Source organism: Aulostomus chinensis, chromosome 13, assembly GCF_037954235.1.
Source record: "Aulostomus chinensis isolate RoL2024-O1b breed Wild chromosome 13, RoL_Achi_v1.0, whole genome shotgun sequence".
NCBI classification, from domain to species: Eukaryota; Metazoa; Chordata; class Actinopteri; order Syngnathiformes; family Aulostomidae; genus Aulostomus; species Aulostomus chinensis.
In genome coordinates, this window is record NC_141332.1 from 8,256,363 (window position 1) to 8,369,518 (window position 113,156).

General features: G+C 43.2%; 8 protein-coding genes and 2 long non-coding RNA genes across 21 annotated transcripts; 6 read left to right on the top strand and 4 right to left on the bottom strand.

Moving 5' to 3' along the window:
* Positions 1-34: 34 nt before the first annotated feature.
* Positions 35-1,069, bottom strand: cysltr1 (cysteinyl leukotriene receptor 1). Its single transcript, XM_086222456.1, has one exon. The coding sequence runs from the start codon at positions 1,067-1,069 to the stop codon at positions 35-37; it is 1,035 nt and encodes a 344-aa protein (XP_086078582.1).
* Positions 1,070-23,455: 22,386 nt separating this feature from the next.
* On the top strand, positions 23,456-27,239 carry LOC147250756 (homeodomain-interacting protein kinase 2-like). 4 transcript variants are annotated; one of them, XM_086223005.1, is made up of 8 exons: positions 23,456-23,737; positions 23,994-24,139; positions 24,269-24,460; positions 24,567-24,754; positions 24,872-24,992; positions 25,112-25,228; positions 25,335-25,675; positions 25,774-27,239. In XM_086223005.1, exons 1-8 carry the CDS (start codon positions 23,728-23,730, stop codon positions 26,054-26,056), a joined length of 1,398 nt encoding a protein of 465 aa, XP_086079131.1. In that variant the 5' UTR covers positions 23,456-23,727; the 3' UTR covers positions 26,057-27,239. The 4 variants fall into 4 exon arrangements, with proteins under 4 accessions (XP_086079131.1, XP_086079130.1, XP_086079129.1 ...); XM_086223004.1 differs by having other exon boundaries at positions 23,457-23,737; positions 23,991-24,139; positions 25,774-27,238; XM_086223006.1 differs by having other exon boundaries at positions 23,459-24,139; positions 25,335-25,418; positions 25,503-25,675; positions 25,774-27,236.
* A 1,583-nt stretch (positions 27,240-28,822) lies between these two features.
* On the top strand, positions 28,823-33,943 carry LOC147250757 (homeodomain-interacting protein kinase 1-like). 3 transcript variants are annotated; one of them, XM_086223008.1, is made up of 8 exons: positions 28,823-29,545; positions 29,799-29,947; positions 30,077-30,268; positions 30,375-30,562; positions 30,680-30,800; positions 30,920-31,036; positions 31,143-31,483; positions 31,582-33,943. In XM_086223008.1, the coding sequence occupies exons 1-8, from the start codon at positions 29,536-29,538 to the stop codon at positions 31,862-31,864; spliced, it is 1,401 nt and encodes a 466-aa protein (XP_086079134.1). In that variant the 5' UTR covers positions 28,823-29,535; the 3' UTR covers positions 31,865-33,943. The 3 variants fall into 3 exon arrangements, with proteins under 3 accessions (XP_086079134.1, XP_086079133.1, XP_086079135.1); XM_086223009.1 differs by having other exon boundaries at positions 28,827-29,947; positions 31,143-31,226; positions 31,311-31,483; XM_086223007.1 differs by having other exon boundaries at positions 28,825-29,947.
* A 1,232-nt stretch (positions 33,944-35,175) lies between these two features.
* On the top strand, positions 35,176-39,045 carry LOC147250758 (homeodomain-interacting protein kinase 2-like). 4 transcript variants are annotated; one of them, XM_086223012.1, is made up of 8 exons: positions 35,176-35,345; positions 35,602-35,747; positions 35,877-36,068; positions 36,175-36,362; positions 36,480-36,600; positions 36,720-36,836; positions 36,943-37,283; positions 37,382-39,045. In XM_086223012.1, the coding sequence occupies exons 1-8, from the start codon at positions 35,336-35,338 to the stop codon at positions 37,662-37,664; spliced, it is 1,398 nt and encodes a 465-aa protein (XP_086079138.1). In that variant the 5' UTR covers positions 35,176-35,335; the 3' UTR covers positions 37,665-39,045. The 4 variants fall into 4 exon arrangements, with proteins under 4 accessions (XP_086079138.1, XP_086079137.1, XP_086079136.1 ...); XM_086223011.1 differs by having other exon boundaries at positions 35,177-35,345; positions 35,599-35,747; XM_086223013.1 differs by having other exon boundaries at positions 35,178-35,747; positions 36,943-37,026; positions 37,111-37,283.
* Positions 39,046-41,590: 2,545 nt separating this feature from the next.
* On the bottom strand, positions 41,591-58,239 carry LOC147250759 (uncharacterized). Its single transcript, XR_015119016.1, has 3 exons — positions 58,216-58,239; positions 42,332-42,440; positions 41,591-42,007 (listed from the first exon to the last, which is right to left on the bottom strand). It is a non-coding gene; the product is annotated as an uncharacterized LOC147250759 (long non-coding RNA).
* Positions 58,240-58,269: 30 nt separating this feature from the next.
* Positions 58,270-72,380, bottom strand: LOC147250760 (uncharacterized). The gene is made up of 3 exons (XR_015119118.1): positions 72,360-72,380; positions 64,929-65,028; positions 58,270-58,312 (listed from the first exon to the last, which is right to left on the bottom strand). It is a non-coding gene; the product is annotated as an uncharacterized LOC147250760 (long non-coding RNA).
* Positions 59,589-69,070, top strand: lpar4 (lysophosphatidic acid receptor 4). The gene is made up of 3 exons (XM_086223017.1): positions 59,589-59,849; positions 65,441-66,212; positions 66,325-69,070. Exons 2-3 carry the CDS (start codon positions 65,637-65,639, stop codon positions 66,811-66,813), a joined length of 1,065 nt encoding a protein of 354 aa, XP_086079143.1. The 5' UTR covers positions 59,589-59,849; positions 65,441-65,636; the 3' UTR covers positions 66,814-69,070.
* p2ry10 (P2Y receptor family member 10) lies at positions 72,192-75,855 on the top strand. Of its 3 annotated transcripts, none has more exons than XM_086223014.1 (4): positions 72,192-72,575; positions 72,810-72,942; positions 73,956-74,389; positions 74,587-75,855. In XM_086223014.1, the coding sequence occupies exons 3-4, from the start codon at positions 73,961-73,963 to the stop codon at positions 75,487-75,489; spliced, it is 1,332 nt and encodes a 443-aa protein (XP_086079140.1). In that variant the 5' UTR covers positions 72,192-72,575; positions 72,810-72,942; positions 73,956-73,960; the 3' UTR covers positions 75,490-75,855. The 3 variants fall into 3 exon arrangements, with proteins under 3 accessions (XP_086079140.1, XP_086079141.1, XP_086079142.1); XM_086223015.1 differs by having other exon boundaries at positions 72,814-72,942; XM_086223016.1 differs by lacking the exon at positions 72,192-72,575 and having other exon boundaries at positions 72,610-72,942; positions 73,956-74,139; positions 74,209-74,389.
* A 955-nt stretch (positions 75,856-76,810) lies between these two features.
* On the top strand, positions 76,811-82,336 carry gpr174 (G protein-coupled receptor 174). The gene is made up of 3 exons (XM_086223018.1): positions 76,811-77,091; positions 79,753-80,203; positions 80,996-82,336. Exons 2-3 carry the CDS (start codon positions 80,003-80,005, stop codon positions 81,833-81,835), a joined length of 1,041 nt encoding a protein of 346 aa, XP_086079144.1. The 5' UTR covers positions 76,811-77,091; positions 79,753-80,002; the 3' UTR covers positions 81,836-82,336.
* LOC147250764 (integral membrane protein 2A-like) lies at positions 82,196-88,559 on the bottom strand. Of its 2 annotated transcripts, XM_086223020.1 has the most exons (7): positions 88,351-88,559; positions 88,166-88,260; positions 87,654-87,791; positions 84,938-85,123; positions 84,729-84,839; positions 84,155-84,299; positions 82,196-83,423 (listed from the first exon to the last, which is right to left on the bottom strand). In XM_086223020.1, exons 2-7 carry the CDS (start codon positions 88,235-88,237, stop codon positions 83,329-83,331), a joined length of 747 nt encoding a protein of 248 aa, XP_086079146.1. In that variant the 5' UTR covers positions 88,238-88,260; positions 88,351-88,559; the 3' UTR covers positions 82,196-83,328. The 2 variants fall into 2 exon arrangements, with proteins under 2 accessions (XP_086079146.1, XP_086079145.1); XM_086223019.1 differs by having other exon boundaries at positions 88,166-88,558.
* Positions 88,560-113,156: the final 24,597 nt, after the last annotated feature.

The following is a 113,156-nucleotide window of genomic DNA, read 5'->3' on the forward strand; positions in this document are numbered from 1 at the left end:
AGTTTTACAACATAATCTGAACTGCTTGTTTCATCTAACTGGTGTTGAGCTGGTGGTTTTCTGCAGTATCTGAGCCTGCGACAGGGTTCAGCCTGGCCTCCGCCTTGGTGCTGCCCCTCATTGACTGTGGTAGAGAGGTCAAGCGGCTGCGGAAGCTCTCTCCAGAGAAAAAATAAAGCATTGGATCAAAGCATGAATTCCCAGCAGCGAGGCACAATGTCACTACAACGGACTTCTGCATGGTATTTCGCTCTGAGCAGGATGTGTCAGTGCGGGATAAGAAGCTCAGGTGGATGGTGCGCTGTATGTGGTATGGCATGAAGCTGACAAGAAAGGTTAGCAGGACAATGACAATCATATAGATGGCTCTGGTAACTATAGTCCGCTGGCATGTGGCAGCCGGAGTGCGGGACAGGAGGGTACGTATGATGCCAGCATAACAGAGCAGGATAGTCAAGAAGGGCAGGGCAAAACCTACCACCAGTGACAAATAGCTCAGAGCGATGAGCTTCTGCACAGCTCGACCCTGTGGAGGCTCAAAGCACTTGGTTTTGTTTGTGATTGGGTCAAAATACTGACCAGACATCAGAAAAGGTGAAGATGAAAGACAGATAAAAACCCAGATGGCCACACAAATCATGCGTGCACGGTTGTCTGACACCAGTTTAAGGTTCCGCACAGGAAAGGCGATGGCCAAGAACCGTGTAACGGACATGGCTGTCATGAAGTAAATACTGCAATACAAGTTCACATAGAGGGCATAGGAGCTGATGCGACAGAGGAAATCCCCCTGGTTCCACTGGCCCTTGTTCACATAGTAGAGAACTCGCAGCGGCAGCATGCTGACACACAGCAGATCAGACACAGCCAAGTTGAACATGTAGACGTGAAATGGTGAACTCTGGCGGGATGTTGTGAATAGCACAACCAGGGCGAGGCCATTCCCAACCAGGCCCAATACAGTGATGAGGGAGAAGGCTGTGGAGTAGACCTGGTTACGGAAGTTGTCAATAGATGGACAATCACTAAAGTTGCTCTTGACACCAGCCATCACAGTGACTTCATCCATTAGTGGTCAAACCTGCTGCTGTGGAGAGAGAGAGAGAGAGAGAGAGAGAGAGGAGAGAGAGAGAGAGAGAGAGAGAGAGAGAGAGGTTATGCAAGGACGCAAGACTACTGAATACAGATCAACACTAAACAAACATGAAACAATGGTACTACGTATAGTTGATTGTTTCAAAGATTACCTCCATTTTCACAAAGGAAACACAGCTATCAGATAAATATTTTGAACTTTTCCTGTCACATGACAATGGTCTTGCTTTTTTAGGATGAAAAAGGTACTTTTGTGTTTCACAAAACATTTGAAATGCTGTTAAATCGTTTGCTATGAATTCTCTTGATAAATTGTTCACTGCACAAAGATTAGTATCTAGAATGTAGAGGACTACTTGATAATTCAGTTCCATCTGATATCACATTGGTTTACTAGATAAACAATTTACTGTATCTGGTGAATCCAAATCACAGGCACAAAATTATTTTTAAACCACGACAGTCTGTGGAGAAACATTGAAGAATATTATCACACTACAGTTTCTCTCCTCCATCTTGGTATCTATTTGCAGTATTCATCTTGTCAGTCAAAGATCTGTATAAGTATACAAATTACTTAAATGTTTAATTTGGCTGATGATGACTTTGTTTATATAACACACAGCCTAAATTTTTCCGAAACTCATTTAGCAAAAGTATCTCTTACCATCCAGTTGGTCGCTCAGTGTGTTGATCTTCAGTTCAGGAAGAAAGTGTGCAAACAACCGCAGCTGCAGAGTGTCTGAACCTCCTTGCCGGATGTTGCAGTGTTTGTGGGAGGACACTTGCAGCAGGTGGCTGCCTCTGAGGGACCGCAGTTCTCTCAAAGCTCCTCAGGACTGGCCCCTCACTCCCTCTGTGCTTCAACACAGTAGCAAGTCTGGTGACATCATTTGCTGCACAGCCATAAGAGTGATTTTCAGTTGCTTGTTGCATTATGATTTTTATTAAAACATCTTAATGAGTCAGATTCATACACACAGATGACCTCTCCCAGACAGTCTTGATTTTGCTCACAACAAGTGAATGTCATCTTGCTGAAGGTGAACCTGAAATTATCATGATTTATAGAAACACAATTAGTGCTCCAAAATGGTTTAGCCAAATATTGGCTAGTGGGTTAACTTGATGCCTCTAGGGTGCAAACACAGATAAGGGTTTGACTTTTCAAAAAACACCAGGCGGATGACGAGTACTTCTACAGGGCCATATTGTGGGTGGGGGAGTCAAGAACAAGTCCTTGTGATCTACTGTAGGTTGGCATGTCAAAAAAAAGATGTTTGCGTTGGTAAAAGATTGTGCTCTCTGTTGTAGAACACACATCCATTATTCTCACGTTTAGTTGCAAAATAGCAAGTAAAAATGTATTTTTATTTATTTTTAACACAAGCAGAACAAAGACAAAAATAAATAACAATATTTAACAACAACTGAACAAAAATATTGTAATGCATGTAAAATACTTAAATCCATTTACGTATCTGAAAAGGAAAACCTAGACGTTACTCGAATCCTACTCCTTCTGCATTGTTCCTTTGTGAATATTTCTCCATGGATCCCTATTTAAATCATGAGCTTGTCCTGAATGTATACATACAAACTAATGCAGATAAAAAAAAATCAGTTCCTAATATTTTGAACCATTTTTACACACACATATATAAATATAGAGTTAATTTTCCAATTTTCTTTATTTTGTGAGAAAAGAGAAAATTTGCCAAATATCTAAATATTGCAGTCTTGCTTTCTCATGTTGACCATTTTTGATCATCTACAAAGATATATTATTTGTATAGACATTCACATGTTTGCACATATTTACTTAATATTGAACATACTGTACATGAACAATATAACCTACAGAATTGTGTCTTATTTTCTTTGGTATTAAATTAGATGTTTATGTTACAAATTCATAACATTAGGTTTAACATTGTGTTAGACATACACTTTTTGATCATGTAATTAGCAATCGCTCGTGCTTGCAAAGAGGTACACTATAAATGTCAGGGGAAAGAAGCCATCAGGCTCTGCTTCCAGTCTGTCAGACTATATTGAGGGTTAAAAAAAAAACAAAAAACAAAGTGTGTGAGAAATTTGTGTGGAAGAAAATGAATGAGGCTAAATAAGTCACAAAACAAATTCTTTGCTCACCCTTCCCAATATGTCATGTTTCTGCCACTGATCCCTTGTTGCATCTGTTCTGCTCTCTAACATGTATCCTACTTGCATTTAAAAAGGTACCTGTCAATCAAAACTCAGTTGCCCCAGTGCCCTTTGGCCAGATGTTCTGAGGTGATCAAAAAAAAAAGATGAACTTGTTTATTCCACAGAGTTTCCTTTCTAAGTTGATAATGAGCTTGACTTGTGGTTTCCAAATGCAGTTTGGATGCTTCAGTGGAAATGGACAATCTCATTCATCTATAATCAGTTTAGTGATTAGACACACGCAAAGACATGTTTTCAGGAACTGTCTCTCAACATACAGCAACTCCACATCTTCATTGAATGATTACACCATTAGCCTAATTATTGTGCATAAGCACATTACCAAGACGAATAGCAGTGGCAGAAAGCTTACAAACATGCTCTAAATTTGAGTTGTGAACCTATACATCTAAGATTCCCTTTAGTAATACAAGCTAGAATCACAGCGCTTTTATTTTTCTGCATTTAGGCTACTTGTTGTGGCTGCCTGGTCTGTCCCCCACCAGGTACCAGTTGCTTTCAACCTCCACATGCTACTCCTCTGTGTAGTTCTCCTGTTCATCACGTGTTTATTATCTAACTTCATCTACAGCGGTTTAGAGCTGGCTTGAAGCTTTGTCTCTAGAAGGAAGAAGTGGTTTAGATTATATTCTATTGAGTCCTGTGTATGGTTTTAGTAATGGGCCAGTTTTAAAAATGACTAAAGATACCATAGTGAAAAAGAGTGATTTTTTTTACCCATTGATTTATTTTCGGAAACACATCTTTTGCCAAAGTGTATTCAAAGAACCTGTATCCACTTTCCTGGGGTGCCATCCCTTTTCCCCCTCTCTGACTTGCCCATTATGCACTCAAACATGCAAGTCATCAGTAATTAAAGATACAGAAGGGATGGCTAACTCACACAAGGAACTTAAAGGACCAGAGTTTTATGACATATTTTGAGTGCGATTTAATAATAACGGTGATCTGTGTAATCCAGTAATATGGGTGGGAAGCACGGAGTTTGAGACACTGAATAATCTGCATTTACATTTTAGGTCATTTACCACCACCATGGGTCAAAACAGTCCTCGACATGGAACATGACCAGAATTACACTGGAGACTGGGTCTCCTTTAAATTAACCTTCAATTACCTCACCATATCCAAAAAGGGGATACTAAAATCAATTAGCATAAGGACTGATGTTTTCAAACCATCTATGTTGATGAGGAATGTGCTCTTGTAAACTTGTAAAAGAGTGTTTAATCCAGACTCACCAGCTGCATCCCTTACATGGAAGTGCTTCCCTTCAGCTAAACTACCACACATAAACAATCTAAGAACTGCAGCCATTTGTATCTTTTTACACACTCGGGGAACCCTGGCAATGATTTAAATCACCTAACCACAAAATACCGTTGTATGTCATTATCATATGATAATTCAACACATTTTTGGCAGATAAACTCATCAAAAAGAGGCATGTGATTGGTCCACATACACGTTGCTCACCTGAAATTCACTTCAAATGCTTTCTAATGATAATAACCAGCGTAATTTATGCTCAAAGACACAAAAAATTTCCAATTCATAAAAACACTTCCTCAAAAATGACCACTGCTGCCCTCATCTACATTATTGTTCGTGAGCAGCTCACAGTCAGAATGTCAAGATGCTGACAACTAGTGTCACAACATTTCTGAGGAGAGCTGTTCATTATTCAGTGGTGTGGTTGAGGGTCTTGCACAAAGAACCACCAAAAAGGCATAAAACCCGTGTGGTTTCCAAGATAAGGAAGAGTATATGTGTTGGGCTACACAGTGTGTTAGTGGATGCACAGGCAAATGCTTCTGATCAGGAACAATATTTGATTTAATAACATTGATCAGACACAATTTAAAGAGAAAATAGGTCATTGCTTCTTTTTGCTTTGTACAAAAACACATTATATCCTGTATCTCTTACGTGAACAAATACAGGTCCATACATTAATATGACATTTTGCTTGTCATATTCCGTCCACCAAAAAACAACCCTTTAATTGACTCACAAGTGTTAAGCATCACTCACGAAGTTGTGTATGTGATGACAAATGAGAAAAGAAATCAATTTTACAATGTGTAATGAGGAAAAGGGAGAAAGAATCTTTAGGAAGCTTCTCATTAGTGCTCATCTGATCATTTACTCTGATGAAGTATACTACACTATAGTGCACTAGTTTCCATAGGCTTGGTGCTTTCATGTAGAAGAGGGTAAAAGTCAGCAATTTAAGGCATCATGTGAGTATTTCATGTAATGAATGTGCAAATTGTTCACAGTATATCTCATAGACAAAAGGTTCATTTGGTTGGACAGCATTCAAACAATGCCTTCAGCCTCCAGCTTTAACTGCAGCCGAGATATGAACAAATAATCTTTTGTTTCATTTAACTACATGTATCAAATTACAAGGCATAATTAAATCTGCAGGCAGTAGCAAATTGAGGTGTATAGCTTTTGTGTTAGGACTGTGCCTATGGCCTAGTGCAGCTGGCCCTTGTTACCAACGACTGAGGCAGAGAGTTTCATACTGGTGCTTATATTTTATTTCCTTCAAGCACTGTGAAACTATTCAAACATCAGAATGGAGCCAGCTGTAGCTGTTGGTCCTAATGGTCACCCCCCATCATCAGTACACACGCACTAAAAGCCTCTCTCGCACGCACACAAATGCACACACACAGAGACAGTCTGGGCCTGTCTGCAGCGGACGAGACTCCCACCACGGCAGCAGCAGCGGTGTCGGGTTGTCGTAAAAAGAGGGATGATTAAAGCATAGCTTTAGTCAATGTGAGGCCAGCCCTGTGATGCACTTTCTTTTTAGTATTAAGCCTAAAGTTTCGTGGTGGTGGTGGTGGTAGTTCCACCTCCCCTGTGGTGCAGAGACCGTTTCCTAGTGCTACATGCTAAAGCTAGAAAGAATGGGGCTGCCAGGGGCCCCACTAATGTTGGCTCGTTTAAACCAGCCCTTCTATTAATGTAGCATGTTATGAATAAAACCCTGTCCATTTGTGGACAGGTGGCAGGTGGAATGCTTTGACCCATGTTTGTGGGACTGGGAGACACGGTGGTCTTCAGACCTGCTGCTGTTCCCTATCTAAGCAACACACCTGGATGCTTTAACCAATAACAGCAGCTAAAGCCAATATGTAGGACATGTGGTCATTCATATGGAAGTCAAGTGTGCTTTTATTTTTTTTTTAATCCTATTTTATTGTGATACAATACTCATATTGTGTGCCAGTGTGTTGTCTGCATCTGCAACAAAATAATAAAAGTAAAAGGTAGAGAAAGAAAAAGAGGGGAAAAAACTCACCTTTGAAGGTGGATCAGTTTCAGTGCTTCATTCTAACACCTGTATTGGCCTATTAAGTACATACACATATGTTTTTTATTTATAGGTATCTTTGATATTTGACTAAAACCTTTGAGTTTTTGTTGACTAAAACTAGACTAAAACTATCAAGGATAGAAATGATTAACATGTGACTAAAACTAAGAAGCATTTAGTCCAAAAGACTAAGACTAAAACTAAATCTAAAATGCCTGCCAAAAACAACACTGACACACACACATAGACACAAACACACACACACATATACACGTGCACATAAAGACTGTCAGTCACTTCTAAGCACATTACATTGACCAACATTTGTTTTTTTAAAACATGCAATACAACCCTTTAGAACATGTGAACAAGTTTACAAGGTGCAGTCGTTTTTTTTTTCTGTTTCATCCTTTATTTATTGGAGGCGTCGCACTCCATGTGACATCAGTATAGAAAACACAATGTAAATGGGATTAGGGCCAAGTTAGCAAGAATGCTAATTTTCGTCCATAGTCCCCCAGCAGGTAAATAGTACTGATTGATATAATTTTAAAGAATGGATGAAGAGACACTCTTCATTATGCTAATGGCACCGTCCGGGAGCCCCCACCCAATACTGTTTTGGCTAACAGTCACAATCTTGATTTGCCACAAGTCACCAACGACAATGGCATGAGCCTGTAGCACCAGGATCATCCAGGTTGTTGTCCACCCTGAACCAGTCCCCGGCCTCCTGCTGCTTGCCCCATCCCTTCTCTACCAGGCATTCATTGTCACTGCTTTTTTGTTGGATGACGACCGATACGTCTGTCGTCACCAACGATGACGCCGTGGTCCGATGTCACGTCGCTGATCTTGATAGCAGTCCTCTGTATCGTGTCTGGGCCTCCTTCGGGATCCCTCATCTGGTCTCCACCAGGAACTCCTATCTGCTCTTGTTACTATGCTTCTGCAGCCGCCATGGTGTGAAGGCCTCCAGAACTCAGCCCGGGCTTTCTCGGGTGTATTCCAACCACCATTTGTCTCAATATTATGGTGATAAATACTGGACTTCTCCCTTGTAGGACTAGCTTCCCATCTCGGTCCGGGTCTCCACCAATTGCTGTTATCACACTGTAACTGGCGATTGTTCCTGCTATCGCCATTGCTGCGGGGAGGCCTCCACCTCTCTCCACTGACGGTCCGCTGACGCCAATCAGCATGTCTACCGAGTGGCTTCCACCTCTCCTCTGCAGTCCTCAGACTAGGATCATCGTCCCTGCCTCGTCCTCCACTGGTTTCTTTATGTTTGCGTCTTGTGAAACGTTCACCAGCATGTCGCTCCTCTGTCACTTTGTGTCAAGGATCATCATTGTACCTCTGTACCAGAACCTGACCAGTTCAGTTCAGCTGAAAGGATCCTGTGATCTGTACACGATCTCTGCTGCTGGGGAGAAAACTGAGTACTGTAGTCCACACACACACCAGTGTTGTTTTCGTCACGCTGGACGAAAACGAAAATGACGACGTCAGACCCCCCTAAACAAGACTAAAACCTTTTTGAGTTTTTCGTCAACTAAAACTATCAAGGATAGAAATGACTAAAATGTGACTAAAATGAAGCATTTAGTCCAAAAGACTTAGACGAAAACTAAATCTAAAATGCCTGCCAAAAACAACACTGATTCAAACCTAAGGGTTGGCCCTTTGCCCAGGTAATTATGGCTTCACCTGGATCCATACAGAAGTCTGCACTGGATGCCATACATTGGATTTCTACACATTTAACTCAAACCTTCCTGTGGTTTAAACTTTCACTCAGTACATTGTTGTTGGTGTCGTGCACAATTTTCATGTGTATATTTTTTCGGAACCACTGTGGGGATTGTGCTAGGAGGCTCTTGTCACATGGTGGGGGCTGTCCTGGACGAGCCCAAAGCTGCCCTGAGGGCTCACTGCACTGAGCGAGGACCCCAGTCGAGTGCCCGTACAATCCTCCACATAAGGTGACTCTCGTTCTGCCATCTTCTGACCCATACAGGCTAAATATTCAAAAAGAGTCATCATGCATGGGAGGGGAATTGTCTGCTGGGTCTTTTCTTTTGGTCGGGTCATTCTGTCACATGGTGGGGGCAAGGAACAGACCCAATAGCAGACAGAGGCAAGGAGTGCTAAAAAAAAAGGGGGTATTTAATAGTCTATAAAGAAAAAGCAAAAACAGGGGAACTCAAAGAAGTAAATGAGGAGCAAAAACAAAGTACAACAAAAAGGGTCTACAGGCCTAAGTCCTGAACATGGAACAAAGTATCAACCAAAACTTATGTAAGGAAGTGAGGAACACGAGGGAGAACCTGGAGACTGGGACTTGAAAGGGGAGATGGGAGACTGGGGGCTTGAGGCGACGACGATGCCGACATGACAGACAGACAGACAGACAGACAGACAAGACATGTGACATGACACAAGAGACAATGACCCAACGCAGATGTAACCCACTAATAGAGAATACACTGAGTGACTAGGTTCGGAAGGAGCTCATTTGTCATGGACTTGAATAACCAAACCATAAACAACACAGACCACACATGAATTGCAAAAGTAACTCTTTTAGTGAGTATTTTGTAGCCCAAGTTTACAACATTTATATAAACAGCAATATGAAAAATAATAAAGAAAATAAAATGGCACCTTTAAAATAATGAGTCTGTTCCCCCTTTTAGTACCGGTACTGTGTTATGTGTTTTTTTCCCCAATTGTTCATCGAATCAATCCATGTGTAGTGTTCGTTTAGTTACCACTGGTGTGTGACAGTCTTGGACAGGGTGATTAGAGCTGGCAATCCTGCCAACCGGGTTAGTCCTACCACCATTGGAGTGAATGATGAAGAATCAACCGCGTTTCTCTAGGATCTGTGGGAAGCTCGCCATCTATGAATCTCAGAAGAATCTCGAATCATTCCATCCAAGCTCTGGTCTTCTACAACAGACTGGAGGTTCTATGACGACTGGGGTCTCCAAAAGACCTGACCTGTTTAATTTAGTAAACAGGAACTTTAAGTAAACAGTCTAATTGTTGTACAACATTAAACTAAAGCATAACGACACCTTTAACTTCAGGCTTTGTATGACACTAAAGCTCAATGACTTCACAGCTAGAAATCAAGTGTTCATTCATGAATCATTGGATGATAATTCAAAACTATAACAATTTCAATTTAAATCATGAGAATATATTCATCACAAGTTTCATGAATAAAGATGATGAAATTACCTTTTAACTGAAAAATAAGTAAATCCTTTAACTTTACAATTTGTATAACAAAATAACTTATTACCTTTTAAAATAACACAATGCTTATTAACTAATAAATGTGCAGTTTAGTGTTTTAAGTGCACAGACTAAAGTGCTGGATCAATGAATATTCACAGAAACAAGTTCAATGCAACAGTTCACCAAAATATATTTTCATGTACTGAACCCGTTCAGCACAAGCAGCAGCAGCAACGAAAAGATGTAAACCACCGGAACAATCACTCTCACCGATGCGTTTTTTTCCAGTGCTGAGCGCCGTCAGGGACTCTCAGCTCCCATGAGATTAAACACAGTTTGTCTGTGTAACTGCGATCACAGTGGTGAACTGTAAACAAATAAACTAGTTGAAGGAGAAGTACCGCATAAGGACTTACTTCCAGCAAAGTAGGCTGAACGTGCACGCTGATTGGCTACTAAATGGCTAGCTGCCTTTTGTTTGGTTAGTGGTGAACTAGATGCTGTTTTCAAGTGCGGTTGAACAACATGTTGCATTCAAGTGAAACTCAGAAAAACACATTAAAGATGTTTTAACATATAAAACAACTAATGAAACATTAATTTCCTTTTCAGGTTAAACCTACACTTTAGTCAACCAGGTTTTACACTTGGGTTACACAGACAAAGGGAAACATGGAGGTTAAATACACAGGGGCAAATGAGACGCAGGTGGTGCAATCAAACAGGTGAGACACATGAGGCCCGTCCCCTGGCCCCAGCAGCAGCACCAGACCGACAAGCGGCGGACGGTCCTCCAGCCCACCTGGACCGAGCGGCGCACCCTCCGGCCCACACGGATCCAGTGGGAGGGTCCTCACACAGGCGGTCCTGCAGTCGCAGGAGGACATTATTTGGGGAATAACGGGGATCAATGAGCAGCTCGACCGCCTGAAAAATGTTCTGGAACGTTTCGTGGACAAAATAAATTAATCTGTCTTCATGAATCGTGTAGAAGCTTCTTACCCATTCACATTGTGGAAATGAAATTCTGGCATGCCAGGACGGCTGCCCGGCCGGGACCGGCATCCATCCCGCCAGCCTCTGCGCGTCCATGATCTACACATTGATGGAGTGGAAACCTCTTCCGATGAATGTAAGAGTGTTCCTCAAGGGACGGCGCTTTTATGGCAACATGAGTGCAGTCATTAGAGAATTCGACATTAGAGAATCCGGCTGTTGCTGCAAGTTGCACTTTAATATTGGCCTGTTCAACCGCACCGTAAGGCAATTTAATGTTCCTGCGGGAGAGGCGGATGATCAGGTCCACAACCAATGGCATGGCCCGGTTGAGGGTCGACTGGCTCACCCCGGAACAGTCCGCCATCTCTTCCTGGAAGGAGCCATTGGCCAAGAAGCCGAGCGTGTTCAGCACCAGTGTCGGCACTGGCACAACTCGGCTCCTGGTGGTTCTGTGCTGGAGCACCGGTCGCAGCTCCTAACAAATTTGCAGGAGGATGGCCCGCGGTAGCTGGAACCGGCTCATCAGCCACTTGTCAGAATTGTGGAGCAGATCCTCCTGCTCCCTGAAATGTCGTTTCTGTCTGGTTGCACCGTTTACCACGTCCTCCAACAGTGCAAGTGCTGCCATTGTTGAAAGATGCACATTCAGCACAATCGTGAAGGCTCTTTTATAGCTGCTTAAGTACTGCCATCAGGTGTTTGTGTTTGTGTTGAAGGCTTTTTTGTGCCCAATGTATGTGCGGTTGTCAAATAATGTCAGTTACCGAACACCGCCACAGGGTGTCGCCAATGGACCAAAGTGCAGTTAACGCAAGAATCGACTTTCCGCCAACTTCTACGGCACCTCCGGAGTTGGCGTGAGACAGCGCAAGAATCGACGAACTTATCGTGTTGATACATCTGAACGTGAGCGTCGATCCTGGGGTACGAAAATTTTTCTTGTGTAAACCACGTTGATACATGAGGCCCCTGGTGTCCACTTCACTAGGGTCATCATTTTGGCGTTATCAGATTGTTTGATCAGATCTCTGAGAGGAGCCACTTCTTCTGCATAATCCTCTATCCACTCAGAGTTGTATCCTGTCATCCCCAAAAAAGGTCATCATTTGTCCAACAGTCTGGGTACGTGGTGCTTTGCTCACACCTTCTAAATGGGATGGGGAGATGGAAACTGCCATGGGAGACAATTCTTCCCAAGTACTCCACCTGTGTTTGGCAATACTGGAGTTTTGATTAGGACACCTTGTGTCCTCCCTCAGCCAACCTCTGTAGTACTTTCACTGAGTTGCTATGGCATCCTTCCACTCTCAGAAAAAATAGTACCCAATTGTACCTTTTAAGGGTAACAAGGCTTGTCACTGGGGCGGTACCCTCAAAGGTACTGCTATTGTACACTCAACAGTGGGTACATACTTGTACCATTGTCATTTGTACCTTTTAAAGACCAGAACTGCAGCTCTGGTGACAGCTTTATACCCTCTTAGAAATGTTAAAATAAGAGAGAAAAGGGTTCTGTCCATCCATTTCCTGTGGGCAGCACCTCTGTGGGTGTGTGTGTGTGGGGGGGGGGGTTGTCGCCGCCACCCACGCTGACTCCGAGAGCCTGGAGTGTAAATTGCAACTCCATTTCTTATGCAATATTTCCACCTGCTTTGCCACAGATGTAAAGGCAAGACATACACAGAATCGGCCATTTAAATAAACCAATGTTTAACAGAAATTGATCCATCAGACATGCCGCCAACGTGCAGCACCCCCGTCGGCTCCCGCGCCAGCCCGTCCGCCGGCTCAGAGTCATCCGCCAGGACCAGCGGCATTCGAGCCAGCCCGTCCCCCGGCCCCAGCAGGAGCACCAGGCCGACAAGCGGCGGACGGTCCTCCAGCCCACCCGGACCCAGCGGCGTATCCTCTGGCCCACACGGATCCAGACGGAGGGTCCACACACAGGCGGTCCTGCAGTCCCAAGAGTACATTATTAGGGGAATAACGAGGATCAATGAGCGGCTCGACCACCTGATAAATGTTCTGGAACGTTTCGTGGACAAAATAAATTAATCTGGCTTCATGAATTCTGTTTTAGCTTCTTACCCATTCACATTGTGAAAATGTAATTCTGGCGTGCAACGACGGCTGCCTGGCCGAGATCGGCATCCATCCGTCCAGCCTCTGCGCATCCATGATCTGCACATTGATGGAGTGGAAACCCTTATGATGAACGTAAGCGTGTTCCTCATGGGACGGCGCTTTTATGGTGCAGGAATTTTTCAACAAGTCACCATTAATCAATCAGAAGGACCCACAGAGTCCATATTGCACCGTTCAAAATCTGGAGAGGACACCTTCCAGTTGGTTCAAAAGAATTTTTTCAGATTAACAGGAAAGAATCCAGAGCTCTGGAGATGGTCTTCCCCTATCCTGGAGTCAGCATACGCAGATGCGTCGTCCCTGGCGTTGTGGCAAGAAGTCCAACGATCTCACTCTCTCTCCAGTTTTATGTGTTACAAGGAGGTGCTTATGTGATCACTTCTACGTGCAAGTGTGTATTTTTGATCTTTGTGTTATTTTGCAGAATCTTCTGTCTGACCACGTGCCAGCACCATCTGTTCCCATTGTAGACTCCTTGTTGCATCTGTGAAGATCCAAACCTCTCTTGTCCTGATTCACGACCTTGCTCTTATCTACTTCTGACTCCCACCACTTCATCCCACCGTAGAAATTCTATGGACTCTGTTCTGACTTAATTAGCTTAAGGAAGTGATGCTAGCCATGAGCTACACTCCTGCTCTTCCCTGTTGTGACCTTTTCACCTGTGTCCACTCTTATACAGTCTCTTCTGTGCTTCACTGCCTTGTGTTTCCTGCACTCTATTTTAAGTAAATATATATGTACTCTCTGACATCCCTGACGATGGCACACCACTGATTGTCATGGGAGACATGAACATTCACCTTGACAGAACTCTGGCAAACGACTTCCTGGCACTCATCTCCTCATTTGCACTCGAACTAGCTTCTTCTCCTCCCACCCACAAAGCTGGTAAAGTCCTTGACTTGGTGCTGACTCGTAACTGCTCCATAACAGATGTGACAGTTACCCCACTCCACCTGTCAGAACATTTCTTGGTCAAATTTGCGGTTGCCTTTCTGCAATTGCAGACACCCATACAGACGGTTTCCTTCCGCAGAAACCTGAAATCCCTCACAGCAGCACAGCTGTCTGATGAGGTGAATTCCGTCATGCCTGACCACTCGCACTCCTTCTCACTTTCTGTTCATGAGGCTACAGAAACACTCTGTTCCTCTCTGGCATCCTCTCTGGACAAACTCTGCCCCCTGGTGTCCAAACCAGCCAAGAAAAAACAACCAAGTCCATGGCTCTCTGAAGTTCTGAGAGAACAAAGAGCTGGACTCAGGGCAGCAGAAAGAAAGTGGCGGAAATCCCAAGAACCCACTGACTTGTCCTTATACAAACAGAAACTTGCTTCCTTCACCTCGTGCTTACAGTCCGCTAAGAAAGCCTTCTATCAGAACAAGATCTGTGCCACTTCTGATTCCAGATAACTGTTTATGGCGTTTAACTCCTTGCTTTCTCCTCCAGTTGCTCAGCCTTCCACTGCGCTGACTTCAGACATGTTTGCCTCCTTTTTTTCTGAAAAGGTTGCTGCAATCAGCAACCAGTTCTCTGAGCCTGACCAGTCCAGTCAGCGTCAACCTGCCACTGCTGCTTCACTCTTCTCCTTTGCTCCCATGAGCGAAGATGAAGTCTCCAGACTTCTCCTGAGCTCAAAACCTACAACTTGTCCTCTCGATCCAATACCCACCAGCATCCTGCAGACCATTTTGCCCACTATCAAACCTGCAGTCACACACACATTGTCAATTCCTCCCTGGAAACTGGCATTTTTCCTGCTACTTTTAAGCAGGCCCGTGTCACCCCACTGCTCAAAAAGCCTAATCTCAACCCCGCCCAGGTTGAAAACTACAGGCCAGTATCACTTCTGCCATTGCTGTCAAAAATACTGGAGCGCTCAGTATTTAACCAGGTCTCTGAACATTTGCGGAACAACAACCTACTTGACTCTTTTCAGTCTGGCTTCAGGTGTGACCACTCCACTGAGACTGCACTCCTGTCAGTCACTGAGTCACTGAGACGAGCTCGAGCTGCTGGTCAATGCTCTGTCCTACTTCTGCTGGACCTTCTGCTGCCTTCGACACAGTGAACCATCACATTCTCCTCTCCACAATCTCTGAGCTCGGCATATCTGGTTCTGCCTTGTTGTGGTTCAAGTCCTACCTCACAGACAGATCCTTCAGAGTGTCATGGCGAGGAAAGGTGTCTAGGTCACATGGCCTATCGACTGGGGTTCCTCAGGGGTCAGTGCTTGGTCCCCTTCTCTTCTCTCTGTACACCACCTCACTTGGTGCAGTGATCCGCTCCCATGGCTTCTCCTACCACTGTTATGCTGACGACACTCAGCTTCTCCTCTCTTTTCCACCTGATGACAGAACGGTCTCAGATCGTATATCAGCGTGTCTGGCTGATATCTCCACATGGATGAAGGAACGCCACCTTCAACTGAATCTGTCTAAGACTGAACTTATGGTCTTTCCAGCTTGTCCATCTGTTCAGCCTCAGGTCACTGTCCAACTTGACTCGAGCCTACTTGCGCCCACAAACTCAGCCAGAAACCGGGGTGTCATGATTGATGACCAGCTGACCTTTAAGGTTGATGTGGCCTCAGTTTCTCGGTCTTGCCGTTATGCCCTTCAACATCAGGAAGATCAGACCCTTCCTGACCCAACAGACCACACAGATTCTGGTTCAGGCTCTTGTCATCTCACGCATTGACTACTGCAACTCTCTTCTGGCAGGCCTCCCTGCATGCTCATTCAAGCCTCTGCAGATGATCCAGAATGCAGCAGCACGTCTGGTCTTCAACCAGCCCAAAAGGGCACGTCACCCCGCTGCTGGTTTCTCTTCACTGGCTTCCAGTGGCAGCCAGGATCAAATTTAAGGCACTTCTCTTGGCTTACAAAACAATCACAAGAACGGCTCCAGCCTCCCTGGAATCCCTGATCCAGGTCTTCTCTCCTTCTCACCCACTACGCTCTGCATGCCAAAGATGCCTGGTGCTTCCAGCCCAGCGCTGCTCCAAACCTCTAGCCAGACTCTTCACTTCTGTTGTTCCCAAATGGTGGAACGAACTACCGAACTCTGTGCGTTCTGCTGAGTCCCTTTCTACTTTTAAGAGACAATTGAAGACTCAGTTGTTCAGAGAACACCTAGGCACTTAACCTGACTCTTCTCCTCTTTGGGGTAGAATAAGTCAGAGGGTCCAAGACCCAGCACTTAGTGATTATGTAACACTAACTGTGTTGTATGATGTTGTTTGTCTGTCAAAAACAAAAAAAAGGTGAGGGGGGGGGCGACACTTCTTCTGCCACTAGATGGCAGTACGTCTGTGTAGGTTCTCATTCATCCAGGTCATCGTAGATCGAAGCGAAGTAAAATCTAGTCAACTGGACGTAAGTTTATCTTGAAGACGTTTCACCTCTCATCCGAGAGGCTTCTTCAGTTCTAGTGAAGAGTGTGGAAACTCCAGCTTATAAACCTATGTGGGAGTGGTCAGTGCTATTGTGGTGGAAACGACCCTCCCGAGACTCACCTGGCCTCCCCAAACGACAGTCGTTGTGCGGTGTCAGGGAGTTTCAGGGGTGGTCGTTAGGGAGTTTCACCAACCACTCAGATGCTAATGGGCTGTGCTGGCAGCAGCCTTTCCACATGGGTCTTTCAGCTGAGCTCTTTGGGGAAGGTTTGAAAGGACTTGGTTGTAAATACATTTTTTACAACCAAGTCCTTTCAAAGCTTCCCCAAAGAGCTAAGATTCAATGGAACCCATCAAGCTTTATGTAATGTGCAGTTTAATTACTCTTAAACAGCACCCTCCCCCCTCTCAGCCACAATCCAGAATTAAATTCAGTCACACCACAGATTTAGCACACATTAACACACAGACACAAACTCAATCAACATAAAACATTTAAGAAACACAAACATTGTCTGTCTGAGTAAGGTCTGATTATTTGTCCTCAGTCAGGGAATGATTTTGTTCAAGCATTAACTTCTGTTTTTATATTGTGCTTTTATTCTGAGGGATTTTTTCCTCGATATGTTTAGGCAATTTATGGAACTTATTATCTTCAACTGCATAAATTTACTGAGAATTGTAATGACTGTCTGATCAGACCAGTCACTCCAGTTTTGACCTCAAATTTTCTTCTTTATGAACTTTTGTATGTTGGAAATTGGAGAGGTCTAGAATTCACTCTTAGCTTGGAGTTTGACACAGTTATCATAAAATATAAAATATTGATTAAGGTTGGCCCAAACTAGGACTGAGGATCTGACTGTTTCAGAGGACTTGAACTCACAGCTCACAGCTTAGGTTTTTTTGCAATGCCACTGAGGTTCAGCTGATAAGATTGGTTCACTCCATGACTACTGGATGAGAAGTGACTCTCCTCCACATGTAATTGTTATCAAGTGAGTACATTTAGGTTAGGGTTTCCCAGTTAAGAGTATTGCCACAGAGTATTGCCATAGGGCCACCATTTTAGAGAACTACACGAGATGTGGTTTTATTTTCACTCACAGCTTGGTCACACGGTGTGCTCTTCTGTATCCCTTTTAGTGCGTCAGCCTGCAGTGATCACATGCACCTCTTCCAGGCGGCCCTGGTACCGATCTTTACTGAACCGACCTGCCAGCTTACAACAGGCCAATTGCCATCTCCATGTGACTTGTAACATCAGATGTTTTTTTTTCTTATAACTTCAATTGACCCCTTTAAAGGGACACCTTTACAGAGATCAAGACCTTTCATCAGCATCTTGACATTCTGACTGTGAATTGCTCAGTGATATAAATACTTGAACCTGAGGGCAGCAGTACTCACTTTTGAGGGAGTGTTTTTGGAAATTTTGTGTGTCCTTGAGCATAGATAATCTGTTGCCTTTTGTTTTGTTTTTTTGCTTTTTAGAGTTGGTAAATGTGTCCATAAAGAAATACACTTTAATTACTCACATTCATAGTATCATGTGCATGTTACGTGCACCACACTGAAACAATTGAATTAAGTAACGTGAATGCTGGCACATTTCGCGATTTGTCAGTAAAGAGGAGAGTCACGTTTTGATGCTGGACCTCTGGTTCCTATGGATACCATTGTCTCACTTTGATCAGACTAAAACAATAACGTGTCCAAAATTCTGTCAACATTTGTGAAGTGTGACAAGCACTGAAGCACTGAACTAACAAAAAGCCATCAACATCCCTTTTACAAGCCCCTCGGTGTATATGAAGTCATTTTTTTTTTTAATTTGCAATCCATCTGATTAATATCATACTACTCACTGGTGGTTCAAATCCTCCCTGGCAACTCTTCAACAAAGTCTGGCTTGGTAGTGCACAGAAAATCACACAGACACACACAGGTTTGCACTGATGGCACTGATGCTCGGGAACCTCTCAGGTAGTGATTCTACATCAACATCACAAGAGCACAGGATGGCACTTCTCCAGATCAGACATGACAATATTTTACAGACAGTTGAGTTGAAACACCTAGCAGTGATAAAGAGAAGAGAGAAAAGCATTATGGCCCTATTTTCACTAGAGTCTACCTGTCATAAAGGTGCTAGCAAGACCTTCCATCTTTCTTAAAATCATCATCATCATTAACGGGGACCACCCTGGTCTGCCACTCCAAAGGCACTTCCACCCAGAGCTATGTGTCGAGGTGAGGCCAACTTTATCTAGCCGGTAACGCTCAACCTCTTCCACCAGCTCCAGCTCCTTCCCACCCAGAGAGGTAACGTTCCATGTCCCAAAAGCCAGCTTCCATGTCCGTGGTTCAGACAGCCAAGGCACCCGCCTTGAACTGCCACCCAAACCACACTGCACCGGACCCCTCCAGTTCCTCTTATGGGTGGTGAGTCCAAAAGGAGGACGTGCCCCTGTCTCCTTTTCGGGCTGGGCCCGGCCGGGCCCCACGAACCAAGGCCCGGCCACCAGGCGCTGGCCTTCGAGCCCCCACCCCAAGCCTGGCTCCAGGGCGGGGCCCCGGTGCCCCTCCGGGCAGGGTACACATCGCACTTGGTGTTTCTTCCATGAGGGGGTCAGTTGTTCAACAGCTGGGGCAAGCAGTATAGACTGCTTGCCCCAGCTGCTGAACAGGACAGGTTGGGAAAAAAATGGCTTAGAACTGTAAACTCAGATGTCTAAATAGCCTTTCAAATGGTACATAACTTCTTGTTCAGAGCAGCAGAGTAGCAAGGAAAGCCTCCAAAATGTTTTGGTTCAGGCCCTTGACTTGAGTCAGAAGATCCTGTTGAATAAGGCTTGAAATACGACCCTGCCCTTGTGCAGAGCATGTTCCTGCACACTGTTCTCACAGGCTTGCAGAATGAGAGTATTAGAATTGACCTTCTACCATACCTGCAGCATCAAACTTGTAGCAATGAACTACTCCTTGAGAAACTGAATATTTCCTGTAGAAATGAAACAGAGTAAATGATGGCATGAAACACAGCAATGACCAGCTGCTGTGCATTCAACCAAGTCAGATGATCAAATCACAGTGAAACGGTGGGGAGTATTGACCCAAATGCAATACACTTGAAACAGGAGTTAAATTAGAAAATGTCCTTTATTCACACTTAACGGTAACTGAAGATGTCCTCAAAGGAAACAGAACTAGCAAAAACAGGCTAGCAAAAAAACAGGGGAAAAACAGAGGCAGACTTGCATAGTATTCAGGTCAAGCAGACCATTCCATATCCCCGGTGGCGTGGGATGGAGTCCAGGAAGAGACCATTCTGATTCTGAAAATCCATCCAATCCACATTATCCTGAGTGCCCTGATTATTTTGAGTTTCCTGATTGTTATAAGTTTCCTGGTTGTCCTCGTCCTCATTCCATGGGTTGGGAATTGGGAAATTGGATTGGGAAAAAGGGCCGGCCTGTTGAGGGGGCAGGTCGACGGGAGTTGACTGTGGTGGAGGTGTGAGAGGGCTGATCAGGGTTTCTCTGGTGAAAGTCAGCAATGAATTGAGGGTCAATGACAAGAGGCCGAGAGCCGCGACCTTTCTGGGCCATAGCCTTCCCAGTCAAACAAATATTGTATGCCGCACCCTCATGTTGCTAGAGGACTCCTTCAATGCATTCAAAATGGTTCTGGGCAGAGGAAGTGCGTGCTGGGTCCATGTTTGGCCAGATTGTACTGAAATGGTGGGGAGTAGGGACCCAAATGCAACATACTTGAAACAGAAGTTGAATTAGAAAATGTCATTCAGGGTAAATAGTAACTGAAAATGTCCTCAAAGGAAACGGAACTGGCAAAAACAAGCTGGCAAAAAACAGAGGCAGACTTGCACTTCTCGAGGGCAGAAGTGGTTCCAGGGCTGAGGGAAAGAGGAATGGTGGGATCAAGCAGGGTCGAAGCCGGGAAGTCAGTCTGAGAGATATCGCTGGAGAGTTAGGAATGAATGCATCACAATATGGCAGAGAACAAAGGGAGAGGGAGACCTATATAGGTGCAGGTGATTGAGGTTGATTGGCAGAGGAGGTTGACTTAATGAGTAGCGATGTTTACATGCAGACTTTTTCTTCATTCCGATTGAAGAGTTCGGGTCAACTGTTTACATGTGACGTGATGTATTCCGATCTGGTGTTTACATGTGCCTCTTCATTTAATCGGAACCGTCGTTTTACGGCTGTGTGTCACGTGCAGAGCGATGTAAACATCACGTGACTGATCTATGATGGAGGTCCATCGTGTGATCAGCACAGTCGTTTCGATTGTGTTGACACATTTATTCAAGCAAAAGCTTGGTACAAAGGCGCTTCTACTGGAAGCAAGGAAGAGGAGATGGCGTACAGAAGAGGGCCTTTTTGTTGTTATTTCACAGTGTTTGCCCATGCTGCCCTCACCCCCTCCGAAGACCAGAAAGATGTGGATGAAGGTCTGCAGCAAAAACTGGTGGGAACATGTTGTACTTCTGGAATTTTCCGACCTTGAATGGAAACAAAACTTTCGGATGACGCGCTCTTCATTCACTAAATTTTGTGGACTGGTGGATGGATTTATGGCTCCAGATGAAGTCACAGTCAGAGCGTGCACTGCTGCTTGGAAGCCGCCATTTTTATCAAGTGAGGAAACGTCACTGCACATTTACGTCAAGACAGAACATGCGCAGAAAGAACACAGCCTGACAACATTCTGTTTCACCGTTTACATGATAAGATTTTACATCTGATTGGTTTGGGAAAAGGAATATTCTACCCCTGTGAAACCGAATGAAATTCCATTCAGTTTAGGCCTCTTTATTCGGATTGAGGTGTTTATATGGAACACTTTTATTCAGTTTGGGCTTCTAATCCGATTCTAATTGGAATATTAGGCTCCATGTAAACCCAGCTAGTGAGTGGTGGTGCATTCAGGGAGACACAAAGAACCCAGTGGTGAACTGCAAACCATGATACACAGGGAAGAGAAAAAAGAGCCAAACTGAGACAACCCAAGCAAATCCCAGCCAAATGTACTGAATGGACTTAAAGCGATATGTTTGGACATGGCATTATTAAAAACTCTCACTGCCTAAGTGGCATAGATCACCTACCCATTACCTAACCGATGTTTAGCCTCTTTGCAGGAGCAGTGGATCTCAAGCCAATACGGAGAGTGCTCCTGTAGCTTGATTGTGCATTCATTAGGCCTTAGGACCTAATTCTGAACTTGGAATGGAAAGTTATGAGTTCTGGGCAGTTCATGGATTTGTACCTGCAAAACATCATCTCGCTGGTTTATATATGTCTCTTTACCAGTGTAAATCTTTAGGAAAATTCCTTTTTTAGCCAGTATTTGTCACGGAATAGATGGGAGGAATTAAGATCCAGCCTCAAACAACCAAACTTGAATACATTCTCATCTTCTAGGGCCATTGTAGAGTAGGCCTTTGGACGAATTAAATGCATAGAGAGGCATCTATTTGACCAGCAGAACACCTGAATATTTTTTTTTTAGTGTGAATGAATTAGAATGAGCGTGTCTTCCTCAGATGAAAGTTTCGGTCATCAGTTCTTTATTTTGTCCTCAGAGGGCAGATATTTTGCAGCCAGTAGTGAGCAACACTTCCTCACAGCAGCTTAAAGAAACCTTAAATATAAGAGGAATCAAAACAATACAAAGGGTAACTTAAACATCGTCAAGTCAATTTTATTTGTATTGCGCATAATCACAAAAAACGTTATCTCATGACAATTTAAAAGTAGAGCAGGGGCCTCATGTATTAATGCGGTTTACGCAAGAAAAACGTGTGTATGCCACGATCGGCACTGACGTTCAGATGAATAAACACGAAAAGTTTGTCGATTCTTGCGCTGTCTCACGCCAACTCCAGAGGTGCCGTAGAAGTTGGCAGAAAGCCGATTCTTGCGTTAACTGCACTTTGGTCCGTTGGCAACACCCTGTGGCGGTGTTTGGTAACTGACATTATTTGACAACCGCACATACATTGGGCACAAAAAACCATCAACACAAACCCAAACAATAGTTGGCAGTACTTAAGCGGCTATAAAAGAGCGCTCACGATTGTGCTGAATGTGCAATTTTCAACAATGGCAGCACTTGCGCTGTTGGAGGACGTGGTAAACGGTGCAACCAGACAGGAACGACATTTCAGGGAGCAGGAGGATCTGCTGTACAATTCAGATGAGTGGCTGATGAGCCAGTTCCGGCTACCGCGGGCCATCCTCCTGCAAATTTGTGAGGCGTTGCAACCTGCGCACCAGCGCAGAACCGCCAGGAGCCAAGCTGTGCCAGTGCCGACACTGGTGCTGAGCACACTCGGCTTCTTGTCCACTGGGTCCTTCCAGCGAGAGATGGCAGACTGTTTCGGGGTGAGCCAGTCGACCCTGAGCCGGGCCATGCCCTGGGTGGTGGACCTGATCATCTGCCTCTCCTACAGGTACATTAAATTCCCTTACAGTGCAGTTGAACAGGCCAATATTAAAGCGCAATTTGCAGCAATAGCCAGATTCTCTGATGTAATTGGAGCCATTGACTGCACTCATGTTGCCATAAAAGCACTGTCCCATGAGGAATATCCTTACATTCATCGCAAGGGTTTCCACTCCATCAATGTGCAGATGGAGGGATGGACACCGATCCCAGATGGGCAGTCGTCCTGGCACGCCAGGTTTTCATTTCCACAATGTGAATGGGTAAGAAGCGATTACACGATTTATGAAGCCAGATTAATTTATTTTGTCCACTAAAAATTCCAGAACATTTTTCAGCTGGTCGAGCCGCTCATTGATCCCCGTTATTCCCCTAATGTCCTCCTGCCACTGGGTCTGGGTGGGCTGGAAGACCGTCATCAGCATGGTGCTGGTGCTGGGGTCGGGTGATGGGCTGGCCCAAATGCCGCTGGTCCTGATAACTCTGAGCCGGCGGACGGGCTAGACCACAAAATCACACCCACTTGAGGTACACCCCGCCCATTTCTGGATCAAGCCCTGCTCCTCTGGGCAGAATAGAGAGGAATTTCTGTTTGTAGGTCTGAATGCACGTTGCTCAGTCATGATGACTGAGATTATATCTGCAGTGATGATGACTAAATGGCTGAGATGAAAGAATCACCAAAGGCCATAACAGATATTTACATGGGATGCAAAACAAAGTTTACAATTCAGTCAAACAATAAAAGACTTCTTCATAGGTTTTTTTTGGGGGACTGCAAATTACACCGTAATAAGACACAATGAGCAAAGGTAAGTAAATGTACTTTGACAATTACAGTACCAACTGTCATCACAAGATATTCTGGGCGTACTTGATGGGAGGTTGTGTGATACCTTAACGCATGAAAGTTACAATGTACCAAAAAATATTCAGTTGATCTTCAGAGGATGTAAATGTAATAAAACTGCTGGGGGGTGGATGGTTACTTTTGCTTGCAGAACTCTGGTATTTATATTATGCTTTTCTTTTCACTTCGCTTTGCTACCGGCCATTTGCAAAAAGAAGTCTTGCAGAGTGACACAAGACGATACAACCTTTCAAATGTCTTGGGTGAGGGAGCATTTGGCAAAGTTTTTGAAGCAGTAACACAGACTACAGAGGAGAAGGTGGTCCTAAAACTTCTAAAACACAAAAGCCACTCAAAAAGAGAGGTAGGTCATCAAAGTCTTTGTGACAAAAATGCCTTTTGCTTACTTAGATACAGTTTTGTCTTTGATAAGGCAAAAAGCTGGTACCAGACTGTATCTCTAAACAATGTCGTCTCTTGATCGTCTCTACAGATTGCCATGCTGGAAGCAGTGAGCGTCCTCGACCTGGACAAGACAAACATTGTCAGGTACATTGAGAGGTTTACCAGCAAAGGAAACACCTATCTGGCATTTGAGAGGCTGGATAAGAGCTTGGTGGACTTTTTATGCGATGAAAGACAAAAGCCACTAATGCCGAGTGAAATTCGGCCTTTAGCCCAGCAGGTAAAAGCTGTTTTGAATGACTCTATTCACCAATACCGAGAATAGACAGATCTTCACCTGGTCAATGGTAACTTTAACTATATATGTTGCCCCTTATTTTCTACAGTTGCTGACAGCATTGGATGCCCTACACTCCATTGGTGTCATTCACTCTGACCTGAAGTTGGACAATGTGATGTTGGTGAACCAAAAAGAAAAGCCTTTTACATTGAAGGTCATCGATTTTGGTTTGTCCCTCCGAAAATCTGAGCTGGCAAGTAGACAAGGCTGGACAATGCAAGTACAGGCACTACGGTAAGATCAATCTTGGAAGCCCCTCTTTTAAAATCTTTGCTGCACAGCTGTTAATCAATTAGAAGTTGTGCACAATCTGAATTTTCTTTCAAAATCTCACTTTTTTTCTACCAATAGTGCACCTGAAATCGTTCTGGGCCAACCAGTAACTGAGGCCATAGATATGTGGAGTATGGGCTGTCTTCTCGTGGAGTTGTACACAAGAAGACGCCTGTTTACGAGCGATACATACCAGATGGTGAGTAACAGAATATAACCTTCTTACACAATACTGCACACAAACATCCAAACTCATCCAGAGATGTAAAGCAGGTCCAGGATCTGGGCTAATAAGATTATTATTGATTGTTCCTCTAGATGAGAGAGATGGTCAAACTCTTTGGCCAGCCACCTGACCACCTCCTGGATGCCGGCAAATACACACACCATTACTTCACCGAGAGCAAGTACTATTCACCAAAATGGAGGCTGAAGGTAAATGATCTTGTTCTATGTTTTCTAGATGTGTTCAGTTACATAGCAACTCTTTAAAATCCCATTTGGGGAGAAAGCATCTAATACAGTGTTTTTGTTGCTGTAGACCCCAAAGGAGTACACGCTGGTGACTGGCAATACACCTGAGAGAAGCAAGAACTTTATCCATTCCCTGGAGGACCTGATGACAGTAAGTGGTCCATTTGCTATCATACCAGTTTGCTCTGCTGCTGAGAGAGTAGGATCCTGTTTAATAGAATTGTTGCGAATTCAGTTCCCCACAGAGACAGAGAGCTCAGCCGTGTTGGAGGATCGAGCAGCATTTGTGAACCTCCTGAAGGTTCTTTTTGAAATGGACCCTGAGAAGAGGATCTCACCAGAGGAGGCCCTGAAGCACTCATTTATCACAATGGCCCATCTGAGTACCTACAAGGATGACAACTCTTAGTAAGTAACTGTTGTTGCCATCAGTAAGACTGGGTAGACTCCTGTGTCGATGAATTCAATAACTGATTCTGTCCTTGTCATGGTTTTGATTTTTCCAGTGAGAAAGACTGTGTTGAGAAAATGCAGTTGATTTCAACAAGCTATGCTGAAGGTGCTATTCCTCACCCCAATTCTGGAGTAGCTCTCAGTCACATGTCCTTGACGGAGAAATCAGCTGCCACCCAGGGTGCAGACAGGGGTCCAGCTAAGGAGATGGCTGGCGTCAAACCTGATCCTCAACACGTAAAACGGAAGAAATGTCTGCCGATAAGACTATGTTGTTGTCTCAGGAACTTATGGAGAAATATGATTCACAGGAGGAACAGAATCACTCCCACATGATAATCCCAAAAAGAAAACAGAATTGCAGAGGCACTTCCGAGATTTGAAAAAGTATAAAAGGTCATCCTGGCAAGAACTGGTTAAAAAGTGCATGGGCCTATGCATAGCGGCAATTTTGGTCTTCATCAGGGCAGGGAACAGGAAGTAGAACCAAGCTTAAAAAGGACAGCCTTAGGTGTTCAGTGGGTGGAGACTTCCCATGATGTCACACAAATTGTGACACACAACTAGTAAATTACAAAAACACAATTAATTAACATAACTGACATAGAGACATAACTAGAGAAATGGAGAGAGAGAAGAAAAAATTTTTCAATTGAAAAAATAAAAGCACACAAATGAATGCCCACTGTACAAAGAAAGAGGGACGAGTCACATCCCTCCTTAAGGCCAGGAAAAGAGGTTGCCTTCAGTTTACTGATCCAAAAGGTTTCATTTTGGAGAAGGATCTAGGGAGGGGGGTGGAGCCTATGCCAGCAGCCTTAAAGTGAAAGGCGGGGTTCACCTTGGACGGGTCGCCAGTCAATCACAGGGCCAACATATATAGACAGACAACCATTCACACTCACAGCCATGCTTACGCTCAGTTTAGAGTATCCAATCAGCCTAGTCTCCATTTGCATGTCTTTGTCTAGCTTTAGTCAGCTGTCCAAAAGCACTCAGTTTTTCCCCTGAGTAAGAATCAACAGAAATCCAAGTCCAGTTCTTGTTTATTGTCTTGATGGCAATTTCCTCATGCAGTTTGTTTTGAGGACTTGCAGCTTCATGGAGAGCTTGTTTCCATCCAATCCCATCACTAGATTTTGGAGAAACTCAAAAGTGTTTTGCAATTCCTTCAGATAGCTCAAGTTTAAATAAAAGATCAAGCCAAACATGGTTACGCATTCATTTGCCATGCATCTCAAGTCTTGCAGTATTGCACATCCTTCAATGAGGACGCCAACATCAGCAGGTGGATCTGTTCCCTCGGCTTCTTTTTGTTGGACAAGGTAGATGCCCAGAACAACTTTCTCCATTTCTCCCTCTGCACCAGCATCAACAACCTCATAACGGCAGAAAGAAACAGTATTATTTTCAACATATATGTATTACTAATGTATATTAAAATATAACACTTGGAATTGTGTTTTTTTCTTGTATAGAAGTGTGAATGGGCAGCAGAGTGGTGCAGTGGTCAGCACTGTCGCCTTGGTGTGTAGTAGGAACTTCTTTCAAGGAGGAAGGCGTATAAATGGTCAAACTCTGCTTAATTGACGGATTAGCTGCTTCTTTATGCCTTTGCCTTGCCTTGCCTTTATGAATTTTTCTTTTTTTTTTAAATTTTTTAACCTGTCCTGTTCAGTAGCTGAGGCAAGCAGCATCAATGTTCCTGGTGCCTTGTTGTACTGAAGTAGTTTTATTCTGCATAGGAGGAATCTGATACACTCCTCCTATTGCCATTTATGTTTAATTTTATTTGGAATGGTATTGGTTCATTGATAAAGCGACCGGACTGAGGCTCAGGAGTGGACAGGAAGAGAGAACAGGGACAGGACAGCGAAGACAAGGGGGAGGGGGGAGACAAAACAACAACAACAGCAGAAAACAACAACAACAACAATAAAAAACACACAAAAAAACAAAACAAAACAAAACAAAAACAAACAAAAACCAAATAAACAAAGAAAAAGTAACAACAAAAGAAAAAGAAAGAAAAAGAACATTGGTTGCACAATTTCCGGTGCAGGCTTACCATTTGGTTTAATATAATTTTAAGATAAATGTCTGAGTGTGTGTTTATGGGTCAGATGTGCGCCGCATGCTTGTATGTGTGTATACGCGTGTGTATGTGTATGTGTGTGTGCTACGGTTTTTCTTGGATGCTGTGCATAGCTGGCTGTAACTAATGTGGGGGGCAAGGACATCGCACCCCCAGTCCAGGATAGCAGGTAGGTCAGGACCAGGTCACCAAAGCACCCCGAAACCCCCAGGACACGGGAACCCCAGGCCATCCCCCCCCCCCCCCCCCCCCCCCCCAGGAAACAGCCACAGGCCCAACCCATGCCAGGACCCATAGGAAAGCATAGGAGCAGCAAACCCACCCAGAAGCAACCCACAGAGAGACGGGGCAGAGATGACCCTAGTCCCGCCGGGCACCCCCCCACCCCCACAGCATGAGCAGAGCCCAGGGGCACAGGGCCCCTCTGGCCCAAGACCCGACCAGAGCCCCCCAAGGGGTCCGCCAGCGGCGAGGCTGACACCCACCCACACCCCACACCCAGGCGGGGCAGCCACAGCCCACCACAACGACCAGGCCCACCGCCCCCGAACAGAGCTACCCCCCCCCCCGCAACCCACGATCCCCATACCCTCTACCTATCCCCTGTTCTCCCCCTCCCCCCAGAGCAGGAGAGCTTCAGGCTATAGGGCACCACCAGCCAGCCAGCCGGGACCCCCCACTCCCCGGAGAGGCCCAGCCCGCCCGCCAGGGTGAGCCGAAGGCACGCACGCCCAGGACCGCCACCCCCGGACAAAACAATCATACTCTCATCTTCCTCCATACAGGGACTGAGTACTCCATAGATGCTGATACGGTCCAGGGCACCTCAAACTGAGTGAAACCGCCAGCGAGCGATCCACCGCACAACAGCAGGGCCCGTGACCAACCCCAGCCCAACCACCACGCCAGGAAGAGGACCACCCACCCCCAAAGAGCCCCGGCCAGGCCCCCAGGCCTGCAATGGTGCAGTTAGCAAAGGAGGCAGCACTGGACCCACTCCCTGCCCCAGCTGCCCCCCCATCCCAACATGGTGCAGGGTGCGTGTTGTGCATGGGAATGTAGATCCTTACATTCATCGCAAGGGTTTCCACTCCATCAATGTGCAGATGGAGGGATGGACACCGATCCCAGATGGGCAGTCGTCCTGGCATGCCAGGTTTTCATTTCCACAATGTGAATGGGTAAGAAGCGATTACACGATTTATGAAGCCAGATTAATTTATTTTGTCCACTAAAAATTCCAGAACATTTTTCAGCCGGTCGAGCCGCTCATTGATCCCCGTTATTCCCCTAATGTCCTCCTGCCACTGGGTCTGGGTGGGCTGGAAGACCGTCATCAGCATGGTGCTGGTGCTGGGGTCGGGTGATGGGCTGGCCCAAATGCCGCTGGTCCTGATAACTCTGAGCCGGCGGACGGGCGAGACCACAAAATCACACCCACTTGAGGTACACCCCGCCCATTTCTGGATCAAGCCCTGCTCCTCTGGGCAGAATAGAGAGGAATTTCTGTTTGTAGGTCTGAATGCACGTTGCTCAGTCATGATGACTGAGATTATATCTGCAGTGATGATGACTAAATGGCTGAGATGAAAGAATCACCAAAGGCCATAACAGATATTTACATGGGATGCAAAACAAAGTTTACAATTCAGTCAAACAATAAAAGACTTCTTCATAGGTTTTTTTTGGGGGACTGCAAATTACACCGTAATAAGACACAATGAGCAAAGGTAAGTAAATGTACTTTGACAATTACAGTACCAACTGTCATCACAAGATATTCTGGGCGTACTTGATGGGAGGTTGTGTGATACCTTAACGCATGAAAGTTACAATGTACCAAAAAATATTCAGTTGATCTTCAGAGGATGTAAATGTAATAAAACTGCTGGGGGGTGGATGGTTACTTTTGCTTGCAGAACTCTGGTATTTATATTATGCTTTTCTTTTCACTTCGCTTTGCTACCGGCCATTTGCAAAAAGAAGTCTTGCAGAGTGACACAAGACGATACAACCTTTCAAATGTCTTGGGTGAGGGAGCATTTGGCAAAGTTTTTGAAGCAGTAACACAGACTACAGAGGAGAAGGTGGTCCTAAAACTTCTAAAACACAAAAGCCACTCAAAAAGAGAGGTAGGTCATCAAAGTCTTTGTGACAAAAATGCCTTTTGCTTACTTAGATACAGTTTTGTCTTTGATAAGGCAAAAAGCTGGTACCAGACTGTATCTCTAAACAATGTCGTCTCTTGATCGTCTCTACAGATTGCCATGCTGGAAGCAGTGAGCGTCCTCGACCTGGACAAGACAAACATTGTCAGGTACATTGAGAGGTTTACCAGCAAAGGAAACACCTATCTGGCATTTGAGAGGCTGGATAAGAGCTTGGTGGACTTTTTATGCGATGAAAGACAAAAGCCACTAATGCCGAGTGAAATTCGGCCTTTAGCCCAGCAGGTAAAAGCTGTTTTGAATGACTCTATTCACCAATACCGAGAATAGACAGATCTTCACCTGGTCAATGGTAACTTTAACTATATATGTTGCCCCTTATTTTCTACAGTTGCTGACAGCATTGGATGCCCTACACTCCATTGGTGTCATTCACTCTGACCTGAAGTTGGACAATGTGATGTTGGTGAACCAAAAAGAAAAGCCTTTTACATTGAAGGTCATCGATTTTGGTTTGTCCCTCCGAAAATCTGAGCTGGCAAGTAGACAAGGCTGGACAATGCAAGTACAGGCACTACGGTAAGATCAATCTTGGAAGCCCCTCTTTTAAAATCTTTGCTGCACAGCTGTTAATCAATTAGAAGTTGTGCACAATCTGAATTTTCTTTCAAAATCTCACTTTTTTTCTACCAATAGTGCACCTGAAATCGTTCTGGGCCAACCAGTAACTGAGGCCATAGATATGTGGAGTATGGGCTGTCTTCTCGTGGAGTTGTACACAAGAAGACGCCTGTTTACGAGCGATACATACCAGATGGTGAGTAACAGAATATAACCTTCTTACACAATACTGCACACAAACATCCAAACTCATCCAGAGATGTAAAGCAGGTCCAGGATCTGGGCTAATAAGATTATTATTGATTGTTCCTCTAGATGAGAGAGATGGTCAAACTCTTTGGCCAGCCACCTGACCACCTCCTGGATGCCGGCAAATACACACACCATTACTTCACCGAGAACAAGTACTATTCACCAAAATGGAGGCTGAAGGTAAATGATCTTGTTCTATGTTTTCTAGATGTGTTCAGTTACATAGCAACTCTTTAAAATCCCATTTGGGGAGAAAGCATCTAATACAGTGTTTTTGTTGCTGTAGACCCCAAAGGAGTACACGCTGGTGACTGGCAATACACCTGAGAGAAGCAAGAACTTTATCCATTCCCTGGAGGACCTGATGACAGTAAGTGGTCCATTTGCTGTCATACCAGTTTGCTCTGCTGCTGAGAGAGTAGGATCCTGTTTAATAGAATTGTTGCGAATTCAGTTCCCCACAGAGACAGAGAGCTCAGCCGTGTTGGAGGATCGAGCAGCATTTGTGAACCTCCTGAAGGTTCTTTTTGAAATGGACCCTGAGAAGAGGATCTCACCAGAGGAGGCCCTGAAGCACTCATTTATCACAATGGCCCATCTGAGTACCTACAAGGATGACAACTCTTAGTAAGTAACTGTTGTTGCCATCAGTAAGACTGGGTAGACTCCTGTGTTGATGAATTCAATAACTGATTCTGTCCTTGTCATGGTTTTGATTTTTCCAGTGAGAAAGACTGTGTTGAGAAAATGCAGTTGATTTCAACAAGCTATGCTGAAGGTGCTATTCCTCACCCCAATTCTGGAGTAGCTCTCAGTCACATGTCCTTGACGGAGAAATCAGCTGCCACCCAGGGTGCAGACAGGGGTCCAGCTAAGGAGATGGCTGGCGTCAAACCTGATCCTCAACACGTAAAACGGAAGAAATGTCTGCCGATAAGACTATGTTGTTGTCTCAGGAACTTATGGAGAAATATGATTCACAGGAGGAACAGAATCACTCCCACATGATAATCCCAAAAAGAAAACAGAATTGCAGAGGCACTTCCGAGATTTGAAAAAGTATAAAAGGTCATCCTGGCAAGAACTGGTTAAAAAGTGCATGGGCCTATGCATAGCGGCAATTTTGGTCTTCATCAGGGCAGGGAACAGGAAGTAGAACCAAGCTTAAAAAGGACAGCCTTAGGTGTTCAGTGGGTGGAGACTTCCCATGATGTCACACAAATTGTGACACACAACTAGTAAATTACAAAAACACAATTAATTAACAAAACTGACAGAGACATAACTAGAGAAATGGAGAGAGAGAAGAAAAAAGATTTCAATTGAAAAAATAAAAGCACACAAATGAATGCCCACTGTACAAAGAAAGAGGGACGAGTCACATCCCTCCTTAAGGCCAGGAAAAGAGGTTGCCTTCAGTTTACTGATCCAAAAGGTTTCATTTTGGAGAAGGATCTAGGGAGGGGGGTGGAGCCTATGCCAGCAGCCTTAAAGTGAAAGGCGGGGTTCACCTTGGACGGGTCGCCAGTCAATCACAGGGCCAACATATATAGACAGACAACCATTCACACTCACAGCCATGCTTACGCTCAGTTTAGAGTATCCAATCAGCCTAGTCCCCATTTGCATGTCTTTGTCCAGCTTTAGTCAGCTGTCCAAAAGCACTCAGTTTTTCCCCTGAGTAAGAATCAACAGAAATCCAAATCCAGTTCTTGTTTATTGTCTTGATGGCAATTTCCTCATGCAGTTTGTTTTGAGGACTTGCAGCTTCATGGAGAGCTTGTTTCCATCCAAACCCATCACTAGATTTTGGAGAAACTCAAAAGCGTATTGCAATTCCTTCAGATAGCTCAAGTTTAAATAAAAGATCAAGCCAAACATGGTTACGCATTCATTTGCCACGCATCTCAAGTCTTGCAGTATTGCACATCCTTCAATGAGGACGCCAACATCAGCAGGTGGATCTGTTCCCTCGGCTTCTTTTTGTTGGACAAGGTAGATGCCCAGAACAACTTTCTCCATTTCTCCCTCTGCACCAGCATCAACAACCTCATAACGGCAGAAAGAAACAGTATTATTTTCAACATATATGTATTACTAATGTATATTAAAATATAACACTTGGAATTGTGTTTTTTTCTTGTATAGAAGTGTGAATGGGCAGCACAGTGGTGCAGTGGTCAGCACTGTCGCCTTGTTGTGTAGTAGGAACTTCTTTCAAGGAGGAAGGCGTATAAATGGTCAAACTCTGCTTAATTGACGGATTAGCTGCTTCTTTATGCCTTTGCCTTGCCTTGCCTTTATGAATTTTTCTTTTTTTTTTAAATTTTTTAACCTGTCCTGTTCAGTAGCTGAGGCAAGCAGCATCAATGTTCCTGGTGCCTTGTTGTACTGAAGTAGTTTTATTCTGCATAGGAGGAATCTGATACACTCCTCCTATTGCCATTTATGTTTAATTTTATTAGGAATGGTATTGGTTCATTGATAAAGCGACCGGACTGAGGCTCAGGAGTGGACAGGAAGAGAGAACAGGGACAGGACAGCGAAGACAAGGGGGAGGGGGGAGACAAAACAACAACAACAACAGCAGAAAACAACAACAACAATAAAAAACACACAAAAAACCAAAACAAAACAAAACAAAAACAAACAAAAACCAAATAAACAAAGAAAAAGTAACAACAAAAGAAAAAGAAAGAAAAAAAACATTGGTTGCACAATTTCCGGTGCAGGCTTACCATTTGGTTTAATATAATTTTAAGATAAATGTCTGAGTGTGTGTTTATGGGTCAGATGTGCGCCGCATGCTTGTATGTGTGTATACGCGTGTGTATGTGTATGTGTGTGTGCTACGGTTTTTCTTGGATGCTGTGCGTAGCTGGCTGTAACTAATGTGGGGGGCAAGGACATCGCACCCCCAGTCCAGGATAGCAGGTAGGTCAGGACCAGGTCACCAAAGCACCCCGAAACCCCCAGGACACGGGAACCCCAGGCCACCCCCCCCCCCCCCCCCCCCAGGAAACAGCCACAGGCCCAACCCATGCCAGGACCCATAGGAAAGCATAGGAGCAGCAAACCCACCCAGAAGCAACCCACAGAGAGACGGGGCAGAGATGACCCTAGTCCCGCCGGGCACCCCCCCCACCCCCAAAGCATGAGCAGAGCCCAGGGGCACAGGGCCCCTCTGGCCCAAGACCCGACCAGAGCCCCCCAAGGGGTCCGCCAGCGGCGAGGCTGACACCCACCCACACCCCACACCCTGGCGGGGCAGCCACAGCCCACCACAACGACCAGGCCCACCGCCCCCGAACAGAGCTACCCCCCCCCCGCAACCCACGATCCCCATACCCTCTACCTATCCCCTGTTCTCCCCCTCCCCCCAGAGCAGGAGAGCTTCAGGCTATAGGGCACCACCAGCCAGCCAGCCGGGACCCCCCACTCCCCGGAGAGGCCCAGCCCGCCCGCCAGGGTGAGCCGAAGGCACGCACGCCCAGGACCGCCACCCCCGGACAAAACAATCATACTCTCATCTTCCTCCATACAGGGACTGAGTACTCCATAGATGCTGATACGGTCCAGGGCACCTCAGACTGAGTGAAACCGCCAGCGAGCGATCCACCGCACAACAGCAGGGCCCGTGACCAACCCCAGCCCAACCACCACGCCAGGAAGAGGACCACCCCCCCCCAAAGAGCCCCGGCCAGGCCCCCAGGCCTGCAATGGTGCATTTAGCAAAGGAGGCAGCACTGGACCCACTCCCTGCCCCAGCTGCCCCCCCATCCCAACATGGTGCAGGGTGCGTGTTGTGCATGGGAATGTAGATCCTTACATTCATCGCAAGGGTTTCCACTCCATCAATGTGCAGATGGAGGGATGGACACCGATCCCAGATGGGCAGTCGTCCTGGCACGCCAGGTTTTCATTTCCACAATGTGAATGGGTAAGAAGCGATTACACGATTTATGAAGCCAGATTAATTTATTTTGTCCACTAAAAATTCCAGAACATTTTTCAGCCGGTCGAGCCGCTCATTGATCCCCGTTATTCCCCTAATGTCCTCCTGCCACTGGGTCTGGGTGGGCTGGAAGACCGTCATCAGCATGGTGCTGGTGCTGGGGTCGGGTGATGGGCTGGCCCAAATGCCGCTGGTCCTGATAACTCTGAGCCGGCGGACGGGCGAGACCACAAAATCACACCCACTTGAGTTACACCCCGCCCATTTCTGGATCAAGCCCTGCTCCTCTGGGCAGAATAGAGAGGAATTTCTGTTTGTAGGTCTGAATGCACGTTGCTCAGTCATGATGACTGAGATTATATCTGCAGTGATGATGACTAAATGGCTGAGATGAAAGAATCACCAAAGGCCATTACAGATATTTACATGGGATGCAAAACAAAGTTTACAATTCAGTCAAACAATAAAAGACTTTTTCATAGGTTTTTTTTGGGGGACTGCAAATTACACCGTAATAAGACACAATGAGCAAAGGTAAGTAAATGTACTTTGACAATTACAGTACCAACTGTCATCACAAGATATTCTGGGCGTACTTGATGGGAGGTTGTGTGATACCTTAACGCATGAAAGTTACAATGTACCAAAAAATATTCAGTTGATCTTCAGAGGATGTAAATGTAATAAAACTGCTGGGGGGTGGATGGTTACTTTTGCTTGCAGAACTCTGGTATTTATATTATGCTTTTCTTTTCACTTCGCTTTGCTACCGGCCATTTGCAAAAAGAAGTCTTGCAGAGTGACACAAGACGATACAACCTTTCAAATGTCTTGGGTGAGGGAGCATTTGGCAAAGTTTTTGAAGCAGTAACACAGACTACAGAGGAGAAGGTGGTCCTAAAACTTCTAAAACACAAAAGCCACTCAAAAAGAGAGGTAGGTCATCAAAGTCTTTGTGACAAAAATGCCTTTTGCTTACTTAGATACAGTTTTGTCTTTGATAAGGCAAAAAGCTGGTACCAGACTGTATCTCTAAACAATGTCGTCTCTTGATCGTCTCTACAGATTGCCATGCTGGAAGCAGTGAGCGTCCTCGACCTGGACAAGACAAACATTGTCAGGTACATTGAGAGGTTTACCAGCAAAGGAAACACCTATCTGGCATTTGAGAGGCTGGATAAGAGCTTGGTGGACTTTTTATGCGATGAAAGACAAAAGCCACTAATGCCGAGTGAAATTCGGCCTTTAGCCCAGCAGGTAAAAGCTGTTTTGAATGACTCTATTCACCAATACCGAGAATAGACAGATCTTCACCTGGTCAATGGTAACTTTAACTATATATGTTGCCCCTTATTTTCTACAGTTGCTGACAGCATTGGATGCCCTACACTCCATTGGTGTCATTCACTCTGACCTGAAGTTGGACAATGTGATGTTGGTGAACCAAAAAGAAAAGCCTTTTACATTGAAGGTCATCGATTTTGGTTTGTCCCTCCAAAAATCTGAGCTGGCAAGTAGACAAGGCTGGACAATGCAAGTACAGGCACTACGGTAAGATCAATCTTGGAAGCCCCTCTTTTAAAATCTTTGCTGCACAGCTGTTAATCCATTAGAAGTTGTGCACAATCTGAATTTTCTTTCAAAATCTCACTTTTTTTCTACCAATAGTGCACCTGAAATCGTTCTGGGCCAACCAGTAACTGAGGCCATAGATATGTGGAGTATGGGCTGTCTTCTCGTGGAGTTGTACACAAGAAGACGCCTGTTTACGAGCGATACATACCAGATGGTGAGTAACAGAATATAACCTTCTTACACAATACTGCACACAAACATCCAAACTCATCCAGAGATGTAAAGCAGGTCCAGGATCTGGGCTAATAAGATTATTATTGATTATTCCTCTAGATGAGAGAGATGGTCAAACTCTTTGGCCAGCCACCTGACCACCTCCTGGATGCCGGCAAATACACACACCATTACTTCACCGAGAGCAAGTACTATTCACCAAAATGGAGGCTGAAGGTAAATGATCTTGTTCTATGTTTTCTAGATGTGTTCAGTTACATAGCAACTCTTTAAAATCCCATTTGGGGAGAAAGCATCTAATACAGTGTTTTTGTTGCTGTAGACCCCAAAGGAGTACACGCTGGTGACTGGCAATACACCTGAGAGAAGCAAGAACTTTATCCATTCCCTGGAGGACCTGATGACAGTAAGTGGTCCATTTGCTGTCATACCAGTTTGCTCTGCTGCTGAGAGAGTAGGATCCTGTTTAATAGAATTGTTGCGAATTCAGTTCCCCACAGAGACAGAGAGCTCAGCCGTGTTGGAGGATCGAGCAGCATTTGTGAACCTCCTGAAGGTTCTTTTTGAAATGGACCCTGAGAAGAGGATCTCACCAGAGGAGGCCCTGAAGCACTCATTTATCACAATGGCCCATCTGAGTACCTACAAGGATGACAACTCTTAGTAAGTAACTGTTGTTGCCATCAGTAAGACTGGGTAGACTCCTGTGTCGATGAATTCAATAACTGATTCTGTCCTTGTCATGGTTTTGATTTTTCCAGTGAGAAAGACTGTGTTGAGAAAATGCAGTTGATTTCAACAAGCTATGCTGAAGGTGCTATTCCTCACCCCAATTCTGGAGTAGCTCTCAGTCACATGTCCTTGACGGAGAAATCAGCTGCCACCCAGGGTGCAGACAGGGGTCCAGCTAAGGAGATGGCTGGCGTCAAACCTGATCCTCAACACGTAAAACGGAAGAAATGTCTGCCGATAAGACTATGTTGTTGTCTCAGGAACTTATGGAGAAATATGATTCACAGGAGGAACAGAATCACTCCCACATGATAATCCCAAAAAGAAAACAGAATTGCAGAGGCACTTCCGAGATTTGAAAAAGTATAAAAGGTCATCCTGGCAAGAACTGGTTAAAAAGTGCATGGGCCTATGCATAGCGGCAATTTTGGTCTTCATCAGGGCAGGGAACAGGAAGTAGAACCAAGCTTAAAAAGGACAGCCTTAGGTGTTCAGTGGGTGGAGACTTCCCATGATGTCACACAAATTGTGACACACAACTAGTAAATTACAAAAACACAATTAATTAACAAAACTGACAAAGAGACATAACTAGAGAAATGGAGAGAGAGAAGAAAAAAGATTTCAATTGAAAAAATAAAAGCACACAAATGAATGCCCACTGTACAAAGAAAGAGGGACGAGTCACATCCCTCCTTAAGGCCAGGAAAAGAGGTTGCCTTCAGTTTACTGATCCAAAAGGTTTCATTTTGGAGAAGGATCTAGGGAGGGGGGTGGAGCCTATGCCAGCAGCCTTAAAGTGAAAGGCGGGGTTCACCTTGGACGGGTCGCCAGTCAATCACAGGGCCAACATATATAGACAGACAACCATTCACACTCACAGCCATGCTTACGCTCAGTTTAGAGTATCCAATCAGCCTAGTCTCCATTTGCATGTCTTTGTCTAGCTTTAGTCAGCTGTCCAAAAGCACTCAGTTTTTCCCCTGAGTAAGAATCAACAGAAATCCAAATCCAGTTCTTGTTTATTGTCTTGATGGCAATTTCCTCATGCAGTTTGTTTTGAGGACTTGCAGCTTCATGGAGAGCTTGTTTCCATCCAAACCCATCACTAGATTTTGGAGAAACTCAAAAGTGTATTGCAATTCCTTCAGATAGCTCAAGTTTAAATAAAAGATCAAGCCAAACATGGTTACGCATTCATTTGCCACGCATCTCAAGTCTTGCAGTATTGCACATCCTTCAATGAGGACGCCAACATCAGCAGGTGGATCTGTTCCCTCGGCTTCTTTTTGTTGGACAAGGTAGATGCCCAGAACAACTTTCTCCATTTCTCCCTCTGCACCAGCATCAACAACCTCATAACGGCAGAAAGAAACAGTATTATTTTCAACATATATGTATTACTAATGTACATTGAAATATAACACTTGGAATTGTGTTTTTTTCTTGTATAGAAATGTGAATGGGCAGCACAGTGGTGCAGTGGTCAGCACTGTCGCCTTGTTGTGTAGTAGGAACTTCTTTCAAGGAGGAAGGCGTATAAATGGTCAAACTCTGCTTAATTGACGGATTAGCTGCTTCTTTATCCCTTTGCCTTGCCTTGCCTTTATGAATTTAAAGGGAGGACATAACAATAGACTCCTTGCCAACATATTGTATGTTAATTTTCTACTTCAGAACTTCTGGTATTGTTTTTCCGGTCTTTCAAAATAAAGCATTCACAGAAATGAAATCTCTGGTTAAACACAACCATTTCTTGTTCCTTGTGACATGTAAATCTTGTAAATAGTAACATTGTTAACTGTAAATACTCTGCCCTTTTTAACTGACCATGAATTTACTTATTTATTTACCTTAACATTTCTTAACACTCCTGCCCGATGAACAAATGTTCATCAATACTCAGGCCATTGCTTTAAAGTTTAAACAATCTCTAAAGGATATATCAGTTGGACAGGTCTCTGTCACAGTCACAGCGGTGAGGTTGTCTTGTCTGGATTTATTGTCTTGTGTTTATTTCTTTGTGTTATTTTTGAAGAATTAATTTCCCTCTCGTTTCAGTGCACCAGCCTCTCCTCCTGTTGTCATCCTGCATTCCCCGGTCCTGTCAGTCAGCGTCTTCCCCGCCCCCTCTTGTGTCTCATGCTGCTGATTCCACTCTCCCCTATTACGCCCCACTCACCTGTCCTCCATCAGTGTGATTAGCTCCTAGTGTATATATGTCTCTGTCTTCCCCTGTCTCGTCGCAGAAGTGTTGTTCGTTGTCGACCACGGAAGCCTTACAGTCACAGTTGAATCATTGCAATCCAAGTCAAGAGCTTGTTTATTTTGTAATTTTTATAGTCAGGTTAAAAGAAGTTATTGCCAAGATCAGTTAAGAAGTTTATTTTCTAGTCTTAGTGTGGTCACGTTGTGATTCATTTTTTGTTGTTTTCTCAGCCCTCCTCCGTTGAGTGAGCGAGCTTTGCTTTTTTAGTTTAGCATTTAGTAATAGAGTAGCCAGTGAGGCATAGATAGTTTTATTTCAGCCAGAGTAGTCTGCTGCGCTTTACCTTTTGTAGAGTAGATTTTGTTAGATCTCTTTGTAAAGATCTTTTCCCCTTTCTTGAATTTGTTTTCTCCCCCTCTTAGATAGATAGCCATTAGCCCAGAAGTAAGAGTGTGTGTGTGAGTGCTTGTGCGTGTGCGAGGCTTTAGGAATTTTCATAGCCCGCTCCTCTGACTTTGGTGAACAACCAGTAATGCTTGTTCCTGTACTGCATTCCTGAATCTGGGTCCTCCTTTGAGTCCGGTCCTGACAGTCTCCTCAACAAACTGCCCACAGATGTGCGAACAACACATGAACGAACACGTCCATCTCTGCCTGGAAACAGTTCAGTTATTCTGCCCATTTTCCACGTCTGTCTGGCCAATTTGTCCTCTCAAATCAGCACATCTCCCACCTTCAACACAGTGGGTACAGGGGTTTTACACTCATGAGCTGACCTCAGGTCCACCAAGTAATCCTTCTTCCAGCTATTCCAAAAGCTTGACAAGTCTCTGCCAATATTTCCACCGCTGGCCCATGTCCTCCCCGCTCACATTGGTTGCCTGACAGAGTGGAGTCAGACTCTTTGGTTGTAGGGAGGTTAACTCAGCAATGAACTTCCAGGTTATTCCTTTATTGGTGAAGAATCCAGTGAGCTCTGTTCTCCTGATTGACTTCCACAGTTCCCTCAGATCTTTCGCTGCCCTTATGAAAGTTTTAGCATCATCTGAGTAAATAACTTTACACAGTCCTCGCCTTGCAAAACCTCATTAAGGCTAGTAGAAATCGTTCTGTAGTTAGATCTTTCACAAGCTCTAAATGCACTGCCCTTGTGACAGCTTAAATTGAAAAGTGCAATATACACCTTGGATTGACCACTAGACTTCTTGACATATAAGGGCCCTGCAAAATCTACCCCAGTAATCTCAAATGGTGGGGACTCACTGACTCTTTCTCTGGGTAAGGGAGCCATGACTTGCTGTGCTGGTTTCACCTTCAGTTTCAAACATATGTAGCAACGTGAAAATTGTCTCACTTTTAGAACCACGTTTTTTTTCCCCCTCATCTGCACTAGAGTATCTCTAAATCCAGAATGCATTACTATCTCATGGCAGTACTGAACCACTAACTCATAGTACTTGTGTTTTGTAGGTATCACCCATGGGTGTTGCTCCCTGAATCCTAGATCGAAAGGCTGTAGCCTGCCCCCTACACAGATGAGGCTGTTTTCATCAAGGAGCTGTTTCAAATCTCTACTTTTTGACACTAACATCTTTCCCAGCCTTCAATACACTAACTTCTTGGCTGAAACTGTGCTCTTGTGCCACCCTAACCCAGTACACTTCTGCTGCCATGAGTTTCTGTGCAGTTAGCTCTCCCTGAGTTGTTTTTTTTACTAGATCTAGCATTAGTGATGAATCTTTTCACCCAAGCAGTTATCTTTAGCACTGTTTTCAACCTGCTGTACTTTTCTAACGGTGGGTCAGCTTGTTCAGTGCTGTTAAACTGCACTACAGTCTGAAATGTAGACCTAAGCTCAGAGTTTATGTCCTGAACGACACAGCCCTCATCTGAACACTCTACGTCAACACGAGGTGACAGTGAAGTAGGTCCGCTCCACCACAGCTGACTCTGAATGAGTGTTTTGACGCTCTGGCCTTGAGGCAAATCTGCAGGATTTATTTTGTCACAGCAGTAAGACCATGACTCTGGAGCTCTCAGACTTTGTATTTCAGTCACTATTTGCCACGAATGGCTTCCACCTTTGTGCTGTGCTGCATATCCAGTGAAAGACAATCATTGAATCAGTCCACATGTTAGCAGCAGCAAGAAGGTTATGGGTTTGAGCCGTGGCTTGGACACAGGATGGGATCTTTCTGTGTGGAGTTTTCATGTTCTCCCTGTGCTTATGGGGGTTCTCGCCGGCTTCCTCCCACAGTCCAAAGACACCAGGAGGGGACGAGGTTAATCCATCCTAAATTGCCCGTAGGCGTGGCTGTGAGTGTGAATGGTTGTTTGTCTATATGTGCTGGCCCTGTGATGGACTGGTGACCATCACCATCTGAACACTCTACGTCAACACGAGGGGACAGTGAAGTAGGGTAAGTAAGCGGTAGAAAATGGAAATCTGAAAAAGAAAGAAAGAAGGCCAACATGAACAATGAATCAACACGATCCTATTAGCTGAACCACAGACCTGTTCTACGGAAACAGCTTAGAAAACTAACAATTAAGGAAGGTACTCAAGTTGCATGGTTAATTTTTTTTCTTCTTTTATAGGAGTGAATTTTAATTTAAGCCTGCAGTGTCTTTTCCAATTTCTGCCCTCGTGAGCATATATATTTAGACAGAAATCAAAAACATGGAGGAGATCCAAAAAAAGTCTTAAAAATGAAGTAAAGAATAAAAGCGATAACAAAAGCTACAGTTGATAAACAGTGTCTTAACTCACCATGTACTTCTTAACAAGGTTGTCAGGATCTTCATTTAAGTAGATGCATCATGCTTTCAGTATGCACTCCCTTTTTACTCCAATGCTTGGATTCAAAGTAAACGACCTACTAAAAGGGAAAGAAGTTAAACAGTCACACCAAACAGCTGAGTTACACTTTGAGTCAGGGTTAAAGTGAAAAACCCACACCTGATCCATGGCTACCATGATCTGGCTGATTCTGAACCCTGCTGCCCCCTTTTTTGAAAATCATCACTTGGCTGTAATGATCCACTTGGTTCATAAAGGTTGTAAGCAGGGGGATTAAAGTTTGAAGTTTGTTTATTCGGGATAAACCCCTTGTGTTGTCTCAACTCATTGAAATACAATAGACATACAGTAAAATATACAAACAATACAATCAAAATAAAATTCTAAGACAGGACAGTCATTCAATCGAACATTCACAGGTTGCAACCTCAGTTTCGACATAATTTCAGTTCATGTCACTGTCGTCCACATGAAAAAAATTTGGTACAATGAGGATAAGTGCATAAAACGTTAGTTGAGAAAAAGTAACATTCAATTCAAACAGCACAAACGCTCGAAATATCCTGTCATCCCCACAACCTTGATAAACAGACTGATGTTATGCGAACACATAATGTTAACTTAATTTAGGTTAAAATTAATTCTCTCAAGCTAGTTATTTGACACATTAAGTCAATGCTAGCTAACTTACCACTGTGCATTAAAACCTTGGCTGGAAAAAAGGCTGGACCGTCTTTTTTTTTTTTTTGCCTCTTTCCCACTTTACGCTTACCCATCCATCTTCGTCCTCCAGGTTGGGGCACTGTGGGACATTTTTGTAGACATTTCTGTCTGGTCTTCAACTCTCATCCAGCCAACTTCCCCAACTTTCACAGTGTTATCTTTGAAATAATATGTGGCATAAGTCATCTTGATACAGGCTGTTATCGCCGTGAGTAGTTAGCATTTACTTTATTTTTTTTTATAACGGTCTCTTCACCTACCTTCAACTGCCATTGATGAGAATGGGCGCGAACACAAGCGTGAGGGACTACGTGTTACGTGTAGGAGGGGGGAGGAAAGTAGACCCAAGGCGCAGACAATTAGGGTGGTGCACAGAAGATTTTACTGGAGGCGGGGCGGCTTGGCAGCTTCACTTGCGACAGGGAGGCTTGGCGGCTTGAGACTCACGAAATAGGTTAGTGCTATCTCGAACAAAAACACGCAACAAACTAAACGCACGTCACAAAAATTAATGGAACCAGGACGACCATGAGAAAACACAGGGGTTAAATACAAGAGGGGAAACAAGACACAGGTGGTGCAATCACCCAGGTGAGACACATGAGGTAATCACAGGAGGGAGGACAGGAAGACAGGACATGACTACAAAATAAAACAGGAAGCACGAGACAGGGATCGTGACACTACGTAGCCTTCTATCGCAAGATGTGTGCAGCGCGCCTACTGTGAGTAGCATCAAAATCTTTGCTGGGAGGTCAGAATGTGAGGGAATAATGTTACCTCTTGTTTTGGTCAAATTATTGCTGTGACTTGGGGAAACAATGACAAAAGGTTCAGGACCTTACAAAAGATACTTGGAAGGCAAGACGGCAAGAATTCCAAGGAGAACAAGATATGGAGCATAGATTATAAAACAGGATTTCAAACATGTACTTTACCACAAAGAAGCCAATATATGTGAAAATGTATTAAGTAGGCTACTGTCAAAACAATAAGTACAACTGCATGCCAAGTATACTTAAACATAAGGGACAAATATTTCAATTTTTAATATTTATAATACCTTAATACTATATTATACTTTTGTTTAGTATGTCTTGTTCAAAAGTTTAAGTATAGACCAAGTATACTCAGACTTTCTGTATAATTTTATAAGCCAAGTATAATTTACCATAACTTTGTTAAGTGTATCTGATAGAGACATAAATAAAATGTAAACTTAAAGTATACTCTTTTAGTTTCAGTTTAGAAGAAGTATACTTGAAGCACACTTGAATAAACTTCTTTTTCGTAAGGGAGTCCATCCGACTGCCTCCTTCAGTACCAGCGCAATCTTCATTCCCACCAGCAGTACCCCCCTGCCCCTCAGTTACAGCAGCCATTACCAAACCTCTGGCCGCCCCCAGGGCCAGGTGAGAGGGATGATACAGCACAATGCCAAAAACAGTTTGCCCGACAGTGTCACTCTTATCCTCAGGGTACACATCAGAGGAAATGTGTCAGCTGTCAACAAAATAGTTTTGAATACTGTACCCATTGTTACAGATGTGGCAGTGGGGAGCAGTACCTTGCTGGTTGCAGAGCAAAAGAGACAAAGCCAACAGGCTATTTAAATGAGAGAGGATTACCCCCACAGTACTGTCTGCACTGTGGTTTGAACTCAGTGTGCCAGGGCCTGGGGGGTGCTGCACTTGTAGTGACCGGCAGCAGGTGTGTTTGTTTTGTTTTAGATGTGCTGAAAGTTCCCTATTTATCCAATCTTCTATGGAAATGGACTGAATGTGATTGCTCAATCAAGCAGTTGCCATGGAGATATTTTATGCCGCTATTTTATGGATTTATTATGTCCATAAGATAGCGTAACGGGCAATATGAGCCAGTCAGGACATACTGCCGGAAATGTTTAATGCCATGGGACAATCCAAGCAGAGGGGGATTTCTATATGGACCCGCTTGTAACTGAGGACATCCTAACTGAGATCTCTGGGCACAGGTCTTCTGCAAATGATCGTAAAAACTTTCATAAGGAGAGGAAACAAGGAAAGAGGGGTGATGTCCGACTCAAGTTAAGATGCAAAAAATTTTGTTATATTACCCTCCTATCCATAATACTCACAAATGTTCAGTCACTCAGAAACAAGTTCGATGAGCTACAAGTGAACTATGGACATCGTGATCAATCAAAGGAACTTCGGACACTGCTACTGTTGTGGATGGCGTTTCAGCTGGCCTGGAGCCACGGCAACTCATCTCCGCTCCCCTCAATGAGGATCCAGTACTCCAGTGACTTTCTCCTACAATGGAGTTATGTAACAGATTTGCCATCAAACTGGGATTTATCAAGAATACGCCCAATCGGACAACAATGTTGGGGATTGGGTTCAGCTCGTAGTACTAGGACCATGAAGCAAGGATGCAGAGGATGTGTTCGTCTTACGGTGAAAAAAAACAGTCACTCTTGCGTATCCCTCTGCCATCAATCATCCTCTCAAATGTGCAGTCACTTCAGACCAAATCCAAAGAACTTCAAGCACAGACTATGTATTCTCACGATATCAGAGACTCTTGTATCTTGGCGCTGTCCGACCGGGACACGGACAGTGTCTATGCAGTTTCGGATCGCTGGTGGGGTGTGTGTGTGTCTCTACATGAACGAGCACTGGTGCAAATTGATTAACATACATTAAGGACTTTTCAGAGGGTGCTTGTCTTTCTCTTCAGGGGTACCTTGATTGCACAGGCTGGGATATGTTTAAGGACTCATGCTCCGATATTGATGTATTGACGGATGTTATCAGTAGTTGGGTGTCTTACTGTGAGGATACTGTCATTCCAACTAAGGCCTTAAAAGTTTACCTCAAAAATTAGCCTTAGCTTGTAATTTTCCTTTGCCATTTTCCCCAATGTTCGCCTGTACCTCCCTGGTTTATTGCTGTGTGTAAATACCATAGAGTTAGTTTCATGATGTTTGACTGTTAAAGTTGGATGCTGACATTGTGTTAATATGTATTATTTATCTGTCCATAAGCTAAAGCTGTCTTATACTTCTATGATGTTAAGCTAATAAATTAAGTCCCCCCATGTGCTTTGTGTGCTTTATATGAGATTATTTGTATACCTATGATACAGTAATTGATTGCTGAATACTGTCCTTTATATCCTTAGTCATCTCACTATGCTTTTGTATTATGTATGGTGTGTGCTATACTGATTGTTACTTTGTATTGCTATTGCAGACCACTGTCAAATAAATCAACATTTAAACTTGACATCTGCATCCGTGTTCTTTAGGGGAACACTAACCCCTACACCCTGCCATTCTAAACCAGACTACACCCCTGAGCCAGATTACAACCAAGGTCTTAATCCTACAGATGCCAAGACTCAGCCTTCACCCCAACGTGCTTCACAGAGAGACACCCCTCCCCCCCTTTAGCTTACCTGAGTGAATATGTGGTTGTAGCTCTTCCTTGTGAGGGACAAACCCACACTACACAACAGGCTCCCTCCCAGAGAAGATCTTGAATTGCAGCAGTACATAGAGGAGGATCAAGAAATTGACCATGAGTGTCAGTGACTTCAAACTCAAGCCAGAGAAGCCCAACAGCTACAAGAGGAAGCCATTCGAATACAAGAATCGCTAACCAGGCAGCTGGAGAGGTGATGACAGTTCAAGAAGCTGGAGATAGTTAAGATGGTTGCTTCTCTCCTCAAAGAGAAATTGCAGGACCCTGGCTGCACCAGATCACCATGTCCTTCATATCATAGCAAGGCAAGTAACCCGGTGTGTCCACCCCCAGGGCTCCACACGGCCCCATCTCTGCCTCCAGTTACTATGGCTCCACCTTCTGCTAACCAATCTCTGGCTCTGCCTCTAGTGGCTCTAGCTCCACCTCCAATGAGTGTGGCTCCACCTCCAGTGCAGTATCCATCTCTTCCCCCACTGCTACAGTCTGCTCTTCCTTCCACAACCTTGCCTTCAATGTAATTATCCCCCATGAACTACAACCTGGCCCCTACTCCATATTCAGCTCATCCAGCGCAGTATCACTCAGCTCAGTTGGCTTTCACCTACCCTGTCCAGGAAGCGTTGTGCTCTGCTTCAGCTTTGCCTCAATCCAGTCTACAACAGCCACAGGCAGCTGATGGTTCCTCATTCCTCGCCATATCCTATGGCATCCCCAAACTTATGATTCCTCGCTTTCAGCATGGCAAAGAAAGTGACTTTGCCTTGTTGAAGATCGCGCTCAACAACCTCCTGAACAGCCATCTGCACCAGAATGAGTCGTACAAATATCAAGTGCTCCTTGAACACCTGAATTTACCGAGTGCCCTCAAACTAGCCAAAGCCTACATGCACAATCCAAGGCCATATACAGCAGCCATGTTGGCTCTACAGGACAAGTATGGTCAGCCACGTCAGCTCATTCAATGTCACCTGCCCTCAACATCCTGATGTCAGCAAGTTCTCCACATGAAAGGATCTCATGCAGGCGGTCCCTTCCTTCCTCCCACATCAAGGCTGAGCATCTCCTCCTAAGACAGATGTAGTGGGAGTGATTCCCATAAGAGTGCAAAACTCTGATCTTGGACAGACCCTTACCAACCTCCAGTCGTTTGGGCTTCTTGTCTCTTGAGTATGACTAGGATACAGGATTATCAGAGTTGGAAGGAGGTTATGTAGAGTGGAGCAGCCAGAACCAGACACTATCCACCTGGTTTTGCTAGACCCAAAACATCCGCTGACCAACTTTATCATCCAATATTTTGATGATACTCTCCTGCATCCTGGACCTGAAAGAGTGCTAGGTGAGCTATGGCAGATCGAGTTCTGTTTCAATCCCTCCAGTGCTCCCCACTTCAGTGGAGCATGTGGTGGATAATGTTAACAGTGAAACTGTTGCTGATAAGTTTGTAAGATGTTTTGACCATGAGAATAACATGTATGTGTAGTGTCATAGTAATTGGAGTTCATTCTGAGAATTTTTATATCTATGATATAGGGTTTACATGGGTTAATGTTTGCATAATCTCAAGGAATGTCATTTTTTAAAGATTTTCAAATATTCCACAATTAGAGCAGACCGTGAACGTCTCATGTCCGTTTTGCCTCTGTTTTGCATGATTGACAGGTATCATGATCTTATCGCCAATCACTGTCAAGTTAGGGTGAGGAGTGTGACCTGTCGGTTTTTTGGTAAAGGCAGGGATTCATCTGGGGATGAACCAGGGACACGGAGCGGTCTGCTGACGAGCGATGCTGAGAGATGGCAATGCAGTGTTGAAAGTTCGTTTGAAATTCTTTGCAAGTTGAGTGTTGAAAGTGGACCCAGTGGGACTGAGGCTTGGTGTAATCCAAGTGGGCGGGAGTGGGTGCGTTTTGTTGCGGGACGTCTGGGTGAGTGTTGTCGCTGAATTGGGCAATGGGCCTAAATGTGATACATGCTAAATTGTTAGCTGATTAGCGTTGACTGCGCAGGAGCAGAGGAAGACCAGAGTCGAGGTGCACGTGCGAGGTCGGGCGATATTTTCAAGTTCCTGAGTGAGTAGACTGCTAATTGTTACATTATGGACATTGTGAGTCAGTACATTTATGTGAAGTTTTGGGTTTTATTCCCTTTTTTTCTCAGCTCTCTGGTGACAGTTATAACAGCATTCTGAATTTCCAAGGGACTGTGAGTACGAACCACTCACAAATCGACGTTTACACACGAGCTCCAACAGCACGCCAACATACTTGGTACCACAGACTGGTTGAGGAAATCCCGGGTACTGAGTATTAAGTATTTTTATTTTTTATTTCTTTACTCTGTCAAAGTGAAATAAATGTGATTTTTTTTTTGTTGCATTTAACCCTGTGTATTTTTCCTGTTAACTAATGTGGGAATTTGAAGGCTATCTTAAAGTAAGGCATGCATGGGAGTCAAAGCTCACACACAGTATAGCTATTTTATAATATAACTGGGCCTCTTTGCACTAAGAATTAAATTCCATTTTCTTCACAACTCCCAGGTTCATATTTTGCAGCTTCACCAATTCCTCTCCCATGCAAAATACAGTGTTTATGGTTGAGTGTGAAAAAGATTTTTCTTAAAAACATAGGAATTGAGTGAGGGGGCTACATATGTGATGCTTGAGTAGGCTACGACTATGTTGCTGGGCATTTGAAAGTAAGGACAAGCCAGCTGATTGACACACACCACTAGGTCTCTCTTCTCCTGTTGGGGTTCCTGGGACTGGAGGCCACCCTGGTTTTACGCTGGACATAGCAGACTCTGAGATTAAGGACATCTCACTTGGCTCAAATCACCTGCACCCACTTCTGGATACTTGTTCTGCTAGAACTCCTGATTTTGCTTCAGTCTAAACTCCTGCATGAACTCCAAAGTTCAGACTTAATTCTCAACCCTGCAGGAATCTCACGTTTCCATTCTTATAGCAGTGCCTCTTTCCTCCCTGCCAGCTTTCTGTGTGTGTGTAAGAAGGACTTTATGGCTAGCAAATTTATGGCTGCATTCTGCTGTCCTCTCTAACAAACCTCAGAGGAGAAAAAGCTTCTTTCATTGTAAGTTCATCTGTAAATCATCACTGCAAACAAACTGTTGTCAATACATTAAAGTGTAATCTAAATGGACAACCATCAAAGCTGATGGACAGTGCGTTTACTCCAGTGGACTTTTATTTATGCGGTAACACTATTAAAACACATGTGATAAGATAAAAAGCACAGAGTCTAAGGTCAGTGAACTAATTCAATAAATGTTCAACAGCTATGACAGGTTTGGTGCCATTAGCAACTGAGCTAACAGGACAGGACAAAGAAGCAACAACAGCTTTGTTTGTATTGGTATGATGTTTGATAGACATGATCTAAATTTTTTTTGGAGTAAAATAGGATTGTGTTATTTTTGAAAGTTTATAAGTTCTCAGTGTGTTCATGAAGTGTTATGCAGATGTTATAGTAGGCTCATAGGTTTCATAAAACATGCACGGAAAACATAACCAGATGTTTTGCTAGTTTAGATGAGATGCCTGTGAAATATACGCTTACACAATGTTAAAACAAATGAGATTATGATCTGTTTCATATTGTAAAAATGCTGTCTCTCAACAAATTTGACAGCGCAGAGGAGAATTAAAAACTGGAAAGGGACCTTCATCATACGAGGAGGCTACAAGGATACAGAATCAAATTCTGTAATACATTTTCTTCCCAACTGTCGCAATTTGGTATTGCAGATCACCAGTCCAGGAACAAGAGCCACATGTATGTTAAAGAAAATAATTCAATCATATGACCTCAACAATTTCATCAAAATTTTTTAGATAACCATTGCATCGGAAACACTGTAGATCTTCCAGATCAGCGAACCAGAAAATAGGCTTTTTTTTTTAACTCTACAGTGGCTCAAGGAATTTGATCAAATTTAATCTGACATGTCTTGAAAAATGGAGCCAACAGCCACTGTATATCCTGATGATGGCTTTGAACAGACCTCAGAATATAGGATTTGATTTTTGGTTTTACAATTTGAACCAGGCTGCCTCCACCTCTTTCCACCAAAATATACCCCTTTCACCCTGAAAAACACGTGTCAACACAGATTTTTGGACCCCTGTTTGCTTGGCATTAGGGCGCGTTCAAGCTTCCAAAAAACCCAGGTCTGAACTCCCGCTGTGAGGGCTGCGTGCTGGTGTTTTTGTCTCTCATACGTCATTGCGCTGACGTCATCATTACACATAAACGTGCACTGGAACACTGAGAGGTAAACAGCCGATGTCCGATCGGCCGCAATGGCTTTAAATTTTCTTCAAAAAATGAGGCATGAGATGGGAGTCAGAGTGCAAAACCAAGGTGCCATTTTTTTTCTCAGTAGGAGACACCAAAAAAAGAGATTACATTAAAAACTCCTGACTGCCTTTTATACCCTCCTGATGCAGGAAATTAGACAGACCAGCCCATCGAGTGTAGGTGAAACCACAACCATATTCTGCAACAAATACTTACATAAAACCAGCACCATCGCAATAACATGACCTGACTCAACAGATAAAAGATTGAAACTACTACACTAACTCAGTCATACATCCACATGCATAATGATCTGAATCACCCTTGCCTGTGATCATGTGTGTTTCCCAGGTCCCCCCCCCCCACGGTATAGAAAATGTTTCCCATGTTTGCTAATTCAATAAACCTTACCATTTATGTGTGTGCCTATTATTTACATGCACTTCTCATACCACAAATGCTACCTTCAATTAATCATTTCAGTAAAGGAACCCCTGGTCTCCATTATAACCGACAACATGGACGTCGTCGAGTCGAACATATGAGTTGTCATTCGCGGGACATCAACAGGAGGACTGATCTTACGGCAGAGGCCAAAACTTTATTGAGAGATGAGAGAGCAGCTCTCAGCCCAGCAGAAGTTTTTTCATTTATTTATTTTTTGCCGGAGCTTTCACGACGACAGCTTGACAGGCGACACAGTGACAAAATCAGGATGCGGCAGGAAGGTCGCACAAAACCTGAGACGATGCGGGTTGCCCTTTTCACACTGCAGGCGAGCCAAGCCAAGCCGAGCCACTAAACTCCCGGGTCGCTTGGCAAGTCGGTCGACACGGGTCAAAATGCCGAGTCGACCCTTTCAGAGTGCCAAAAACCCACCTCAACCCGTGTTTCTGGTGCAGTGGGAAAGGGGCTTTAGATAAAAATGCATTCTTAAATTCATGTAATATCCTGCTTATATACACTGGTGATCATATGACCTCTGCAAGAAGAAAATATATGAAGAAAAATGTTTATAGTTATGTAAATGTTTGGAATAACCAGATACTTTTCAGATCTAAATGCATTTTTTTACTGCTTTTGTTCGCCTATTATATTCTCCCTTTCATGTTTACATTTTTCTGCAGCATAATGTTTGAGTAAACAGCGAAAACCTTGCAGAGAAGTGATGATCCAGCAAGAATTGTTTCTCGCTGATGCCACCCAGATTGAGAAGGTACTTGCTGCCATTATGAGTCTAACACAATTCAAACGGATAAGAACTTCTTCAGACTCTGGGCTTGGCACAAGAAGCATCATGCGTGTTAGCTCGAATAAAAATCACTTTGATCGTTCTTGAATTATACGCATTCACCTCTAAGAGATGAAAGCTCTCAAATCCTCTGAGTAAACTGTTTACATATGTGAATTTATAATAGCAACCCCAGTACACACCAGTTAGTGCTGACAAATGTTGATGCTGACATTTTGATACACTTTCAGGAAATGTTCCTATATTTTGCTTTAACATGGCTTGTTTTAGACTTTTGTTGGAGTACAGGAGGTGTCCAGCAGAGGGAAGCACACAGTAACTCACTCCTGTGTGAGGAACCAAGGAGTCTGGAGGAACTTTGCTAATTAGTATGGCTGCTACAGTGTGTCAGCACACTGGTGTGTGTGTGTGTGTGTGTGTGTGTGTGTGTGTGTGTGTAAGTGGTCCTGGAACTAATCAATTAAGGCTCAAAAAATGAAGAACAGCAGGGGAAAGTCCAGGGAGAAACTGGACTTTCCCATGATGCTCTCTGTTTGACAGTAGTGGACTCGCTCAGTGTTGAGGACTATATCTGTAACTTTTACGATGAGTGAACAATATATGTGAAGAATATCACCATTTCTTTTCTTTCTTTTTTTGTAATTGAGCTGTTGTAACACACAAATTTCCCATTGTGGGATCAATAAAGTTCTATCTATCTATCTAGACCATGTTTTTCCACCTCAAAGGGGCAAAGTCAATGCACATGATCTACATGATCAGGTCTATATGCTGCCAGGGCTACACAGTTTGATACCGCAAGGAAAATGACAACTTTTATTCACCATCCTTCCCAGAGCAAGACAATAAGATGAACATCCGTCTCTCCTCTCATCAAATAGGGGAGGTTCAGTCTTGAAGGTCTCGCTGCCAGAAATTAAAATGTGCCCTTGTTTTTAGGCCTGGAAATCAAAAGGCAATACAGAGGCCTGATTGTGTTCACCACAATGTCTCAATATCAAAACAAGGGAATCAGAATCAAAAAGTGCTATTTATCACACATTGTTATCTTACTTGCTTGCATATTTTCATCACGTGTCTTGATATAAAGATTTGCTGTTGGCAATTATTTTTAAGACAGAAAGAAATGAGAAATATGACATTGTGGTTTTATGCCTCCATGATTTTTGCCTTTTCCAGTGACCTGAAGCTTTGACCACCAAAATCTCTCCACTTTATCTTTGAACCCCAGTGGATGTTTGTGCCAAATATGTAGAAATGATCTCAAGTCATCTCTGAGATTTCATGTGAATGGCACCAATGGTTGGAAAACCTTTAAACATAATGTATCCAGATCGCAAATGTCGCCAGGGTGGAGGAACTGAAGGTTAAATATGTTTAAATTAATCTTTGCATTGATTTAAATATTCCTGTCCATTCCCTTATTTTAAGTTATTAAATAAAATTATTTAAAATTCATCTTAAAATGCCTTCACTTAACCAAATTTAAGTACGCGTGAATAAACACAATATAAATTGCCAACTAAGTCAATATTTTATTTTGGTACTATTTGAACTTTCCCAGAAACAATGTAGAGGAAATGATGGACTGTGGTAAAATTCTTATTTCCTTAAAATATGTCAAGAATAACCAAAATTCTACGTCCACAGTACAGATTTAGCCTACTTGTCTAAACAACTGAACCATTTTCTATCATATTAACATTGGCTCTCTTTTCAGTTGCATCAAATAAGTGAGAAATGTTAAATAAGTTCCATCTTTTGTTTTGGGATATCCCGTATCATGAAGTGTATAGTTGAAAGCAGTGACTCTATATATACCTCTTGGTTACTCTTACAAATGAGTAAAAAACAAATTACTTGCTGCCTCTTTGACAGAATCTTTTAAAGCCAAGAACACCTCTTAAGAAAAATTGTAGTTTAGCTTGTAGTTCAGTTTATAAGCAGATAATCTTCTGAACAGCCATCACCCAATCATCAAAATAAAGTAAGAGCAAATAAATTTTTTTTGAGTTAGTTGGGACATTGTGGGGTGTCTGTATATCTACTGACTGCAACCTAGGCAACAGAGGTCCTTTATCCGCTTTATCACTCTATTAAAGAAATTGGAAGTGAACTAAATTCAGCCAACCCTCAAGTCATACCCATTTTATCCCTAAGAAGACCATGTTTGGAAATAGCCTTATCAAATCTTTGACTCTTTATTGTATGAACCCTGAAGCGAGGTACAACAGCCCATTGTATCCTAGAGACAAGCCAGCACTGTCTGCACTAGCTGGGGTCAGTCTGGTCAGTCTGTCTCTCAGACTTGAGGACAAGTCCTTGCCCATGGCTGCTCATGCTGCACCTATAATGCTGTGGGGTAAACAGCTCCTGGTCTCCTTCTGAGGCCTAAGTCCCACCAGCAGCATTGATCCAGGCTGCAGATGAGCTGGAAATGTAATCAGGTAAGTGTTGAACACTGGCTCTCAGGGGCTAAGGTCAACCTTATACGTACACACACTCACTCTTGGACACCCCATCGCAGTCATGTTAATATCACTCCATAAAGCCTATAAAGCCCAAGTCCCCCGTGTTGTACTGCCTCATTGCCTTTGTCTGACTCTGTTGTCAAGGCACAAGTATGTATGGTGTGATGGGGCAGCCCCTGAACCCTCCTGGAGCAACTGAATGAAAGGATGGATGGAGGAAAGCAAAGAAAATACACTTATCATTGCATTAAAGGAGCACAGGACACAAGGGTTGAAGAAGCGGGAGACTGATTGAGGGAGGGTGCAGCAATAGTCTTTGTTCTGGTTGGTGTGACTCACAAAGCAATGGCCCTTGCGGCAGAGCTTAGTTACCATTACCAAACACAGAGGGGGGAGGGAGAGTGTGTAGGGGTGTGAGGACTGGGGGATGTTACTGGAGCCCAATCAAACCTCACTCATGGGTGGGTCATCCAGTCATAATGTCATATGTAGCTTCCTGGGAGTCACACAATTTAACCCTTTGAGAAACAAAATTCTTAGTCGTCCTTTCTTTGATTTTATGGCAGTAACTGTAAAAAAAAAAGAAAGAAAAAAACTCATTAAATTTAAAACTATATATGAAATCACAATGAAAAGAGGAACACAAGTAAATACAGTACTCTGGTGCTACTTTCACTCAAAGAACATGAAATGGACCTAAAGAAACTGAAGTAGTTGCCATGACAACTTCATATTTATGCACGAAAAAAGACATGTCAAAACAATCTAATTTCCTGTAGCTCATTTGGTAATACAGTATATGCTTTTGTAGGACTTGAAACACAACTTCACGTCAGTATTTTTTAGTTAATGCCAGTCTATGTCCAAACCTAGCACTGAATGTAATTTGGCTGTTGCTAGAATCGTCCATTGTCATCTTCCGCTTATTGCTACACATTAAGGGTGGCGGGGGGGCTGGAGCCTATCCCAGCAGTCTTCGGGTGAGAGGCGGAGTACACCCTGGACAGGTCACCAGTCCATCACAGGGTCAACACATAGAGACAGACAACCATTCACACTCACAGTCACACCTACGGTCAATTTAGAGTATCAATCAGCCTCGTCCCCAATTGCATGTTTTTGGACTGTGGGAGGAAGCTGGAGTACCAGAGAGAACCCACACAGGAACAGGGAGAACATGGAGACTCCACACAGAAAGATCCCGTGCCCGAGCCGGGACTCGAACCCGGAACCTTCTTGCTGTGAGGCCACAGTGCTGACCACTGCACCACCGTGCAGCCCTGCTAGAATCATCTTAACTAATAATTATTTTTATATTATTATTTATTAACTTTGCTTGTATGGATATGAGTTACTTGAAAAACAATTGTTTTTAACCCAGGGAACAAATTTTACTCTACAATGTTACTGTATATACAGTTTATTGATGTTTTTTTTTGTGATTATGCATTCTCCTGTGGGTTAACTAAATTCAATCAATATTTAAATTTCTGCAATGACCATCTGTGACTTTCTTCAGATTATGATATATAGTGCATAAATGAATGTCTTACGCAAGTCCACAGACCATAACGCAATATTGAGAGGGGACAGTTTTCATCCAGCAGCACTGAAAAAAGTCTGCCTGTCAGTCAATTTCATCTTGTTCCTAAATATTGTAGTGATGATGCATCCTACTGGGCACAGGCCACGGGGTAAAAAAGTGACTAAGTTGCCAGGGAACTCTTTGACCATCTAATGTGAGACCTTTGGTCAACGACAACAGTAAAGTTCAAAGAAATGCCTTATTGTGCTGTACCTATTCCCAACTTGGTTTTGAGCAAGGAAATATCTGCTATAAACACTGGCATTTTATTGACTCAGACTTGAAATTGAGTAAGGTCTTTCAGGAGAAGCCTAAACTTTATTTGAAAGGTCCCACTAAGCTGAGAGATTTTTAAATTCAAGCTGGTTTGTGTCCTTAGTGTGCATAAACCCTCCTTTTTTGCCGGAACAACCAAAATACTTACATGCATAAATGTCAAAGTTTCAGTCACCCTCATACTGGTTGGGTTACATCTATATATGGTGCTATCACATGTGGCACAGTGCAGAGAGTACCTGCTGTCCTTGTGGCTTGGCTCATGTGGGAGAGACTTCCCTCAGCCCAGGATCAGCAAGCACAAGAGCATCATAAGAACTGTCCATGAGCATAGCTCTGTTGCTATCCATTTTAAACAAGCTGCTCACAGTGTTAGTACATTGGAATATGTCGGTGTGGAAGGCATTAAGCCTCTCAGAGGAATTGATCTGGAACATATCTCAGCTGTCATTTGGCAATAAGCAGAGTACACCCTGGACATGCCACAAGGCCAACATGTAAAATCATGTTTATTTGCTACATACATTGGTTTTGACCTAATAGCTAGAGCTACAGAGTCACACGGGTGGGAAGCTAGAATGCTGAATAATGGTCGAGGAAGCAACTTGTATAAATCAGGGAATCTGTAATTTCATCCTCCTCATTTGACCAACAACTATATTCTATACCTTCTAAAGCAAACACTTTGTGTTTGGTACAATTGACCACCCAGCAAATTGCACTGCGTGTCCTAAACCTATCAGTGTATTAGCCTGACCATAGTGACCCTTTTCAATGTCTGATGTCAGCATTAAGCTAAGAGTGCTACTGCGGTGCTTTTCTGTTTTACAACTGACGTTAAAATTATGACTATCAAAGCTTATTTTTCATCACTAGGTGACTCAAGAGGGCTGGTTCTATGTTTTGTCTTGCAGGTGAACATTAACTGTGTATAAGTGTGTCTGAATTCAGCTTATGGAGTGAGCAGGATGTCCTGTCCTCCTTGTTGCTATTATCGCACGCTGAAATGGCCAGACGCTACCCCCAAAACCATTTCCCCTCAGTCAACTGCTCTGTCTTTCTTTGTTTTTCTGTCTCTCACACATGAATAACACACACACACACACACACACACGCACACACACACACACACACACACACACACACACACACACACACACACACACACACACACACACACACACACACACACACAGCTCTATTCCAGCCTGAACACAATGGGGACATGTCTAACACAGCCCTGTCACCTTGCTAAAAATAATTTGTGCGAGGTACAGGCATGAAGATTGTATAGGAACAATGGTGTGACTGGACTTTGATCAGCCAAGATGGCACTCAACTGTTTTAAAGAGGCTCTGCACAATTAACTTGACAGAGCTCTATTTCAAACTTAAGAATCAACTCAATTGTGCTCCAACAAAACACAAACCCATGTCAGTAATTCTAAGACATAGGTCACAAAAAATACATATTTTCATGAAATCTTCTTAAAGGAGGGATTATTTTTTGATATCTTGAAAAACTAAAGAGAAAATGGAGATAAAAGTGTGGACCAACAAGTGCACAAATGCTTGCCCCTCAACTTTAAAGCTAAATGTATACCCTTCAGTTTACTTCGTACTGTCTCTATTAATCAAAACGTGCACTTTTGTCCTCTTACAGCCCAATATTGCATTTTAGAGACAACAGATGCACTGTTGGGAGATCGACATTCAAAAGGGAACCTGTAAATACAGAACTTTTCTTGTCTCTTACCTGTATTTTTGAGTGTGCAGCCAAAAATGTACCAAAATCAAATGTTCAATCAAAAAAGTGGCCCGAGGACTGGGTGAAATCTGCTTTCATGCCTCTGCTGAAAAAAGAAGACACAACAATTTGCAGCAAAAATAGAACCACTGCAATCAGCAATCATATTAGCTAAATAGTACTTAAGATTTCCATCAGTGCCAAAATAGAGGCAGAGACAGAGGAAGAACGAGCTGGATTCTGATCACACAAAGAGATCTGCAACGCTATCTTTAATTTGAAAATTGTGATGAAAAAAACAGCAAGAGGACAGCAAGTCGCCATACCACTGTTCAGGAGACTACAAAAAGGTTTTTGATACAGTCACATGCAGCCTTCTTCCTTATCTACAATATGGAAAGATAGAGCAATCACAAAGAACCTCACTCTCTTCTATGATCACAGGCTTTCCAAATTACAATTTACAGCACTGAATGCTGGGCAATAACGAAGGCAGACTGAAGAACACTCATAGCTTTGAGTTATGGTGCAACAGGGAGATGCAGCACATCAGCAAGCAGAAATCAAACAAGTATATAACTTGATACTTAGGCAGCGGTGAAAAACTCGGGCGAAACCAAGGCTAGTGAACGCTCTGTGAAGTAAGGGGCTTGAGAATGACATGCTGACGGGTGTGGGATTCTGATTACCAGGGGAAAAAAACTAAGCGCTGTACTTTTGATAACATCAAGGAGCTGACCAGTATGTCAAGGACAGAAGTGAGTCCTGCAGCTACGGAAAGGGAGAGCTCACATTGAGAGCCTCAAGAATGACGCTACTGCATTAAGAGGAAGAATCAAAGGAGACTGCTATAAAGCATTTCCCGACATATTTCACAGTTTTAATGTTTGGGCTACACACATAATTCTTCATCATATCTGACTCAATACAATCTTGATATATATGTATTTACTCATAAATATTTTAAGGTAATTTGAAGAGTAATAAATGCTCCTGCAGTAACATCCTGTCCCACCAGGAGGCCTGAAGCATTGCCCTCTGAAATAGTAGAAAGTGACATGAGGCCTAAATGACTGGCCTCAGTAGTTCAAATGTTTGCAAACGTTTCACCTCCATCACATACCTCGTATTTCTGTTGATAAAGTTAAACATACAAATAGCTGTGTGTAGTAATGAGTATGCCTATGAGCTCTGATGACACCAGCCTCTCTCTCTGCTCCTTCCGCCCTCATCCCCCCTTCCCTCCTCCCCGCTTACTGGCTGACCGAAGTGCCATTGTCTCGTTTCCTGTGGCCGCGCACGCAGCCCACCACTCACTGGCAGGCTGACATGCGCGCGCACAAGGATAGCCCCCCCCCCCCCCCCCCCCCCCCCCCGGGCAGGCGAGTTGGATGTGAGCGGATGGAGCGAGTTGCCTGCTGGACTCAAAAGTATTCCGCAAAGCAACGGCTACGTTCGCTACCTGTAAAAAAAAATCCCAGGTTTTGTTTAACTCCAGGTCAAATTTGAAGACTTGTTGACTCGGCGGCAGCAGCGGCGGCTCATCTGAGGGTGCAACTATGGAGTTTATCTTTTGACAGCTGCGCCAGTCAGACAAATATCACCGAGCAAGAAGGGAGTCGTCAGGATAACCTCAGTTGCCTGTAAGTTGGCTCTTATTTACGTCAAGACATTTATATTCATATTTACATATTTTGTTTGTATTTGAAAAGTTTGAGCGTGAGGCCCACAACATACAGTTCTATCTTCCACGTATGAAAAGCTTGAAAACACATGTAGAAATGTACTTGCAGGATTTAACTGCTGTGGTTGGAGGTTCACAATAACACCTTTCAATGTAATACAGTGTCATCAGAACTTATGATGGTTTAAGGGCTCAATCAGCTTCACTACACAGTGCCAACAAAAGTTGAACAAGTACAGATATGAACCTTTTTTAACTTTTCATCATGGCATCCAACTGGGTTTGCCAAACATTTCTTTGCTCTACATTCCTGTCGATTCTGATATGGCTTCGAGTGGTTGGTAGAACCACAGCACCTCATCTTAAATATTTGTAATATAATTACTCCCTCCAAAAAAACTATCACAGACATGCTCATTGTGACCTTATTTTATCCAAATGATTATCAAAACCCAGCACCATGCAAATTTGCACGAGTATTTCTAGAAACCATCATCTGATGAGGTGCTATCACGGAGGTGCTATGACCTTTTCTTTTAAGGTTGTCATCAACTAATTGGCCCTCTTCCAAGCAGACATTTTGCGAGGTCTTTTCAGGGTAAACACAGGTATAATTGATCAAATGAAATAGAGTTGCGTTCAATTTTGTGCGTTCAGTCAGTCCAGTGAGCCAGCAAGAACAATACCAGAGCCCCGCCCACTCAAATGTATCAGGGTTTTAATTCATGTTTATAAGTAACATGAAGTGAAGTTATTATTTACTCTGACATTACATGTTAAGATGGCTGCTGTGAAAAGGGTCAGTTGAAGGTATTATATGCAATATTTCAGGATTAGCTGAGACGAATGTAGAGCTTTCATGACATACCAGTATTGATAATCATGCTAGAATTTATTTTTTAAATATATCATGGCAATAAAACACATCCAGTAGGTAAGATAACTCTCACATCAGCTAGCTAACTGATTTACTGTCTAACATGTGGAGAATTAGCAGCCACGGTGTTTTGGCGTTATTCTGGATGCAGGCCAGCACAATGACATTGAGGTGCTCGGTCAGATTTGCAATGGATGACTAAGTGTGAAGACAGTGGACTACAGTCTGCTTTGGCAAAGGGACAGCTGGTTTTTATGTAAGTTAGCTTTTGTTTTGAACAGCTGTCCAGCACGTCTTCCCTGGCCAATTTGCCTTTCACTTCTCCTGTTAGTGTTTTTCAAAGCCCCCTTAGGTGCTTAGGTGATTAGGTGCTGTGACCGCTCTTGAGCCCATATCAGTCGCCTGGAACTAAGGCAGATATTTGAATCCCTCACCCACTACAATACTTTTAGGAGACTATGAAATTATGTTTACAAGATATTTGATAAAGTTCAACTGAACTTTTTAAATAATCATGAAAAGAATAGTTTGAATTCAGTTATGCGAAGTTAATATTGAAGTAAAGTTGGACGAACTGGATATGTAAGGAGACAAAATTCATGCTTTCTTATCTCTTTTATTTTTTGAATTTATGTCCACCATTGGACAGGGATGTTGTTTGATTGGACGTGTTTCATATGTGACACAAAGGTGACTGCAAGAAAGTCTGACTGGAAGCAGCTTTAACGAGCAGGTCACTGCCTACTGTTCCGGTGGTGGACATTCTCGTTTTAATAAACCTGTGCCTCAATTCTTTTGTACTGGGACAATAGATTACCTAATCTAGCCATGTGTCACTTGACATCATCGACACTCCTGCAGCTGTGGATGTAAACTCACTTACTGATTGACTAATCTACAGCCTTAGTTTGATACTTGTTTTTAATGTGGTACAGCACAGTACTAGTACTGCTATGGAATAGTATCACACAATAAACATTTTTCTCTGTTGTCTTTCCAGATGAAATCACACTGAATGTAGCATTTTTGACTGGCTGTTACATTGCCACACACACACACGCACGCACACACGCACATACATACATACATACATATATATATATATATATATACTTATTGAGTTGTGCTCTTAATTTCCCAAATGCTTCCAACAAAGTTCCAATATCCCCTTTAGCCACCAAGCTACTGACACCTTTCTATAGCACAAGAGCAATATGCTTCCATTCATTCAAAAAGTTCACTCATGTTATGCCATATAACATCTATTAGAATATATATGCATAAAAACACACACACACTCAGGGTTTAAGATGCTATCTGCAAAAGCATACATGGAGAGGGACAACCAAGTGGCGGTTGATAATGTATTGAAACATCTGTATGGACCAGTATGGACTAGAAGTACCCAAATCCCAAAGGGACATACCACCAAAAGTGGTTGAGAACAACAGGGCTAAGGTGCTGTGGGACTTCAGCTTCCACACTTACAAACAGCTACTGGGGAACCAACTGGACGTAGTAGTGGTGGATAAACAGCAGAAGAGGGCAGTGGCGACAGATGTGGTGATACCAGCTGACCAAAAGAAGGTTGAGAAATACCAGGGGTTAAAAGGACTGCTAGAACGGATGTGGAAGGTCAAGACTGACGAGGTCCCTGTGGTAGTAGGAGCCCTCGAGGCAGTGATACCCAAACTGGGAGAGTGGCTCCAGCAGATACTGGGAACGACACTTGAAACCTCAGTCCAGAATGGCCTAGGAACAGCAAAAATACAGTGTAGAACCCTCAAGCTCCCAGGCCCTGGTAGAGGACCCGAGCAAGAGGATGACATGGAACCACCCCGCAAGGGTGAGAGGGATATACCGTATATATATTTTTTTGAATGTTTGGTGCTGTTCATGATGTGTTTTTCACACGGGACAGTTTTTAGATTTCCTCTGTAAAAATGTATTCTGCCTCATAGTCAATTGATATGTGTGAAAGATGTCCTCTCAAACCTTTCCCTGTGTGCCTGGTTGTCATCCACTTCCAACAACTGCTGCCATCTTTTCTCTTGCAAGTGAGAGAAGGGAACAGCTGGATGTTAGAGTTGAGCCTGAACTCAATCCCTTCAGATCAATCGCTCCCAGAGGCCTGTTTCTGTTGCAGCCGCCATCCACTGAGTGGAGGGGGGGGGGGGGGACCCCGTAACTGTGCAGCTGTCCATGATCTGTACGTGAAATCTCAAAACACATGCAGCTGTACTTCTTGTAACCCATTACATACTCAGGCAGTTTTTGATTCTTTCAAGTGTATGTCAGCTACATTATTGATTTCTAGGCAAAGAAACAACATCAGCTGAATATGAAGGCAGTATTCTCAGGGGTCCTGGTTTGAAGCCACAGCACACAGAAGCCTACAGTGTGTGTGAAAGAGGACTGGCACATGTGAGTGTTTGCCTGCTTGGGTGTGTGTTTGGTGCAGATGGGTACAGTGAAAGCATTGTAAGAGCCGGTAGAGGCTCTGTGGGAGGCATGTGAAAACGCAGTAAAGATGTCACATTGCAGCTGGCACAGGACAGTGCTGACGGACGGCTCATGCTCACAGTGTTTCCATTGTGTGTGTATGGTGAGGGAATCTCCATGCATTTATAGACTCAATACTGAAGACTTGCCACCTCACTGATGGTTAAGCTTTGTTGTGTAACTGAAGGCTTGTGTAACTTCCATAAAGCCGTGGCACATTGGAGGACAATGTAATAAGTCTGAATACGTGCAGAAGAAGCTGTGATGTCCAGAATATTTAACAGTTAGAGCTTCCATAACACTGACTCCTCTAATTCCCAGAATACAGCTCTCCGTAAGGTGCCCCTTGCTTTCCCTTGGCTTTCACACACCACATTCCCAGTGTGTTAAACAGGCCACTTATATTAAATGATATGCCATCGCTTTCGAAGGCTCCAGCCCCCTTACGACCCTTAACAGGACAAGTGGTAGAAAATGAATGGATGGATGCATGGAACAATTACTTTTGGTTGCAGCTGTTAATGTTTAATTTGAGGCGCATGAGATAATGTGCATCTTCTACAATAAAAGACAGACACAGAAGTTTGATGTACTCATTTTCTGCTCTTACATGTGTCATACAATTTTCAAGACTAAACAAATGAAACATTTCAGAGTATTATAATAATTACACACACATCATCTCTTTTGGGTTTTGACTCTTACGACTATATAGGCCTCAAGTATACAAGAGCCTCATACCTGTTTTTAAAAACTATGAATTCAGTTTTATCAGAGGACGAGGAGTCACTTTTTAAAGCACAAATTCAACATTTTTAATTTGTCAGCTGCTTTTGGTACTGTAACTCACAGAAGTTATTTCACCATTAAAAAGAAGAAAAAAAACAAGAAAAGGTTTAATGAAATTATTTTAATTTCCATGGAGGACCTTGCATAGGTGTGTAATAATATAAAAGTGATCAAATAATTTGATGATGAAGTAACAACTAGTTACAAGTAATACCAAGTAATTGCCTAAGTATTGATATCGCTAACCAGTATATTATAATAGGTTAGAATATCAGACTGAAAGGGGGAACACTTTCAAAATGGCAGCATGGCAAATTAATGTAGTAATAATAATGACTTAATAAAAATATGGGAACGTGCTAAAGATGAGAAAGATTAGATGGAAAAATGAATTTTGCGATATTAATGTTGATGATGAAAATCTTATGGTATTTCTCATGCTACAAATCTGAAATTCTTCTGTATGTTCCAAGGCTTCCCTGTTTGTCAAGGTGATAACGTCACGTTTACTGCAGCAGTTCCTTACCTCTTACCACAAACACTTAATCATGAATCAGGGCAATAAACGCGAGTAAGAGTTCCCTTTATTACACACTATTATCCTAAGTATAGATTTATTACCATGTCATTACTCATGAAGAAAATACTGAAGTCTGTGCATAAATCAGTGCTTCCAGTAAATGCTAACTGGAAAGATCTGAGACACTTCAAACATGCCATTTGTTTCTACTCGGCTCAGTGGAGACTGTTTCTGTACTTTTATGGCTGTGAGTGTTTTTTTACCCTGAGTTGTGACGTGAATGACTATAGTTTGAGAGTGTTTCACCTCCTAATCTACAGTATGTGCTCCTGTCTCTGGCTGCTGTTTACCTCTCATTTGTGATGATGACAGTCTTAGCGCAGCATGCCACACAGCCTCTGACCAGATGACTCTCGAACGGATAACACAGAAGCTGGGTTATATGCACACCTGTTTATGTAAATAAAAATACAAAATGTTGCATGAAAATTTAAAAAATAATTCTTTTGTTCATTGTTAAGACATTGAAACAGTTTACACTTCTGCCTACTCCTATCTGTTTGATTATAACAATCAAGATGAAACAAAATGTGATATAAATTGTTTGTTTGACTGCTGTACATTGTACAATGAACAGATTAAAACATACTGTGGTCTGCAACAATGGCTCTTAAATGGTTTTTATTTCCCCAAAAAATTTCAGAATTGAGTTTTACCATCAGGGAACACATTTTCCCTGAATTTGAATAATTAATGATACTAAATTTGGACATTTGGAAGGTGTGATGGCTGAAGGCCAATCTGTTGTGTTGAACATTTATTTAGAGGAAGTGACAGTGGGATTTTCCTTTTTTCTCCACAGGAGGACTGACCAGCTCTGCAGCCCTCCATCCTGACTGTCTTAGCTTCTGTGTGTGCATCTGAATGTGCACGATGGCTTGGAGGGGGCTTGACTGGCTAATCCCCTGCTGACACATCCGACCCCCAGATATCCGCCCATTTCCTGAAGACTTTGGGGTAGATTTTCTTTTGTGAAACCGTTGCTGCCAACTGTCGCCATGGCGAGTTTGGTGCTCAATGAGACTGGGATGGAGGACTGTGGTATCGACGACTCCTTCAAGTACAACTTGTACTCAGTGGTGTATAGCGTGGTTTTCATCTTGGGCCTGATCACCAACTGTGCTGCACTCTTTGTGTTCTGCTTCCGAATGAAGATGCGTAATGAGACGACAATGTTTATGACGAATTTAGCATTATCCGATTTAGTTTTTGTTTTTACGCTACCATTCAAGGTCTTCTACAATGTTAACCGCCACTGGCCATTCGGAGATGGACTATGTAAGGTATCAGGAACAGCCTTTATCACCAACATCTATGGCAGCATGCTCTTTCTCACCTGCATCAGCGTAGATCGCTTCCTGGCGATAGTCTACCCTTTCCGTTCCCGCTCCATTCGCACACGCAGAAATGCAGCGCTGGTGTGTGCTGCGGTGTGGCTGACAATTGTGGGAGGAGGAATATCAGTGACTTTCTTCTCTACCATCAACAGTACAAACAGAGCTACAACCTGTTTCGAGGGCTTCTCCAAGAGCACCTGGAGGACATACCTCTCCAAAATCACCATCTTCATTGAGGTAAAGGCACTCATTATGGCACAATATAGTCTACACACCCTTAAAATGAATTTATTAAGCCAGCGGGGACACAAAATGAAGCTCATGGTCATGTGTTTCAATATCTTTCCAGATTGTGGGATTTCTCTTCCCCCTCTTGGCCAATTTGGTATGTTCTTCGCTGGTTTTGCGAACATTGCGGCGCCCAGTTACTGTTGGTCATGGCTGTGACAGCAAGAGACGTGTCTTGAGGATGATTCTTGTTCATCTTGGCATCTTCATCATCTGCTTTGTTCCTTATAATTCTATTCTCTTCCTGTATGCCCTGGTCCGGACCCAAGCCCTGGCTAACTGTGCTGTGGAGCGGTTTGCCCGAACTCTTTACCCCATCACTCTGTGTCTGGCCAGCCTCAACTGCTGCTTGGACCCAGTGGTCTACTATTTCACCTCGGAGAGCTTCCAGAAAAGCTTGACCATGGGAGGCAAAGGATCCGGCTCCAGGCCTGAGAGTATTCCCCGCAGTGACACTGAGACCCAGGAGACAGCAAACAGTCTCCCAAGAGACACACACTCACTGGCCAGCAATGGAAAAGAAACTAAAACATCTGAGAGTCAATTCTGACTCTACAGGGAAGAAGGACAGTAACGAAGGACAGAGTGGGTTTAAATGCCCTGAATTAAAAAATAGGGTGATCAGCTGTTTGCTCCTGGAAACACATAACTCAGCAGATTAGCAAAGTCCTGAGGTAAGTCCCTAGGTATGGCCTGGGCTTTACGAATTAATCCACCACTGGCGAGCAGTGGAATGTATTTGTGTTTATTATGAGCGAAAACTCCTAGGACTGGAGACTCAGCCACACCAGGACAATTCTGATAGACTGGAGACATGCAGAGTCTCTAAAACAGATGTAATAATTCTTGTGTAACATACACAAGCACTCAAAATTGCACTGGATTGTGGTTAAGATTGTGATTTCCGTCCGCATTGTTGGAAAACGCTGTTAAGTACTTGTGTAACACACTGAGCCCTTAAATTTTTTGTTATATTATCACATCACACTATGAACCTCTTTAGTCATTCTAACTCAGCACACCTGCTGAGAAAAACATGTCTCATATTGACATTTGGGGACACTAAATATTTCAAATTGCTTTCATGGCCTGCATTCAGTATTTCTGTCGCCTGCCTTGGCTGCTCATTTAACTGACTACTTGGTATGATCTTGTTGGATGTGAGGACCTTGGCCTGTGTGCTACTATGTCACAAGCCCAAATGCTTATGAATGGAGCAATGATCCATTGTTCTCCCCTGAATGAGGTTTCTCTGTCTTAATCTGGCCTTAGACTGCAGATCTGCTCAAAGTCTCTGAGACACAACAATGTACCACTCCGAAGTACAGCTGAGCACTGTCGGATAAATACTCAACCAAACACACGAAAAATAAAAGGAAAGTTACCATGAGAAATTGCAATTGCATTTACTTTTATAGTGAAATGTTACAGGTCATGGTGAACTTTAACACTGAAATATTACCTGCCTCTCAAAGGAAATAAATCCTATCAGCAATTTGATTTAAAATTTTTTTGAGCTAAATTATAGTTAGTAGGCCTGTTAGATAGTTGACAATAGACCTAAAAGGCACAAAATTGAGAAATGGAAAAAAAGGCTCAGTTTAGATGGTTTTGAATAGTTACAGGTGTGCAATAAGCTCTCGCAACATGATTCAGAAGGATTGTCTGTGTATTTCTGTCTGCAGATATTTGTATAGCACCGAATCACAACAAAAGTTAGCTCATGACACTTTGCAAGTAAAACAGGTCTAACACCACACTCCTTCAATAAATTTACACCCAACAATTCTCCATGGCCAAGCACATTGTGCAACAGCGGTGATTAAAAATACAAAACAACAACCTTCCTTTCAACAGTCAGGAACATCAGCCAGATCCAGGAACACTGAGAATTGCCGTCTCCTTTGACCGGTTGGGGGACAGAGAGCAGGACAGGAGGGCAAAGACAAAGACAGATAACGGTAAATGACAGATATACAGAAGGAAAGAGAGGGACCAATAAAGAGGGAGAGAATGACAGACATACACGCAGGAACTGCTCGAAGGAGAAAGACAGCAAACAATAACAACAGCTGGCTATGGATAATAACATCTACAGGTTCCTCAAGCAATCAGTTTCAGCATATGATGGATTATGTACTAGCAAACAGAATGCTGATATTAATGCTGGTACAGTATTGAGAATACTGATTTAAATACTACAAGTACTAGTACTAATACTGATACTAAGGGTGGCATCTTCAGGTCTGTAGCCTGCTCCAGCATTAGCATCAGCCAGGACATTGAGGAAGCACAGAGGGTCTGATGAAGAAGACAAGTTAGTGACATGTATGAGTACAGGAGGACAGAGAGGAGGGAGAGAGAAGCCCAGTGCACCATGGAGATCCCAGCAGTCTAAGCCTATAGCAGAATATCTAAGGGCCAGCCTAAGCCAGCCCTAACTATATGTTTTCTCAAAAAGGAAGGTCTTCAGTCTACTCTCAAATGAACAGAGAGGGTGTCTGCATCCCAGACCGAAACTGGGAGACGGTTCCACAGGAGGGGAGCCTGATAGCTGAAAGCTCTGGCTGCCCATTCTACTTTCAGAGACTCTAGGCACACACATCAGTAACACTGCATCCTGGCAGCAAAGGGTTCTAGCTGGATCGTAGGTGACTATTAACTCTTTTAGATAGAAATGTGCCTGATTGCTGAGGACTTTGTATCTTCGAAGGAGAATTTTGAATTCTATTCTGAATTTGATAGGGAACCATGCAGAGAAGCCAGTACAGGAGAGACATGGTCTCTTCTACTAGTTCTCGTCAACATGCGGGCAGCAGTGTTTTGGACCAGCTGGAGAGTCTTTAGGGACTTACTGGTGCAGCCTGATAGGAGGGAATTGCAGTAATCCAGCCTGGAAGTGACAAAAGCATGGACTAGTTTTTCTGCATCCTTTTGAGACAGGATGTGTCTGATCTTAGCAATGTTACATAGATAAAAGAAGGCCGTCCTGGAGATTTGATTTATGTGGGAGTTAAAGGACAGATCCTGATCAAAATAACTTCCAGGTTCCTTGCTGTAGTGCTGGGGGGTCAGGGTGATGCCATCCAGGGTACCTATCTCATTAGATAGGGTGTCTCTAAGATGTTTTGGGCCCAGCACAATAACTTCAGTTCCAGTCTCTGTAATAGGATGTGTTGGTCAGTGGTATCAAAAGCTGCACTAAGATCTAACAAGTCAAAGATGAGTCCCTCGTCTGATGCCAGTACATTGGTAACTTTGACTAGTGCTTTTTCAGTGCTATGATGAAACCTGATTGGAAATCCTCTGATAAGATATTGCTTTGAAGAAAGTCACACCTCTTTTTAGTTATTGCCTTCTCCAGAATTTTGGAGAGAAAAGGAAGATTTGATATTGGTCGATAGATGGCCAAAACTACTGGATCCAGAGTTGGGTTTTTTTGAGAAGGGGCTTAATTACTACTGCTTTAAAGGATGGAATGTAACAAGATAACAGTGACACATGGATTGTATCTAAGAGAGAGGTGCTAAGTAGGAGTAAAGTATCTTTGAGCAGCTTAGTTGAGATGGGGTCTCGGAGACGGATAAATGGTTTGGATGAGGAAATTGTTGTTAAGGTCACTGGGAGAAAAGCTATCCAGGCATATGCCTGGGCCTGCAGCTCCCGCTAAGGTTCTGGGTTTATAGATGATGTGTTGTCAGCTGATGGCAGGCATATGCAGCAGCAGGAACAGAAAGACAGCTGATCAAGTGGAACAGCAAGGAGAATGACTATTGAGGGGTGATCAGAACATGACAAGGAAATAAAAAGACTAGGAGTGTTGAAAATAAATAGAACTGGGGATTATCTCCCTGACTGCTTCATGTTAAGAACAATATGGCCAGAAAATGGAAACAGAACACACACACACACACACACACACACACAAAATTCACATTGAAAGTGTTGGCCTAGCCTGACCTCTAGTGGCTATTTTGTATGTTCTCTGCGAGGCCCACCTGATTTGGGATGCTCAAACGTTCCTCATGGGAGGGCCAAATAGAAATTTTAGAGTTTGCCTTTACCCAAAACCAAACACACATTGTATTGTTCAAGTACAAAAAAAAAAAAGAAATCAAATATTTTTGAAGCTTTTACATTGTTGAATAAGGACTTAATATAGCATGTTTAAATGAATTTACATCATCCATCCATCGATTTTCTATACAGCGTATTCATTAAGGGTTATGGGAGGGGCTGGATCCTGTCCCAGCTGACACTGGGCGAGAGGTTGGGTTCCCCCTGGATTGGTTGCCAGTCCATCAGGAGCAATTAGGGGTTCAGAATCTTGCTCAAGGACACTTCGACATCATCACTGGGGGAAGCAAGGATCAAACAAACGAACCTTCGGTTGCTTGATGGCCGCTCTACCTCTGAGCTATACTGCCCCCGAATTTTCATCACATTCCAATATAATTAGTGCAGGTACTATTTGAAACAATCACAACCAAGAGAACCCAAATCCATTGTCTTCCGCTTATTCCTGTTAAGGGTCGCGGGGGGGGGTGGAGCCTATCCCTGCAGCCACGGGCGAGAGGCGGGGTTCACCCTGGACAGGTTGCCAGTCCATCACAGGGCCAACACATGGAGACAAACAACCATTCACACCTACGGTCAAATTAAGAGTATCGATCAGCCTCGTCCCCATTTGCATGTCTTTGGACTGTGGGAAGAAACCGGAGTACCAGAGAGAACCCACACAGGCACGGGGAGAACATGCAGACTCCACACAGAAAGATCCCGTGCCCGAGCCGGGACTCGAACCCAGAACCTTCTTACTGTGCTTTTTACATTGACAAAAAGCAAACGCAGCAAAAAAATTGAAACTAATGCCTGATTTTGAGCAGCCCTCCACTGGAGTCTACCAACTATCTTAAGACTTTATTTGTAATAAAAATTATTTTTAGATTAACGGGAAGCAAAATAAATAAATAAAATTGAACTTTATTGCCTGACACTGGGCAGTCTTGCACTAGACTCTCCCGACCATGTGATGCCACATGAAAGATAGATAGATAGATAGATAGATAGATAGATAGATAGACAGATAGATAGATAGATAGATAGATAGATAGATAGATAGATAGATAGATAGATAGACAGATAGATAGATGATAGATAGATAGATAGATAGATGATAGATAGATGATAGATAGATAGATAGATAGATAGATAGATAGATAGATAGATAGATACTTTATTGATCCCAGAGGGAAATTCGATACCAGAGGCAATACCAATAAAACACAGCACACATTTCACAAATACTTTGGCAATACTTAAACTAAATAAATAAATCTATAAAAAAGTCAATAAACATAATTCAGTAGTGCAATGTTAAAATAGTATTATCTGTACATCCCTGTCTACAAGCAACTGCACAGGTAGCTTGCAAGCCTCTCGCAAGTGTGAATGTGAAAGTGAGAAGTGGGGTTTAGAATTGTATGTTTTGAAATGCTTAAGTGTGGGCGTAGCCTGCGAAACTCCCTACGGTGTTATCTGAAGGTGAATTTATATTTTTGAAATGGTGTGATACTTTTGCCTTTAAAAAAGGAAGCTACTATTATTAATTTAAGTATAATGGTAATTAAATGTATAACATGCTCCAGGGGAAGCTAATTTTTTGATTGAAAGTTTTTCCTCCTCAATCAGGGTGTGTCAGGCTGATGAGTTTTTGGTGATTTATCAGTATAGAGCACCTTGTTTTCCAGAATTTGTATGTTTGTTACACAAATAACCTATAGGAATAATGTCATCCTTATCCCCCAGGAATCTGTACATCACAGGTTGAATTTAAAAGAGATGTCCAGTCCATGTAAGATGACTTTTTGGGCTCTGTAGCAGTCTATAAGCAGGTGCTGTTGTATTATATATACATCAAAGAAAGGCACTGGACATACTTCTGTTTTCACATGATATCACTAAAACCTTTGTTGAGCATTGGTTTTGCCTTTAAAGACACGTAGAACTTTCTTTTTTTTATCAAAAAGCAAATAACTGAAATAGCCACCTCATCATACATACACAGAAAAAGCCCAAATGAAAAGTTGTACTCACTTTTCTTTGCTCTCATAGAAAACAACACAGGAAATGAAGTGTAGTATTTGATGGGGAAGTGGGAAATGGTTGCATCAATTCTAAAAGCTGCATGAGTCAAGCTGTGACAGCGCTCTATTAATATGGGGACATTCTTTATGACAGTATGTAGATGCTCACACCTCAACGTACCCGCTGTTTCCAGCACCTGCTTCAGCAACCCTAAACTTTTCTGAGGTAAGCAATTTATTTATTTGTTTTTTTATTAACTTCACACAATCCCACTAAGTTTTCAGCTTTGCATTATCAAGGACTCGGTCAGAAAGTACAGGCATGAAGGCAGCCCCTCCTCTTCCCCAGATCAAAATACCCAAGAAACTGAAAGCTGTTGAGTTTGAGAACAGCCCTTTGCAAATTCAATCAGACACCACCTAACTCGCTAACACCTATCCTGTTTACTACTGTAACCAGCAAGAAATGGGTTTGTACATCAGTCTGCTGTTTTAAGAGGAGTGTGAAGCTGCCGCAGCATGCAGTCACTGCGGGTTACACGATCTGACCAGCAATCTTCACGCCTACGGATCATTTAGGGAGGAAACACAAGGTAATGACGAAATAATGATTATAACATTTTAAAATCCTCATCCACATTGCACTATCTGATCACCATGCCTATATTTAATGTCGATTTTTTTCAAGTCATATACTGTTTGATTTTAATCTAAATATGTTGTGAGGGCAAAATGACAGCAAATAAAACCGTCACAGCATGTCTGTTGTCCCTCTGGGTTGGAAGAGGAAGGGTGTGGTCTTGTCTAGATGCCAGAAGGAAGGACAATGTTCAGCGATAAGCTGAGTAATTACGTCATCTTTCTTCAGACATGTCCTGCTGCAATCGTTGGCCAGACAGGCACTATTTTGATTTATGACAAAGTATTAGTGTTGCCATGTCTCCTGGCATTAAATGACACTACAAAGACATAAAAAGGAAGAGACGAAAAGGAACAAGAACACTTTGATAACATGACCAAGGGGGAAAAAAAGAATCCTCAGTTACAATTGACGTAGAATGGACAATGCAGATATAGAGTTGAGAATTTGTTGTTGTTGTTGTATTTCAATATACAACCAGAGTGTGCATCACTTTTTTCTCCTTTCAACCCAATTGTGCATCAGCATGCTGAACTCTGTTTGAGTGCAATTGACAGTAGAACAGCAACTAAGACAGCCAAACCAAAAGCGTTTTGATTGATTTTTAGCTCATAATCAAAGTATTCATGGATTACTGAGCCTACATCTGACTTGGTTTAAACCAGACTATGGGTTTGGGATTTTGTCAACAGCAACAGTTTTGCTGCTGCTTGAGGTTGTTTGCCATTGGGTGCCATATGCTCCAAGCAAATTTTACATGGCTGGTTCTTTGTGCGTTCACAATGTGATGCAGGAGGGAAAAAAAACACCTTCGCATAAGTTGTGACTTGAAAGGCAAATAACACTTTTTGGGTGAAGCGTGGATTCAGGATAAAGACTATGCACTTCTTGTGCTTTTGCAGGTGTTATGGTTGTCTGACTGACAACATGAAGACTGTTGAATTATGCCACTACTTTTTGTTACAGAGGGAATGACTCAAAATACGTCAGGACCATGGGATGAGTCCCTGATGAGCTCACCATGCAGCCACAATATGAGCGAATGGGAACAGCATATGGACCAGTTGTACACTTACTTCTACATTTTGCTTTTCATCCCGGGGCTGCTGCTCAACACCACCGCTTTGTGGGTCCTCTGTAGACATATTAGGTATACACATACAAACACACACAGCCTCAAGTACATTCTGGACATAGTTAACTTGACTTTGCATCACAGTAAGAAGACCAAAGCGGTGATCTTCATGATAAACCTGGCGTTAGCAGACCTTGCCCACATCCTCTCTCTGCCCCTGAGGATTTATTATTACTTCACACATGACTGGCCTTTTGGACGCAGTGCCTGCTTGTTCTGCTTCTACCTCAAATATCTCAACATGTATGCTGCTGTCGCCTTCTTGGTAAGCAGCATGAAAATTTTCAGCAATGACATTAAGATACCTTAAAAGAAGGAAGGTCAAAAGTGTTCAAATGTCAGCACGTTTGATAAATGTGGCATTTGGAAATATAGGAAGTCATTGAGTTCAAAGTAGTCACACCATTCTCCTCACTTCTTGGAACAAGTTAACTCCCTGTGGCTTTAAATCTTTTTTCCCAGGTGTGCATCAGTGTGCAGAGGTGTGTGTTCCTGCTTGACCCCTTCTCAGCTCGTCGGTGGAGGCGGCGCTATGACCTGTTGATCAGTATAATAATGTGGGTGGTGGTCAGCTTGGCCTGCTCGCCTTTCATTCTCATGCGAAGCAGCAGCACCAACCCTGGTAATAGTGTCATCTCACACAGCATCTTCAACATGTCCTATTTTTTTGAGGGCACTTCTACCCAACCTCCCATGGCTAACATCAAGCACTATGGGCCATCATTGAGCCCCAGCAGATATACGAACGTGTCCAGACCAAGCTCTGCCAAAGACAGCTGTTTTAAGGATTTGCCTATGCGTCGCCTGCCCCTCTCTTTGGCTGTCACAATGATGAGTCTTGCTGAGCTGTTCGGTTTCTTGATTCCTTTGGCATGTATCAGTTACAGCTCCATCCGTATCAGCTGGTCCCTCAACCACAAAAAGGTTCAGCAGGACTCCACATTACTCAATTCCTCAGCACACCGCCGCCTTCAGTCGGTCACCTCAACGGATCATGACAACCAATCAAAGAGTGACAAACAGCGTGCCCTGCGGATGGTTCTGAGCTGCTGCGCTGTCTTCTTGTTTTGCTTTGCCCCCTACCACATTAATTTCTTACTCTACCTGATGGTGTCTCAGGGCATTGTGTCTCACTGTGCTATGAGGCTGGCTGTGAGTCAGTTTCACCCAGTGTCTCTGTGCCTGGCGAGCCTGAGCTGCTGCCTGAACCCTCTGCTCTATTACTTCCTAACAGCTGAATTCAGATTGCACCTGACCAGGCGCACCTCCTCATTCACCTCCTCGCTGCTCTCCTCTCCCATCAGCTCCCCATCTGGGCATGCTCCACACAGACTGATGAGCTTGGAAAGCAGCTGCTCGGGCTGACAGAAGCCACAAAGAGAGCCAATATTCTATCATAAAATAACAGAGATAAACAATGGTCTCAACATAAACAGAAAGATTCTGCTGAGCTTGAACACATTTGACCAGATCTGAGCCAACAATAATATTCCTTCGCATAATTTTCTCTCCCTGTACAAAGTGATTGTATATGCTTTGACCTCATCACCTTCCAGAGGATGCCTGTGATGCATTTCAGTGTGAGCACGCACAATACCTACAACTGTTGATGTGTCCTGTACTCAGATAAACAGCTACAGTAAAAAGTGAACAACTTTGAATAAGCTGTATCATAAACACCACTGTATAAAAAGGCTCATGAATGTTCTTCAAATAAAAGCTTCTCTTTGCTGTTTGTCTGTAAGTTTACTTTATAGCTAAGGCGCAGATGGCACATTAAACCATATACAGGCACAGTTTTGCAAAACTTCCTCTTGCAGCACAAAATGGTGAAGACAGTTTTCAGCAGTTGAAGCAGCGCTTAACAACCGGAAGTGGCTTGGTTGGTTTTTTAAACGGAAATTCAGGCCCCAGCCACCCCTTCTGCATTTGTTCAACCCCAGTGAACACAATGGTGCTGCAGGAAAATACACAGTATGCACACCAGTCAGGATGTGATCGAGCCTCCAAAAAGTACAATTAGATCCATGATTCTTGATTTTGAAAAGACCCATCCATCCATTTTCTATTCATCTATTTTCTGTTAGGGGTCGGGGGGGGGGGGCGCTGGAGCCTATCCCAGCAGCCTTCAGACCTGAGGCGTGGTTCCCCCTGGACAGGTCACCAGTCCATCACAGGGCCAACACATACAGACAGACAACCATTCACACTCACAGTCACACCTACGGTCAATTTAGAGTATCAATCAGCCTCGTCCTCTCTTGATGTCTTTGGACTGTGGGAGGAAGCTGGAGTACCAGAGAGAACCCACACAGGAACAGGGAGAACATGCAGACTCCACACAGAAAGATCCCGTGGTCGAGCCAGGGCTCAAACCAGGAACCTGTGAGGTGACAGTGCTGAGCACTGCACCACCGTGCAGCCCTCTCTGAAAATATCATCTTGTGAAATATGTGAAGAGAAAACAAATTGATTTTCCAGATCTTATTTATAATGACACATGGCAGATTGACATCAGCCATGTGGAAAACATGGCCCTGAACAGAGCAGTATCAAAAATTATTGTAATACCCACCCCCTCACACACACACACACACACACACACACACACACACACACACACACACACACACACACACACACACACACACACACACACACACGCACACACACTTTCTCACAGGAAGTCCCCTGCATGTGCCTGTGTAAAACAGAGAGACAGAGGGAGAGAGAGAGAGAGACAGAGACATAAACAGGATGTTGTGAGAAAATCTGAACAGAATATAGTATAATAGTACAAGGCAGTAAAATTTGACACCAGCAATTGATATGTTGTGAAAAGACAGAGAAAAAGGGAGTGAGTGGAAACAGCGAGAGGGATGGGAGGACTGGCATGTGTGTTGGCTGATGGCTAACCCCTCTACTTTTTACCCATGATGCGACGCAGCTTCAGAGTTGAAGACAGAGGTGAGACCTTTATTGTCAAACTTATGAGCTCTTTTTCAAAGGAAGACAGCCAGCAAAGGATGTAACAGCTGGATGCTTGTAGATAGATAGATAGATAGATAGATAGATGGATGGATGGATAGATAGGGAGGGAGAGAGAGAGAGAGAGAGAGAGAGAGAGAGAGAGAGATACTTTATTTATCCCAGGGGGAAATTCGGTAAAAGTAATAGAAATGTGGAGCCATGCCTCATGCGTGATCTTTTAAGTTTCTCCAGTGTGAAGAATGTTTGTTATGTTGAGAGGGTATATCTGTGTGTTCCACTTGCTGTCCATGTGGACAGTCTAGCACCTTTGTGTTCAACACATTTATTGAACGGTGGATACAATCATGTGTTTCCACTGGCAAAAGCTCTGCTCCATTTTAAGATAGGGGTGTACCATGAGTGGCATTTTGTTGTCACGTACTCCCAGTCATTACTCTTAGAATGTCCAAATATAAAGTTAGCGTCAAGTCACAAGAAGGAAGTGACAGCCTAAATGTGACTGATCATCACTAAGATGTCCTTTGAGATCTCATGAACAGCTTCAGAAAGAAGCATACCGTACATGACCGAGTGAGGATAATGAGAGAAGAATTACAATGAAAAAGTTATGCTGGTCAAATATCCAAGTTAAAATCTATTCAAAAACATTGATAGCTATAACTAAATTCAGAAAAAAACAACTCAGTTTCCCACAAAAGGTCTTATGTCATGAAAAACTGGTCATGAAAACCTCTTTTTTGAATGAGCCCTGGACCAGCTACGTCTGCTTCCTTGCTATTCCCAAACTTCGTCATATCTCTTGTCAGCAAAACATGGCCGACATCAGCAGCCATGTAACAAAAACGACATCTTGGCATACATACTGCATGTTGCATTTCTTTTTTTGAAGCATTTCCAAAGTTTGTTGAAAATTTGTTTAATTTACATTCCACGCAGACATGATTATTAACACACTGACAGCTGTCCTATATGAATGTCCTCTTCCTCTCTATCCATCAAAATCAGTAAATTAACTTCCGACTTGTGTTACCATAGTCGGCCTCTGAACACTTTCGCATGAGCATATTTGAATGAAGCAGTGTCCTGCATGTACTTGTGGGGTGTTACTGCTCAGCAAGATTACATTACACTGCTTCCGTAGGGATTCCAATGTCTAATACACTGTGAATAGTTACAATTAGACTATTTTTTTTTCTTGTACCCCACCTAACTGCACAGACGGGAAATTTCATCGAATGATATTTGCCAAAGAACAAACATGACAGACAGCCAAACACAAATATCATATAACTGCAGAATGAACAGCAAACACTGTGAAACCCAATGTTTGCCATCAATAATGGTCAAAATTCAAACTGTTTATTTTTTTGGCACTCAGTGTATTCATTTTCACATGACTTTTGCGCTGCATGGAAAACTGCAGATACACGTACTATATTTGGTAATTCAAGAACATGCATTTTATTCTTTTTGGCCGGCCCTAAAAACGGTTGAGAAATAATGACCCACTGTAAGAATGATATGAGTGCTCACTGAGTAGAGAACAGAACGTACTTCTGACAGTTTAAAACTCCTAAAAAGTGAGTTGTGTCATTTTATTGACATTAAACTGCATGATTGACCACTTTCCCTGGATAATAGAAAACATCCTTCCTCTTCATAAAGAAAATGATCTTTAGAGTTAACCTCCAGTGAAAATTAACTTTTGCTTGTGAATCTTTGTTTACCCTCTAGAATGATGCATGTGAAATGTGTGATTGACATTAGAAAATGTAAGAGGCAGACCTACAAGCATTATTTGTGACCAAATTAAATGTAAAAGGTGTGAAGCAGAGCTTTTCAGCGCCAGGTCACAAACAGTGAGAATGAACCTCATAGAGTGACAAAAAACATTTTGTGCCCAGGAGTTAAAGATGTGACATTAAGAATATAAGTATGACCGTGTAATTCAGAACAATTTATTTTCAATTCAGTATTTATCGTTATGTTTCGGTTCCTGTATACACGAGGTAAAATGAAATCCAGAAGCCCAGTTGAAGACATTACTGCAAGCTTTAGTGCCTCTTTTTTGTTTAACATCAGCACCTTTTGCCATTATTTTATGAGATGACTTCAGAAAGATCCCCGAAAACTATTTTCATAACATGAGATACGTTATTGTAGAATTTTGATGGCTTGTACACAGCGGGAAATTTTGTCTTGACAGCATAAGGGACAGGTTTTTATGTCAGAAGCTGCCTGCATGCTATCACAGAATTTCATGTCGTCTCATGGCACAAAAAATATTTTTTTGTGGGTCTTGCTTTGAGCAATTCAGAATCTAACAACAAAAAAGTTACCATTTACCTAAAAAAAAGTGTCTCATAGAGCCCTGAATGTGTCAAGAAACCTTTTATAGGTGTCAATTACATTCACAACATAGTTGTCCATAAGGGGATGTATGTCTTAGTTAACCACACGCCTGACTTGTCTCGCCTACCATGCTAGTTTCACTTACATTCAGTGCCGGGGCGTCGGCTACTCTGCGGCTGGAGATGCATCACTGTACATTAGAGCATCAGTGTCTCTATAAATGTCACTATAAAAGCAAATTATGCAATGAAACACATTGAAATTGAGCCACTTTTCTCTCCACAGGAGTTCTTTGGCCTGAATGCAGATTCAAATACTGGCATTTCCTCTTTACTTGAGGTAGAAATTACCTCTCTAAGACGCTGCAGTAAACAAAACTGTAGTAGCACAGGTCACATCAACTCCTCCACACCATGATGGACATCATGAATGCTCAAACACATTCATCTCAGGACTGCAGACAGCTCTCCTGATACAGGCTTCCTCTTCGATCTCAAGGCAGCTTATTTTAACAGCAAATAGCCGCTGGCTGAAGATGAACTTGGCCAACGACAGCTGCAAAAGCAGTGATCTACAGACATACCAGCACCATGTGTACGCAGTGGTGTACAGTGTCATCCTTTTACCAGGCCTACTGGGTAACACGTTGGCGCTATGGGTGTTCCGGGTTTACATCAAAGAAACAAAGAAGGCTGTGGTGTTCATGATGAATTTGGCCATGGCCGATCTGTTGCAGGTAAAAAGCTCCCCACACATTTCATTTATAATTGTTTTATTTAGGTTTTGATCTATCAATTTCCCCATATGCATACACAGTGTCTGTCTTGGCTCTCTTCTAGTCTTGCCTCAATTTTCCACCTTGTGCATCGTGGGACTGCGGTTCATGATTATTTTTTATCAGTGATACTGATTTTTTCAGTTAAATTACATAGACCCAGTATTACAAGGTTAATAGACATTTACACAAACCAAAGGAAGACCAGAATATCTGCAAAAATGTCCCTTTGGATCCGACAAAACATTCAAGATCCATTTAAATCAAAGGATAATTTCTGTACTTCTAAACCTGGGCCCTATTTTCCCATGCATTTTGGGGTAAAAACTACTGATATGGACCAAAAATTATTTAAATTGTTCCACTATAGAATGAGCAAACTATGGCCAAAAACTGCAAAATGATTTCATAACTAGCATACTTGTATCTTGCTGAACAAAACTTGTAAGCATACTTAATTTTTGTTACTGCATTGACCCACAAAAATGAATCATGCATGCAGCTTTTTATAATGTCGGGCACTAAAAATAACTATTTTATTATCTTGGTGGTAGAAGACAGACTTTAACTCAGACAGTTGCCCGATGTCATCACCTTGCAGCTGTTTTGCAGTTGCTGGTCACAGTAATCCTGCTCAATATTTGAAGCCAATCAATAATTCGTCCCAAACATGTCTTTAAGGCCATAATTTCCATTTGGCAAATTCTTGATGCATGTAATTTAGTACAATAATTGTGACCTTCCTCCTCTCAGGTTCTCTCTCTGCCTCTGCGGATCTACTATTACCTGAACCACACCTGGCCCTTTGGTCATCCTCTCTGCATGATCTGTTTCTACCTGAAGTATGTCAACATGTACGCGTCCATCTACTTCCTGGTGTGTGTCAGTGTGCGTCGCTGTGAGCTCATCATAAGACCTTTGAGGTATAATTCGTCCAGGCAAAAAGGAGACATGTTTATATGTGCCTTTGGCTGGCTGCTGGTCTGTCTGGCCTGTTTGCCATTCCCTCTGCTGAGGAATCCCAGGTATCAGTCAAATGTTAACTTTGGTCGCAGTGTCCTGACCTCAGAGGTCAACGCCCCCCTCACTGGGCCTGACTCAGTGTGTTTCTCAGAGTTGCCGATGCAGTCTGTCAGTGCTTCAGCAGCTTGGGCCCTGTTGATCACAGCCGAGCTGTTGGGCTTCATCATCCCCTTCACCCTGGTCCTAGCTTGCAGTTGCCTGACTGCTGGTAGCCTTCAGAGGACAACATCAGAGGCTATTCCTGACAGAGGGGAGAAGCAGAGGGCGTTACGGATGGTGCTGACCTGTGCTGTTGTGTTTTTAGTGTGCTTTGCTCCGTACCACATCACTATGCCACTAGACTTCCTGGCAAAAGCCAACACCCTGAGGAGCTGTCGCCTCAAGAACCTGATTCTGCGATGTCACCCTGTCACACTCTGCCTGGCCAGCCTGAACTGCAGCCTAGACCCACTCATGTATTACTTCACTTCTGATGAATTCTGGAGGCGATTGAGCAAGCCAGAAATACCAGGGGGCATGAACATCAGCAGGCGCCTGTCCTGCACACCTACAGAGGACTTTACAGGATGACTGGACCTCCTGTCAAAGGACAAACTACTAAACCCTGAGCCATCTCCTCATTACTAGAAAATAGGCAAATGTGATTTCCATGCAAGTAATATGTGAATATATATTTTGAAATGTGTAAAATGTTAGGTAAATTCTCTTCATGTGTGGCTCTGGGGGCAAGGGACAAGTGACATAACATTCCTGTTATAAAGAATGATATTGACATCTGTGCCAACATCTCCAATTGGAAAATACATAAAAACTTGAAACAGCAACACTTTCCCACAAAATCAATTCCAGAAGAACAGCAGTGGTCAATAAAAGTTTGAGTGTTGGTTACAAAACAGGTTATTCTCCTCGCACTTTAACAATGATCAAACACACAAAATATTCAGTCGTAGTAAAGAATCCATCTTTATTCAACAGCAAGTGTGATTCAGTTCATTAGCTCCAAACAATATTGGCTTGTATTTAATTTTCTGTATTCTATTAAAAAGCTGAAGCAATGAAACTAATTTTGACAAGCACGCATCCTGTTTGATTGTCTTTCTGTGCAAGGTATCAAGTGGGAAAATATTGAAAAAGACTTTAATTACTATGAAAAGCCTTTTTTCCCCCAAACCAAACAGCTATTGCAGTAAGCACGTTTTTGAATTTCTGAAGTTCTAAAGTCCCCAAACCAAAACATCAATTTCATCAACGATGTCAGGGCTGGGGGACGACAAACTCTATGGAAGGATTCAAATTATTTAGAAAAATATTTTCAAGTTCAGATTTCATGAGATTTCACATTAGCTTGTGCGTAACATTTTACTTCATGGAACATCCTTTCAGTTTTTTTGAAACAAATGAGGTTTTTACACTAACACAAACACTGGTCATATATGGTGCTAGACTGTTCATCAGCAGGTATGACACATTCAGTTACATAATAGAATCGTACAGAAGGACTGCAGGTGACAGAGGTTTGGTACCGTCCATTAAAGACTATTTCACGGTAACTGAACTATATCATACACTTCCGGGGTGATCTAACAAATAGTGCATTTTATCCTTACGTAAACCCCTCAAATAAATGTCAATAGTGGGATCAGCAGACACATACAACAGGTCTGACACCACTAGGATCAGTAAAATGGCAAACAACTCTCCCGTCCGCATGTCGTAACACAGAAACGATGATTAGTCAGCAGGAAGCTACAGCAACAGAGGATGAAATGTAATAAAACCTCAGCCAACTGATGAAGGTAATAGGTACAAGACTAGCCAGTGAATACTTGAGCATGAGAGCTATGACCTTTGCAGGGTCAGGGGAATACAGCAGAAGAGGGGGACAGCTAAACCATTGTAACTTAAATTCACATATCACTGAGGTTAAAGCAGGGAAGGCAAAAACTGAAGTTAGATTTAATACAAAAGCAACTTCCTAATGAAAGTTGTTCCCTCCTTTGTCCACCAGCTCTCTCTACCTCCATCACTCTGGCTTCTACCAACACTCTCTCAAGAACTACTTCTCAAGCCTTACAGATACGGGTCTCCGTAACAAACTTGTTTTCAAAGTGGTGGATGGTGAAACATTCTTCTGCAGAGCGCTTCTGGATGCCTCCACCTGTTGGAGACAAGGATATACGAGCGTTAGTCCAAATTCTAAACGGACTGAATGGTTGATAAATCTCTGTTTATTCTATTCTACTCTATTCTATTATGAAAGTTCCCAATGGGAACATCCAGCTGCCAAGTTCAGACCCAGGCAAAGTATCAAAGGAAGTATGACAGCAGACAGATTGCACAATACATTGAACAATCTTATTATCTTTTGTGTCTATAAACTAACACAGGAGCCATGTTCACCATGAAAATCAACCACTGAAACCAAATTCAGTGATCACACTGGGATTAAATTCATATCAAAATTGAGATTAGAGTCTGCATTCCCTCCTTCCTTCCTTCCTTCCCTCCATCTATCTATTCATCCATTATCAATCGCTTATCCTGTTTAGGGTTGCAGGGAGCTGGAGCCTATCCCAGCTCAGCACTGCATATCTCAGAATCTCTTGTTTACAACACCAGAGCAGCCAGCTGCTGTTCGATGTAACAAATCCTAAACTTTGACTTGGAGTTTTGACCTCAATATTGGGAGTTTGGGCAGTTTATTTTTATCTCTAACTTTGATCTCTTAAGACTGGCATTACCACTACTACAACTAGTATTACTACTAGCACTATTATAACTACAACAAGTCCTGCCCGGTTATCCATTGCAGTAGCTATTTATGGGGAGGTTAGAAATAGATGTATGTAGCTAGTCTTCAGATGCTGATCAAACTTGACACATCCACACCTGACAGACTGGCACGGCGCTGCATTCTGTATGTTTCCTTGCCATCACACAGTCTACGGATGTAAAAGCCTAAAGGTTTGATATCGTTGATACGCTCGGTGACCACAAGGTCCTCATGCACCAGGTAGCTGCGGTATGAGCCAGACTGGAACACAGAGAAGGGTATTAGTCACTAGGAGGAAAACAGTCTCAATGAAAACAAGTGAAACTTAATGAATCATCTTCGAACTCGACTTAACACTGAGTGGAAGAGTGGAAACTTAAAAACAAACAAACAAACACCTAGACTCTCATGACAAAATACATTCTCAATGGAACTTATACCACTTATAGCCTAAAAAAATCTGAATTCTACACATTTTTAAACAGAAACTGTTGTGAAACTGTCCTGGTGAGACCAACCAGCTCAAATGTAGAGATTGGAGAAATTGCAAAGTAATCAAATAAATCAGGAGTGTGTGTCTTCTGCCTCTCAACTGTAATATTGCTGCTGCTTGCTTCTCTTAGAGGATGATGTGAAAATAGGCCTTTAGTTTTACCTTAACTACAGAGGACATAGTCGATTACTACTCACCATCAGCTGAGAGAAGAGGTCAATGAGGTCCTGAGGGGGGAGCACCACTGATGTGTTCAGTGGAATCACAAAGCAGGTCCTCAAAGTCAGGTCCAGATATGCTGTCAGTTTCTACTCACACATACACAAACACAGATGAAAGAAGACAACGACTCCTCAACAGCAGCATACAAACATCTCCAGTTCTTAAATGTGTTTCTTGTCCTCACCCTGTTAAAGTCATGGAGAATGTAGGCGGGGTCACCAGGTCTGAAGCGGGGAGGGGGGACACTGATGACTGCCATGCTGTCAGAGATGTCCACCTCCTCCTCCACCCGGGGCAGATAGTAGGGCTGGCTCTCTCCTCCAGTTCCACCTGACATATCGTTGAACTGCATGGCGCCATGATACAGCCTCTGAAGGACACAATGAGTGACAGTAGGATAAACCCCACTGATGCACATCAAGACAAATGCAGACAGAAAAAACAAACACAACAAACAAACAAAAATTCAGTACCAAGAAGTGGGCTGCCATTGTAAAATAACACACTGGTGGTAAATAAAGTGTGTCCTTAGTGCTGTAACCACATGTGCCTCTGCTGGTCTCCAAGCAGTGCAGCCAGCAGTCTCTCTGCTTTCATCTCACATATTGATAATCTCGTTCAGTGTCTAACATAGACACCAGGGGGAGCCACAGCACAAGTTGAATTCATTTCATTTGTCAGTTTGCTCTTCTGTGTAAAGATTTCAGTGTCAGCTAATATTTCCAGGCTAGCGTCTCGAACTTGTCATATGTTCATATACTTGCAATCAAAAAAGGGACTTTGCAGAAAAAGTGACACTCCCATTTGCCTCAGTCGTATTGTTTTTTGGTCCTAATTTGAGAGCGCTATCATGCTGGCAATTTCGACTAAGATGGTGAAAATGGTAAATACGCTCATGATAAATTCATCACCTCGCTACTGTGGCATATCACAGCACCATTCTGGATCAGTGGGAGCTGTTAGTATCACTACCCAATCTGCTGAAAATAAATGCATGTACAGGTTTCTCAAGATCCATGATTCCCAAACAGGGACATGTGTAACCCGGGGTATGCAGAGTTAAGATGGATCATAGAGTATACCCAAAAAAATCTATAGTGTCCTATTAACAGAATCGGTCAGATACAAACCAGTGTTCAAAGTCTTCTCCACTTGAGTTCTGCTGAGACCCACTCTTCTCTCCCTCTGACTGGCTCTGACCCTAAATAATCTCACCCCACATGACTGACTCTATTTGATCAAGCCCACAATTTTATTTGTTTTAATTTCAAAACACAAGAATGCCAGAATCCCACTTCGACAGTATGTCAACCCTCCTCCCTGATGACAGGAGCTGTCATGCAAGACAGGATATGATGATAGCGCTTGCAGTATCGTACCAGAATAGCATCATTTGACAACGTCAATCTGCCCCAACCATAGCGAAAGACTCCAGGAGGCATTCTCACCACCTTAACTGACTTCGCTCGACATAGAGGAGCAGCGGCTCGACTCTGGAGTCCGAGCTTCTCACCCTATTTCTAAGAAAGATCCTGCGAAGGAAACTCAAAAATATTGTGGAGCCTAATTCCAGAATTAACCACACTGCTCCACATGATGTCCTTCAATATTCATTCACCTCCATTCACTGAGCCCAGAAGCCCATCTCATACATTTAATACTTTATTTAGCAGTAACAATGGGACCCTGGGGCTTGTGGTTGCACTTCACTACATGAAGCAAATCTGGCACATGATGGTATCCAATGATTTTCAATCTCTTTGTGTGATGTGATACAGACCAGGACACAGATTAAAAAATTCTACATACACAAATCCCTTCTGGAGAAGTATTCATAAGTAAAGCCCCCCCCCCCCCCCCCTCAACACACATACCTGTATCTTTGTATGAATATTTAGTGGCATTTTGCATTCCCTTCCCCCTAACCCTACCATTAATGATGTTAACTACATTTGTTGGACCTTCAAACAGCTGTTTTACATTGTGAAGACCAGGAAGGAAGGAGTAATCATGGAAGCAGATACATTCTTATGTGAACTTGCACGTAAGCACAAATCTCAGGAGTCACACAGTAGTGGTGAGTGGCCTGTGTTAAACCATGTGATCCGTCTAATGGATTTCAGCAGTTGCCGCTGTGTTGCCTGCATCATCCCAGTGTCAGCCTGGCATTTGTATCATATTGCTTTTAATATTACATGGCAACAAAATCAATAGCAATAATCAACCGGTGAATCTGCTTTCATATAAACCAAGAAACAAATTATAGTCTTTGTTCAATAAAGAGTTTAATTTGTTTCTTGGTTTATATGAACATACACATACAGATACTGAGTGATTTTCCTCACTTGAGGAAACTTCCCTAATTCAAGAAATGCCACTAGCACAGTAAACTAACATTTGCAAGCTTGTTAACTACCTACGTCGCTTTTTCAAAATCGCCTTGACACCCCACATTATGTTATCAAATATACCTTTTTCTTGGTATTTTTTTCTCATCCTCTGCTCCTCTTTTGTCTTTTTGTCACATTTTCGATTAAAATGAGTGGTCTGCAATAACCACTTCCTGCTCCTCTGTCACATCAGTTCAGCAACTACTGGTGAGTAGCTGCAGTGCAGTGTGCAAGCATGTGAATGTCTGTTGTCACAAGCTGAGCTCTGGCAATGAGGGGCAGAAAGAATATGGAAGGACTGTGTATATGAATATTGCGTTGTGTTTTGGGTTCTTTTTCGGACCGTGACATAGCTTGAATTGGGCCACGTGACCTCCTCTGGGCGAGGATCCTTCAGCCCAGTGTTAGAGCGAATTATGCGCCTGTTCAAGGTCACGTGACTGTCTGCACACACACACACACACACACACACACACACACACACACACACACACACATAACACAGTTTACCTTTGGGGTGAAATACCGGTAGAGACAGGCTCCCCCCACGATAAGCCCACTGAGGATGAAGGCGATGCCCAACAGGGTGACCAGACAGCGACCCGTAGAGCCCTCAGAGCCCTCTTGAGCAGAGGCGAGCTCGGGATCCTACACACACACACACACACACACACACACACACACACAGTGTCAATAAAGGTATTGCATATATATATATATATATATATATATATATATATATATATATTTAATGTACTATCATTTTTCTACATGTAGCTAGCAACTTTATCATTCCATTTCAATTAAATATTTATCTGTAGAACAGCTGCTATGAAGATGACGGCACTGCATCAGGTGCAATATTCTCCATATATTTGAATGGAAACCATTGCCACCCGCTAAATATCACGTTTGCGTTGGAGACCCTCCGACAGAATGTCCAGGGATGGAGTGCGGTTGTCCCAGCAGCTAGCCTGCGGTCGGACAGACCTGTTACCAGCGGACCCAGCACGGAGACTCACCTTCTCAGCGGTCGGCGCTTCTTTCCCGAGAGCCTTCTGCGCCAGAGCCTGGTTGAAAGCAATCTTCACCATGCTGGGGAGGAAACGACTGGTTTCTTAAATAAACAAAAAGGAGAGGAGACTTTGAGTTCCTGAGCTCGCTTGCAGGCTCCGTTAATTCTCAGCAGCTCCACGCTGTGACGCACTTTGCAACCTCGGCTTTATCGAGCGCTTCCGGTGGCTTGCAGGGATTAATACGACATTTAAAACAGACGCTTGATGATCCACAGTATCCTAAATCTGCGTCATATATACAAAAAGCTGCCGTCTGGTGTAAGTAGAGACTGTTGTTGCTTGTTTCACCCTGACCAGTCCAACGATTTATTGCTTCATTAAGTCCCTTTTATTTCTCGTAGATTTGGCGCCATCTAATGGCGGCGAGGGGAACAACAATGACATTTATAAAGGAACATGTTCCCCAACAGGGGCTGCACGGTGGTGCAGTGGTTAGCACTGTGGCCTCACAGCAAGAAGGTTCCGGCTTCGAGTCCCGGCTCGGGCGTGGGATCTTTCTGTGTGAGTCTCCATGTTCTCCCTGTTCCTGTGTGGGTTCTCTCTGGTACTCCAGCTTCCTCCCTCAGTCCAAAGAGGCTGATTGATACTCTAAATTGACCGTAGGTGTGACTGTGAGTGTGCATGGTTGTTTGTCTCTGCGTCTTGGCCCTGCGACGAACTGGCGACCTGTCCAGGGTGAACCCTGCCTCTCGCCCGTAGATGCTGGGATAGGCTCCAGCCCCCCCCCCCCGCGACCCCCACCAGAAAGGAATAAGCGGAAGATGACGATGCGCCTAACAGGTAACGTCTGCTTCTATATCAGAGGGCCCAACACAGCTGACTTCGGGTGAGAGGCGGTGTACACCCTGGACGGTTCGACAGTATTTCGCAGGGTTAACACATACGGACAAACCACCATTCACACTCAGAGCAACATCTATCAATTTAGAGTCGCTGATTAACCCTACTTGCTCGACTTTGGACTGTGGGAGGAAGCCAGAGGACCCAAGAGAACCCACGCATGCACACGGAATAGCCCCGGTCTCGATCCGGCCGGTTGAGAGGCGACAGTGCACCGCAATAAAGCTTTTGAAATGATATTCTAAACTAGCCAAGGCTACTGACATTTCTTATCGATGTATGCCTTTGAATATTATGTCTGAATGGAAACCCCCCGTGATAATAAATTGTAACAATAATTTATATTCTTTTAGGTAAACTTTAAAAGCTTTTAAAAGCTCTATCACTGTAGGAATTAATTTTCTTCTCATTTTCAAACCTTCTAAGATTAAATAAATACCTAAAAATTGTCAGTTGATTTTTAGGATAAAACCTACAGTTGTATATGAAAAAAAAATATTCCTGACTCTACATCCCATTTTTGTATCTCACTGTTCTCAAACTGCCTGCATCATTCCAACAACTAACCTAGCACAACTTGAAGATGACTCATTTCATGCCTGCAACCAAAAAAGGAGGCAGAAATTATATGATGTTGCTTTTTTAAAGTTACAGCCAGGGTATGAATTTTTGTGTATAAAAGCACTATAAAGCCTATGCTTTCTTATGCCAGAGTAGACATTTTTGGATCCGCTACAACACCAATAAGCTGTAGCCTATAATCACAGAATGCATATAAAGATGGGCAATGACTCCATTTTAGATATGGACCAACCATCATAGTCATTTTGATTACTTTGGTCACTTTGAGTATTAAATTCAGCACAAGTCCATCTTCAAAGATGTTAGGGGTCACACAACAGCAGCATCACTGGGTGCAATGCATCTCAACCACACGGATGTGGTCCAGTGCGAAGCCATGAGTGCCCCCTAGTGTGCCATGAAATCCTGAAGTTCACTTTTTGCATGCAAAATTATTTTCAGTAAAACAGAATATAAATCTAAAATATGATGGAAATACTACCATAAAGCAATAAAAAAAATCCATCCATTGTCTTCCGCTTATTCCTATTAAGGGTCATGGGGGGGCTGGTTCACCCTGGACAGATCACCAGTCCATCACAGGGCCAACTCATAGAGACAGACAACCATTCACACTCACAGTCACACCTACAGTCAATTTAGAGTATCAATCAGCCTAGTCCCCTCTTGATGTCTTTGGACGGTGGGAGGAAGCTGGAGTACCAGAGAGAACCCACACAGGAACAGGGAGAACATGGAGACTCACACAGAAAGATCCCGTGCCCAAACCGGGACCTTTCTTGCTGTGAGGCCACAGTGCTGACCACTGCACCACCATGTAGCCTATCTTGAACTCATGAAGACATTTTCCCACTTCTGCATCACTTCTTTATAACTGTGGAATGCAGTGCCGAGAATTTATATCTAATTCCCTTACATCTCCTCACCTTTCGTCGCAACTCATTCCCATTTTCACCTTTGTCCAGACATTTAAACATTTAATTTCCTCTGCAGTCTTTCATTGTTTTCCTTATGCTCTTGTCTCTCTTCCTTGCTCCTTATATCCAGAATTCCATGTATATCTTCTTTTCATCTCCATATTATGCCACTGTTTGTCCATAGCTATTGCATAGATGCATTATAGTATTATACACTAGTATTAGTGTTGTATGAACATTAGTCTATCCAATTGTTAATGAACACCCTGAGGGTGTTAACCAAAAATCTCCTCTGGGACCCAAGGATGAACTGAAAAGATTTTGGGGGTCATTGTCACCCCAAATGATCACATTATCTCAAGAATGCCTCGGGGGGGATTTGTGTACATTGATTTGCCATTCCAGTCAGAAAGACTAAAAGGAAATGACAAAATGACACCAAAGCCCCACCCCATCCACCAGAGAACCAAATCACAACATAATTGAACTACTTACACTCTTAGTTAAACCTGCCTCTCTGAACCTACTATGCACCACGAGTAATAAAAAAAAGACTGAATCATGAACCTACTGTACTCTAATGAAGTATAAATGCCATGTGTTGAGTACAATATGGCCTATTCATCTCTATGAATATTCCACTCTGTGAACTGACTTAGCAAATACACGTCCATCCTACTGGCCTCACTTCTACCTGCCAGTGCGTCTGCCCACTCACACATCAACACACACAGACGCCACCTTCACTACACTGTATGGAAACACCCAACAGTGCCAAGGTCCTACAGTATGTCTGACACGTATCCTCAAACCTCTGGTCTGTGGTGGTCTGCTGCTTCCTCTGCATTCACTCTCCTGGCTCAGTCACTTGTACATATAAGTAAATAAACACTTACTTCTACGCCAACACTCTAATTCCACGCAACTCTGTGGCATCTGTCCAGCTATATGCAAAGCAACTGTAACCATAAGCATCTCCCAGTCTAAAAAATACACACACTGCTGGGCTATGATATTTCCTCAGCTAAACAGACAGATTGGACCGGTAATCACCACTGAAAGGTATATAAACAGAGCAGCTGATTTCTGTACCTAACTCCCTCTCCACCCCACCCACCCAACTCTCCCCGAAAATCCTAAACGGTACTGAAGGCTTGTTTATGGGCTTGTCTTACGCTGTGTTTGATCTGAGAGCTTGCCCATGCATGCACGCATGGACACACACACACACACACACACACACATGCAGCAGAAGAGAGGGAGAGCCAACATTAGAAGTAATAGCTGAGATGATAAACAAAAGACTTAGATTTAATCCTGAGGGCTTCTCAGCGTCACAGGCAGGCAGAGGAGGCAACCGCAGAGGGGAACATGGGAAGATCAGGGCAGAGCAGTTACATTGTGGGGGAAGATGGGGGAGGGATTTAGTGATACTTGGGGAGTAAAGTGATGACTGGGAAAACTCAGAGGGGGAGTTACAAGGAGATGCAGAGCAATCTGCAGCGTCTGATGCTTGAGTGAGTTTTCCGAGGAGCTGATTAACGGCAGATTAAATTTGCCGTCCAGCCAGTTTACGTCTCAAACTTCCTAAAATGGTTGTTTGATCAAATTTCTGTTTCTGTAAGACTGGAAGAAAACATACATTCCTTTTTTGCGCACACACACAAATACACTGAAGGCATCATGATTCTGCATTTCAGGTATGTGTAATGGAGTTGTCTGCAGCAAATGTTCAATCAAAGGAGCAAAACTACAAATGTTACCAGCATGCACATACACAAACACACACACACACACACACACACACACACACACACACACACACACACACACACACACACACACACACACACACACACACACACACTCCTTGCATGCTCTGTCAGCAGACTATGAAGATCTACATGGACCTACTGGCCAAAAAGTGTGAAAAAAGAATCTCTCCTGCATGACATCACTCACTTGCAAGCCATCAAATGCAAACACACATGCAGACACACATTTCGTCTTCTGTTTCAATACCAGACTTGTGAAGCTGCAGGTGACAAATGACTTTGACCTTTTCGCTGCCTTCAAAGTACTTTGTAGCAGCTAGCTGCAAAACTGCATTGAACCAGAGAGTAAAGACACTGCTCAGTGCTTCATAACATCACTGACATGTCTTCATGTGGATGCACAATAATCACCATGGGCCCTGAGGGAGGAACGTTTAGTGGTCAGAGAGAGAGCGAGGATGGGACAGAGGATCTCCTGGGTAGACATATGGTGGTGAGTTGTGGTGCTGCTTCAAAGGCAAATACTCCAAAATCAGTGTGCATCACACTCACATGATCCTTGCTCCACTACACTCAACCTCAGTCACATATGGCCTTCAGACAAGGGTGACAAATGAATCTTTGTGCTTCAGCGTCTAAAGCTACCTTCACTTTGCCATAACACTACCTGTCTCTTTCTCTTCATGCTCTCTGCACTCAGCTGCCCTCTGGAAATGTAATAATTCCACGCTGAGGAGGCACTGGTGGTGGTTAGGAAGGATGTAAGGGTATAGATGAAAAATATTGTAAAACAGCTATCTGTGTGTCATGTGAGTTTGAACTTGGTCCTAAGTAATATAAGTTTCCAATGAATGAAATGGGTTTGCTGGTTAAGGGAATGGTCGAATGGTCACAAGAAATATCAGTCCGGTTAATTAAAAACACTCAAAAACTTTTTTGAAAAAAAAAAAAGCTATTTGGCCATCATTTTTATAGCCAGTGCTACATAGCTGATCGATAGCCTTAGATACAAAACAACAACAACAACAAAAACCTCGGCTGAATGACTGCAACATATCCACATAGGAAAATGATTTAATCTATAGAACAATTTTCATAGGACTTAAACTGCAATAGTAAAAGCATTAAGCTAAGTCTCGTCAAATATCTTTTCAGTTTAATAATCCCCTTACACTGAGTAACTTCACATTCATTGTCCCACTTAAAATAAGTATTGTTTTATCTGTATTTACAAAAACGAAAACATGATTAAAACACATCAATCAAGAACCCTGTGGAGTTTGCTCTTTAAACATTGAGGGATCAATCAATGGAACATCTTCAGTTCAAGAGAAATTATATCAAGGAAATGTGACAAAGACTGAGTCTAACCATAATATACTACATAGACTCCAGGCAGTTTACCTTCATTGATGGAATTAGAGGGAAGATTGTATGTTTTTTGTAAACAGTATTCCATCCATCCATCGTCATCTTCCGCTTATTCCTTTCTAGTAAGGGTCGTGGGGGGGCTGGAGCCTATCCCAGCATCTACGGGCGAGAGGCAGGGTTCACCCTGGACAGGTCGCCAGTCCATCGCAGGGCCAACACATAGAGACAGACAACCATTCACACTCACAGCCACACCTACGGTCAATTTAGAGTATCAATCAGCCTCGTCCCCTCTTGATGTCTTTGGACGGTGGGAGGAAGCTGGAGTACCAGAGAGAACCCACACAGGAACAGGGAGAACATGGAGACTCACACAGAAAGATCCCGTGCCCGAGCCGAGACTCGAACCTGGAACCTTCTTGCTGTGAGGCAACAGTGCTGACCACTGCACCACCGTGCAGCCCGTAAACAGTATTTTGCCTTAAAATAATTTCAAAAAATCTTTACTTGTGCATGCTCCTGAGAAGTGCAAGAAATCCACCCAACTCCACAATTTCATTTGGCAGACACAATTGTCCAAAGCGATGCACAACACAAAACACAACTATAGCAAACCTACCATTTATGAGCACGTTTGTTCAAAATGGGCAGCTGTCTACTACAGGCTTGACAGTACATCCACCAGCAAGAGAGAAAGCTTTGTGTCATACTGGTTCATCTTAAAATAACAGCCAATGATAAAATCCAACACTTCACAATCGTCACCAATGGCACACCGTAATCAGGAAGGTAAGCAGCAACAAACCCATTTTGAAAAAGATTATAATGTAGGATTTAGGAAAGTAGCCTATCAATGATAAAAATATGGACTGTATAAAAAAAGCCATTAACATTTATTGGACATAATTTAGGTGGTTTGTCTTAGTTGTCAGATACCTTAAGGAGCTACACCATTTTTGACTGTGCGCTTGACATTCTGATTCTTGCATTTTCTACAGAAACACTGAAAATCTCACTTGTGTCTTGTCACAAAGGGGCACTTGTGTAACTTTGTTACATATGATCTTTGCATATTCATTATCACATTTTCATATTTTTCACAACAGCAGTATTTGCACAAGCATACATTTGCGTGATATAATGAAGAGACAGAGCCAAAGCTTGCATTGTTTATTGATTAATTGTTTGTGGGTATGTTTGCCTGGCCTAGTGGGATTGACTGGGATTGACCTCCACCTGAGAAGGGCAAACAGAAGATTTCACATAAGCACATTCTAATGGATCGAGTGCTATATAGTTTTTAAAGGGATTTGTGCAATATGTTGAAATGGAAAACATTTTTAGAAATGTTGGGTCAAACACTTACCATGCTCTCTTGGATCTTCAGGGCAGAAGGAGACTCAGCACCGAACGCCCGTATTTATAGTTCCATGTGGGAGACCATGTGCTGGAATAGTAGGGGGGGTTAGAGTGTGTTTGTTTGGGGATATTTGGATTGCTCATGTGAACTGATGTGTGTTATGATAAAAGTAACAATGTATGATAATAATTTTGATTTATTTTAAGGTATAGAGATGTGGGATGTGTAAAGTTCATGTTGAATTGGATTGTCATTTGAACTTCCCTCTGATATGGTATAGCCCCGGGTCATTAGCTCAGCACTCCTACAAAAGGCTGTCAGTTCCGTTCAGTTCAGACAGAGCTGTCGGTTGGACCTAGGAGAACGTATTGCCACAGACATGTTGCTCAATTTAATAGCCTTTATTTTTTGCCATATATTTTTTTGTAAAATAAATATTACTTTTGCTACACAGGTACCTCATCTAAGAGCCTCTTATCCTGGGAGTTAGGCCACTAAAGCCAGTCATTCGAACATGTCTCAAATACTAGACGAACTTAGCAAGGCAGTTGGATTCTGTAGATGATGAAAGCAGACAAAAATCAATTCTGCCAGGCTACAAGTTATGTGTGTGCAAACTCACCAAAAGTAGTTCAGCTCCTCAGCATCCTTTGAGGAAATGGGGGTGTGGTTCAGATGTGACAACAGTGCAACCGTCCGTTTAAACATCAATGGGTGCTCTTGAAGAGGTTAGCTTCAGCGCTACTATGACATTGGTGACAGCAGCAGTGGAAAATATCTCTTCTTTAGAAGCAGAGCAAAAAAATGACGCTGAAGGCTTTTCCCCGTGGAAAAGACACCCTGGCTACTGACCAGCTTTGGCTTCAGCCGTTGGTTGATCTGATCTGTTGAAATGTAATGTGATAGATGCTGATAGACAGATGGTTTGTGTAATCACGAGCCAAGTATGTCTTGGTTCCTTCCCTTTTCCAAAACGTTTCTACAAGGGACTTTATAGAGGATTTTATGTTACAAAGTGATAATAAGAAGTTGTTCCATTGCAGTACCTAAAAAAGTATTTGATACACACTTCCCTAAACACAATGTCGGAGGAGCCCCTGGAGGCATTGATCCAGACTAAAACTGTACATCACATTTTGTGTTCAGACCAAATGCAACGAACCCAAATAGATTTCATATTGTCAGTTCAGTTTTGTGTTGTGTTGCCTTTATTTTCTCTCCTCTGTTCCAGAAGAGAAAACACTGGGGGTGGATAACACAGATAATCTGACAGTCAAATTTATATAGCATTTCTGTAGAGGCATTATTACCAAGCGTTATTGGCAAATGAAAGTCTTGCTTGATTTAAAAATTCCATTACGCTTCCTGACCTAAAGTTGCTGTATGTCTGTTACATCTTGTAAATTATTTGTGAGACGAAAAAGACTATGAGAAGTGAAGTGAAGGAGAGGACAATAATTATAACAGGAAGTTGGAAAAAGATGTGTTCACATGTATAAGATGGACAACTTGAGACAAGGCTGAGGATGAAGGAGAGGATGGACAGATGTCTGTTATTTTCCTGCATGACACACTGATAGGAAATTACCTCATCATCCTGAGACTGCTCCAGAGAACTATGCTTCAGCCATGTTGACTTTGCAACACTCACTCACACACACACTCACACATACTTCACACACACACACACACACACACACACACACACACACACACACACACACACACACACACACACATCCTTGTACTTTTATCTTTGTGAGGACTTTCACTGATGGAATACATTCCTTAGCCCTTCACCCTAAACCTAAGCATCTCAACTGACTGCCTGACCCTAACCTTGACTCTAAACCTAACCTGAACCAAATTCTCGTTCTAGTAAATTCTAACCTCAACCCTAAAACCAAGTCTTGACCCTCAAACGGGCCTCTGATGATGTGAGGACCGCCTAAAATGTCCTCACTTTTTAAAAAATGTCCTCACTCTGTTGGTTAAATACATATTCTAGTTCTCAATGTGTAGCAAGTACAAGAAAACTCACACACGCACACACACACACACACACACACACACACACACACACACACACACACACACACACACACACACACAGATTCCATTTACTTCCATTCAAGGTGGACAGCCACTTTGATGCCTCACACTAACCTTAATGTAACCTCAATTCCCACCTGAACCAGGAACTCAGAAATCACATTTTGCTACCTTAGGACCAGTTCTTGGTTCCCATGAGTACTGAGGGTCCTGCTACAGTCAGTGTTAATTCCAGAAAAGATCTCCAGAAAGTAAGAAAAAACATCTCTCACACTCACGCACTCACACACGCACACACGCGCACACACACACACACACACACACACACACACACACACACACACACACACACACACACACACACACACACTGCTGAATCGTAGCCAACAGCATCATAGCCTGGCCAAATCACTTCCAGATTCAGTGACGTCGCCTCTGTCAGGTTCACAGGAGGAGCAAAAAGCACACACACACACACACACACACACACACACACATACAGAGAGAGAGAGAGAGGGAGGGTCAGAGGGAGAGAGGGAAAACCTCTCCACTGGAGGGCAATACCCTGATACATATTTTGCCTTCAGTAATGACAGAGAGCTTGTTTCAAGGCCTCCTAAACCAAATACTTGAATGAATTCAGAGTTTAAATGTCATCCTATCATACAATGTACTCAGTCTGAAAACTGCCAATTCTCAGATAGACACATATCCAGGTGGGACATATGGAAAGCTGCTGCTCCTCCATGTCACGAGGAGTCAGTTGAGGTGGTTCGGGTATCTGGGAAGGAAGCCTCCTAGACGCCTCCCTTGGGAGGTCTCCCAGGCATGTCCGACTGGGAGGAGGCCTCAGGGCCGACCCAGGACACGCTGGAGGGATTGTATCTCTGTGCTGGCCTGGGAACACCTCAGGATTCCCCCAGAAAAGCTGGTGGAAGTGACTGGGGAGAGGACAGTCACTTGCTTAGGCTGCTGCCCCCGCGACCCAGACCTGCATAAGCGGAGGACAACAATGACAATGACAAATGGAAAGGGACTCAGTGCACTTGACCTTTTAGTTGTACGGAACAACATTGAATAATCCTCTCTTGTGTAAAAAAAATTGTTTTTGTGTCCTTTGTTTCCAATGAAATCATCAAAATCAACTAATTTTGATACCCAAACTGACTGAATTGATTTTGATTTGCTCCCAGGTCAAAACTTTCTTCACAATGAAAGTTCGGACAAAGATCAAGTGTGATGGCTTCCATGCAAGGTACAAATCTGCTGATCAGGAGCAAAACTTGCTGTAGGACATTTTGCAACAGTCACCAGTGGCTGTCTTGCAACTTAAAGGTTGCTGGTTTGATTCCCCGGTGACTGTGTCAAAATGTCCAACAGCAATAATGGATTAAGTATCTTGATGCAGGACACCATGTGCCACTCTACCTCTGAGCCATGCGGCCCCAATATATCGTTATATATGACAGGATAGATTTTGAGAATCTCGACATAATTTACTGAAAATGTCACAGTAGAGCTGAAAATACAACTTCCTGTGTATCACCAGGGCAGCTGAAGAATATAAATATTACACTGTATTGTTTATTAAACTGATAAATCAAGTGAAAACTATTGCATTCATTTTTCATTATATTTTTGGAAAGTGGAAAAGTTCTACACTGTTACTGAACACACAAAATGTAGCAGCCATTCTACGCATGGCTCCTGATACGAAGAACTATAATATTGATAAAGTATTTTAAAATTGCAATACATAGCTGTTTGAATGTTATTGCATAGCCCCATTTAGGAGGATGCTGAAAACTTTTAATTATTTTAAAAATCAAAGAATCGTGTTATTCGATTTGATAGCCCATGGCGCTAGGCAAGGCAAAGCAAGGCAATTTTATTTGTATAGCCCGCTACTTTATTGATTTTATTTTTCATAAAATGGTGTATCTTTAAGTTGTTCTTTTTGAATGAATTAGGTTTAAAAACTTGAAGTTATTGCCATAGATGATTCATCAGAGTTAGGGTTATTTATTTATTCATTTATTTATAATTATACCATGGTTATAATCTGGTCTAAAAGATGCTTCATTGGATATTTGTACCAATATAAGGATTTAATTTCTTAAAATCATGATGTAATTGTATTATTTGTGTATAAAATGTATTTATTTATACTTGTTTTCAAATTTTTGATGACTGTTTTCCAGAATATTTTGTATTGTTTTAACAAAATTCATTTTGAGGGCATTTTTTGTCTTCATTGATTTCATTGATTGATTATTTTTATCATTATCATATTACTATTGTCAGCATGAGGTCTTCGTGGTTGAAACATTAACAATAAATGTATACATTTTAAATATGTGTTTCTTTCCAGGTCTACATATGAACCACAATACCCAATACTGAAATTGGTGTATAGGTATGTTAATGCTTTGTGTGAGTGAGTGGGTGAATGTTTGCATGTTTGTGGATACTTGGCCATGGGGGATGGTCAGGCCATATTAGAGTAAGCTGCCAAAATTGATAACATCCCCAACACTAGCCCTTTTTCTCACTATGTCAAAGTTCAACATGCAAGAAAGAAGACAAATGTGAGGTGATGTGACGTACTGAGGATGAAAGTGATAGCCTGTGTGTGTGTGTGTGTGTGTGTGTGTGTGTGTGTGCGCGCGCGCGTGTGTGTGCATGTGTGTGTTTCCTGTGCTTCAGAGGTCTAAGCCCTGGTCAGGATGTAGTTATGGAGCACTAATTTTAAAGCTGTCTGATTGCAAACTTTCTGTGGGCCCCTACCCCAAACACACGCGCACACACACACACACACACACACACACACACACACACACACACACACACACACACACACACACACACACACACACACAGACTCTCAGTTGCTCTCCCTCCTTCTCTCTCTCTCTCTCTATAAGTCATTAATCTATCAGGTGCCATTAACAGGGGGAGGATGGGCTGATTGGAACCAGAGGGAGACAGAATGATGTCACATACAAACACACTTCTCTGCCAGACTGCTCACGTCTCTCCCTTTCATCCTCATCACCACACACAGACACAGACACAGACACAGACACACACACAGACACAGACACAGACACACACACACACACACACACACACACACACACACACACAGGCTTGTTCATGTGATCGACATGTAGGCAGCAAAAAAGGGCAAAAATAGGGGAAACACTTATTCATGCTCTTCTGAGCTACAGCGAAAGGGGATTGACTTTAATTCACAGATGTATATTTGGTGGAATTAGACTTTCTCTAATGTACCAAGGCAATGTCTTTTAACCCACCTTTCAACAATACACATTAATTCAATTTTATACTGCTCAGCACACATGCCATCGGGTCTGCTGTGGAGAACAAGCCATTGTTCAGTAGTGACAGTAATCTCTTAAAGAGGTGCCATGTTTCCCAGCTGAGAGTGGATCTCTTTATTAACACTGACGGAGGCTCATTATCCATAAATACAGGCGGGAGCCACTAATAAATCATTTCTCGTGGCCATGATAGAGCACTAACCACAAGGTATTAACGCATCATAAATGTAAACCACACTTTGGCGGGCAAGCCCTGTGTGTGTGTGTGTGTGTGTGTGTGTGTGTGTGTGTGTGTGTGTGTGTGTGTGTGTGTGTGTGTGTGTGTGTGTGTGTGAGTTGTGCTTTGGCAGGCAGAATGATGGGGTTAGAGCTGTGCTTTTGATTGAAATAGCATGTTGTCTTTTGAGTTCCCGTTTCAGCAGCTTTTAAATTATAGTGCTCCTACATGGCTGCAGAGTCTCTTGGGATGGAGAAGAAGTCAGAAATATATACATTTTTTTCCTACATCATATAAATCAATGTCAAAATCATTAACATGTATATAGATTTTCATGTCCAAAGGTGTGTTACAGTGAATCATGGGGGATATAAGTGAAACTGGATCTCTAGACTAGGCCAATTTTTGTAAATCAATTTCTAGTTTGTCACCTTTCTAAAATCTTAGTAATTGCAAGTTAATTGCAAACCCTTCCATCATCATCTTATCAATAGTAACATAAGGTAGATGTAGACAGTGTGAGCATTAGTTTGCAGACTTCTGTTTTGAAACAGAAGGGGGGGCAAAACAGAATGACATTTGACAAAACACGACATTTGACCAAACACAAAATCATTTGACCAAACACAACCACATTTCACAAAACACAACCACATTTCATAAAACACGACATTTAACAAAACACAAAAAAATTTCACAAAACACATTTCAGATTAGAATAGAATAGAATAGAATGCCTTTATTGTCATTATACCAGGTACAATGAGATGCAACGCTGCTCCTTAGGATGTGCACATATAAATAGAAAAATATACATAGACACATATTTACACTACTATACCTACTATAGGACTAATACTGACATAACTGTACATAGACTCTGCAAAGACATAAGGACATATACTTATACATATAAGACATATACATAGACTGTACAACTGTAAACAGGCTTGTGCAAGTCCCACTGTGGATACATGTGGGAGTGGAAAGCAGCTTTAGGTGGTGCTGTGGTGCATCTAGGTGCACAGGCACATTCTAGTACCAGATTCAAGGTGGCTGTGTCATCAACAGATGGAGGTGACATAGCATTTGCAGTGCAAACATGGCAGAACAGTCCTGGTGATAGTGCAAAACATATGGAGGTACTTATACAGTTCAGTCTTCATCCTGAGCTGGTTTTGTGTAGGAGGCTGGCAGATTTGGTGGTGGAAAAGAAAAGAGAGTGCCGGTGATTGTGCGGAGGCACTTCAGTTCCTTAGTGCAAGCTTGCGTTGAGCATGGTGACAGCTTTGGGAAAGAAGCTGTCCCTGAGTCTGTTTGTCTTTGCTGGGATGGACCTGTAGCGCCTGCCAGAGGGCAACAGGTTGAATAGATGGAATGCGGGATGAGTGCTGTCCTTGATGATGTTCTTGGCTTTGTTAAGGCTGCGTGAGGGGTAGATGGTGGTTAGGTCAGGCAGGGGGCATCCGATGATCTTTTGTGCTGTGTTGGTCACTCCCTGCAGACTCTTCCTGTCAGCTTCAATGCAGCTGGAGTGCCATGCTGACACAGCGTACGTCAGCAGGCTCTCAATGGTTGAGCGGTAGAAGGTCACCTGCAGGTTGGTGTCAAGCTGTTCTTTCCTGAGCACCCTCAGGAAGTGGAGTCACTGCTAGGCCTTCTTAACCAGTGCTGACGTGTTGGCTGTCCAGGAGAGGTCAGCAGAGATGTGGACCCAGAGGAATTTGAAGGTCTCTACTCGCTCCACGCTTTCCCCATTGATGTAAAGGGGTGCAGGGGGGGTTCTGTTCTGACGGAAGTCCAGGATGAGTTCCTTAGTCTTTGAGATGTTCAGCACCAGGTTGTTGCCTGCACACCACTGGCTGAGTCTAAGGACCTCATCTCTGTAGACTGCCTCGTTCCCCCCTGTGATCATGCCCACCACCGTCGTGTCGTCCGCAAATTTGACGATGATGTTCTCAGGGTGAGTGGGTCTGCAGTCATGCGTGTAGAGTGAGTAGAGCAGTGGACTCAGCACACACCCCTGGGGTAAGCCGGTGCTGAGAGAGCGGGCTGATGATAGATGGGGGCCCAGCTTCACATGCTGGGGTCTGTTGACCAGGAAGTCTTTGATCCAGGAACAGGTGGATGGTGGGAGCCCCAGGTCAGCTAGCTTGGGGATTAGAATGTCCGCTAATATTGTATTGAAGGCTGAGCTGTAGTCTACGAAGAGCATCCTGACATAGCTTCCTCATTTCTCCAGGTGGCTCAGTGCAGAGAGGAGGGCTGTGGCTATTGTATCTTCAGTGGATCTTTTTGACCAGTATGCAAACTGTTGCGGGTCCAAGGTGGAGGGGAGACAGGCTTTGATGTGTCTCAGCACTAATCTCTCAAAGCATTTTGTGATGATTAGTGTGAGCGCGACTGGGCGATCATCATTGAGGGTGGTTGTGGGTGACTTTTTAGGGACTGGGATGATGGTGGCCGATTTCAGGCAGGCTGGGATGTTGGCTTGTATCAATGACATGTTGAAAATGTCAGTGAATACTGGTGCTAGCTGGTCTGCACATGCCTTCAGCACTTTCCCTGGTACTCCATCCGGGCCCATGGCCTTCCTGGGGTTGATGGCGCGAAGTACCCGTCTAACGTCCTCCATCCCCACAGTGTTGGGGGGCTATCAGAAGTCGTTGTGGGTTGGAGTGGGGGTTGGGATGGTGTGGCTGAGTGATGTGCCTGGGACTCAAAGCGAGCAAAGAAGCTGTTCAGCTCCTCTGCCAGAGCTCCGTCTGAGTCCCCAGCTGACACAGTCCAGCCCCTGTAGTTGGTGATGGACTGTATGCTCTGTCACACCTGCCGGGGGTTGTTGAGCTGTTCCTCAATCTTCTGTTTGTGGTTTTCCTTGGCGGCCTTGATGCCTCTTCTAAGGTTGGCTCTGGCAGTGCTGTAGTTTGCCGCGTCCCCGGATCTGAGGGCTGCATCGCAGCCCCATAGGAGTGAGCGGACCTGGCTGGTCATCCAGGGTTTTTGGTTAAGGAACACCAGGATCGACTTTTCCACAGTGACCATACCCATGCAGTACTTGATGTAGTGAAATACTGTGTCTGTGAATGTCGCCAGGTCCTCATGGTGGAAAGTCTCCCACTTGGTCTGTTCAAAGCAGTCCTGCAGTCGGGGGAGGGCATCGTCAGGCCAGGTTGTAATGGTCCGTCTTGTGGGCCTTGTTTGTCGGCTGAGGGGGGTTTATGCTAGAGCCATCAACAGTGAGAGGTGGTCTGACTGTCCGAGGTGGGGGAGGGGAATGGCTCTGTATGCACTCTTGAGGTTAGAGTACACATGGTCAAGAGTCCTATCTCCTCTTGTTGTGCATTTCACATGCTGGTGAAATTTTGGTAAAACAGTTCTGAGGTTAGCCTGATTAAACTCTCCTGCGATGATGTGAGCGCCGTGAGGGTATGCTCGTTGGTGACTGTTCATGGCATTGAGCAGCAGTGAGAGAGCGGTTCTCACATTTGCATCCAGGGGTATATAGACGGCAGTGATGATGATGACAGCCAGCTCTCTCGGCAGAAAAAAGGGTCTGCATCTCACCGACGTGAATTCTAGGTCCGGTGAACAATGTCTGTCCAGAACAGTGTTGTTGTTACACCAACCTTCATTCACGTAGATGCAGAGCCCCCCTCCTCTGTTTTTCCCGGAGTCACTGGTTCTGTCCGATCTGTGTAGCGTGTGGCCAGCCAGCTGCACCGTAGTGTCGGGGAATTGACTGTGCAGCCAGGTCTCCGTGATGATCAGCGTGCAACATTGTCGGACGTAGCGATTTCCAGCCAGCTGTAATTCCAAATCGTCCGTCTTGCTAACTATGGATCTGGCGTTGGAAAGGTAGAGGCTTGGCAGTGGGGGTTTGAGTGGTTGTTTCCTTAGCCTGGTCTACAGGCCAGCTCAGCAGCCCTGCTTTTGTTTCCTCTCGCGTCGCCGTCTGCGTTGCTTGCCAGACCCAATAACAATCCACAGCTATCCCGCTGGTCTCGCTATCTCGTCCGGTATGTTATGAGTGCGATGAAAATCGTTGCAAACTATCATTTTCTGCTGGAAACCAATGTCCAGTAAGTCCATTCGGTTGTAGTGGATATTAGTGTCCGGGATCGACGAACAGTACGCAAAAATATGCAAAAAAATACACACAAAAAACATTAAAACGTGCGAGGGTAGGGAGAGCTTGAAGCCGCTGCATCCTCGTGCGCCGCCATCTTGGAAATTCACGAAATTCAGATTATGGAAAGGGTAGGGACAACATTCTTGTTTGTGATTGGACAAACCCAAGTTTGGCACCAGTTCAGTTATGTCATTTCCTGTTCCTTTTGCGTTCTACTCTCAGCAGTGTCCTTGAGCGAATTTTACTGTAACCTGAGTTTGAAAGGATGGAAGAGAATTGTTTTGTGAAATGTCGTAGTGTTTTGTGAAATGTCGAAGTGTTTTGTGAAATGTTGTGTTTTATGAAATGTTGTTGTGATTTGTGAAATATCGCTTTGTTTTTGGAAATGTCGTTGTGTTTTGCCCCTCAGGGCCACTGTAGAACCTTCTATACATACATGAAACTAATGGAGTCACCCCCTGATGGCCATTATTGAAAAACACAGGTTTATGCACTTCCACATTAGCCTCACTTTACAAAACTCGTGCTAGTCCATGCTTGTGTCACTTCAAGGCTGGATTCCGCTATCCCTCCAATTGGGCTGCAACAATAAGTCCTTAAAGACTATCTAGCTGGTTCAAAATGCTGCTGCTTCTATATTGAACTATGAGAAGAGACCATATTTCTCCTGTACTGACTCCTTGGCATTGACTCCCTTCAAATTAAGAATAGAATTTAAGATTCTCCTTCTCAGATACATAGCCCTCAACAATCTGGCTTTTTTATATCCTGGTCTCATTGTCCCCTGCTATCCAGCTAGAACCCTTGGCTCCCAGGATGCAGGGCTACTAGTGGTTCCCAGAGTCTCTAAAAGTAGAACAGGAGCCAGAGCCTTCAGTTATCGGGCTCTTCTCCTGTGAAACCGTCTCCTAGTTTCAGTTTGGGATGGAGACATCCTCAATAGACTTCAGACCTTTCTTTTAAAAAAAAATTATAGTCAGGGCTGGCTTTGGAGAGCCCTGAGATATGCTGCTTTCGGCTTAGACTGCTGGGAGAGCTCCCATGATATACTGGGCTTCGCTCTCCTCCTCCTGTACTCCATCCATCCATTTTCTTCTGCTTATCCTGTAAAGGGTTGGGGGGGGGCTTATCACAGTGGCTCTTGGGCGAGAGGCGGGGTTCACCCTGGACGAGTCGCCAGTCCATTGCAGGGCCAACACATAGAGACAGACAACCATTCACACTCACAGTCACACCTACGGTCAATTTAGAGTATCAATCAGCCTCGTCCCCATTTGCATGTCTTTGGACTGTGGGAGGAAGCTGGAGTACCCGGAGAGAACCCACACAGGAACAGGGAGAACATGCAAACTCCACACAGAAAGATCCCACGCCCGAGCCGGGACTCGAAGCCGGAACCTTCTTGCTGTGAGGCCACAGTGCAAACCACTGCACCACCGTGTTGTCTCCTCCTGTACTCATTCTTGTTACTAACTTGACTTCTTCTCTGGACCCTTTATGTTTCCCCACTTCCCAGATCCCTGACTGCAGCTGCTGCTACTGGAGGAGGCAACAAACCTGAAGAGGCTCAAGCTGCCACCCTTAGTATTAGTAGTAGTACTGGTAGTATTCATATTGGTATTCTCAATACTATACTTGTATTAACATCAGCATTGGGTTTGCATTGTATTTGCTCGCACTTATTTGATCATATCATGCTGAAATTGATTGCTTGAGTAACCTGTAGATGTTGTTATCATTGGTAGCTTTTTGTTGTTTGCTGTGCCCCCAGTCCCTCAGTCTTTCTCTCCACTTGTCTTTCTCCCTCTGGCTTGTTCACATCCCCACTTGTCTGCAATTTTCTCCTCCTCCTTTCACTCTCTCTTTATCTCTGTCCCTCTCTTTCCTTCTCTATATCTGTCTTTTTCCATTATCACTCTATGACTCTGGCCCTGCTTTCCTGCTTTCTTTGCCCCAACCGGTCAAAGCAAATGACCATTCCTATTTAGCCTGGATCTGCTCAAAATTGCTGCCTGTTAAAAGGAGGTGGTTTTTTTTTGGTCACTGCTGTTGCAGGATGTGCTTGCTCATAAAATTGTTGGTTATAAATTAATTGCAGGAATGAGGTGCTAAACCTGCTGTACTCGTCAAGTGTCATTAAATAAACTTTGCTGTGATTTACTACTAGTTATACAAATAAAATTGACTTGACTTGACTTGACAGTCATAGATTGGAGATATTATGTTTTTGGGCTGGGCTGCACGGTGGTGCAGTGGTTAGCACTGTGGCCTCACAGCAAGAAAGTTCCGGCTTCGAGTCCCGGCTCGGGCGCGGGATCCTTCTGTGTGAGTCTCCATGTTCTCCCCGTGCCTGCGTGGGTTCTCTCTGGGTACTCCAGCTTCCTCCCACTGTCCACAGACATGCAATTTGGGGACTAGGACTATTCTCTAAATTGACCGTAGGTATGAATGTGAGTGTGAATGGTTGTTTGTCTCTGTATGTTGGCCCTGCGATGGACTGGCGACCTGTCCAGGGTGAACCCGCCTCTCGCCCGTAGATGCTGGGATAGGCTCCAGCCCCCCCGCGACCCTTACTAGTAAGGAATAAGCGGAAGACGACGATGGATGGATGGATGTTTTTGAGCTGTCAACCGTACAACCGCATGCCAATGTTCCATTCAAGTTAATGATATCTTAAGAACACATTAAGGGCATTACTTCAAATTTGGCTCAAATGTCCACTGGGACTGAAGGATTAACTAAATTTAGTGGTCAAAGGTCAGCATCACCCCACATGAATGTTTTCTCTCAAAAACATATTGAGGAAATTTCTTCAAATACATTACAAATATAGCTTTGGTTTCAAGGAGAAAAATGAAAAATGACACACACATATCACAGAGGCATACAACCATGACATAGTATGTCTTGTTGAATCAGGTATGAAATTCTGTTTCACAAGATGTAGACTTCATATAAATTAAACCAGTCATCAGTTGACACTGAGGGTTCATTCTCACTGGCTCCAGCAGGCCGTAGACATGCTTTGCCTAAAAAGAATGTATAGTCTCTTCTCAGCATCAAGCAGCTAACATATAGCATGGAAAATAGATGAACACTGCATATTTCCATTTAATGTTCCTGCAAATTTTAAGCAAACTGTGGAAATGCTGCAAAAAGTAAATTCCCATTAGAACACATTTCCTGGCTTGAGTTTAATGAACAAGGCTTTACTTTGCAAATTTTCATCAGTAAATGGCAGTATAGGTAACATTACACGATTCACAGCCATCTACCAATGGAAGATGTTGAAAGAACTGCAAGAATGTTCCTTTCATTTGGGCAAATTGTGCCAGCAAGTACCTTCCATGTTGCATCTTGTCCAGACACAAAGACAAAGGTGTGAGGATACCAGCAGTGCAAATAGCTGGTCATGGGCTAAAATTTTTTTTGATATGACAGAGCTTATAGAGAAATCAGTGTCCCACTTTACAAATTTCTCTATTTCAAAAAAAAAGAAGAAAATACATCTCAAGCGAGCATAAACATTTTTGCAAACCTTTTTTTTTTTTTTACTTTACTGTTTCATCAAGCTTTTCTAATGTGATAACTCAAATTGCACATCAAAACACACTGATGGAAAAACAGCCACAGTTATTGACCAAATGGCCTAGTGAATGGTAATATTTCTCAGTGTCTGCTGGATGTATAGATAAGTAACAGTTTATTAACAACTTTGCATATCAACTGTTCGGCTTTTCAGCTGAGGGCGTCTTGGCCTAAAAGCTACAGTAGATGAACAGTATTTCCTTAGAGTCTATTCAAGCTAGTCTTTCTCAGGCCAGACCAGAGGAGTCAATATCTGACACTTGAAAGGCTACTCTTGCTAGTACAGCTCAGGCCAACCCTGCATAATCCCAGACCCATTCTACAGAGATGTGGGAATGAAAGGTCCAATTGGACTTGCTGGAAGTATTCAGCAAGAAGACCCTCCCAGGCCGTCACCCCAGTCAGCGGCCCCTTCTAACCAGCTCGTCTCCCCTCAGGCCCGCATTGCTCTGAGCTGTGATTGACATATGAATTACAGTGTGTGGCGATGATAATAAGAGTGCTAACCAGGGCCAGGCCTGCATCCTCCAGCCAGCAACCAATGTGAGCTGGCACTGCCTGAAAGACGACCGCTGCCACCATCTGAAGAGGCAAATAAAAATGACAAGCTAACTGTTAAGAACTGCTGTTTTTTCACATGTTGTTTTAAAAGCGTTTGTGGCTCTGCCAGCTGTCTTTTTTCAACTCTTTCTCTTTTCTCCTAAATTTTCACTCTTCTCCACCCAACCACATCCAGATATATGAAACCCCTCATTTATCAGGGCAATCTAAAAATAATTTCCCTCAACCGCAGTGACGCTTTGATAAAAAAATGGTGTTCACAATGATTGCGCCCAGTGGGACAAATACAGATAAAGACATGCGTGACAATGGGTTCCACAACAACATATTGCCATACACATTAACACAAAAAAGAGGGTTACTCCTCTTCACCAAGCATGTCAACAACCCCTATTTTCCAGCTCCTGCTTTGGGTAAAAATCTGAAAATATGTTTTTGTTGGCATGCCAACATTGTTCACTTTTAGGTATTATTTTATTCAAATAGTTCAATATAATGTGCTAATAACACATTATGGTATTAGGAAATTACATTCTTAAACCCCACGGATTGGTTTTCCAATCCTTGACATCCTTCTGGGAAGAACTATTCTCATTCCCAGAGATCTATTCCCAACTCGCCAAAGCCCCATGGATCCCGGTGCCCTGTTCAATTAGAGTCCGGCTTGGCAAAGCTGCCCGTCTGGGCCGTCACTCTGAGGAGGTGAAGAGATGATGGGGGAGAGTAAAGACGCTCAACTGAGATCCTCACATGCAGCGTCTGACTCTCATTATCAATTACGGCTGTTTTTGTTTCTTTTTACCGCAAGTCTTTACCACACAGTTACTGGCAGTCAGAGAGAGAGAGAGAGAGACAGAGAAAGAGAGAGAGAGAGAAATGAGAGAGAGAGAGAGCGAGAGAGAGAGAGAGAGAGAGCGAGAGAGGCAATTTTCATCAAAAGGAAATTAACTACCCAAACAAGGGAGATGACTGTGCCATGCAGATGCATTCATGTTCACTTGAGAAAGTGTTGTGGACGGATGAAGATCAATGTGTGTTTAATAGAAAGAGGGTGAGTAGCAAGGGGCAACTAAAGGCTTTTGAAATGGAGAGAAAGACGGACAGAGAGGGAAAGATAATTCACAACACACTTGTGGTGAGAGAAGGGGGCTGCATCTTGGCAGAGATGTTTCTCTCCTCCTTTCCTCCTGCTCTTGTACCTTGTTATCCTCTCAGCCAGGCAGGGTATAGACAGACCCAGTAAGGGCTGGTTGCTGTGGCACATGAGCCATTAAATCTTCCTACACTGTGGGTAGGGGGAGTACCATGTCTTTTGCCCGGACTCCTGAAACACTGCAGCGCAGAGACCAGGTGCTCAAATCTATGGACCTATCATCCATTTAGGAGTCTATAAGGACAAATCGAATCCAGAAAATGCAGATCAAGAGCATTCAAATATAAAAAAGGGACTCATTTTAGCCAGTTAAAATGGCTATGCCCACTATTAACCTGGATAAATTTGTGGTAGACAGATTTGTATAAAGAGTGCTCAGACTGAAGTAGCAGAGACCAGCATATAGCATTTTTATTTGTCTCCCTGGATCCTACACATCCCAAAATGCAGTGGGCCACACAATTTTCCTAAATATCCACGGTTACCGTGCAAGGCGGCTGTTTTCATGAGATCGAGTCACAAAATCAAACAAGAATCTTGTCAGGCTTGAAAGTTCTATGTTGGACCACCATTCTATGACAAGACAGGTTTGTTTGGCTGATATTTGTTTGACCCTGATATTTGACCTTTTACCACCAAAATCTTCTCAGTTAATTCTGGAATCCAAATATATGTACACACACAACTATATGTGTGTGTGTGTGTGTGTGTGTGTGTGTGTGTGTGTGTGTGTGTGTGTGTGTGTGTGCATATATGATCTAGATGATGAACAGAAAATCAAGGTCCAAGCTACAACTAAATAAAAATGAAAATAGGATAATAGTAATAATGATTACAAAAAAAACAATCAGTGCATCAGTGCTCCCACAGCTATGTTCCATTTTCTCTCCTATCAGAGATTCCCTGCCTGCAGTGAGTATCCCAGCAGGGACTCCAGAGGGACACTCAAGACCTCAGACAGCGGTTTACCCCTGAGTACGAGACAAGAGGAGGAAGTTATGAGTAGCAGATGTGAAATCACACACACACACACACACACACACACACACACACACACACACGCGCGCACACAAAACTGAGCTGATGAAATGTCAGGGTCAAAGGAATTTGCCACTCTTTCATCAATCATTGTAAGAAGATTTAACAGCTTGCCCTCTAGTTCTGTTTTTTTCTGCTCTTGTCTTCATCTTCGTCTTTCTTCTCCATCAACTCTGGAGGTTTTGGCACATAAAGTGGGAATGGAAGAGGGAAGCACCCTTAGTAAATAACAAACAGCTCATGCTTGAAATCCTTCACGATCTTCAGGCAACGATTGTTGGAAACAATTAGCACATCATTGTTTCTGTAGAGAGTGCGTGTATGTGCTCCAGATGAGGCCTCATTCACCTCGAACACAGAGACTTCACATCCCATCAATGCTTCAATACACTAAGTGTGTACAGCAAAACACTCTGCATATGTCATGGCACATGGGTGGTGGAAGTTTGACGTTTGGCAGTGAGTGGGCATCCGCTCCTGCAGCCCATGCCCAGAATAACCCTCACACTCCCCAACACACAAACTGCTCAGCATCAGGACCCAACTTAAAACAAACCATCAAGGGGCCCGTCACTTCCACTCAGCACTGAGCAATGGACAGTCAGTGCTGTTTATATACACTCACATACACACATTATTTTGTAAGCATGTGTGTGCATATAAAGTGCAGACAGACACTTACCATGGGTACAAGGCTGCTCTGCTCATGGTTATTCTTCAGCACGCGCGCACGCATGCACGCATGCTCACACACACACACACACACACACACACACACACACACACACACACACACACACACCATAATACTGATGTATTCGCCGGGTTTGGTATAGAGCTGCAACAATTAATTATTAATTTCGTGGAAAGAAAATTAATTGCCAGCTATTGTGGTAATCAACTAATAGTTTTGGAACTCCGAGACAGAAGAAGCCGTTTGAACAGGTCATGTCTGACTCTGGGAAATTGTAATGCACGTTTCAATTTCCTCGCCATTTTAGCAACTAAACTATTTGTTAGTTAATCTTTCATCATCGATGATGAAATTCAATTTCCTCACCATTTTAGCAACTAAACTATTTGTTAGTTAATCTTTCATAATCGATGAAATTCAATTTCCTCACCATTTTAGCAACTAAACTATTTGTTAGTTAATCTTTCATCATCGATGATGAAATTCAATTTCCTCACCATTTTAGCAACTAAACTATTTGTTAGTTAATCTTTCATCATCGATGATGAAATTCAATTTCCTCACCATTTTAGCAACTAAACTATTTGTTAGTTAATCTTTCATAATCGATGATGCAATTACTTGAGTTGCTGCACCATTCAACTATTGAAGCAGAATTTCCCTTTAATATATTCCATGTAGGTGCACATTTATCTCCACTTGGTTATGTGCAACTTAGCGACAATAGCTACGTTTCAGCTGACAATTTCTCTAGTATTATTAAACAATTACCATTGATACGCGTGAGATGGGTCTAAAGGTGGAAAATGATCGGAGAGCATCCCACTGCGTCAAACTTCGTATTAATGAAAACCTGAGGCCCGTGTTAAATAAGAGTGTCTCCTCCGCCAAATGTGCGTATTGTACTTAATAAGGGGAAACGTGTCCCAAAAATTCCTGGATGGGACGGAAAATTTGCTCTAGATTAAGAATCATTATACATATAATAACTCTCTGACGTGTTTAGAGCTGCCTGCTATAGTAATAACAAGGGAAAATGTATGAGCATAATCCTGGTGGAAAGACGCTGAATGTAAGGAAGCGGATTATTTCTGTTGCGTCTTCTTTTTCCTCAATGAAAGGCTTCAACGGCCTGTGCGCACCGCACTTGCCCTCTTACTTCCCACCAGTTATAAACCACGCCGCGCGTTTGGGTTGCACTTCGTTAGAGTTTTGAGAGAAATCGACAAGCTGGGAGAGAGTAAACATAAATCCAAACCGAGGTCCTGAAACAGGGTTATGATGACAGAGAACATGTGATTCCTGTTGGTCAT

Coding starts and splice junctions, on each gene's coding strand:
- cysltr1 (XM_086222456.1), bottom strand. CDS start 1,069: ATGGATGAAGTCACTGTGATGGCTGGTGTCAAGAGCAACTTTAGTGAT.
- LOC147250756 (XM_086223003.1), top strand. CDS start 23,945: ATGCTTTTCTTTTCACTTCGCTTTGCTACCGGCCATTTGCAAAAAGAA. Junction 25,229..25,334: donor CACCAAAATGGAGGCTGAAG/GTAAATGATCTT, acceptor TTGTTGCTGTAG/ACCCCAAAGGAGTACACGCT. Junction 25,676..25,773: donor TACAAGGATGACAACTCTTA/GTAAGTAACTGT, acceptor TGATTTTTCCAG/TGAGAAAGACTGTGTTGAGA.
- LOC147250757 (XM_086223007.1), top strand. CDS start 29,753: ATGCTTTTCTTTTCACTTCGCTTTGCTACCGGCCATTTGCAAAAAGAA. Junction 30,269..30,374: donor TTCGGCCTTTAGCCCAGCAG/GTAAAAGCTGTT, acceptor TATTTTCTACAG/TTGCTGACAGCATTGGATGC. Junction 30,563..30,679: donor ATGCAAGTACAGGCACTACG/GTAAGATCAATC, acceptor TTCTACCAATAG/TGCACCTGAAATCGTTCTGG.
- LOC147250758 (XM_086223010.1), top strand. CDS start 35,553: ATGCTTTTCTTTTCACTTCGCTTTGCTACCGGCCATTTGCAAAAAGAA. Junction 36,601..36,719: donor CGAGCGATACATACCAGATG/GTGAGTAACAGA, acceptor TTATTCCTCTAG/ATGAGAGAGATGGTCAAACT. Junction 37,284..37,381: donor TACAAGGATGACAACTCTTA/GTAAGTAACTGT, acceptor TGATTTTTCCAG/TGAGAAAGACTGTGTTGAGA.
- lpar4 (XM_086223017.1), top strand. CDS start 65,637: ATGGCGAGTTTGGTGCTCAATGAGACTGGGATGGAGGACTGTGGTATC. Junction 66,213..66,324: donor AAATCACCATCTTCATTGAG/GTAAAGGCACTC, acceptor ATATCTTTCCAG/ATTGTGGGATTTCTCTTCCC.
- p2ry10 (XM_086223014.1), top strand. CDS start 73,961: ATGACTCAAAATACGTCAGGACCATGGGATGAGTCCCTGATGAGCTCA. Junction 74,390..74,586: donor ATGCTGCTGTCGCCTTCTTG/GTAAGCAGCATG, acceptor CTTTTTTCCCAG/GTGTGCATCAGTGTGCAGAG.
- gpr174 (XM_086223018.1), top strand. CDS start 80,003: ATGAACTTGGCCAACGACAGCTGCAAAAGCAGTGATCTACAGACATAC. Junction 80,204..80,995: donor CCATGGCCGATCTGTTGCAG/GTAAAAAGCTCC, acceptor TCCTCCTCTCAG/GTTCTCTCTCTGCCTCTGCG.
- LOC147250764 (XM_086223020.1), bottom strand. CDS start 88,237: ATGGTGAAGATTGCTTTCAACCAGGCTCTGGCGCAGAAGGCTCTCGGG. Junction 85,124..87,653: donor ACCGGTATTTCACCCCAAAG/GTAAACTGTGTT, acceptor TGTGTCCTTCAG/AGGCTGTATCATGGCGCCAT. Junction 83,424..84,154: donor GCGCCGTGCCAGTCTGTCAG/GTGTGGATGTGT, acceptor TGTCTCCAACAG/GTGGAGGCATCCAGAAGCGC.